We start from the raw sequence: 144,179 nt of genomic DNA, 5'->3' as shown, positions 1-144,179 counted from the left end.
TTAGAGAGATACAGAACACTGCACCCAAATACAGTAAGATATACATTGTTCTTAAGCACACATGAATAATTCTCCAGGATAGACCATATGCTAGGACACAGAGAAAGTCTCAATGAATTCAGAAGATTGAAATCATAAAAATAATTTATCTTACCACAGTTGAATGAAGCTAGAAATCTGCAAGTGTTAGAGAACTGATTAGGCTCAAAGTTATGAAAGGTAAGCAACTCACTCTTAGACAAACAGTGGCCCAAAGAAGAAATCTCAAAAGAAATCAGTAACTACCTTGAAACTAATGAAAATTATGACACAACATATCAAAACTTATGGGATACAGCAAAAACTGTACTGAGAGGGAAATTTATAGCCATAAATTCATATATCAGAAAATAAGAAAGAGCTAAAATCTAAATCCTAACTGCACACTTGATGGAATTAGTAAAAAAACAAAAAACTAACCCCAAAGAAAGAAGAAAGAAAGAAATAATAATCAGAGCAAAGTAAATGAGCTAGAATATAAGGAAGCACTAGAAAAGTAAAAAAAAAAAAAAAAAAAAAAGAGCTAGTGCTTTGAGAGGACCAATAAACTTGACAAACCCTTAGCTAGACTAAGAAAGAAAAAGAAAGAAGATGCAAATACACAAAAGAAGAAATGAGAAAGGGAATATCACCATTGATCCAAAGAAATAAAGAGTATCATAAGAGAATACTTAGGAAAAGTATATGCCAACAAGAAGGACAATTTAGAGGAAATGGACAAATTTATATTAGTGGGTGGAGATCCATGCAATGAGCAGGAGTGTTTTATACCCTCATTCCAATGAGGTCTGATATTCTTAAACAGAGGGAGGGTGTCTCTCAAGAGCATGGGTGGCTCCCAATGGGGAAGGACAGATTAGTGTGTCAAGCCCTCAGCATTGTTGAGAAGTATCTATGAATCTTCCCCTTCAAGCAGGGAAGATTGTCACTGGGGTCCCTGAGGTGACAGGAAGAGAGGAATAGAATAGATGAAACTTGGGGTAACTGGGATCAATGCAAGTGTTTGTGTGATCATGCAATGATGGATACAGACCATGTTAAGTTTCACTGAAAATTTATAAATGTGTACAGTCTAATACGTAGGCCATAATGTACACAATAATGGAATCACGGTTAGTAGCTATGTTTCAATATCTGTACATCATTTGGAGAAAATGTAAAATCACATGTAAAAAAGATGGAGGAATAAAATATGAATTAGAGTGAACATACTGATATCCTATAATAGAACTATTGTAACTAGAATGGAAGAAACTGTAGCATTGATCTGAAGAATGTGGCCACAGTAGTTGATGAGGGTAGGGAGAGAGAAGAAGAGATGAGATGTGGGGGCATTTTCAGGACTTGAAGGTGTCCTGATGGATATTGCAGGGACAGATGCAGGACATTATATATCCTGCCATAACCCACTGAATGGACGTGGGAAGAGTGTAAATTACAATGTAAACTATTATCCATGCAGCACAGCAGTGCTCCAAAATGTATTCACCAAAAACAATGAATATGCCACAATGATGAAAGAAGTTATTGATGTGGGGGGAGTGGGGTGGGGTGGGTGTGGGGTGTATGAGAACCTCTTATTTTTTTAATGTAACATTTTTTACAATCTATTTGTCTTCAAAAATATACAATTTTTTAAAAAAGAAGAAAAAAGTAATGAATAAAAAAACAAAAAAACAAAAAGGTCATTTTGGGGGAAGGGGGAAAAGAGTTTTATATTGGGTATATGAGAGTCCCCTCTATTCTATTTGTGATTTTACTGTGATCTAAAATGTTTTTGAAGACATAATTTTAAAAAGAATGTATATACTGAGGAAGAAATAGAAGTGTTTGCCTTGCCATTGTACATACAGGGCAACACATATTACAGTGATGAAAGGCAAAATGTCAAAAAAATTATTATGATTTTTTCATTATTTTAATACCCCCTTTTAAACTTTATTTTAGTTTTTCTAAATTATTATGTATTTTATTTCTAATCTTTATTTATCATTTCTATTTTCTTTTCCTATTAATTGAATTTGGTAATATATTTGGCTTCATTGTTGAAAAAGTTTTGGATCTCAGAGGAATTTAATACAGCAGGGGAGGAGCATTGGACTGGGTTTGTCATTGAAAGGGGATGCATGGGGGGAGGGAATTCTCCAGGACATGCTAATAATGTATATAGATATCTTTAGATGTTCATTGGGTATTTACACAGTGGGTAGAGTTTCACACGACCACTGAGTTCCCGTCCTGGGGAGTTCTGTCACATTCCCCATTGGAACAGCAACAATCACCCAAGTACAAGGGCAAAGACAAGTGAAGAAGAATGGTCCAATAATGGACACTTGATATTGAAGACTATGCTTAGGAACCTGAAAGCCAGAAATTTCAACTCTTAGGCCTAGAGCCTAAGAGCTACCTCCTGAGAGCTTCGATGTGCTCAAATGTGGCTACTCTCTAAGCCAAACTCAGCATTTAAATGCAATGCCTTCTTCCCAGCATGGGACAAGGCTCCTGGGGAAGAGACTCCCTCGTGCTGAGGGATTAATACCAAACACCAGCTAGTGGTGCAACTAGAAAAAAACCTTGAATAAAAGGGGAAAATGGTAAAGAAAAATGAGTTTATATGGCTGAGAGACTTCAAAATGAGTCAGGAGGTCATCAGAGGGGTTGCACTTATGCATGTCTCAGTAGGATCTCAGAGAGACAGCCAAAATAGATACAACCCCAGGTAGTGGTGTGTATTAGTCAGCCAAAGAGGTGCTGATGCAAATTACCTGAAATTGGTTGGGGTTTTTTAAATTGTGTTTTTTGAAGATACATAGATAACAAAAAATGTTACATTAAAAATATGAGGATCCCATATAACCCACAGCCACCCCACTCCACTCCTCCCACATCAACAACCTCTTTCATCATTGTGGCACTTTCATTGCATTTGGTGAATAGTTTTTGGAGCACTGCTGCATCACATGGATACTAGTTTATATTGTAGTTTACACTCTCCACCAATCCACTCAGGGGGTTATGGCAGGATATCCCACATCTGTCCCTGCAATATCATTTAGGACAACTCCAAGTCCCAAAAATGCCCCCACATCACATCTCTTCTTTCCTCTCCCTGCCCTCAGCAACTACTGTGGCCACTTTCTCCACATTAATCCTACAATTTCTTCCATTGTGAGAGTCATAATAGTAGAATACCAGTAAATCTACTCTAATCCATATTTTATTCCTCTATCCTGTGGACCCTGAGATGGTATGTCCTTTCCACCTCTATATCAAGAGGGGACTTAGATCTCACATGGTTGATGGATGTGATTCTCCTGCTTGTAGTGTAGTGGTTGGTCATCTTCACTCCCCTATTAGCTGACCTAGTTAGTTTTATAAAGTAGGAGCTTAAAAATACAGACTATAGAACATAAGTTACTTCCCTCACCAAAGTCTATTTTCATGTTTTGGAGCAAGATGGCTGCCAATGTCTATGAGGGTTCAGGTTTCCTGGGTTCCTCCCTTCCTCAGGCTTTTTCTTCCTGGGTTCAGGATTTCTCTCTCCCTGGGGCTTGCTTTTGATTCCTTTGTGAGGTTAATTCCTGGGGCTCCAGCTTAAGATTTCAGCCTAAGTTTACAAACATAATCCAATATTTCTTTTTGGAATTCACCAATAATATCAAACTGCTACACCTCAATCTCTGAATTCCAAAGAGACATTACAATATTCAAAAAAACACTAAATCAGTTACAATTCAAGTACTAAATCATATCACAATCAATTTAAAGAAACACAGTTTGTCTTGGGGCAAGGCCCCATCTGCTATAGATCTCTGAAACTTAAAAACAATTCATGTGCTTCTAATACACAAATGGACAAAGGATAAACATTTTCATTACAGTAAGGAGAAATTGGGAGGGAAACATGAATCAGTTTCTCTACAGTTCAGTAGACCTGCAAGGAATATTCTGTTCGATTTCAAAGTCTCAGAGTCATTCTTAAAAATATGGTTTTTTCTCCTTGGGAGCTTGTGAGAAAACACCATTTCCACATGCTTGTCCAATGGCCATTTTCTTGGTCCCACCCTCATCAAGCATCTGGGTGTCCACTAAGCTCCAGACCTTGCCCTCAAAGAGTGTTGGGGTGATTGCCACACCTTACCAAATCATTGGGTTAGAATTTTAACCCCCTTAGTACAATGATGTGACGACAACATTCCCCCTAACAGGTGACATATAGACTCAACCTTCTAAGAGCAATGAGTTGGCCATCTGGTCTTCCCTAGCCTTTGACATACAGGCACAACCCTCTCAGAGCAAGGAGTTGACCACCTGAACTTCCCTACCCTTTAGGGAAAAGGTCCACCTCTCTCAGAGCTTGGGGTGCTGACCTTAACTGCCCTAGTCCTTGGGGAATATACTCCATTCTGTCTGTACCCTGGGGCACCAAAAATCTCCCAGAACATCAGGCAGGAACATCCACCCTCTTGAACCACTGGGACAAACTCACCCTCTCTGTACACATGGGTGTGGTTCCTCTCTTGGTCTGAGGTGATGTCTTAATTCAAGATCTCAGATTCCACGGTTTTCTTCTTAAAGCTGTTTCTCCTTCAGTCTCTCCTTTCCATGTCCCTTTTAGTCCCAGCTGACAACGATTTTGTTCATACAGTTCTCTCAAAAACCTTGTGGGTTTAGCAAGCAAGAATCAGGGGTCCAAGTCATCAGATAGTGAGAGACTTTCCACAGGTCTTTCTGACATAACTGCATCTTCAATCCTGATTTACAAGTTCCAAGTTTATGTAAGTCCTCCACTGGGGCACTTTGATCTGGGAGCTTGATTTTCACAGGCTTGGAATTTCCAGAATCAGTTTCTGTTTTTTTTTGTGCCCAACAGTTCATTCCTTAGTATGTCTGTCTCATCTAGCATTTTACTTTAAGCTACAAGCAGAAGCCAAGCTGCATTCTCTGGTTTACTTTGGAAATTTCTTCACCTAAGTGACCAGTCTCACCATTTTCAAATTTTGCCTTCCATAAAACACCAGGAGTTAATCTTGCTAAGTTCTCTGCAACTTTAAAACACGGATCACCTTCCTCCAGTTTCCAATAACAGTTTCATCATTTACCTCTAAGGCATCATAAAAAGTCTCTTTAGCATCCATATTGCTATCAACAGTCTCTTCAAAGCAATCTAGGCCTTTTCTGTCAAGCATCTCACAATTCCTCCAAATAATACCCCTTATCCATTTAAAAAAAAAAAACAAAAAACAACTGTTCCAGCATTTTGGTAATTGCAAAAGCACTTCCCCACTCCTTGGTACCAAATTCTGTATTAGTCAGCCAAAGGGGTGCTGATGCAAAATACCAGAAATTGGTTGGTTTTTAAAAGGTATTTGTTTGGGATAGGAGGTTACAGATACCAGATCGTAAGGCATAAGTTACTTCCCTCACCCAAGTCTTTTCATGTGTCGGAGCATGATGGCTTCTGACATCTATGAGGGTTCATGCTTCCTGGGTTCCTCCCTTCTTCAGGCTTCTTGTTCCTGGGCTCAGCATTTCTCCCATCCTGGGGCTTGCTTTTGTTTCCTCTGTGAGCTTACTTCCTGGGGCTCCAGCTGAAGGCTTCAGCATCAAACTCCAACATCAAAAATCCAATAACAAAAACACTTAACTCTGTCCTTTGCCATGTCTTTATCTGTGGTGGGTGGGGACTCAATGCCCTACTGACCCAAGAGGTTTACATAATTACTTAATCAAGTAAACCTATGAATCCAATATAATCTAATATGCCCAGAGGAAAAGATCAGTTTACCAACATAATCCAATATTTCTTTCTGGAATTCATCAATAATATCAAACTGCTACATGAGTCTCCTGAAGGCTACAGAGACACCCATGTCCTGCAGTCATGACAGATGACTTTGAAGTTCAGTGTCTTGCCTTTGGGCCTTACATTGGAATTTGTTTTCCTCAGTGTGTTGGCTTCAGACTCAGATGTGTCTTCTTTACATATGGCTCTTTTGTCACTTTTACTGAACCAGAAAACTTGAATCTCTGAACTATCCATATACCAGTTGGGTCCTGAGCCTCAACAGAGTTGCAACACCTACTCTCAAGTCATTGGACTTACCCATATCAGTTAACAAGGAGGTAAGGATGGTGAACCACAACACAAATGAACGTGAGAATCCACAGCTGCAAGTGGAAGGGTTCTATCCACCAGCCATGTGGTATCTAAGTCCCCTTCTCAGTTTAGAGGTGAAGTGGGCATTGCCATCCCAGGATCCTCAGGATGGAGGAATGGAAGGTGTGACTGGAGTTAAATTATTGGTGTTCTGCTACAGAACTGTTGTGACTCTAGCAATGCAAGGAATCATGTCATTGGTATGGAGACAGTGGCCACAGGTGTTGCTGAGGGCAGGGAGAGGGAAAGGGACATGTGATGTGGGGCATTTTTTGGATTTGGGGTTGTCCTGAGTGGTGTTTTGGGAACAGACACAGGACATTGTATGTCCTGCCTTGGCCCACAGTGTGGACTGGGACAGAGTGTAAACCACAGTGTGTACTGTAATCTACATTGTGTTTCAGTGCTCCCAGGATGTTTTCTTTGCAATGAATGTACCACACTGATGTCAGGCTGTTGGTGTGGAGGAATAGGGTTGTGGCAGTGGGGTATGTGGAAACCTCTTATGCTTTCTGATGTGGCATTTTTTGTGATTTATCTTTCTTTAAAAAAGAAAATAAAAAGAAGGAAAATACTTTATCAGAAAAGTGAAAAGACATCATACACAATGGGAGAAATTATTTGGAAACTACATATCTGATAAGGTTTTAATATCCAGATTATATTTAAAAATCCTGCATCTCAACAATACAAAGACAAATAACCCTGTTAAAACATGGGCAAAAGATTTGAATAGACATTTCTCCAAAGAAGAAATATAAATGGCCTAAAAGCATATGAAAAGATACTCAATGTCATTAGCTATTAGGGAAATGCAAATCAAAACCACAATGAGATACAATTTCACATCCATTAGAATGGCTATTTTTAAAAAATACAAGAAATTATAAGTGTTGAAGAGGATATGGAGAAATAGGAATTCTCATTCTTTCTTGGTGGGAATATAAATTGGTATAGCTGCTATGGAATACAGTTTGGTGTTTCCTCAGGAAGCTAGGTATAGAATTACCATATGACTTGATATTCCCACTTCTACATATATAGCCAAAAGTTTTGAAAGCAGGGGCTCAAACAGACATTTGCACACCAATGTTCATGGTGGCATTATTCACAATTGCCAAAGAGGTGGAAGCAACTGAACAGTCCATCCCCTGATGAATGGATAAATAAAATGTGTTATATACAAAACATGGAACATTATTCAGCTGTCAAAAGGAATGGCATTCTCATTCATGTGAACACATGGATGAAACTTGAGGACATCTTGGTGAGTAAAATAAGCCAGACACAAAGTTAGAAATATTGTATGTTACTGATATGAAAATACTTAGAATAAGAAAACTCATAGAGTCATAATCTAGAATGCATGTTACTAGGGGCCTGTGTGGGCATAGGAAATATGGAATTCATACTTAACTTGTACAGAGTTTCAATTTGGGTTGATGTAAAATGTTGGTAATTGATGATGGTGATTGTAGCACAACATTGTGAATGCAATTAACTCCACTGAATAATATATTGAAATGTGGTGAAAAGGTGAATTGTTAGGGTATATATATATATATATATATACGGCAGAGGATTTAGTGGGACTTTTAATTCTGGAGCCCCAGGAAGAAAATGCACAGAGAAGCAGATATGTGAGGAAAGAGAGAAGGCTCCATTAGACATGGCAGATTCCTTAGAAAGAAAGAAGAGCCATTTACCTGAGAGTTTACAGCTGGCATTTTGGAGAGAGCAGAACAGCTAAGTCCAGAGAAGAATCAGCCACTGGAAAGAGACAAGACTTATCCCAGCCTACAGCTGATATTGGAAGAAGCTAGGACCCTGTAGCCTTAAGAGGAACAGGAAGACTGAACCCTTTCAGATGATGATAGTCATCTTATTCCAACACTGGCAACAGACTTTAGTGAGAGAAGAAACTTATGATCTATGGCCTGATAACTGTAAGCATCTACCCCAAATAAATACCCTTTATAAAAGCCAACAGATTCTGATATTTTGCATCACAGCCCCTCAGGCTAATACAGAGGTACTCCATGTTCCTGGGACTAGAATTCTGTGGTTTCAGAATTTTCATGTCTAGTTCAGTGGTGGATCCACCCAGCAGGAGAAGCAGTCATGGATTTTATGGATGCCACCAAGGGTAAGTTCATTGTTCTTATCATACAAGTAGGGATCATCCTCAGACTGTCACTCACTGGACTCTTCATCCTCATTGGATGTGTAAAGCATCTTGATGCATCCTTTTGGCTAGGTCATTCCATAGATGTCTATCATGGGATAGCTCTTGCCCTTGATATCAACATGAGTAACATAGGCTGTGCCTTTCTACAATGTCAGCTGTTTCCATAAGCCCCTTTGCCATATCTGGGAATTTTTTTTCTCCAATCATGTTCTGTCCATGTTCCTGACATGATATTGTTTATGACTCCCACCATGAGGTAGTAAAAAGTTGCATTGGGTGCTAGGGTGCTTTGTTCCAAGTGTCCCAGAGTTAAGCAGATCACTCATAGTTCAGCACATTGGGTAATTTTTCCCCAGTGCCATAGATGGCTTATTGTCATTCTGAGGCTTAACCATCATTGAAACAACACTGGGTGGGCATCCTTGAATTGGGGGCCTCTGTATTACAATGCAGGGAGGGGAGGGCCTTCATCTCATATTACAGCAGGGTCATTGTTGAAGGACAATTCTGCCACTACTTCATGCAAGCATGTCATTCTTAGGAGACCCAGGTAAGCACAGTCTTTTTGTTACTAATTCCATTTGATGATACTCTGTCATTGGGCATATCCTGGATATGTGTTCTGTTTACCCAGGACCCAGTATCTGAAAAAACTTTCTAGACTCAGGAGTATCTGAGAACTCTGGGTAATCCTTAACCTTTCCATTTCCACCAAGGCCCAATAGCATATCAGAAGTTGCCTTTTGAAGGACTAGTTCTGGGTTTTGTCTGGGAACTTTCTTACCGAAAAATACATATCTCTTCTTTCCATATGACCCAATATAGAGGTGTCAGGGGGATGTGAAGATGTAGATTATGTTGGCACCAATCTGCATATATAACTTAGTAAACCACTGGGCTTCCTTTTTGGTGGTGGATGACCTTAAAGACAGTAATTTCTCCTGTACTGCCTCAGGGATCCCGTGCTGGCTTGACCTGATATAATACCAAAGAAATTGACCTTTTGAGGTCAGCTTTGCATGCTGTTGAAATTTATGGCCCAATCAAATTGTTGAATTGCACTTAGCAATGCATTCATTCCCTGGGCAGCTTTTTCCTTGCACTAGCATACCAACATGAAATCATCAATATGATGGAACACTTGGAGTTCTTTGGGTAGGGTTAGATTGCTCAAATCCTGCCCCACCCATTGATGGCAGAGAGTGACTGAGTTTAAATATGCATGGGAAATTCAGTGAAGTTCGGCTGTATGTCTTGTCATTGGAAAGAAAATTGATTCTCGTTCTCCTTTCACAGTGGGAAGGCAAAAAAGGCATTCACCAGGTCAAAACTGCATATCAAAAATCAAAGGAAGCCATGATGGTTTCCAAGTGTGTTGCAATTTATGAGATTGCAGGTGTCATTCAAATGCCAATAGTCTACAATTAGTTACTATGATCCAGTTGCCTTTTCTACTGACCACTGCAGAAAGATACCTGCAGAAAGAGTTTTTTATGAGTTCCTTTTCTCCACCAGGAAGGCCGTATTACCACTGTTAGACAATGCAAATATGCAGGAGCACTGAACATGCTGAGACCAACTCTCCCCAACCATGATAGCGCAAATTTGTTGGGATCGGGAAACATACTTATTGCCATGCTTGGGATGCTCAGTGGTGCATGATATCAGTTGCTACGATGTACTCCGTGGTAGGGAGCATGATCACAGAGATGGCCAATGGCCAAAGGACCAACAAACAGGTTAGCAATAACCTCCCATTACCATACCTTTGTGTAATCCTCAAGGCATCCCCTGTGCACCTACTGGAATGATATTGACTTGGGTGCCTGTACCTAACAATGCCATGAAGTTTTGTTCAATGCCCCCAAATAGTATATGGACTGGGGCATATGGCTTAGGGTCCTGGAGGTTTGTCAGCATTCTTGGCCACAATCCTCAGTTATTTTCAATTTGGTCATATTTTGGTTAAACAACTCTTCCCAGGGGCCAGTCTCTTCACTCACAGTTGAAGGTGAAGGCAGGAGCTCTCCAGCTCACTCTTCCTCTTCTACTGCCCATATTCAGCAATTGAAGGGAGGGGATCTGAAAGAGGAAGATTGTCCCGACTGAGCCTCTGGTCCTCCTTCTAGTTTATATTTTCCCCAAAATGCTCATCTGGAGACCTTGACTATGTATGCTGAGTAGTGGAAGCTCCAATCTCATTGACCTCAGTGTGTAAACATCCATCCATTTTACTGCCACCCTTTCTCCATAGGATAGAAACAGCATGCCCGAGTCCCCTATCTAGAGGTCATTACCTACATCCAGTCTGGTAGGGCAGGGGTGAACATTCAGTTTAGTCCACAAGGACATCAGTTCTGTTTTGCCCAAAATACTCCCATACAAAAGGAATGCAAGAATGATGAAAAGAATGGCCAGAAAATCAACCCACTCCATAGGATACTTGCCCATGCACTCTTTTTACAGGAATAAATTCTGTGGAGCAAATTGCTCTATGGTGCAATATGGGAACACAAGCTTAGATGCAACAACTTTTAGTAAATGAATACTTCATTTCTTGCACAGAAAAAAGTATCCAAAAGAGTAGGAAAAAGACTCCATCGTCACCTGTCTCCCAGGGAAACCAACTGCTTGAGCTCCAAATGCTTGTCATTGGAGAGGAGACATCTGCACTGTTTGGATGTTCAATATTTATACACCAGAGCAAGTGGGGATCTGCCAATGAGAATTCTCACCCTGATAAGCACCTGGGGCTACATGTTTCTAGTTTCTGGGTTTAAGGGATGCCTAAACCTTTCCATTAGTCCTAACACATGCACCAGGCTGAGGAATGGAAACATACTGAGGCATGTGCAAGAATAGAAGTGGGAGTAGAGAAAGCCTGGTAGATGGTCTCTGGATGCATCTCTGACTTCCTCAGCATATTATATTTTCTTTTTTTTTTTTAATTATTTATTTATTATTATTTTTTTTAAAATTACATTAAAAAAAATATGAGGTCCCATTCAACCCCACCGCCCCCGCCCCCCACTCCCCCCACAGCAACACTCTCTCCCATCATCATGACACATCCATTGCACCCGGTAAGTTCATCTCTGAGCATCACTGCACCCCATAGTCAATGGTCCACATCATAGCCCAGACTCTCTCCACGTTCCATCCAGTGGGCCCTGGAGGGATCTACAATGTCCCGTAATTGTCCGTGAAGCACTATCCAGGACAACTCCACGTCCCGAAAACGCCTCCACATCTCATCTCTTCCTCCCGTTCCCCACACCCAGCAGCCACCATGGCTACCGTTCCCACACCCATTCCACATTTTCTCTGTGGACATTGGATTGGTTGTGTCCATTGCACACCTATGTCAAGTGAGGGCTTAGATTCCACATGGGTACTGGATGCACTCCTCCCGCTTCCAGTTGTAGACACTCTAGGCTCCATGTTGTGGTGGTTGACCTTCTTCAACTCCATGTTAGCTGAGTGGAGTAAGTCCAATAAATCAAAGTGTAGGAGCTGAAGTCTGTTGAGGCTCTGGGCCTGGGTGTCATATTATCAGTCCAGAGATTCAAATCCCCTACATATATCTTAAACCCAGCACCAACTACAATTCCAATAAAGTAGCATGCAAGTCTTGTGAAAAGAGATCCCCTCTAAGTCCAATTCCATCACGCAGAAACACCAGCTCCAAAGAAGGGCCATCTGTCATGGCAGTGAACCCCTTCTGCCATGACCATAGAGTGCGCCTCCTGTAGGCACGAGTTATTGTATATTGGGCCACTTTGTGGTGTCCTGAAATAGTGTTGTTGCCCACCGTAACATTAAATTAAGGTGGGCTCAAAAGAAACAATCCTCAGAATCAAATCACCCCATTTTGTAACAGTAGTTATATGGAACTTCTTCCTGGCATGGCCTGGTGACATTTATGCTTTCAATAAAAAGGAATCCTTTCTTCCCCAAGGTTGAGGATCTCTGTATGGGGAGTCCTTTGGCTTCAAAAGTTGTCTAGCATGGCCAGTGGACTCTATCCTTCTTGTCTATAGGGTGATTTCCCTGAGATACTAGATAATATATCCAGTAGGCCAGTGTGGTCCACCGTATTGACAGTTTGGCTGGAATGAGGAGTAGTGATGATTATTGCTTATAGAACTGACAGATTTGCTTAGTATGGTGGTTCCAGCAAAAGCTTGTATAACTGGGATAAACAACAAATTGCCCAGGAAATAGATAGAAAGACATATCCCAGGGTCCCATCCCACACAGGACAGCAGGCACAAAGATACCAGCAGCAGAGTCAAATCCTCCAACATTGGCTAATTCCTGGCCAGAGTCCACACTCCTGGGCCTCTTTCCCTGGGGTTGGAAGGCACAAGCTTGCTGCAGGTTGACCTTGGGCTGGGATCTATTCTCTGGGATGAGGGCAGAGAGAGCTCAGTAACCTGCTCTAATGAAGCTTAGAGTCAAGCGGGTGGAGACCACTGGGAAACAGAGCAGAGAGTCAAGCTAGCAATCTGGGAGGTTTGCAGAAGGAGGGGTCCCTTGCTGGGGAGAGCTCTGAAGTGTCCCCCAAGAAATAGCTCATTAAGAAAAGGAATACCCAAGAGATGGGAAGTGACTGGTGCATCCCTGAGATCTTGTAAACAGCACCAAATGTGTTCTAGTCACCCTCAGAAGAATTATCAGGAGCTTTGAGACCACCCATGGCCAAATTCACTGTGCAAAGAAGCCTAGTGGGGTGGTGCCTGGTGGGGGTTCAGGAGTTTGTGGGCAAGTACTTTCAGGTGGTGTGCTGGGGTAGCACTAAGATTAATACAACCACACACCCAGGTTGATAGCTTTAAGCCACAAGGGTCTTTCTGATAAAGGCAGCCCTCAGACAGCAAAGGCTCTGGAGATGGTAGTGAAGACTCTTCCCACTGCAATGGGCTGTGGAGGCTGCTGGCATTCAGGAAATCACAGGAAATTCTGGTGCCCTACATCTCCTTGCAAACCCCTTGAGATCTGTCTCTCAATGGCCATCTCAGTTCCCAGCTCCAAGAGCATCTCCTCTCAGTTGATGAAGGCTTCAGGTGACTCACCACCAAGCCTATGCCTGCCAGCCCCCATTGCAACCCCTGGCTGTGGTTCCCTGCCATAGCAGACCAGATCAGAGCCATGATTTTATTTCTACTAAGTTGAGCAGATGCCCCATTGCACAGTGAGTGTGTGTTGCTTGAATGTGCATGGGTGGACCAGGTGGGACCTTGGTGCTAGAGGTTCTCCCTCCCCCAATCTTCCAGGTAGATGTCAGCTTTCCGCCTTGAGTGGTACCGGTTGAGCTCTGAGGGCTGAGGATGAAGTCTGGCCCAGAACACATGTACTCATTTTAGAGAAGCCAGTAGCAGGAATGCCATGGTCACATGGGTGGTGTAGTAGTTTGATATAGTTATGAATTCCAAAAATAGATCCTGGATTATGTTTGTAAAGTGGTCTGTACCTGAGAATGATTAATTATGTTAGGGCTTTGATTGTCCATGTCTGTAGTGTGTTGAGTCCCTGAACCTTGGTGGGTGGGTACTCACAGATAAAAGATATGGCAAAGGACAGAGTTGGAGATTTTTATGTTTCTTTGGAGTTTGTTGCTGGAGTGTTGAGCTGGAACCCTGGAAGTAAGCACAAGAGGAAAGAGAAGCAAGCCCTGGGAAGAGAGGATCTGAGTTGGGAGAAGAACACAGGAATAGAGGTGGCTCCTTAGACATGGCAAAAACCTTGGGGAGAGAGACAGAGCTGTTTGCCTGATGGGCTACAGCTGACCTTGTGGAGAGAGGCAAAGCCTAGAGAGCCTCACAGTCTACAGCTGACCTTGTGGAGAAAACAAAGGACCTGAAACCCTAGAGAAGCAAGGCCTTGGAAGAAAGGAACCCAGGAGGTCTGAACCCTAGCAGATGTGGACAATCATCTTGCCCCAATATGTGGAAATAGACTTTGGTGAGGGAAGTAATTTATGCTTCATGTCCTGGTATCTGTAAACTCCTACCCCAAATCAATACCCCTTATACAAGCCAGCAGGTTTCTGGTAATTTGCATCATAATGGGAAGACACCTTGTGGGACAGGTGTACCCTACTGGAAGATAGACATGGAGACACCTTAGTCAGAGCTCCCTAGAGGAGGGATGTTCCTGAGTGGTGGGTGGAAAACAAGGCCTTGGGTGTCCTTCTCACCTTAGCCTAATGCACTCATTCAAGACTACTGGGTGGCTGGGGACCTGGCCAAGTGGAATTCCCAAGAACATTCTGCTGTTAATCCCCGCCCGGTTGGGGCAGGCTGCCTGTCCGCGAGGTAAGTGACGATGGAGCACTGGTATCACACAGCCGGGTTAAACACACAGTAACCACTCCAGAGATGCAGGCTCGTGGCGCAGGTCTAGTTTACTGGGGAAGTGGTACAGTTTATATAGGCAGGGGTGGGGGCTTGAGGTGATGTGTTGATTATAGATAGGCTAAGGGGATTGGGTTAATATGAAGCAGCTACTTGATTGGATGAGGTAGTTTTGAAGTTGGCGCATGGGCTTCTCTGGCGGGAAGGTGGTGAGGAAGAAAGGCAGTGCCATTTGTGATAGCCATTATATATGCTTAGCAGCCATTTTGGCTAGATGTTATTTGCTAGCGAGCTCACCAACACATTCTAGGAAGGGCCTGCCAGGTTGGGCAGATGCCCAGTGGGCAGATCATCAGAGTGTACTGGCAGTTCTGGTTGGACTTGCCAGGGGCATATATGGATTTGCCTGTGGGCTGGGAATGAAGGGTGTGTGTGGCTGATAGGTGGGGTTGCATGGCTTTCTAGAGAATGAGCCAGGCTGGGCAAAGGACCCTATGGTACACCCCATGAGAATACCCAAATTGATGGGATGTCAGAATCCACAGGGAGGCAGGCCTCTTTTGAAACTGCCTAGGCAAGTGCCTAGTACTCTGGGAAGTCCTTGGTCCCTCTCTGCCATATCACTAGCTGAGCACTATCTATGCTATCTCAATGTCTGACCTGTCTTCTGGCTGCTGCCCTTGTTCTCAGGGTTTGGGCAAAAGCCAAGAGTAAGGCACACCATGGTGGCCAGAGGATTCAGGTGACCAGTGGCAGTGAGCAGGGTCCATTGGCCCACAGCTGGGCTCCAGGGACCCAAAGACCCTGCAGCTGGACAAGTTTCAGTAGCAATGCACAGCACAGTCTCTTGAGGCTCCAGGCTGTGGCAACCAGCATTTATGGCTACAGCACAATGTATGTATCCAATATATCCAATATATTGAGGTCTGATCTCTAAAGCTAATCCAAGTGGGTTTAGGTTAGTACTTGAATAGGAGACTCTTTGGGAATATTAGGTGTTGTAGGTTTTTGCCAGCAGCATTTCCCTCATACATGCAAACTCTTTCTCTTTCTCCCTCCACCCCCCCTTTTTTTTTTGGCAATGCCCACCCAGAACATGGCTCCCTCCATTCAATGCCTCCTGTCCATTTGCAACAGTCCTGCACTGGCACCATCATCTCCACCATGCCCCATTCCCATTGGGGAACAGGTAGGCAGCTCCATCCCAACCACTCATTGGATCTCCCAAACCAGCACCAGCCCAGGCCTGGCAGAGGCAGTGGAAACCCAACTGCAGAAGCAAAGAACTGTCACTTTCTTGACCTCTTCTTGGCCCTTAGGCCCCTAACACCCTGTGGCATCTGCATGCAAATGGTCTCCAACAGGAGCCACCCTTTTCCTTCACTGCCATCCATGGCACAACAGGGATGAGATAAGGGAACTATTCCTACCCTTTGCATCTGGGCCCCATTCTACACACTGCCATTGTCCTCCAGTCCCCAGAATACAAGACCCATCTTTCATGCCTCAGGCCCCCTTGGACGTGTTCATGGCCACTGATTTCTAGCAACCATGCATGGAATTTCCAACAACTCCAGGAGGCCCCTATGTAGGTGAAGGAGAAACAACAGTTTAGGAAAGAGACAAGCACACAGATATACCAGGGGTCCAACAGTCCTCCTGCATGTGCTGGAAGGATTTGTAAGGGAAGATGCCACAAGAGACCACCATTGGTAGTAGCAGCACATCCTAGGGGAATCAATCTTGCTCATTCCCAGCTCTAGGTCATTGCCTTCCTCTCTGGACCTAGCCCAAGCATGAGCTCCTGTCTCACTAGTCCCTCTCCATCCTGAGCTCTCTTCCTTATCCACCAGTCACCCATAGATCAGAGAGCTCTGGTCCAGGACCTGTGGTCTCAACAACATCTGGCTGTGGATCTGCCCTCTGCCAGGAATCCATTCTCAGGGATGAAAGGGGAGTTGGTTGAGTGACTTGCTCTCCTGGAACTTAGAGATGAGTGGATGAAGACCAATAGGAAACAGGGTAGGCAGTTGCTCTAGGGTAGAGGAGGTTTGTGGAGGTTGGGCTCCCTTGCAGGGGAGAATGGAGTGGTCCTATGTCCAAGTAATAGCTGATTGGGACAAAGAGCACCTGAATGCCTGGAATCACCTCAACATACACTTTTTTAAAAATAAAGGGTATTTGGGGTAGGAGCTTACAGTTACCAGGCCATAAAGCATAAGTTACTTCCTCACCAAAGTCTATTTCCACATTCCTCAACATACACTTTACTGAAATCTTGGAAATGGCACAGAACATGTTCCATTTTCCCTTGGGCAGAACTTCAGGATCTCTGCACCCACCTAAGTTAGAATCCACTGTTGCACCAAGCCCTTTCTGGAATGGCAACAGGTGGAAGGTTGGTATGTGTTTGACATGAGCTTGCTGGATGTGTGGTTGTTGTACAGCATCAGCCGTAACCCTACCACAAATCTCAAGGCCAGAGCTCTTTGCCACAAAGCTTCTTGAAAGTGAGCTCATGGCCAGCAAAGGCACAGGAGGTGTGAGTGTAGGGCCAGGGTCTATGGCAGAGAGCTTACAGGACTCACGGAGGCCAAAGATGGCTGCTGAGCACATGACCATGGATTAAGAAAGTAGATGAATATGGTTAAGCAGAAATTATCATTTTTTGTAGTTTGGCAGGACAGGGTGTCTCAGCTTTCTTCTTTATCCAACCTATGGTTTGTATTGGTTACATCCTTCCTTCAATTTCTATGACAGTTTTCTAAAGAGCTTGTAGATCGTAGCATTACAATTTTGTAAATGTGTTAATTCTTATTTACTTTTGTATTCTTGTGCACTAATCACGAGCAAGGTTATAAGTTTTCATAGAGATAATGTATAAAAAAGAAAAGTTCTTATTGCACTTTGACATCTCTATTGCTCCTTTTAACATATTTTGATTGTAATATTTTTCCAGTTTTTCCAAATGTTTAATTATTCAGTAGCTCAGAGTGCCTTAAGTCCTTACCATATTTATCATACAAAGAGAAATATCAGAATAAGACACAGGTAGTTTATGTACACTGGCAGCCACTAGTTAGGCAGTTTGGGTTGCCAGCTCTACATCCCTAGGAATATTTGTCATCTGTCAGAGGAATACTCTTGCATTTTCAAAAAAGAGTGGGTATCCATCAAATATTAGAGGTGTAGAACTAAGGTTTGTTTCTTTCCACCTACCCCATTACAAATATGAGTCTAATTCAAAAACAGACCACCCATCTCACAAACTATCAGTAAATACAGTAGTATCTACCTCTGGCAAGAAAATGTGTGGGCATTTGTTTAAGTACCAGGCTAATGCACCAGGGCACAGGTTACTGTCTAATAAGCTTATATTCCATAAATTCCACACACTTATGTTCCATAAATTCCACAGCATTTCCCTGAGAGACAGACTTTTGAAATACAAAATATGAAATTCATTTTCCTATACTCAATCTCCTCTATTTGATTGCAACTTATATTTATGATAAAGTCACTCTTTGTTTTTCTGTATGAATCCCCAGCCATTTAAATGAAAGTTCCTAGACATTATCTTACACTCAGCTTTCTTTTCTTGTCATCTCTAGTTTCTTTTCACTTCAGGAATGGCTCCAATGATATTCAATCTTCTCCAAACCATGCCTTCTGTTGATCTGTGAATCTATTTTAAACTCCATGGCACAAGTCACCAAAAGTAGCTGACAAGTCAGAATGGGCTGAGATAGCTTCTCTCCAACCTCTCAACTTTTCACCTTATACTACTCTTCAGTCTTTCATCCCTTATTTCTTGTGCCAAGTCATCTACCCTCCCCCAAAGTACCATGCATTTTTAACTAAAAAGCCTACATCAAGAATTTCACACTATGGTCATATAAAAAGATTCATGCATTCTCTCTCCAAAATATGAATCTGATATGTAAAATTTAATCAAAGAACCATTTGAGATCTCAGAGAATAGATCAAAGTCATACAATAATCTTAGTACCATTTATGCTTTTAAGAAACTCAGTCTGTTGCATCTGATCTGAGTTTGCTACCATTCCCTTCCCCACCCCAGGTTGGCCATTGTAGAGGTGCTGCCCAGGCAGGATTTTCAATGAGAACAGGAGCACCTCCCACACATTCAAAAAGGGCTCATTGTGTGCAGATGAATCTCAGTGGTTGAGTGCCTCCCTCCCATGTATGAGGTCCCAGGTTCAATCCCTGGTACTTCCTAAAAAGGGAGTGTTATTAAATATGGAGTAGTGGGCACATCCATTCCTAACAGCATAATCAGTTGAAGTGATAATCCCAGAGACAGGAAACTGGAGAGGGCTTAGGGATGTGTTATAGGGAAGTACTGGTTCAGAAGAGGTTCATGCAGGAGCAGTAGAGGGCAGATAGGGCCCCCATCATCCATAAGCTCCTAGCTGATCCTTAGGCTCTACACATATACACAGGGGCTCTGAAAAGGCACAAAAGAAAGGAATAATCAGAGCATACATGAAAAAGTCAGGGAAGTTTCCATAATCTTGTACCCACATAGACCCATGAGCAGAGGATTGAACGCTTAGTGGCCCAGTTGTTGAACACAACCTCTGTCTATTTATTAGCTAACAGTTAATCTTCAAAGAAATGAGTGCAATGCAGAGGAAGTCAGCATGAATTATATAATACATGCTTTATAAAATATGTTATATATTTGTTTGTTTATGTATATGTATGCCCACATATGTATCAAGGAGAGACATATATTGTTGTATTGTATAGGGGAGAGAGAATTAATAGATTTAGTCCAAGCAAGACAAAAATAAAAATATGAAGGAAAAAATTAACAGCAGCTACAATAAGTACCATCATAAGTGAAAATAAGAATCCAGACATGCTAAAATATTAAGTCACTCAGAATGATCAGTTTTCAGAAAAGGAAAGTGATTCATATTTAATGGGTAGTGCAGTGAACAGGAAAGGTCCATAAGTATCTCCAGAAGTCTGATAAATGAAGACACCAAGCAGCTATTATAAATATGTTCCAATAACTAAAGTAGATCATAGTTAAAGAATGAAAAAATAGGACTACAATGAACCAACAAAAGGAAACTCTCAAGAGGAAGATAAAATTTATTTAAAAATGGAAATTTTAGTGTTGGTGAAACAAAAGTTCATGAAAAAATCAGTAGAAGAATGCAACAGATGACTCAAGATGGCAAAACAATGAATCCTGAACTAGATGTATTCACCAAATGCAATGAATGTCTCATGATGATTGAGGAGGTTGTTGTTACGGGGAGAGGAGCAGGGTGAGGGGAGTGGGGGGTATATGGGGACCTTATATTTTTGAATGCAACATTAAAAAATAAAGACATATATATATATATGTCTCCAGAACCCAACTAGAAATTATGTAAGAAAAATTAATAGACCCTCAGTCACCTGTGAGATATTAACTATACCAACTTTCATGTAAAAGGACTCCTAGAAGGAGAGGAGAGAAAAAGGAAGAAAATATTTGAAGAAATAATGACCAAAAATTAACTAGATTTAATTAGAAACAATACTCATATTGAGGAAGTTCAAAAAATCCTGCTAGGATGTATACAAAGAGATCCTTCACTTGTATTTGATCTCACAATCTATGAAAACCAAATACAAGGAACAATCTATGGACACGATGTGTAGAAGAGAGATGGGAACTGTAAGTCCAAGGGCCTTCGGCTCAGCTTATATCAAACCAACAATGGCTCATTTGAAAAGAAGGAACTAAAAAGACTGTAAGATATTTGACTTGTGGCTGTAGCAAGAAAAACATAGCAAGGAAAAAATTATTTCTCAATTGGTCCTGCAACAATTTATGATGAATGTACACTGCAGATACAGGTCCACTTTAAAAGAGAACTGGGATTCAAGTGGAAGAAACCTGGAGAAACTCATGGAAGATCTAACCAATGATTGCATGAAGTCACCTGATTTTGCCCATGTCCACATGCAGGACAGGAAGCCCACTTCTCTGAGAATATGACTTTAAGAGAAGTCATTCATCTGATGGAACAAATGCCAGCAGGGGCCCCAGGAGGAGAGAGCATGAGGACACCCTTCCAAGGTCCCCAAGATATTCCCCTTCAAACAAGACAAGCAGATGGATATCAGCATTTATGTAATAGTCCAGTCAAGTAAATGACACTATATCTAATTGAGGCAGTCAAGTACATTTTCTGGTTATTATTCAGGAAGATGATTGAACTAATCCTGAAGAGGAGAGTGGTTCTTGGGAGAACCTGCATAACTCCAGAAGAGAAGAGCTAGGTTCTCCATATCCCAGGAAGGATCCCTAGGATGATTCTCTTATCAAGATGTCCCTATAGGTGTGTAACCACAGTTTCTCCCCAGGACAGATCAAGCTACCCTAAGCCTGTCCCTACCAATCAAAACAATGATGGAACACTCAGATGTGGGATAAACCAAGAAAGAGTCCACAGTTCCCAAACTTATATGTGTCAGAACTGTCCCAGGATCATTAGGTATCCCTCTCAGTGAGACCCCCACCAAGATGACACAGGAATGTGATGCCATTTGTTTGTGCCAATATCACAAACGTTTTTTCCAGACATCAGAACTCTGTGTGTAACCAAAGATAGTAAAGAATCCCTGCAAGTACAGCATGTGTGAAAAATCCTTCAACCAACAAACCAACTTCTGAGCTTATCAGAGAATCAGAGAAGCTACCACCAGTCATCTACATACACACTGCCATGTGAGAATCTACCAGAAAATTAATATCAAAACTGATTCTGCCACACCAGAAGCTTCCTTTGCTATAGTCCCCACATAAGATATATATTTGAAATTATTCTGAATACATAATTCCTGCAAAATATTAATTATTTTAGTAGGGAGATCATTTAAAAGTTGATTACTTGGGTAGAATAATTCTGTCTTCCTCCTTCCTTTATTATGTGACACCCTTACTCAAAGTATAATTAAGATAGAAAAATAAACTGAACAAAATCAAATACAAACAGAAAATCTTGAAAACAAGAAGAGAAAGGTGGCTCACTACACAAAGTGGTGTATTAATAAAATTAATGGATGGTGGCCACAAATCAGTGGAATTTCAGGGTCAAAGCACTGTAAAGGAAAACAGTGTCAAGCATGAATTCTATAACCAGCAAAGGAAAATGAAATAAAGACAATACAAGAGAGAAAAATACCAAATCATTAAATGGTTAGCAAATAATAAGAATTATTAATTAACAATTTCAGAAAATAACAGTCTCAAATCAAGATTTCAATATGGCTATGGGTTCCCTGGAGTAAGTCATTCTGGTGATAGCAGCAATTCATCACATGGTGATGTCTTAGGTGTTTGCCTATGACTTTCTTCTGCTGATGTTTGCCAAATTAACTCTGCATATAAAGGATCCAGGATTAAGGTCCTATTTACAAATATGTTCACACCCAAAGTAACAGAGATTAAGAATAAGAACTTGGCAGTTACGGTGACAAATAATTCCATCTACCATATATGCCTTACATGAAAATTGAAAGCAAGTAACTCAGACTGAAAAGAACTTACTTCACTTGGGGAGCAATGAAAATCACAAGAAGTGATAAATATGTGGGATAAAATAAAAGCCTTTATAGGTACATGTTTTCTCATTTCTTGTTTTAATATAATTTCTTAATTTAATTTAATTTGTATAAATCAGTAATTATAAAATTACTTGGAGCATTTATAATACATAAAAATATATATCATAACAGCCAAAAGAGTAGGGAAAGAAATTGAGGTACATTGGAGCAATGCTTCTATATTTCTGTAGTTAAGTTAGCATTGATCTGAAGTAGTGCCATAAAATAACATGCATCCAAATCTTTCTATTAGAATCACAAAAGAATAACTAAAGGAAACATTAAAAGTAAACAAATCAATTTAAATGGTACAATAAATAATAACTTACAAAAATGAAAACAGCCAAGAGGAAGAGAAGGACAAACAAGACAGAAGACCTAGAAAATAACTACTAAAATGGGATATATAAATTCAGAAATGGCAACAACTCTATTGAATGTGATTGCCTAAACAGCCCAGCCAAAGTTAGAGATCATCAGACAGGATGAAATTTCAAGATCTAACAAAGTACTGTCTACAACAGCCCACTTTAGATTCAAAGACACAAAGATAATGAAAATAAAATGATGAGAAAAGACATACCATTCAAACAGAAACCATCAGAAAGCTGGAATAGTTATATTACAATCAGACAAAATAGGCTCTACAAGAAATGTTACTAGAGATAAAGATGGATATTTGATAATAACAAAAGAATCAATGCATGAAGAAAGTATCAATATAAATATATGCATACTTAACATCTAAGCCTCAAAATACCTAAAATAAAACTGATGCACATTTCAGAGAGATGTAAAGAATGTGAGAGACAAGTTTACTGTTTCATGATCTTCCCCAGTTCAGTACCTCTCACTTTATACTTCTACATTCATATAATTCAGGCTGATTTTTTTTTAAGATTTATTTATTTCTACCCCTCATTGTTTTGCACTCACTGTCTGCTCTCTGTGTTCTTCTGTGCCTACTTGTCTTCTCTTTAGGTGGCAGTGGGAACTGATCCTGGGTCCTTCAAGAGTGGGAGAGAGGTGCTAAATCTCTTGCACCACCTCAGCTCCCTGGTCTTATTCTCTCTCCTCTGTGTCTCTTTTCATTGTGTGAATTGCTGTACCAGCTTTCTGCATGGGCCAGCATTCCATGTAGGGCCACATTTTTGTGTGGGCCCCCACTACACATGGGCCAGCTCTGCATGCAGGCCAGCTTGCCTTCACCAGGAGGCACTGGGAATAGAACCTTGGTAGATGGGAGCCCAATCACTTGAGCCACATACATTTCCCACACCCTGATTTTTTTAAGCACAAGTTTACTAATTTGGCTCAGGTAGATCATGTTCTCCCTCTGAATGCCCAACCTTTACTAGTTTTAATATATACATTTGATGTATAATGAATGTTTTGGAATGAAAAAACAAGAGCAAATGAATGAATGGATGGTACCCCACACAATGGGGGAGAAGCAAGGCAGCATAGCCTATTCTAGGCACAGTTATACTGCAGGTTTTTACAAATGTCTTCAGTAGAATTTTCTAAACTGAATTCCTGGAGAAGTTAATGGGTTTTCAATGAAAAACAGTCAATACTCAAAATTTACATTCTCTTCATTTCTTGGATACTCTCAACACCCATTACTGTGTTTAAACCAATTTCTCCACTTTCACAAATTCCAATTATTTGATCAGAATTTGATTAATAACTTCAGAATTCTCCTCAGAATACTGTTTAAAATAAGCTGACCTCTAGTGTAATATAGTTCTGATGAGATTGTAGGGGGAAAGCCTGGAGAGATGAACTGTGGCCAGGCCATGAGATTTTTGGTCTGAAATGCTGAGGTATTTGGATTTTACTGTGTAGACATAAAAAGATGAAAAAATTTTTAATAAGGATGTTATATTTTCTAATAACAACAATAAAGATGATGAATTGTAGAGAGGTTAGTCAAGAAGCAGAGGAAATAGTAGGAAACTTGTGATAAAGAGCCAGTCTATAAGTAATGAAGATGTGATCTAAGTCTATGGCAGGAAGAACAGGGAGGAGAACAGAAACTAAGAAAACATATTTAGAGAGTAGAGTTGATGCATCAGTGCTAACTGCATCAATGAATGAGGGAGTAGGACATGTCAAGAAAACATTCCATCTTCTGGCTTAGACCATTTGTGGTAAAATTCACTGACAGGGAAGAGCAGGCAGAACTTTGGGGGAAGAGCTTTAATTTGAGGTATCAGTGAGTCCAACTGGAAATTCAGATGTGTGGCTGGAGACAGTTCTCACTAGATGAGAAGGGCTGTGTTCACTTGCATAGGGATTCAGTTGAATCCATAGTTGGAAGTGGAGACTCAGAGAAAGAATTAGAGTAAGGGGTATATGGGCAGGAGATTGAACTTTGGGGGCATCAACATGAGAGGGATAAATAGGGGAAGATTAGATGGAGAAGAAAGAAACCTAGAGGTAGGAAGGAATTCAAAAAAGATGATATGGGTAAGCCTAGGTGGTAGTAGGGGAGAACATAATCAAATATATAAACAATGATGAGAAACGAGAGAGAAAATATCAAGAAGATAATGAAAGGAATGTGTCTATTGCATTTGGATCTTGAATGTAAGTGGTAATGTTAGAAGAACAGTTTCATTGGAGTAGTTGGCTGAAGTGTGACAAGATCACAGCTGGTTGAATTGGAAATGAATAAATTGTGCCAGGTGATGGCCTAGACTCATCTAAGAAGCTTACATCTGAGAGGAGAGTGAGGGAGCACTATTTAAACTGGTAGGGTTATCTCAGTTTTGGATGAGACATAAAGAGAGGGGAGAGCATGCTTATGTGCCAGGTGAAAGCCAGAAGAGGGAGAAAAGATATCTGAGGGACAAAGTAACCCCACAAGAAGAAGAAAGAAAGAAATAACAAAGATAGAGCAGAACTAAATGAAATAGAAAATAAGAAAGCACTTGAAAAGATAAACAAAACCAAGAGCTGGTTCTTTGAGAAGATCAATAAAATTGACAAATCCTTAGCGAGACTAACAAAGAAAAAAAGAGAGAAGATGCAAATACAGAAAATAAGAAATGAGAAAGGAGATATCACCACTGACCCCACAAAAATAAAGACTATCATAAGAGGATATTTGAAAAATTATATTCCAACAAAAATGACAATTCAGAAGAAGTGGACAAATTCCTAGAAACACATAAGCAGCCTATATTGACAAAAGAAGAAATTGATGATCTCAACAAACCAATCACAAGTAAAGAGATAGAATCAGTCATTAAAAACTTCCCAACTAAGAAGAGCCGAGGGCCAGACGGTTTCATGCAAACATTCTGGAAAGAACTAACACCACTCCTGCTGAAACTCTTCCAAAAAACTGAAACAGAAGGAACATTACCTAACTCATTCTATGATGCCAAATCACCCTAATACCAAAGTCAAACAAAGACGCCACAGGAAAGGAAAACTACAGGTCAATCTCTCTAATGAAACTAGATGCAAAAATACTCAACAAAATAGTTGCTAATCACATTCAACAGCAAATCAAATGAATTATATACCATGACCTATTGGGTTTCATACCTGGTATGCAAGGATGGTTCAATATAAGAAAATCAATCAATGTAATACAGCATATAGAGAGATCAAAAGAAAAAAAATCACATGATCATATCGATAGATGAAGAAAAAGCATTTGACAAAATATGGCACCCTTTCCTGGTAAAAACACTGCAAAAGATAGGAAAAAAAGGAAACTTTCTGAACATGATAAAGGGTATATATGAAAAAAACACAGATAACATCATTTATGATGGTGAAATCCTAAAATCTTTCCTTGTAAGATGAGGAACAAGACAAGGATGCCCCTTAACTCCCCTCCTATTTAACATAGTGATAGATGTACTTCCTCAAGCATTGAGTTAAGAAACACATATAAAAGGCCTCCAAATTGGAAAGGGAGAATTGAAAATTTCACTATTTGCAGATGACATGATCCTATACATAGAAAGCCCTGAGAAATCTATAACCAAGCTTATGGAACTTATAAATGAGTTCAGTAAAGTTGCAGGTTATAAGATCAATGCACAAAAACCATGTTATATTTGCTGTAGCTGATGTACAGCAAATATACATCATTTACACCAATGATGAGCAATCTGTGGAGGAAATCAAGAAAAAATGACACAATAGCAAATAAACAGGTAATCCTTCCTTATTATATTTTCTGAAGTGTTTTCTCAACATTGTTTCAACCAGACATTGTGTGAGAGCTCATTTTGTCATACTGTGTTATATAACTGGGTGGAGACTCATACAATGTGTGGGAAGGTATACCCCCATCCTGGGGATGCCTGATGTTCTCAAATATAGGGAATTGTGTCTCTCAAGAGAAATACTGGTCCTAACTGGGGAGGACAGTTTAATGTATCAAGCCCTCAGCATTGATGCAAGTATCTGTAAATCTGGTCTTTCAAGCAGTGAAACTTGGTTGTCACTGTGGGCCCTGATGGGAGGGGGAGAGAGGAATAAAATAGATGGAAACAGGGTAATTGGGGGTCAATGGAAGTGTTCCATGAGATCATGCAATGATGGATTATAGGACATGTTAAATTTCACCAAAAATGTATAAAAGTCTATAAGCTAAAATGTAAAACATAATGCAAACCATAGTATAACTAAATATTTAGAAAATTGTAGTTTGAAAAATAAGCCACAATGTAATGCAAAATGAAACTTTGTTTGGTAGCTATGTTTCAATATCTGTATATCAGCTACATCCAATATAATATGAACATGTAAAAAGATCATTGGTGAGGAAGGGGGAAAACATTTGTTGTTGGATATATGGGAGACCCCTATATTGCATATGTGACTTTACTGTGATACAAAACTGTTTCAAAGACAAAATTAAAAATGTTTTTTTAAAAAAAGGATGTAGACCCTGAGGAAGGAATGAAAGAAATTGCCTTGCCACTGTACATAAATGGCAAGAGCTATTACAGTGATGAAAGTCAAAACATAAAAAACAAAGTTTTGTGACATTTTTCATTCTTTAATACCCCAATTCACTTTTACTTTATTTTAGTTTTTCTAAATTAGTATTTATTCTATTTCTAATCTTTAAACCTATCATTATTATTTCATTTTCCTACTAATTGAATTTGGCAATATATTAGGCTTCATTTTTGAAGTTGTGGATATTTGGATTACAGAGGGGTTCAACTATGGCAGGGGAGGAACACTGGTGTGGGGTGTTATTGATGGGGGACACGTGTTTGGGAGGGATTTCTCCAGAGCATGTATATAGGGTATATAAAAATGCTTGGATATTCATTGGGTATTTTCATAGTAGTTACCATTAGAAATGTCCATGGAAGAATTGCTGAGTTCCTAGCCAGGGGAGCTCTATCACAGTCCCTAAAGGACCAGCAACAATCCCCCAAGTGCAACGGCAAAGACCAAAAAAAAAGGAAGGTCCGACAAATGAGCCCTTGATACTGATGACTATGCTTGTAAGTCTGTGCACCTGACATAAGAACAAGGCCTAGAATTGTAGGGTGCCTAAGAGTTACCTCCTGAGAGCCTCCATGTTGTTCAAATGTGGCCAGTCTTGAAGCCAAACTCAGCATGTAAATGCATTGCCTGCCCCCCAGCGTGGGACATGACTCCCTGGGGAAGAGCCTCCCTGGTGCTGAGGGATTACTACCAAGTACCAGCTGATGATGTAACTAGAAAATGACCTTGAAAAAAGGGGTCAACTCTGACCAGCAGAATATCTCAAACTACATATAATATCAGGAGTTAAAAATGCTTTTTGACCCAAATCAAGGGGGAAATGGAAAGGAGAAATGAGTTTATATGGCTATGAGTCTCCAAAAAGAGCCAGGAGGTTATCAGAGGGGTTGACCTTATGCACACCTCAGCAGATCCCAGAGACAGATAAAGTAGATACAACCCCAGGTATTGGTTCTTCTGAGGGCTACAGAGACCCACAGGTTCTATGGTCATGGCAAATGGAGTTCAGTGCCATGTCAGTTGGCCCTACTTTGGAGTTTGTGTTTCTGTGTGATGGAGCTGGATTCAGATGTGATCTTTGTTCACAAACCTCTCCTGTTACATTTACTAGAACTAGATGGTGCTGGGGTTTAATATATACCCAGGGGGCCTGAATCTCTGGACTGACCATGTGATAGCCAGGCCCTGAGCCTCAACAGACTTCAGCTCCTACCCTCTGGTTTATTGGACTTACCCCACTCAGCTAATACGGAGTTGAAGAAGGTCAACCACCACACCATGGAGCCAAGAGTGCCTACAACTGAGAGCAGGAGGATTGCATCCAGCATCCACGTGGAATCTAGGCCCCCTCTTGTTACAGGTGTGGAGTGAACATGACCACTGCAGGGTCCACAGGATGGAGGAATAGAGTATGGATTAGAGTGTATTTACTGATAATCTATTCATGAACTATTGTGATTAGTAATGGAAGAAAATGTGGCATTGGTGTGGAGAAAGTGGCCATGGTGACTGCTGGGGGTAGGGAATGGGAGGAAGAGATGAGATGTGGAGGCATTTTCAGGAGTTGGAATTGTCCTGGGTGATTCTGTAGGGACAGTTACCAGACATTGTATGTCCTCCCATGGCCCACTGGGTGGAATGTGGTAGAGTGTGGACTATGATGTGGACCAGTGACCATGAAGTGCAGTGGTGCTCAGAGATGTTTTCACCAAATGCAAGGAATGTCTCATGATGATGGAGGAGATTGTTGATATGGGGGGAGAAGTGGGGTGAGGGGGGTGGGGGATATATGGGGAACTCATATTTTTTTAATGTAATATTAAAAAAATAAGAGATAAAAATAGAAAAAAGATATCTGAGGGGATTGAGCAATGTTGTTGGTATAAGATGAGAAGCAATATATTCAAGGCCAACTGAATAAGACCTAGTAATATATTCTTATTCTAGTACCTATAGCATTTATACCATCAATTGGTATATTAATCTAAGACACAATATTTAGGATAGATTCAGTAAGTTAGGCAGAAACATCTTCATACTCATTTGTGTTTTCCTTACCACAGTAGGTTAGAACAAATAGGGGTTAATTTGTCCAGAAACATGCCTTGCTCATCCTGCTGTACCTGCTCTGCTCCCACCCCTCTCCATATAGATTCTGTAAATAAAATCCAAACTTATGGTGTCTTACCATGTGATCTGCCTTTTTCTCAACTCTCCAATTGCATCCCTAACCAATTTTCCTGATTCTCTTTTCTGTACTTTGAACTGGGAATTGCTTTCCTTATTTTAGGCATTTGCCCTTCTTGTGACTGCTGCTGGGAAAGCTCATTCCTTAGCACTTTGCGTGGCTGCATTCTTCAAATTCTTCATAGCTAAACCTGAAGGTCACTTCATCTCCTCACATGAAAGGGGATCTCTGTAATCACCCATACTTTATTAGTCTTTTATTAGATCTATTCCTTCTTTCCTTAGTGTGGTTATTTTTTTAACTTTATATTTAGAGAAGTTTAGATTCATATCCAGAAAAATTACAATAAAAATACAGGGAATTCCCATACAACATCTCTGCACCCACACACAGTTATCCCTATTACTGACTTGTTAGATTAGTGTTGACAATTTGTTACAATTGATGAACCAATTGCCACTAATCAAAGTCTATAGATTATAATAATCTTTTTAATTCTGTCAGATCATTTCATGGAGCAATGGCTATCTTTTCTGGCATTTAGTTAGGCCTCATGTTAATAAAGAACCATCAAGGTGACTGTGATTTATCATAATGCCAGTTTTTCAGTATATGTAAGTGTACAACATTCCAGATTATGAAATGAGTAAGAGAAAATATGTCAAGATTTACTGTCCTCTTCATTCTGAGTGTATGAAAGAGTACAGTTATTCCTCTCCTAGTGGGGCATGTAGAGCAGACATCTACCAACTCTGGCCTGAGCAGTTGGTGTATTTGGAACACTGGCCATGATTGAATCTTTTCTCCTGTTCTTTGGGTGATTTGTGCTGAGTAATAACCTATTCCCTTTCTTAAAGCTTTTTTGTGACTAAGCCTTTGTTCCCAAGATGCACTACAGAGTAACGTGTTCCACTGATTTGGGGGCTGCAAGTAGAGTACCTTGCAAATTATGGAATGGAATTGTTTATTTTTGGCAATTATTTTCATCATTATTTAATACCATTTGTATGGTGGTGTCTTGAGCAAAACAGGACTGATGGGCTTGTGGGCTAAACTGAGGGTTTGTCTCTTGTCTACTATGATTGGTAGAGGTAATGATCTACAGTTGCAGTACCATGTTGACTACATCTGCTGGAAGAAAGGTATCAATCAATGGAACTTTGAGAATCCCCCATGAATTCCAAGGAGTCGAATAGCTGGTTTAATCCTGAGATCAATGAGGTTGAATCTTCCAATGCCTGGCATTTAGTTCCTGGGTCATGGCTTCTTATATCTCTTCTCATTCTGGAACCAGGGTTACAAACAGGCCTCCAAGAATATGTAGTGAGTGTGAGGTCAGTCATTACTCAGGAGACTATTGGAATTGAAAATCATGACCTGGAGAGGAAAACAAATTATGAGACATTTGGGAAGATAACAGGGTAGATAGCTCCAGTACCCAATCCTTTTACCACAACTATAAAACAGACAGGGACAATCTGAAACACCTATTCTAAATGTCCAGAGGCCAGAAGATTGCTGTATAACATCCATGAAAGAGCAGGAGGAAAAGGACAACAAACTATGGTAAAGAACTGTAATTGCTATCTCTGAGTGGCAGCTGTTGTTGCCCATCATACAATCTCATAGCAGGCCACTCCCATGGGGTGCAGTCCCTGGTAGATGATACTGACAGAAAGGGATGTAAAAATCCTATTCCTCTAGAAGAGGGGAGGCACAGCTGATCACTGATCATAGCTTTTGATTATCAAATTCAGATCATTGGATACTGACTCTGGGGGAAGATATTGTTTCAACCTGCCCTGGAAACAGGGGATGGCAGCCAATGTTCAATATTTCCTGAACAAGGGCAGAGGCCATGGTGATTTAAAGCAATAATTACCCTGGGCTGTGGGAGGAGTAAGCTGAAGTGTTGCATTTGCTTGGAAGGCTAGGAAAACAGCTTTAGGGAGCCATCCAAGAAGCTTTTGTAGTCCTTAATGTCCTCTCCCACAGGACACATTGGAAAAAGTCTGCACCCCTTTCCTTGTTTCCTGGCTCTTTTACAGCTGGGAAGAAACTTAGGAATTCATCCATGGTGTGACCTTCCTAACAGAATTTGCACTTTACACAAAAGCAGCATGAGACAAAGGAATATAGAAAACTATAGAAGTGGAGAGTCTGGGACAAAGGCCTGCCTGCCTCAAATACTCAGGACAGAGCAGCTTATATCCTAGGAAGAGCAGACAACCAAACTCCTTCAAACACTGGAACTCCAAAACAACTAACAAAGCCACAGGAAAAGAGAGAGACCAGAAAGACAAGGAAAAAGCTGCATATTACATTTGCCTTTGGCAAACAAACCTTCCTATTAGGATGGCAGAAGTCCAAGAAAATGTTTGTGTTCTAACCTTTGTAACTCAGCTGGTCACAAAATGAGAATAAAATACATCCCAGGCATAAATCCAAGAGCTAACATTTAAAATATTAACACAGGGTGCAACAAAACAACAGAACACAGAGAGAACCAGGAAATGATGGTTCATCCAAAGGACGAGGATAAAAATACAGAAAATACCAATGACAAAGATGAGACTATGGACATACTCAATAAAGCCTTCTGAAAAGAGGTCTTAAAAGTACTTAAGAGTGTGAATGAATGCACAGGTAAAGAACTAAATGATATCAGAAAAATAATAAACAAAATGAGAGTCTAAGTATAGAGGTAAATTTAAAAGTAACAAAACAATAGGAGTGGAGTTGAAGACCACAATAACTGGTATGAAAAATGGTCAGGAGGGTTTTAAGAGCAGATTGTACCAGGCAGCAAACTTCAATAAAGACATCTGAAATGAATCAGGCTGAGGAGCAGAAAAAGAAAAGAAATACAAATGTTGTAGAAAAGTCAGGCATATGCGATTTCAAAGGCCAGGACACAAGAACTCTGAGGAGGAAGATTGATTTATTTTGACCAGCTGGACTGGGCAGACTCCTGACCTAATAAAAACCGAGACCCAAATAGAATTTTTCGGTCCCTTTTATACAGAAGAGGAGACAAATGGTGCTTGTATGCAAAAAGACCTTTTGTTAGTTTCTTCAAGTGTTTTATCTGAGTATCAAATAGGTTATTTCCTCCAGGTAAGTTTGATTTAGCTCATATTCCCCACATTCCAAGCCAGCTTGAATTTAGCATATCCTCCACATTTCATCTGGATGCAACCTTGAATACACATTCAGTCTTACATCCTTTCTGAACATTCAAAGACTGTAGGACCTGTATTACTTATTTGGATTTCTAGAGACTAGGTACACTTGGAAACAATTTTGAATTAATGCACAGGCTATATTCCTAAAAGTGAAAATAGCCTAAAACATCAATTGCATACCAGTATATGTATTACGGGAATGTCAGTTGGATAATAAGGATATAAAGGGCCAGAAGGGATATTCAAGAAATAACAACAGAGAACTTCACAAACTTATAGGTAGGTGTGAATATGCAAATCCCAGAACTCATAGATCACCAAATGGGATAACCATGAAAAATACTTATCTCACCATGTATTGATTACATCACCAAATGCACAAGATAATGAGAGTTCTGAAAGCTGCAAGAGAAAAGCAAAATTTTACATACAAGGGAGTCCCAATTAGATTGAGGATGGACTGATTTCTCATCAGGTCTTAATGTAGTCTAGAGTGCATATGGTTGAAATTCTTAAAGTGCTGAAGGAAAACACCTGGCAGCCCAAAATTGATATACAGTGAGTTGCTCTTTCAAAAATGAAGGAAAATTAACAATTCTCAGTTAAACAAAATGGGGGCTTCATCATCACTAGACCTGCCTCACAAGCAATGCTAATTGGAGTTTTTCAGACTGAAACAAAAGTACAATAGAAAGTGTTTCAAAACAGCCTAAAGAAACAATGACCTTCATAAAGGTTATAACTTGGGTAATTGTAAATGCCAGCATTATTGTATGGTATTGCTTCATATGTAACTCCACTTCTTGCTTCCTGCAAGTGCTAAAATGCAAATGCATAAAAGGTAATGATAAATAAAGGCTTTTGTACATAAAATGTACAAACATGTAAGTGATAAAAGTAAAAAAATGGTGGGGGTTCAAAAGTTTATAGTATACATGTATGCTATTGAAGTTAAGTAGGTATAAAACTGAAGATAATTATTACATATTTAGTATGATACATTTTAACCTCATGGGTTAAAAACAAATGAAAACCATTCAGATAGAATTTGGAAGGCACACAAAATGGCACAACAAAAGAAAGCAAATTAATATTAAACAGAAATGACTATTCCTAGCAGGGAGCCATGTAAAATGGCAGCTTCCCACAAAATGGAGAGAGATACATGAGACCAAAAAGTCAGAAAAGTCAAGCTTGGTAAAAAAAGAGTTTTAATAGGGGGCTTATGTGTGGACTCACAGTCAATGGTCCAGAGGGGAGATTCTCTCTCTTTGAGAGTTTCAGACTGGACATGGTCTAAATACTAATCTGTGGGAATGGGCAGACAGCATGACACTTCTGAAGCTCAAGCCACATGTGCCACAAAGCAAGAGAGGTCTTTTTTTTTAAACCCATGTCTAGGTGAAGACAGAGAGGGCATGTGAAGGGGTAGCATGATTAGAATTGCAATGCTCAAGAGATAAACAAGAACCAAATAGTCACCATGTTTTCTAGAGGGCAGAAGTTACACTTTCACAGGAACTATGTAAAATGAGCATTTGCAATGTTTGTCAGTAGGGCTAAAGTTACATCTTTATAGTAATTACTAAGGGATCTATTGATACAAAGGTCATCAAGCACAGATCAGATTATTCTTAGAGTTTCTGGGAAAGAATTCTAACCATACATGTTACTTATCAGTTATGAGCTCACAGTTATTTCTTAAGGCTTGCTGTATAAGTACTAAGAAATGAAATGCCACTGTGACTAGAAGGGGAAATAAATGAAAGAGTTGTCAGAAAAATTCAAAGCCATATATGCTACAGTGAGAGAAAAAACAGCATAAGACTTAGAAAGGTAAAGTAGAAAAATGACAAAAGAAATTTTTATATTATCAGTTTTGCCTTTAAATGTAAATGGAATCAACTCTTCAGTCAAATGGAAGAAATTGGTAAAATGTATTAAAAAGCATTAAAAAAAAACTATATGCTGTCTGCAAGAGACATATATTACATTCGAGATACAAATATGTTGAAGGTAAAAGGATGGAAAAAATATATCATGCAAGTTGTATCCCAAAGAGAACTGAGGATGGTACATTTGTTAGAATTGATTTATAAATATTGAAACATTGCCTACCTTTGGGATACAGGCCATGTTAAATTTCACCAAAATTTATAAAATGTATGGCCCAAAATGTAAACAATAATGCAAATCATTAACCATGGCTAGTAAAAATTCTTCAATATTTGTACATAATTTGTAACAAATGTACCATCCACATGTAAAATGTTATTAATAGGGGAAAGGGAAAAAGAGGGAGGAAGATGAGTATATGGGAATACCTTCTATTCTGTGACTTTTCTGTAACCTAAAGCTTCTTTGAAGACAAAATGAAAAAAATTAAGACACTGGGGAAATAAACAGAAAAAATGTCACTATACAGGCAAGATAATCGACCTTTAAGTAATGAAAGATGTAATGACAAATATGTTTTAAATTTTATATTTTTAATTAATTTTTACTATCCCACATTTTTTAAAAGTTTGTATTGTATTTTATTTTTAAAACTCTCATTATTTCTTTTTTATTAATTGTATTTGGTTATTTTCTTATTTATTTATTTATTTATTTTTAATTGTATGTTTTGAAGATACAGAGATCATAAAAAATGTTGCATTAAAAAATATAAGAGGTTCCCTATACTCCACAACCTCCCACATGAACAACCTCTTTCATCATTTTGGCACATTTGTTGCCTTTGGTGAATACATTTTGGAGCACAACTACACCACATGGACAATAGTTTACATTGTAGTTTATACTCTCCCCCACTACACTCAGTGGGTTATGGCAGGATTTATGTCTAGCATCTGTCCTTGCAATATCATTTAGGACACCTCCAAATCCTAAAAATGCCCCACATCGCATCTCCTCTTCCTTCTACCTGCCCTTAGCAACTACAGTGGCTGCTTTCTCCATATCAGTGCTACAATTTCTTCCATTACTAGACACAATAGTTCTATAGTAGAATACCAGTAAGTTCACTCTAATCCACATTTTATTCCTCCATCCTGTGGACCCAGGGATGGTGATGCCCACTCCACCTCTATATTGAGAGGGGACTTAGATCCCACATGATTGATGGATGGAATTCTCCTGCTTGCAGTTGTAGGCACTCATTCCCTGGTGTTGTGATTTATCATTGTCACCTACCTGTTAGCTGACCTCGTTAAGTCATGCTTACAAACACCTCAGCAGGATCCCAGAGATAGCCAAAGGATATACAACACCAGGTACTGGTGCTCCTGAGGGCTATGGAGATACACAGGTTCTATGGTCATGGCAGATGGCTGTGGAGTTCAGTGCCTTGTCAGTGGCCCCTACTTAGGAATTTGTGTTCCTAAGTGTGATGGAGTTGTACTCAGATGTGACCTTTCTACACATGCCTCTTCTGTCACTTTAACTGAACCTGTGGTTGGCTCTGGGGTTGGTGTATACCCAGGGGAATTGAATCTCTGGACTGGACATGTGCCAGCTGGGTCCAGAGACTCAGCAGAGTTGCAACTCCTACTTTCCAGTTCATTGGTCTTACCCAGGTCAGCTATCAGGGAGGTTAATATGGTCAACCCCCACACCAGGGAACCAAGAGCGCCTACAACTGTAAGCAGGAGAATCACATCCATCAACTATGTGGGATCTAAGCCCCCTCTCAATAACTCATTCTATGAAGCCATCTGTTTTGCTAAGGAAGAGGCAGAAATTCTAAATGCTACCAAAGGCAGATTTATTCAATCAAATGAGTTTCAGGTTATATCAAATGATTATAAGAATTAAGCAATCACAGAAAAGAAGAATAATCAATTAAATGATGTAGGAAAGAATGAAGGTACATACAACCACTCACCAAATTGGGAAAACACAACATCTGATCTCTCTTGAAGCTGGGAAGTATTTTTGCAGCTGATCAGAGTCCCAATTGGGAAACTGGTCCCAGGCAAAGTGTCCTCTCCTGGGTGATACTTCAACTGGCAACTTAGGGGCTATCCCTGTTTAGGGGTTCCAAACCTCGGAACCCCAATGAGTCTTGCAACTTGGGAGGAATGACCTCATCAAAAGTAACCAAATCCAACTGGTGGGGAGTGGCTAGTCCTCCACAGGAGAGACACAGTGTCTTGAGGGGTCTTTTGTCTATTCAGTCCATGGTACACTAACATCAGCTTTATCTTGATGTTAACTTTATAGAGGATACAATTAGGACACGCAAATACCACATCTATTAACTTGGTCCTTTTAAACATTTGTTTTTTGGGTAATGAATGATGGGGTTGCCTGCATAGCAGCATAATATTCCAAAGGACAAAAGACAAGTTAATCATTCACAATTTTAGACTGAAACAGCAGAGACTATTAATTAGAAAGCTTATGAATTCACAATTCTTTTTTATTTTTTTTATTTTTTTTAAGATTTATTTTTTATTTATTCCCCCACCCCCCTTGTCTGCTCTCTGTGTCCATTCACTGCATGTTCTTCTTTGTCCACTTCTGTTGTTGTCAGCGGCACAGGAATCTGTGTTTCTTTTTGTTGCGTCATCTTGTGTGTCAGCTCTCCATGTGTGTGGCACCATTCCTGGGCAGGCTGCACTTTCTTTCATACTGGGTGGCTCACCTTATGGGGTACACTCCTTGTGTGTGGGACTCCCCTATGCAGGGGACACCCCTGGAATTCACAATTCTTAATAAAAATTTTCTTATAGTACAAAACCAGCACTACTTTCATAGTTAATCCAGATAAAGATACCACAAGAAAGAAAAAATTCAGACCAATCTCTCATTAATTAAAAAGTAAAAATCTCAAGAAAATACTAGCAGACTGAATTTAGCAGCATCTTAAAAGAATTTTACATGATGATGTAATGGTAATCATCCCTGATATGCAAATTTGGTTTAACATTAGAAAATCAATTAATGTAAACCACCACACTATCATAATGAAAGAAAATACCCACATGATCATCTCAATAAAGACAGAAAAGGCATTTAATGAACTACAGCACCATTTGTAGATAAAAAGCACTTAGAACACTAGGAACAGAAAGAAACTTCATCCACAATGCAGGGCATATGTGAAAACCCCACAGTTAACATCCTACTTAATGGTGAAAGACTGAAAACCTTCCATCTATGATCAGGAAAATACAAGGATGAGCAGTGATTCCTCTGTTATTCAATATTGTACTAAAGTTCTTGTCAGAGCAATTAGGCAAGAAAAAGAAATAAAGGCATCCAGACTTGAAAGGAAAAGGTAAGACATTCCCTATTTGCATCTAATAACATCCTATATACAAAAAATCCTACAAAATCTACAATGAAAATCCTAAAACTAATAAATGAATTCAGCAGATTGGCAGGGTACAAAATTAACAGCCAAATGTTAGTAGTGCTTCTAAACACAATAAACAATTAGAAGAAGTGACAAAAAAAATCAAATAAAATGATCAAATATAAAAGAATAAATATAACCAAGTATAAAAGGGCTTCTAAACAGAATTTAAAAAATCATTGCCAAAGGGCATTTTAAAAAATCTAAATAAATGGAATGTTATTCATGCTCACAGATTGTATATCATTCTGATATCAATACTACCCAAAGCAATTTGTAGAATTGTCAGAATCGTCGACCCGAAGTGTATTGGGAAAGAAAGACAAAGAAAAAGATGGGATCAGGGGGTCTGAGAGCATAGACTCATCAGACAAGTTTATTGGTCTCAGGGGCTTTCCTTTATACCCCAAGTGATCATGAGAGCAAGCAGTTATCCTAGTTAGCTATACCCATTACCTCAGTTCCTATAATAATTAATAGATATATCTTGGTATAATGGAACTACATGATTATAACTCAATAGTACATAATTTCATTGTTCTATTATATTGTCAAGAAACATGCTTATAAATCTTGTTGCCCAAGTTGCTCCATTCCACCTGAAAGTACACGGTCTCCTGCTAAACTTGTGACCTGCACAAGTTGGAAACAGCATATCTCAGTGGTCAAAGAAGTAACTTACTTTAAGGAAACAATATGCCTTTGTTTCCCACATAAAATCAATGTATTACCAATTAAAATTCAAACAAGTTTCTTTGCAGAAATGGATAAAGAAAATAATAAAATTTATTAGGATGGATATTGGGAACTGGTAGGTGAAGCCATCATGAAAAAGAAGACATGAATTGGAGGACTCACACTTGCCAACCTTAAAAGTTATAAAAACTGTACAGTAATCAAAAGACCATGGTATTGTCACAATGACAGACATATAGAAAAAATGGCATAAAATTAAGAACTCAGTATGCAACCCTCACATTTCTGGCCTGTCAATTACTGACAAGGTGGAAAAGATCTCTCAATCTGGTAAGTATTGTTTCTTCAACAAAAGGTTATGGAAAGCTATATTACCATGAGTGAAAAAAAGGCAGAGACTTCTTGGAAAAATGGTGAAGTAGGTAGGCAGAGTCTGACTCCCTCCCACACAAAAAAAGTGGATGGAAGGCAGAGACCTATCTAAAGGAGTTGCTTTGGATATATATAGAATAGGAAGGTGCTCTGAGTCATCTAGGAGGGTACTGGAAAGAAAAAGAAACCAAAGGAAAATCATGAGTTGCTCACACCTGTGGCTGGAAATGGCACATATAACTCACCCTCAGAGCAAGGAGCATTGGAGGAACCCATGACTTGCTGCCACCAACTGACTGGGATGGGGTACTCCCAGAGAGGGGAGGGGTCTGATAGAGGGTGGACAGTGGTTTCTTTCTTTCTTTTTAAATTTTTAATTGTTTTTTGAAGATAAATAGATCACAAAAACTGTTACATCAAAAATTATAAGAGGTTCCATGTTCCTTTTTGGTGAGTTTGGTGAACTGAGCCCTTTCCATCTCAGAAGGGACCCTGACCAAATGCAGAGGGGGAAGGGTATGTGCCCAGGCAGGCTGCCATGCCCAATCACCAGGGGAAAGTGAGGAACTAGAATATAGAGGGGGTAAGACAAGTGCATAAATAGCAGGACTCACAAATTGTAGTCTAAAATGACTGGGGAAAAGTGTGGAGAGAGCTTTCTGAAGACTAATCAACCTAAGGAGACAATTTAGCTGAGTGGAGGAATTCCCAACTTGCTATCCAATGCCCTTGGTTTGATTCCCTGGTATCTTAAGTGAAGTGGAGAAGTGATCCACTGGGTTATCAGGCATCCAGGTGATATGATAGGAAACATGTAGACATTCTATTTATTTTAACTTTTTTTTATTTTTTAAATGTTCTTTTTTATTTCATTCCTTATTTTACTCATTAAAATCCTGTATATTACCTGCAAAGGGCAGGCTGAAGGGTAACCAATGAACACTGGCAGCCTGAGAAGTTCCTTAGTGACCTAAGAGAGAATGCTGTTTTTCCTTGATTGGTCTCTTTTTGTTGCTGCTGTTTTTTCTTGTGGTTGTGTTTCCTCTTTCTTTGTTCCTTTTTTTTTTCTTTAACTGATTTTTTCTACATATCTTATTTCTTTTCCTTCCTTCATTTTCCATCTTCTGTTTTCAGTTGTTTTTTCTTTCATCCCATCAATTTTTTGTTTTTAATTTTTTTGTTTTTACTTCTTTCTTTCTTTCATCCAACTGTTTTCTTTCTTTTTTGTTTTTTCTTTTTCTCTCTTCTCATCATTGTGGCCTTTTAAATCATTGTATATATTTTTCTCTATTTTATTTCTCATTTCATTTTTTCTATTCCACCTTTTTATTCTTATTCTCTGTACTTATCTTTTACACATGTTAATTATTTATTTTCTTAGGTCTTATATGGTTCCTCTTCTATCTTTTTTATTATTATAACTATTATTCTTTTTCTCTACTTATCTCCTTTTCTCTTATCTTAATTCATTTTTTCCCCCAATGGAACATAGACAAGAGCAAGGAAAAATAATAAGAGGAACTAAGAGTCAAATGGAAATCTTACCACACACACAAAAACAACAAAATAAAACCCTAGAGTAGAAAGAGAAGCTAACCAACTGAATAAATCCATCAAGGCAGATGCCTGGACATCAATAAATTTACAAGTCATACTAAGAATCAGGAAGACATGGCCCAGTCTAATGAACAAAATAAAAAACAGGAGGAGATGCATAACATGGAACAATTACTCAGAGATGTCCAAACAAACATTATAAGTCAAAATTAATGAAATTAATGGAGAGATTAATGATATTAAGAAGACACTTGAGGAACATACCAGAGAAAACATAAAGCTGTTACTTGAAAATGAGGGTGAGTTCAAAATTTTCACAGAAAAACAGAAAATAGTGTTTATCAATAAGAAACCCGTACATCAATAAATACTAAAGAGAGTTTTGCAGCTTGAAAGGAAAAACCAGGAGAGATAGAGTTGGAGGACAGTGTAAGAAAAAAAGAGAAAAAGAGAAATAAAAGCAATAGATGACATACAGAATCTTAAAGATATTATGGCTAAATGAAGGAATTCCTCTACAGTAATAACATTGAATGTTAATGGATTAAACTCTCCAACCAAGACACAGAGATTGGCAGAATGGATACAGAAATAGGAGCCATCTATATGCCATCTACAAGAAACTCACCTTAGACCCAGAGGTGAAAGAGGGCTGAAAGCAAATGGTTGGAAAAGAATTTTACATGCAAACAATAACCAAAAATGGGTGGGAGTAGTTATACTAATATTGGACAATATAGACTTTAAAAGTCTATTGTATGAGACAGAGGACACCATATGGGAATAATCTATGAAGAAGAAAGGAGAATTATAAACATTTATGCACCTAACCAACACTCCTACAAATACATGAAGCTAACATTGGAAAAACTACGTGAAGAAAGAGATGCCTTTACGGTTATAGAGGGGGACATTAAAACACCATTGTCAGCATTAGACAGAACATCTCAACCTTGAATAATACATTAAAGTGTAAGGGTAAGGCCACATTGGGAAAATAGGACTAGAACTACATTAGGAAATAGGAATTGCAAGTGCCTTCAGATAAAATTTTAAAAAGCTTCCTACCCGATAAGAAGGGAAGAAGCAACTACAAAGGTATTAATAAATAACATGGGGCTGCTCCCAAGAAAGGGCTTTTAAAAAACTAGATACGCTATCTTCAGCTAACCGCGGGGTTCCACTTCTGTGCCTGCTTGCTTGCTCGCTTACTAGTAGACCCCCCTCCTCTTCCCTTAAACTCGGGGCTGCTCTCTCCTCTGCGCAGGTAGAGGCAGTCGCTGCATGGCTAATAAAAGATCTCTAATTGGCTTCCAATCCTGAGTTTGAGTGTGATCAATATCGTCGGGCTACAACAAAAGGATCTGGACCTAAAAGACATACAGAATGTTACACCCAAGTACATCTAGATATACATTCTTCTCAAGTGCACATGGATCGTTCTCCAGGATAGATAATATGCTAGGTCCTAGAAAAGCTCTCAATGAATTAAGAAAGAAGGATTTTACACAAAGTACTTTCTCTGACAACCATGGAATGAAGCTGGAAATTGGTAAAGTACAGAAAAGCAGATTAGGAACAAAGATATGGAAGTTAAACAACAAAGTCTTAGACAATCTGTGAGACAAGGAGTAAACTGCAAAAGAAATCAGAAACTACACTGAAACTAAATAAAACAACAACACAATGTATCAAAACCTATAGGATACAGCAAAACCTATACTTAGAGGGAAGTTCATAGCCATAAATGACTATATTAAAAAAGAAGAGGTAAAATCAAAGACCTAACTTGACACCTGGAGGAATTAGAAAAAGTACAACAAACTAACTCCAAAGGACATATAAAGAAGGAAATAACAAAGATTAGAGAAGAGGAAAATGAAATTGAAAATAAGAAAGCACTAGAAAAAATAAACAAAACCAAAAGCTGGTTCTTTGTGAAGATTAATAAAATTGATAAACCCTTAGTTAAACTAACAAAGAGAGAAGGTGCAAATACATAAAATAAGAAATAAGGAAGGAGATATCACCACAGATGTTACAGAAATAAAGAGTATCATAAGAGGATATTTGAAAAATTGTATGCCAAAAAGATGGGTAATTTTGAGGGAATGGATAAATTCCTAGAAACCCACAAGCACCCTACATTGATAAGAAATTCATGAACTCAACAGAACAACCATAAGTCATGAGATTGAGTAAGTCATAAAAAAAAAACCTCCCAAATTAGAAGAGCCAAGAACCAGATGCTTCACATGTGAATTTTACCTAAAATTCCAGGAAGAATTAACAACAATCTTGCTTAAATTCTTCCAAAATATAAGTGGAGGGAACATTGCCTAACTCATTCTATGATGCCAACATCACTCCAATTACAAAGTCAAACAAAGATTCCACAAAAAAGGAAAACTACAGACTAATCTCTTTAATTAGTCCAGATACTAAATTCCTAAACAAAACACTTGGTAAATGTATTCAATAACGCAACAAACAAATTATACACCGTGATCAAGTTTCATGCTTCCTATGCAAGGAAGTTTCAACGTGAGAAAATTAAATGTAATACACCTTATAGCTTCCGAGCGTGAAGCTGCAGAGCAGGCAGGGCCGGGGGCGCAGGGATGGGAACGCAGGGACTTAGGGCCCGGGGCGCAGGGCGGGGCGGGCAGGACCCGGGGCGCGCCTGGCAGAGGAGGTGGTGCAGATCCGCCAGGAGGGCCGCTGCTACCCGCTAAGCAAGACCAAGCTCCTGGAACAGAGCGACTACTTCCGCGCGCCCTACCGCTCGGGCACGCGCAAGGCGAGCGGCACCGATCCCTGCAGGCCCGCGGTGCAGCAGCTTCACCGGCTGCGGTTCGTGCTGGACCTTCGTCAACGAAGGCAGGCTGCCCTGGCCGCGTGGCGACGAGGCGGTCGAGGGCGGCCTGCTGGCGGGGCTAGAGGAGGCCACCTCCTTCCTGCAGGTCACATCGCTGCTGCGGCCGCTGCTGTCGCACTTGCGCTACTCCAGCTGCCTGGAGCTGTATTGCCTGGGCCAGGTGTACTGGCTGCCCGACCTGCAGGACGCCTGCCTGCGCTTCATCGCTTCGTCGCTGTGCACTTCCACCAGGTGCTCGGCCAGCCCCACTTCCACCTCCTGGAGCCGGCGCCCCACGCCCGGAAGGACGGCGGCCTCAAGCAGCGGCTGCGGGAGACCCGCATGACCAGGACCGCTGTCCTCGTGGCCCTGGGCGACTTCCTGGGGGGGGGGGGAGGGGTTGGCCCCGCACCCCTACCAAGGAAGCCCTAGTCCATGCTCAGGTAGGAGGAGATGAGGGAGCGTTGGTTCCCGCTGGCCAGCAGCCTCCCCCCGACCTGGTGAACTTGCGGGGCTGCGGGGCGGCCATCCTGGACAACTACCTCTTCATCGTGGGCGGCTACAGGATGAGCAGCCAGGAGATCGCGGTCGCGCACCCCTACAACCCCAGCACCAACGACGGGCTGCAGGTGGCCTCGCTGAACCAGAAGAGGTCTAACTTTAAAATCATGAATTCAAAGCTCTACGCCATCGGTGGGCAGGCCGTTTCCAACGTCTAGTGTTACAATCCCGAGCAGGATGCATGGAATTTTGTGGCACCATTACCCAATCCCCTGGCCGAGTTCTCTGCGTGTGAGTGTAAGGGGAAGATTTATGTCATTGGAGGCTACACCACTCGAGATCGCAAGATGAACATCTTGCAGTACTGCCCCTCAGCCAACGTCTGGACGCTCTTGGAAACGTGTGACGTCCACATTCGCCAGCAGCAGATGGTGTCCGTCGAGGAGACCATCTACGTCGAGGGGGGCTGTCTCCACGAGCTGGGGCCCACCCGGAGGGGCAGCCAGAGTGGCGACATGCTCACCGTGCAGTCCTACAACATGGCCACTCGCCAGTGGCTCTACCTCAAGAAGATCTCGTCTAAATCGAGCTTCAACTCGATGTGCGCGCTTCACAACAACGGCATGCACGTCAGGAGCCGCGACTTCACCCTGTTCACCAGCCTGGAGCACCAGATTTTCCTCAAGTACAACGTCTTCGCCAACAACTGGGAGGCCTTCTGGCGTTTCCCCGCCTTTGGGCATAATCTGCTGGTTACCTCCCTCTACCTGCCCAATAAAGTGGAAGCATGACTGACAAGCAACCTGTTCAGAACGAGAAGAAAACGTAGCATCACGTTTCTTGGAGATCTGATTTCTAAAAGGGAAACATGGGTTAAATTGGTTCACGTACATGGCGGTTGTAAACGAGCTTACTTGAGCCAATTCTTGGACATTTGCGGGGGAAAGAGACCAACTTTATTATTTTTTAAATTATCATTTTTTAAGTTATGGGAGCAAATCCACGACATTTTCATCCAAGCATGATGCTGTTGGGGGCCAGTGACTGGAACTAATTACCACAAAGTAGATTCGTTTTGTCTGTTTAGGAAAGGGCACTGTAGGTAATTGGCAAGAATGGTGAGATTATCGTTCAAGTCTGTTTTATTTAGGTTATTTGAAATATCATTGCCACGGTGAGAGTTTTTTGTTTTTCTTGTTATCAGTTTGCTTGGCAAGCATTTCTATTAACATTTTCATTCCCTCCTTCCCACACCCGGCCACACCCACACATACTCCTGGCATGTTTGTTTTAAAGAGTGCTCTGAGCTCAGATATTTTCTCTGCACACTACTTTTCAGGAAGCTTACAAAGATGGGATAACACGGTGAATCCTCACAGACTTCCGTTCTCCCCAAAATTTGCATGAAAGCACTCTGACCTCTTTTTCAAGTCTTTTTTTTTTTTTTTTTTTTTTGCAATTAACAATACTGGGTAAATGGGAGGATATAATCCCTCATTTCATTTATGTGACAGGTTGTTGCCTCTCAGATATATTACGTTGCTATTCATTTTGTATTATTTAAAAGAGAGGATATACTGTTCAGAAGGATGGATATATATATATATATATATATATATATTTAATTTGAGCTGTAGTCTTCAGTTTAAACCGTAAAGAAAACACCAAATGAGAAAAAATTTTACCATGAAGAGATATTTTTATTGAATGCATTTGATTTTGCTCTTTAAGACCAAAAAATAAACAAAAAAATTTACCATATTTTAAAAAAATACACCTTATGAGCAGATCAAAAGAAAATAATCATATGACAATCTCTATAGGTACAGAAAAAGCATATGACAAAATATAGCATCCTTTCCTGTTAAAAGCACTTCAAAAGATAGGAATAGAAGGAAACCTCAATCTGATATGAAAAACACATAGCTAACATCATATTCAATGGTGAAATCCTAAAAGCTTTCCCTCTAAGATTTGGAATGAGACAAGAAGGCCTACTGTCACCTCTATTGTTTAACATTGATTTAGAAGATCTTGCTTAAGGATCTAGTCAAGAAAAATACATAAAAGGCATCCAAATTGAAAAGGAAGAAGTAAAAACTTCATAATTTGCAAACAGAAGATAAATGGAAGAAAATGTCACTACATACAAGACAATATGTCTTACAGTGATGAAAGTCATAATGTCAAACATTTAAAAAATTTATTTTCTTATTAAAATTCTTAATTTTGCATTTTTTGCCATTTTTAACACCATATTTCATTTTCTTTTTTTCTTTCTTTTTTTTGATATATTGGCTTTGTTTTTGAAGAAGTTTTGGATAACAGAAATGTTACAACTGTGGCAGGAAAGGGTCATTGGTGCAGGGTGTCAGTGATGTGGGATGCATGGGAGGAAGTTCACCTGGGACGTACTTATTAGGCATATGAATGAGTTCCAATGTTCATGGGGCATATCACGGTGGGTGGAGTTCCACACAATAACTAAAAGAATGTCCAATTCCCATCCTGGGGTGTTCTGCGACATTCTCTAATGGGACAGCAAGAATTGCCCAAGTACAAGGATATTAACTGGTGAAGGAGGATGGACCATTCAAGGGCCCTTGATTTTCTTAAATTGTCTTTTTAAAAAGAAAAATACATAGATCACAAAAAATGTTACATTAAAAAATATAAGAGGTTCGCATATACCCCATAACTGACCACCCCCACTCCTCCCACACCAACAACCTCTTTCATCAGTGTGGCACTTTCATTGCATTTGGTGAATATATTTTGAAGCACTGCTGCACTGCATGGTTTATAGTGTACATTGTAGTTTACACTCTCTCCCAGTACATTCAGTGGGTTATGGAACAATATATAATGCCCAGCATCTGTCCCTGCAATATTTTTTAGGACAACTCCAAGTCCAAAAATGCCCCCACATCACCTCTTCTTCCCTTACCCAATCCTCAGCAACTCCCATGGCCATTGTCTCCACATCAATGACACAATTTCTTCCTTTCCTAGAGTCACAATAGTTCTATAGTAGAATACCAGTAAATTCACTCTAATCCATATTTTATTCCTCCATCCTGTGTACTCTGGGATTGTGATGTCCACTTTACCTCTAAATCAAGAGGAGGCTTAGATCCCACATGGTTGATGGATGCAATTATACTGCTTTTATGGGAGGCACTCTCAGTTCCCTGGTGTGGCATTCTTGGTACCCTGGTGTGGTGGCTGACCACCTTCATCTCCCTGTTAGCTTATCTGGGTAAGTCCAATTAACTGGAGTGTAGGAGTTGGAACTCTGCTGAGGCACACAGCCCAGTTGGCACATGGCCATTCCAGAGATTCAAGCCTCCTAAGTATACACCAAACCCAGCACCAACCACAGGTTCAGTAAAAGTGACAAAAGAGGCATGTGTAGAAAGGTCACATCTGAGTACAACTCCATCACACTCAGGAACACAAATTCCAAAGTAGGGCACATTGACAAGGCACTGAACTCCAGAGTCATCTGCCATGACTGTAGAACCTGTGTGTCTCTGGAGCTGTCAGGAGCACCAGTATCTGCGGTTGTATCTCTTTGCCTATCTCTGGGATCCTGCTGAGATGTGAATAAGCATGACCCTGCTGATGACCTCTTGACTCACTTTGAAGTCTCTTATCTATATAAACTCATTTGTCTTTACCATTTCCCTTTTTTATTCAAGGTCTTTTTCTAGTTGCATCACCAGATCATGATTCATAATAATGCCTTGGCACCAGGGAGGATCATCCCAGGGAGTTATGGCCCATGCTTGGGGGAATGTAGTTGACTGTACTTAGGAACCCTTACTTTTGAAATTGAAAGTTAGCCTAGTATTCTAGTTGCCTAAGAGTTATCTCTGAGAGCCTCCTTGTTCCTCAAATGTGGCCACTCTCTAAACCAAACAGCATATAAATGCATTTCCTTCCCCCCAGCATGGGAAATGACTCCTGGAGATTAGTCTCCCTGGTACCAATTTATTACTATTATTAAGCACCAATTAGCAATGCAACTGTACAAAGACCTTGAAAAAAAGTAGGAAATGGTAAAAAAGTGAGTTTAGATGGCTAGCAGACTTCAAAGTGTGTTAGGAAGATGTATTTGTGAGCCAAAGAGGTACTGATGCAAAATACCAGATATCAGTTGGTTTTTATAAAGGGTTATTATTTGTGGTAGAAACTTGCAGTTACCAGGATATAAAGCATAAGTTACTTCCCTTACCACAGTACTTTGTCATGTTTTGGAGCAAGGTGGCTCCCAATGTCTGCCAGAGTTCATGCTTCCTGGGTTTCTCTCTTTCTGGTTTCAGGTCTTTCTGTGCTAAGCTCCTCTGTTTCCTCCACAAGGTCATCTGTAGACTATGAGGCTCTTTAGACTTTGCCTCTCTCTACAAGGCCAACTATTAGGTGGTTTGTTTCTCTTCTTGGGGTCTTCTCTCTTTCCTCATGACCAAGCTCCTCTGTGTGCTTACAACCTGGGGTTCTTGCTCAAGACCCCAGCATCAAAACTCCAACTCTTTCCTTTGCCATGTCTTTCATCTGTGAGTCCCCACCCACAAAGTAGCAGGGTCTCAATACCCTACTGATGTGGCCTAATCAAAACTGTAATCATAATTATCTTTATTATCTTTTAAAAAATATGTAAATCAAACAAAATGTTACATTAAATATAGAAGTTCCCATATACTCCATTCTCCATAACCCCTACTCCTCCCACATCAAAAACTTCTTTCATTAGTGTGATACATTCATTGCATTTGATGAATATATTTTGAAGCATTGCTACACAGCATGGATTACAATTTATGTAGCAGTTTACACTCTTTCCCAGTCCATTCAGTGGGTTATGGCAAGATATATAATGTACTGAATCTGTCCCTGCAATATCATTCAGGACAACTCCAGGTCCCCAGAATGCCCCAATACCACACCTCTTTCTCCCTCTCCCTTCCTTCAGCAACTCAGCAACTCCTGTGGCCACTGTCTCCATATCAATGGTATACTTCGGCCATGAAAGTTGCTAAACATAATTTAATTATGTCCAGGTACAGAACAGTTTACAAACATAATCCAATATCTATATTTAGAGTTCATGAACTATATCAAACTACTACAGATATCATCCCAGAGGTTATATCCATGCAGGTCTCAGCAAGATCCCATTGACTGCCACAATAGATATTGTCTCAAATATTGGGGCTACAGAGGGCTCTGGAGTTACCCATACACTACAGGCAGGACAGACAGCCCAGAAGTTTGGTGCCCTGCCAGTGGGCCCTACTTTGGAATTTGTGCTCCTCAGTGTGACAGAGTTGGACTCAGTTGTGGTTTCCCTACACATGGCTCTTCTGCCCCTTCTATTTGAACCTATAGTTAGTACAAGAGCTGATAGGTTTATGTCCAAGAGACTTAAATCTTTGGAATGGCAATGTGTCTCCTGGGCCCTGAATCTCAACAGAGTTGCAACACTTACCCAGGTGTTCATTGGACTCCCCAGGACAACTAACAAGGTAATAATGGGCAAAAATGATCCAAAGGAACAGAGAGAGTCTACAACTGCAAGTATGTTAGTCCCATCCATCTGCCTAATGTGACCTAAGCTCCCTCTCATGGGATGGTGTGGGCATCAATAATTCAGGGTCCTCAGTATTGGGGAATGAACAATGGACTAGAGTAGATTTACTATTATTCCATGTAGCAGTTTGATATGGTTATGAATTCCAAAAACAGATATTGGATTATGTTTGTAGTCTGGTCTGGAGCTGGGCATGATTGAATTATGATTAGGACTTGACTGGGCTGGGTCATTAAGACATTGAGTCATAATAGTCTACAGCTGTGAAGTAGGAGTAGCTGATAGTCTACAGCTGGTCTTGTGGAGAATATGGGAGCTGAGCCTAGAGGAGCCCAGGAAGCCTGAACCCTCATAGCCATTGGCAGTCATCTTGCTCCAATACATGAATATAGACTTTGGTGAAGGAAGTAACTTATGCTTTATGGCCTGGTATCTATAAGCTCCTATACCTTTATAAAAACCAACCAATTTTTGGTATTTTGCATCAGCACTCTTTTGGCTAATACAGAATTTGGTACTGAGGAGTGGGGAAGTGCTTATGCAATTACTGAAATGCTGAAATGGTTTTATAAATGGATAAGGGGTATTTTTTGGAGGAATTTTGTAATGCTTGATGGGAAAGGCCTAGATTGCTTGGAAGAGAGTGTTGATAGCAATATGCATGCTAAAGAGACTTTTTATGATGCATCAGAAGTAAATGATGAAACTATTTTGGAAATGGGAAGAAAGGTGATCTGTGTTTTAAAGTAGCAGGGAACTTAGCAAGATTAACTCATAGTGTCTTATGGAAGGCAGAATTTGAAAATGGTGAGCTTGGGCATTTAGCTGAAAAATTTCCAAAGTAAACCCAGAGAATTCAGTTTGGCTTCTGCTTGCAGCTTATAGCAAAATGATAGATGAGAGAGATATGCTGAGGATTGAACCGTTAGGCACAAAGAAAACAGAAACTGATTCTGCAAATTCCAAGTCTCTGGAAATCAAGCTCCCAGATGAAAGTGCCCCATTGGAGGGCTTAACTAAACTTGGAACTTGTAAATCAGGATTGAAGATGTAGTTATGTCAGAAAGACTTGTGGAAAGTCTTATTGTTTGATGGCTTGGACTCCTGCTTCCTGCATGCTAAACCAACAGTCTTTTTGAGAGAGATGTATGAACAAGACATCTGTCAGCCTAGAATAAAAGGAACATGGAAAGGAGAGATAGAAAGGGAAAAAATTCAAGAGGAAAACCATGGAAGTTGAGATCTGGAATTAAGATATCACCTTGGGCCAAGAGAGGAACCCCACCCATGTGTACAGAGAGGGTGAGTTTGCACCAGCCACTGAACAAGGTGGATGTTCCCAACCAATGTTCTGGGAGAGTCTTGCCACCCCAGGGTACAGAGAGGGTGAATATTCCCCAAGGATTATGATGTTTAAGGTTAGCACCCCACAGGTCTGAGAGGGGTGGGTCTGTCTCCCATGGATTAGGGAAGGCCAGGTGGCCAGCTTGTTGCTCTGAGAGGGTTGAGCCTACATGCCAAATGTTAGAGAAGGCCAGGTGGTCAACTCATTGCTGAGTGGGTTGAGTCTGTATGCCAAAGGTTAGGGGGAATGTGGTCTTAACATCACTCACTGTACTAGGGGGGTTGACTCTAAACCAAAGGTTGGGTAAGGTGTGGCAATCATCCCAACACACTTGGAGGGTGAGGTCTGGAGCTTGGTGGACCCATAGATGCTTGACGAGGGTGGAACCAAGAAAATGTCTGTTGGGCAAGCCTGTGGAAAGAGTGGGTTCCCATAAGGCACAAAGGAGAAGAAACCATCATCTTAAGAATGACTCTTAGACTGAAATCAAATGGAGGATGCCCTGCAGGTTTACTGAAATGTAGAGCTCCCATGACCCATGTTTCCCTCCCAATTTCTCCTTATTGTAATGAAAATATTTATCCTTTGTCTATTTGTGTATTGGAAAAGAGAAATTGTTTTCTAAGTTTCAGAGGTCAATAGCAGACAGGACTTAGCCCCAAGACAAACTGTATTTCTTTAAAATGATTCTGATATGATTTAGTACCCACATTGTTACTAATTTAAGGTGGCTTTTTAAAAATATTGTAATGTCTTTTTGGAATTCAGAGGGTGGAGTGTAGCAGTTTGATATGGTTATGAATTCCAAAATCAATATTGGATTATGTTTGTAATCTGCTCTGTGCCTGGGTGTGATTGAGTTATGAGTAGGGTTTTGGTTGGGCCACATCATTAGGGCATTGAGTCCCTGCCCTTTGGTGGGTGGGGACTCAGAGATAAAAGGCATTGCAAAGGATAGTGTTGAGGGTTCTTAATTTTGTAGTTTTGATTTTGGAATTTGATGCTGAAGTCTTAAGCTGGAGCCCCAGGGCAGAGACAGAGCTGTTCACCTGACAGTGTACAGCTGACCTTGTGGAGAAAACAGAGGAGTTGAGCCCTGAGGAACCCAGGAAGCCTGAATCATCACAAATGTCAACAGCCATCTTGCTCCAACATGTGAAATTAGACTTTGGTGAATCTTTATGGCCTAGTATCTGAAAGATCCTACCCCAAATAAATACCCTTTATAAAAAGCAACCAATTTCCTGTATTTTCCATCAGCACCCCTTTGGCTGAATAATACATTCTATTACAGAATTTATGTTATTCTAGCAGTGAAAGAACATTTATCATTGATGTGAAAGCAGTGGCCTTTGGAGGTTCTGAGGGGAGGGAGAAGGAAAAATAGGTGTAATATGGGGGCATTTTTGGGATATTGGAATTGTCCTGAATGGCATTGCAATGACAGGTACAGGCCATTACATATCTTACTATAACCTACAAAATTGTGCATGGGAGTTTAAACTATAATGTAAACTATAATCTACAAGTAGTAGCAATGCTCCAATTTGTGTCCAATTTTAACAAATGTACCACAGTAATGAATGATGTTGTTAATGTGGGAATGTGTGGGAGTGAGTCAGTGGGGCATTTTGTAATCCCCTATATTTTTCATGTAATACTTTTTGTGACCTAAATATGTTTAAAAAACTATAACCATAGGTTGACCATTCTATGACACCATATACAAAAATAAGTACAAAATTGTATGATTCCATTTATTTAATTTGCAAATATAAATCAATTTATACAGATGAAATTAGATTAGTAATATAGGGTTGTGACAAGATAGAGGGATAATGAGGGGACTGCTAAGGGGTGTGGAGTAATGAAATTGTTTTAAAACTATTTGGTGATGAAGGCACAACATTTTGATTATACTAAGGATATAGTATATCATTGATTATACAATTAGGATATATTATAGTATGTGTCTGTATCTCAGTTAAACTCCTTCAAAATAAATAAATCTACTGGAATAGTCAGAAAGAGCAGCTACGTACATCAGGAGAATCAGAGAGAGACTAAGAGGTGATGAGTTTTTGTTTTTGTGTTTATTATTGAAAAAATGAAAATGTTCTAATAATGAGAGAAGTGATTAATAGACAAGTATGTGATTATGCCAAATACCATTGATAATACACTTTAGATAGACTGTATTATTTACTAATATGTATCAATAAACTTGATTTGTTTTTTAAAAACTTTCCTCTAAATATTCTATATTTGCATGTTCTGGAAATTAATGTTTTCATAATTAATGTCAAGGAAAGGATTTCCAAATGTCATCCATCATTATGGCATTGCCTATGGGCATGGAAGATTTTGGAATCTATTAGATATTTTATTAACAAGATCATTATGGCAGTGCAACTTTCCTGGATACATCCTACTGAGAAATTAGTGATGGACAGCAGGAAAGATCTGGACCTCTCCTGGAACAGTGCACTACTGTGTGCATGATTATCACACCCAATGATAACAATTTTAATCATAGAGATGAAGTATTGTTTCATCTAACATTAGGAAAAAAGTGACCATATATATTCCTCACCTTCAGCTATTTAATCACTGACCCAGGAAAGACCACCAGAGAACAACATTCATTTATGAGGGAAAGACTTCTAAATCATAGACTTCACACATTCTACTATCTCTAAACTTATAAAATTTCCAGTTGATACCCACAAAGTCAGCCAACAGATACCCAAACATTTGCCAAACCCCTCAAACAATATCCATCACAGAAAAAAAAAATTACAATGCATGCAACATCCCAATCTCTGAATAAATGACTTCCCATGATTTTTCATTGCATTCTCCACAAAAATTTTCTGGAAATCCCTAAAGGGGTTTTATCCTCCTAATGATATGCATTAAAAGGCTTTTTGGTGGTGGTGATAAAGTTTTTCCCATTTTTATTATCTTTTTAAAAGATACATAGATCACACAAAATGTTACATTAAAAAAATATGAGGTTCCCATATAACCCCACTCACCACAACCCCGACTTCTTCCACTTCAACAACCTCAGTCATCAGTGTGACACATAAATAGCTTTTGAGAATACATTTTGGAGCACTGCTACTAAGCATGGATTATAGTTTATATTGTAGTTTACACCTTTTCCCAGTCCATTCAGTGGGTTATGGCAGCATATATAATGTTCTACATCTGTCCCTGCAATATCACTCATGGCAACTCTGTGTCCCCAAAATGTCCCCATATTACATCTCATCTTCCCTCTCCCTGCCCTCAGCAACTACAGGGCACACTGTTTCCACATAAATGATTCAATTTCTTCCACTGTTAGAGTCACAATAATTCTATAGTAGAATACTGGTAAATCCACTCTAATCCATATTTAATTCCTCCATCCTTTGGACCCTGGGATGGCGATGTCCACTCAACCTCTAAATCAAGAGGGGGCTTTGATCCCACATGGTTGATAGATGTGATAATCCTGCTTGCAGTTGTAGACTCTGGGTTCTCTGGTGTGGTGTTGGACCATCTTCACCTCCCTGTTAGCTGTCCAGGGGAAGTCCAATGAACTGGAGAGTAGGAGTTGCAACTCTGCTGGGGTGCAGGGACTAGCTGGCACATGGCCAGTTCAGAGATTCAAGTCTCATGAGCATACACCATCTGTAGTGCCAACCACAGGTTCAGTAAAAGTGACAGAAGAGGCATGTGTAGAAAGGTCACATCTGAGTCCAACTCCATCATACTTAGGCACAAAAATTCCAAAGTAAGGGCCACTAATAAGACACTAAACTCCAGAGAATTCTGCCAAGACCGTAGAACCTGTGTGGCTCTATAGTTCTCAGGAACACCAGTAACTTGGGCACAGTACTTTGTTGCTGGGATTCTGCTGAGATGTGCATAATCGTGACCCCTCTGATTACCTGCCAACTCTTTTTGAAGTCTCTTAGTTATATAAACTCATTAGTATTTAACATTTCCCCATTTTATTCAAGGTCTTTTTCTAGTTGCATCGCCAGCTGTTGATTGGTAGTAATCACTCAGCACCACAGGGGCTCATCCCCTGGAATCATGTGCCATGCTTTGGAGAAGGTAATGCATTTACATGCTGAGTTTGGCTAAGAGATTGGTCACATTTTTGCAACATGGAGGCTCTTAGGAGGTAACTCTAAGGACCTTGCACTTCTAGGCCTAGTTGAAATTTCAGACACACAGGCTTATAAGCATAGTCATCAGTATTAAGGGCTCATCACTGGACCATCCTTCACTGGACTTTGCTCTTGTACTTGGAGGGCTGTTGCTGTTCCATTAGGGAATGGGAGAGCTCCTCTGGCTAGGAAATCAGCACTCCCTCAGGTGTCATTTGTAACTCTACTATGAAAATAAGCATCAAATATCTGAACACTTTTATACCCTATATACATGCCCAGGAGAACTCCCACCCAACAATGTGTCCCCCATCAATAACTCCCCATGTCACTGTTTCTCCCCTGCCATAGCTGAACCCCTCTGTGATCCAACACTTCTTCAAAAATGAAGCCTAATATATTGCCAAATTCCATTAGTAGGAAAATGAAAAGGAAATAACAGGTATAAAGATTAGAAATAGAATACATACTGATTTAGAAAAGCTAAAATAAATAAATAAATTGGGGTATTAAAAAATGAAAAATATCATAAGACTTTGTATTCTTAAAGATGTTTTTATTTTTTATTTATTACTCTCCCTTCCCCCATCCCCAGGTATCTGCTCTCTGTTCATTCACTGTGTGTTCTTCTGTGTCTGCTTGTATTCTTGTCAGCAGCACTGGCAATCTGTCTCTTTTTGTTGCATCATCTTGCTGCATCAGCTCTCTTTGTGCGGTGCCACTCCTGGGCATGTTGCACTTTTTTTGCACTGGGCAGCCTCTCCTTATGGGGCACACTCTGTGCATGGGGCTCCCCTTCATGGGGGACACCTCTGCATGGCATGGCACTCCTTGTGTGCATCAGCACTGCACATGGGCCAGCTCATCACACAGGTCAGGAAGCCCTGGGTTTGAACCAAAGACCTCCCATGTGGTAGGTGGGTGCTCTATCCATTGAACCAAATCTGCTTCCCATAAAACTTTTTTAACATTTTGCTTTTCATCACTATAATAGGTGATGCCTTGTATGTACAGTGGCAAGGGTATTTTTTTCATTCCTTCATCTGTGTCTACATCCTTTTTAAAAAATTTTTGTCTTCAAACATTTAATATCACAGTAAAGTCACATATACAATATAGGGGACTCCTATATATACAATATCAAACCCTTTTTGCCATTCCCCAGTAATGATCTTTTTATATGTTCATGTAATATTTGCTGCACCTGAAATACAAGTATTGAAACGTAGCTACAAAACATGGTTCCATTTTGGTTTACATTATGATTAATATTTTAGACTGTACAATTTTCTAAAATTTTAGTTACATTACGGTTTACATTTTAGACTATACAAATTTATAAATTTTTGGTGAAATTTAACATGTCCTATATCCATCATTGCATGATCTTGTGGAACACTTCTATTGCCTCCCTGTTACTCCTGCTACCATCTATTCTATTCCTCACTCCCCTTCCCCTTAGAGCCCACAGTGACAACCAAGCTTCACTGCTTGAAGGACCAGATTCACAGATACTTGCAACAATGCTAAGGGCTTGCCATACTAGGCAATCCTACCCCACCAATTCTCTCAAGAGACACCCTTGCCTATGTTTGAGAACATCAGGGCTCCCAAGGATGGGAGTACATCTTCCCACTCATTATACGGTTCTCCACCTAATGCTATAACATACTATGACAAGATAAGGACTCACACACTCCCTAGAAGCCTGACCCTGTGCCAGATATCCCCAATTAAGCACCTTAAACAAGTAAACCTCCTTTACTATATTTTCCAAAGAGTTTTCTCACCATTATAGCTTCAACCATATACCCAAAAATCTCCCATGTTCATCTGCTCCTCCAACCTTCCCCCAATTCCTTTGGCCATCTGACCCATCCTTTCAACCCTAGCCTCCCTCAAACATTCAAAGCCCCACCCAATACTTCCCTATGCCCCTGTCTTATCCCATTCCTGTACAACAATTTTTCTCTACTTTATCATAAGTTTTACCCATTTAGGCATCAATTCACAATCTTCCTCTCCCCTCAGTTTCCTGTAAGCCTATCATCCTGTCTCTAGCTCTCCAAGACAGCATGATTTGCTTATTTCATATCAGAGATGTTATGTAGTATTTGTCCTTCAGTGCCTGGCTTCCTTCACTTAACATAGGGTCCTCAAGATTTATCCATGTTATCCCATGTGTTGTAATATATTCCTTCTTACAGATGAGTAGTATTCCATTGTATGTATATACCCCATTTTCTTTATCCATTCATCTGTTGATGGACATTGGGTTGATTCCAACTTTTGGCAATAATGAATAATGCCGCTATGAACTTTTGTGAGCATATTTTGGCTTTTGTCCTTCTTTTCAATTCTTCTGGGTATATACCCAGCATTGGAATTGCTGGGTCAGATGGTAAATCTTTAGCTAGTTTTTTATGGAACTGCCAAACTTCTCCAGAATGCCTAGAACCTTTTACATCCTACCAGCAGTGGGTGAGTGTTTCCATTACTCCACATCCTCTCCAACACTTGTAGTCTTCTGTTTTTTAATAGTCACAAGTCTAATGGGAGTAAGATGTTATCTCATTGTAGTTTTGATTTGCATTTCCCTAATAGTGATTTTCAGCATCTTTTCATGTGCTTTTTAGTCATTTGTATTTCTTCTTTGTAGAAGTATGTTCAAATCTCTTGCTGATTTTTAAATGGGTTGTTTGTCTTTTTATTTTTGAGATGTAGGATTTCTTTATATATGTAAGATATTAGTCTCCTATCAGATATGTGGTGTGATAGCTAGGCTATTGTGCCAACTCAGCCAGGTAACTGTGCCCAGTTGTTTGGTCAAGCAAGAACTGGGCTAACTGTAATACAAGGGCATTTATGGACTTTAGTCACCATTTTTACTGCAGTGGTATATCAGATTGCTGGTTATAAGTACATCAATCAGGGAGATTGCTGCCAGTAATGAGTGACACTTAACCCATTCAGTTTAATCCCTTAAAAGGGGGAAGTGATTCTAGCATTAAGAATTTCCCAGCTCATTGTCGGATAGCCAACATCTCCAAGAACTCATCAAGAATCTTCATTGAAATTTCATTGGAGATTCTAGTTGCAGCCTGCATGGAGAACATGGACTTGTGCATCCCCACAGCTGCAAGAGAGACTCTGATAAATCTTACTATTGATAAATATCCCTTGTTGATTCTGTTTCCCTAGAGAACCCTAATACATATGGTTACCAAATATTTTCTCCCATTGGGTAGGCTGTCTTTTCACTTTCTTGACAAACTCTTCTGAGGTGCAAAAGGCTTTAATTTTGAGGAGGTCCCATTTACCTTTTTTCATTTGATGCTCATGCTTTTGGTGTGAAGCTCATGAAACCATTTCCTATTACAAGATCCTGTAAAAGCTTCCCTATACTGTTTTCCAAGGTCTTTATGATCTTGGTTCTTATATTTAGGTCTTTGATCCGACTTGAGTTGATTTTTGTATAAGGTGTGAGATGGTAATCATCTTTCATTCTTTTGCATATGGATATTTATTTGTCTGAACACCATTTGTTGAAAAGGCCATTCTCTCCCAGTTGAGTGGGATTGGTGGCCTTGTCAATATCAGATGACTGTATTTCTGAGGATCAATATCAGAATTCTCAATTCAGTTCCATTGGTCCAGTATGTCTATCCCTGTGCCAATACCATGCTGTTTTGACCACTGTAGCTTTGTAGTATATTTTAAAGTCAGGTAGTGTGATTTCTCCAGTTTCAGTTTTCTTTTTCAAAACGCCTTTCATGATTCAGGATCTCTTTCCTTTCCAAATAAATTCCACAATTAGTTTTTCTAGTTCATTAATAATTGCTGTGTTGATTTTTAGTGGGATTGCATTAAGTCTGTAGATCAATTTATGTAGGATAGACATCCTAATGATATTTAGGTTCCCTATCCATGAACAGGGAATATTCTCCCATTTATTTAAGTCTTCTTTGACATCCTTTAAGAGTGTTATATAGTTTTCTATGTATAAGTCTTTCACATCTTTAGTTGAATTTATTCCTAGGAATTTGATTTTTTAATTTACTATTGTAAATGGTGTTTATTTCTAGATTTCCTCCCCAGACTGCTCAATGTTGTGTCCAGAAATGCTATTGATTTTTGTGTATTTATCTTATAACCTGTGAATTAACTGAACTCATTTATAAGTTCTAGAAGCTTTGTTGTAGATTATTCAGGGCTTTCTATTTAGAGGATCATGTCATCTGCAAATAATGAAATTCTGACTTCTTCCTTCCAAACTTGGATGCCTCTTCTTTCTTGTTCTTACCTCAGTGCTTGAGCAAGTTCTTCTAACATAATGTTAAATAGGAGGGGTGATAGTGGGCATCCTTGTCTTGTTCCTGATCTTAGAGGGAAGATTTTAGGATTTCACCATACTAAATGATGTTAGCTGTGGGTTTTTCCTATATCCCCTTTATCATGTTCAGAAAGTTTCCTTCTAGTCCAATTTTTGCAGTGTTTTTATCAAGAAAGAGTGCTGTATTTTGTCAAATGCTTTTTCTGTATCTATAGATATGATCATAGATTTTTTTCCTTTGATCAGTTTATTTGGCTTATTGATTGATTTTCTTATTTCGAACCATCCCTGCATACCAGGGATGAAACCCACTTAGTCATAGTGTGTAATTCATTTAATATGCTGTTGAATGTGATTAGGAAGTATTTTGTTCAAGATTTTTGCATCTAGGGTCACTGGAGAGATTGGTCTGTAATTTTCCTTTCTTGGGGTACCTTTGTTGGGCTTTGGTATTAGAACATTGTTGGAACTATAGAATTAGGCAATGTTCCTTCTATTTTTTTTTTTAAGATTTCTTTTTTTTATTTATCCCCCCTTTCTCCTCCCCATGGTCTGCTCTGTGTCCATTCACTGTGTGTTCTTCTGTGTCTGCTTGCATTCTTGTCAGGAGCACCAGGAATCTGTCTCTTTTTGTTACATCATCTTGCTGTCTTGCTGCATCAGATCTCCGTGTGTGCAGGTGTGCTCCTGGGCAGGCTGCACTTTTTCATGCTGGGCAGCTCTCCTTGTGGAGTGCCCTCAGTGTGTGCATCAGCACTGCATGTAGGCCAGCTCACCACGTGAGTCAGGAGGCCCTGGGTTTGAACCCTGGTTCTCCTATATGGAAGGTGGATGCTCCATCAGTTGAGACAAATCCGCTTCCCTGTTTTCATTTATAACCAAGATTAGTATTAGTTCTTTCCAGAATGTTTGGTAGAGTACACCTGTAAAGCTGTCTGGCCCAGGGCTCTTCTTAGTTGGGAGGTTTAGTTTCTATCTCAACTTGTGATTGGTTTGTTGAGATTATTAATATCTTCCTTTGTCAATGTAGGCTGGTTATGTATTTCTAGGAATTTGTCCATTTCCTCTAAATTGTCCTTATTGGCATAAAGTTTTTCAAAGTATCCTCTTATGACAGTCACTATTCCAGTTGGGTCAGTGGTGTTATACACTTTCTCATTTGGTATATTTGCATCTTCTCTCTTTTTTGTTAGTCTAGCTAAGGGTTTGTCAATTTTATTGATCTTTTCAAAGAACAAGCTTTTTTGTTTATTTTTCTAGTGTTTTCTTATCTTCTATTTCATTTAGTTCTTCTCTGATCTTTGTTCTTTCTTTCTTCCTTTGGGGTTAGTTTTTTTTTTTTTTTTAACTAATTCCTCCAAGTGTGCAGTTAGGTCTTAAATTTTAGATTGATATATGAATTTATGGTTATGAATTTCCTATTCAGTACAGCTTTCACTGCATCCTATAAGTTTTGATATGTTGTGTTGTCATTTTCATTAGTTTCAAGGTAGTTACTGATTTCTTTTGAGATTTCCTCCTTGACCCACAGTTTCACTAAGAGTGTGTTGCTTAATATCCATATCTTGGTGCATAATATGGGTCTCTGTCCCTTGCAGATTTCCAACTTCATTCCACCATGGCCAGATAAATTGTTTTGTATAATTTCAATCTTTCTAAATTCACTGAGACTTTCTCTGTGGTCTATCATGTTGTCTATTTTGGAGACTGATCCATGTATGCTCGAGAAGAATGTAATCCTGATGTATTTGGGTGTATTCTGTATATATTAGCCCCAGCTCCTCTAATATATTGTTCAAAGTCTTTTTTTTACTGATTCTCTGTTGAGATATTCTGTCCAATGGTGATAGTGGTGTATTAAAGTCCCCCACTGTAACTATAAAGGCATCTACTCCTTATTACCTCATGTATTTGGAGACACCCTGGTTAAGAGCATAAATGTTTATGATTGTTCTTTCTTCTTGAAAGATGACCCCTTTTACTAATATGTAGTGTTCATCTTTGTCTCACAATAGTTTTGCATTTAATGTGTATTTTGTTCTCTATTAATATAGCTACTCCTGACTTTTGGTTATTGTTTGCTTATAAGATTGCTTTCTAGCCATTCACTTTCAACTTCCTTGAATCCCTGGGTCTAAGATGTGTTTCTTGTAGACAGCATATTGATGGGGCATATTTCCTTATACAATCTTCCAATCTGTGTCTATTGACAGGTGAGTTTAGTCTACTGACATTCAGTGTTCTTATTCTCACAGAATTAAATTAGCCATATATTCTTTAGATTTGTGTATGTCATATATATTTTTTTCTGTCTTTTTAGTTGTTCTTACACTCTTCTCCCACTCTCTCTCTCCTGGTTTTTCCTTTCCTCCTGCAGAACTCCCTTTAGTATTCTTGAAGGGCAGGTATCTTGTTGACATACTCTCTTAGTTTCTGTTTATCTGTGAATATTTTGAACTCTCCATCATTTTTGAATGCCAGCTTTGCTGGATGGAGTATTCTTAGGCTGAAAAATTTTAATACCTGGATGATGTTATATGACTGCCTTCTTGCCTCCATGGTTTCAGATGAGAAATCCACACTTATTCTTATTGAGCTTCCTTTGTAGGTGATGATTCTCTTTTCCCTTGCTTCCTTCAATATTTTCTCTTCATCTTGAGCACTGGATAACTTCACAAGTATATGTCTTGGGGTAGGCCTATGGATATATGCTGTTTGGGATGTGTTGTGCTTCCTGGACATGTACATCCATCTCTCACAATAGGTTTAGGAAGTTTTCAGCCATTATTTCCTCCAACATCCCTTCTGTCCCCTTTCCCATCTCTTCTCCTTCTGGGATGCCTATGTGTGTGTTTGTCCATTTTGTGTTGTCATTCAGATCCAAAATTCCTGTGTTTTTTTCTATCTTTATATTGATCAGTTCTACATCTGTTTGATTTCAGATGTACTGTTTTCCACATCATTCTTTCCTCAGCATCTTCAGATCTGCTATTTGCTGAGTATATTTTTGATTTCTGGGATTATGCTCGTCACCATATCTGTTATCATTTTGCATATGTTTAGAATTTCTTCTGTATGATCTCCAAGTGTTTTCTTAATATTCTTAATCTCATCAATTGCTTCATTAAATTGGTCCATGATATATGTTTTAAGAGATTTATTTAGTTTTCTGATGTTCTACTCCTCTCCCTGATTTTTAATTTGTTCATTGGATTTGGCCATGTTTTCCTCGCTTATTGGTATGGGTGGTAATTTTTTGCTGTCACATCATCATTTCATCCTGATGGTGTGTTCAGTTGATTAGCTTCTCTATCTAGTCTTGAGGTTTATTTAGGTGCTGTTTTTTTTGTGTGTGTGTGTGTGTTAAGTCTTCTCTTTGACACTTTGTTCTTTTTATTCCTTGTTATCTAAGTTTCCTTGAAGGAAAATATTAGGGCCAGGTAAAGTAAAAAGGGAAAGAAAAAAAACTACAATAGTATTATTGATAGCAAATATTAGCAGAAGCATGTGAGACCTAGGAGTATTAAACTCTTGTAAGCTGTGTAAAGTTATAACAATAAAAAAAATGGCATTCCATGAAATGAGATGGTAAACCAAATATGGAGAAGAATATAGTATGAACTCAAAGGCCTGTGGGTTAAGCAAATGTGATAACCACTATACTGCAGAAACACCATGTCAGGGAGAGGGAAGAAGAGGTACAATGTGGAGGCATTTTTGGGACAGGAGTTGTTCTAAATGATGTTGCAGGGACAGATGCTAGACATTATATATTGTGCCATAACCCACTGAATGTACTTGGGAAGAGTGTAAACTACAATGTAAGCTACAGTCCATGTGGTGCAGCAGTGCTTCAAAATGTATTCACCAAATGCAATGAATGTGCTACAATGATGAAAGACATTGTTGGTGTGGGAGGAGTGGGGTGGGGTGGGGTGTGGGGTATATGGGAACCTCTTACATTTTTTAGTGTAATATTTTTTGTAATTTATGTATCTTTTTTAAAAAAGGCAATTAAATTTAAAAAAATGAAAAACAAAAGGTCAGTGTATTGAGAGAGGAAAAGAGAAAAGGAAGGAAATAATATAAATAGTGAATAAAAAAACAGAATAGAGGTGTTAGAAATAAAAAGTCAGAAAAATTTGGGGCTAAACAAAGGTGAAATGTAAGAGAAACAATAGAAAATGGATGATAGAAAGGTGTCAAGGAAAGTGGATAGCTTTTGTAGCCAAAATCACTATACAGAGAAAAGAGGAAATTGAGAATGAGGAAGCAGAGCAAACAAGAAACACTGCCTGCAGCACCTTATAGATAAAAGAAAAAAAAGCAAAGGAAGAAGAGAAAAAAAAAAAAAGGTCGTGGGGGATAAAGAGGAAGGAAAGACAACAAGCCAACAATAAAGACCAGACAAGGCCTCAAGCTAGTAGTCCTCTTTGCAATTGAACAAAATGCTTAGGAGTCTAGCCTTCCCCCTTTCTCACTTTTCTCTCTCCCAGGGCAGCAAGAAGGCCATGTGAGAGCTCCCCTTGGAGATTCAAATGGGACCCTGGTGAACCAATTCACCACAGAAAATGACTCAGTCTCTTTGACAGAGACCACATTTTGCCAGAACCCTAAATATGCTATTGGAAGGCTATCAAGCATGTCCTACTGTCCCCCACCCTTATGTGTACTGCACAGGACTAGTTTATCACCTGACTCCACCCTCTCCCAGACAAATTTTCCCTATCCCAAGGCATTTTGGGTAAATTGGGCTTTCTTAGATTCACCTCTCTTCCCTTCCTAGCCTCTCCCCAAGTCTACTAGCATGCTCTTCCAACCTCAAAAAAGGTGGGGTCAGATGATTGAACCTGCAGTCCTTGGGCCCCTCTGCAACCTTACCAGAATCCTCACACTCTTGGGAGTTTGAGACAAGCAGGCTAGGGGAATGCCAGGGTTCAGGGAGTGCTGGGTCATGAAATGTACCACATGTGGTCATGGAATGCCCACATGGGGAATGTGATCTTGGGGGACATGGTTTTCAGGAACATGGATTATAGGGAATGTGGGGTTCAGGAAACAAAAGGTTCAGGGAACACAGTTTTGGGGATCATGTGTTTGGGGATCAAGGGGTTCAGGAACACTACTGTAAAACCAGCAGTGTTCAAGGGATGCTGTGGTTAGCCACCATAGGGGAAGAGTTTAGGTTTCACACAGCTTCCAGCTTGAGCAAGAAACCTGCTGTTTTATCTTGAGCAAGCACTCCTTTTGTTGCACTCTCTCCAGATTGATGTCCAGAAACCTCCTGCTTTGTGGGTTTCCAAAACAGCTTACTTGGGCAGGATTCTGTCTGGTTATTTTTAAAGTGAGTTTCCTTTAGCACATTAAGGCCTAGCTTGACTGAATGATATTGCACAGTGATTTGAGACCTAGTTTTCACTCTTTTGGAATTCACTGATTTAGGGAAATTATGAATTAAGGCCATCCTACGTTGAGTACAGATGTAGAATTCCTCACATGTGATTTTTCTGATCAGTTTATAAGAGTAGTAGAAGAGCCCTCTCCAATTACATTATATTTACATTATGTGCTTTCTCACATAGTATACTATTTACCTATTAAGGTCTTTGCTGCATAAATAACACACATATGGATTCTCACCAGTATGAATGTTATTGGATTATCTGAGGAAGTATGGATGACTACAAGAACTTCTGAACACATTAAAAAGTGTTTCTTCAGACTTTGAGTTCCCTTGTATGTTTAAAGGTTAAATTTATGGCTGAAGTCTCTTAAAAATGTGAAAGGTTTGTAGTGTGAATGTTACATTTAAAATAATATTGACTGATGACTTTCTCAAATTGTTGACATTCATAGGGATGCTCTCCATTTGAACATTTGAGTAATCTGCTATTGTTTTATTCTAGAAAAATTAAGGTTTTCCCATATGTATATTATTATTGTTTCCATCCAGCATGAATTTTGTAATGTTGCCTGAGGACAGAAACACAGGTGAAAGTTTTCCTACATAGAGAACATTCTTGTGTCTTTTCTACAGTGTGAGTTCTCTCATGGTGTTTAAGATTAGAAAATTGAAGTCTTCCCAGAGTGAGTTCTCTCATGTTATTGAAGGTTGAATGATGACTGAAAGCTTTCCTGCACTGATGAAACTCATAGTGTTTCTCTTTAGTGTGAGTTCTCTCATGTCATCGAAGATTAGAATAACTACTGAATGCTTTCCCCCACATTGATAACATTCATAGAGTTTATCTCCAGGCTGAGTTCTTTCTTGTTTTTTTTTTTTTTTGTTTGTTTGTTTGTTTTTTTAATGGAAGGATGAAATAAGCCTTTCCCCAAAATATTATATTCATGGTATTTCTCTCCAGTGTGAGTTCTATCATGTCATTGAAGATGGGTATATTAACTGAAGCTTCCCTGCCTATATGACATTCATAGGGCTTCTCTCCTGTGTGATTTCTCTCATGTTGTTTTAGGGAAGAGGTTTAAATGAAGGCTTTCCCACAATAATGATATTGCTATGGTTTTACTCCAGTGTGAGTTCTCTCATGTTGAAGATGGGACTGTCAACTGAAAGCTTCCCTGCATAAATGACATTCTTAGGGTTTCTCTACAGTGTGAGTTCTCTCATGTTGTCTTAGGTGAGAGGATTGCATGAAGGCTTTCCTACAAAGAGGACATTCATATGGTCTTTCTCTGGTGTGCGTTCTCTGATGTTTTTTGAGGGAGGAGGAACAAATGAAGGCTTTCCCACAAAGATGACATTTATAGGGTTTCTCTCCAGTGTGAGTTCTCTTGTGTAATTTAAGATGAGCATATTGACTGAAAGCTTTCCCACATAGATGACATTCATGGGGTTTCTCTCCATTGTGAGTTCTCTCATGATATTTAAGGGAAGAATGATGACTAAAGTGTTTCCCACATAGATGGCATTCATGGGGTTTCTCTCCAGTGTGAGTTTTCTCATGATATTTAAGATGAAAATATTCATTGAAAGCTTTCCCACATAGATGACATTCATGGGGTTTCTCTCCAATGTGAGTTCTCTCATGTTTTTTTAGATGAGTATATTGACTGAAGACTTTCCCACAAAGATGACATTCATACGGTTTCTCTCCAGTGTGAGTTCGCTGATGTCTTTTTAGGGAAGAGGAGAGACTGAAGACCTTCCCACAAAGATGACATTCATATGGTCTCTCTCCAGTGTGAGTTCTCTGAGGTCTTTTTAGGGAAGAGGAGTTACTCAAGGCTTTACCACAAAAATGACATTCATAGGGTTTCTCTCCAGTGTGACTTCTCTCATGATATTTAAGGGAAGAATAATGACTAAAGGGTTTCACACACAGATGGAATTCATAGGGTTTCTTTCCAGAGTGAGTTCTCTCATGTCGTTGAAGAGGGGAATGTTGACTGAAAACTTTCCCAAATAGATGACATTCATGGGATTTCTCTTCAATGTGAATTCCACTGTATTGTCTGAGGTCAGAGCATTGCATACAACTTTTAGCCCTTTGGGAACATTCATATGATTTACTTCTAGGGAGAACATGCTTATGTTGATTAAAAGATGAATGATCACTGTGGATTTTTGGAGGTAGTTTCTTGAAATAGGAATTCTTTCTTCTGTGAATTAATGCATGTTGTTTCACTATTGATGTGTGAAAGGAATCTTCTTGTAAATAATTATATTTAAAGAAATTCTTTTGGGTGTGAGATCTCTGCTGTGGGGAATGAGATTGGAGACTGTAAGACATTTGTCCATGAAATGAATTTCTTCATTTCCCTGCATGTGAAACCAAGACTAATCTACTAATAATAGCCTCCAAGGAAAATATGTCATATTTGTTTCATATGTACATTTTACTATTCCCTACACACAGATATTCTCTACTATAGCAATCTAATTACAGAGGTATCTAATTTTGAGCTTCACAATGCTTCAAAAATTATGTATGTGAAAATTATTTATGCAATTTGCTTTTTATAAGAACTCAGGTAAGAGTTCATGTTTAGGTTAATTTTTACCTTAATTCAAACTATCACAGATTTTTGATGGATTAGTACTTAATCCTAACATTAATTGCAATTTCATGATTTTACTGAATTCCTAATTCATTCCATCCCTAGGTATTTATTTGGAATACTAGGTTCCACAAAATAAAGCTTACCAATCCCATGATTTTCGAAGTGTTTTTCCTAAAGGTAGGTTGATAGTCTATCATTTCTATCATATCATATGTTTCCAAGGCACTTTTCTTCCCTGTGGTAATTGAAAAAAAAAAACAAAAGAAATTGTTAGAAAAGCATTAGGGGGACAAAAATTTTGGAAAATTGCAAGTATCTTTTTCAGTATGTTTCCCACATTCACAATTAGCTTGGAAAGAATATCTAATTAATGATTACTTTAGGGATAAGTAAACATTATAGGACATTACAATCAGAAAAGATTTTTAGGCATGGAATATGAGAAAAAAGAAGTTGGGATATCAGGGAGGTAAAAAAGGGGGAAAATATTCCAATAAGAGGACCAGGACAAAGATCATGTGAAGTTTTAATTGCAATAACAACTGAATATCCTTTTCACAATGCCAATGAAACTTGATAAAACTTGAGAAGTATATGGAATAAACACATGTGACTAAAATTTCCCCAATATCCTCAGCTATATTTGAGAAATCACAGCTCTTGAAAGGAAACCTAAAGAAATCACATACACACTATATCATGAGACCCCTCTTCTGATGCACAGATCCTTATAGCTCACCTGAACTGCAGTATTCAGGAAATCCTATTCCTTCTATCAACACTTCTCCTTGTTCCAGTTGGGAAAGCACATCTCTTTTGCAGACTTGATATCCTGTTTGTATGAAAAAAGTTACCTGCATTTTGAATTGTGATGGTAATGGAACATGATTATGATGTACACGGCAGGTTACCAAAGAATAAGGTAAACACTGAAGGTCAGCAATGCAACAAAACCTAAAACTCAGATCATTGATAATATTTCAATAAAAATTGTAACTCTTGATCTTTTGCCTATTTCAGTAAGGACTGCTGATTATAGATACCCATGCACTAGAACAAAGAGAAACTACAGTGTCATCTATATTCTAAACAGGGAGAAACCTGTTTTCAAAGTGATTGAATATTATGTTAAAAATTAATCCAATTAACAATAAATTCCAAAAGAATGATCTAAATTCCATATGGAAAATGATATACGAAAAAATTTTAATACTATATTCTGAAGTATCAGCATTGCCCTTGAAGCAGAATACTTACTTCACCATAGTCAATTACTGACCCATTTAAAATGTATTCATTGAGTTCTCAGAGCAGCACTGGGTGTTAGAAATTGAGATTCAGGAACATTAAGTTGTATTCAAAAAGATTAAATTCTATTGGGGTGACCTAGATATACATAAAATTGTCATCCCAGACTCCTCAGAATAGAGGAATAAAATATGGATTAGAATGGACTTACTGGTATTCCAGTATAGAATTATTGTGATTCTAGCAATGGAAGAAATTATATCATTGATTTGGAGATAGTGGCCATGAGAGTTGCTGAAGCAGGGAGAGGGAAAAAGAGGTGTGATATTGGGGCATTTTTAGGACTTGGAGTTGTCCTGAAAGATATTGCAGGGACAGATGCAGGACATTATATATCCTGCTATAACCCACTGAATGGACTGGGAGAGAGTGTAAACTACAATATAAACTATAATCCATGCTTTGTAGCAATGCTCCAAAATGTAGTCATCTAATGCAATGAATGTACCACACTAATGAAAGAAGTTGATATGGGAAGAGTGGGGGTTGTGGGGAGTGGGGTATATGGAACCTCATTTTTCTCTAATGTAACATTTTGTGTGATTTATGTACCTTTTAAAAAGATAAAAAATAAATAAATAGGAACTTAGAAAATAAAAAAATAAGGAAACATCCATTTAGGGAGTCTTATTTTTTTATTACCGAATATAAAAGTATTAAAATAAAATATAAAATATAAGAGAAAATAAAGATTATACAATATGGTTAAGCTTATATTTGAATAAATAAATGGAAGATGATTTATGATAAATATATAAGTAAATATATAGGTTAGATAGATGGTAGATAGATAAAAGACAGAAAAGGTGGTATATAAATTTTGAGAGTCTCACCTACTGAGACCAGGTTATTGATATTCTCCAGCATCACTTCTCTGAAGAGCTTTTGCTGGAATTTGTCTAACAGGTCCCACTCTTCCTGGGTGAAGTCTACAGCCACATCCTTGAAGGTCACATACTCCTAAAACACCAGGGAAATTTGTGTTCACAAAGCACTATCCTAACCAATGTCCTGAGTGTGATGTACAAAATATTAGCACTAAAGAAGAACTGTATATATAAAATTCAAAATATGTATGGGTTACAGTAACATCATTACCAATTCTTAATTGTCATCTGCTTTTCAGATGTACTCTAAGACACATACACACTCTGAGTACATAACTCCCCCTTGTAAAAGAAAATCACATGACATGAGATGTTATATACACCTGAAAATTTCCCAATAAACTTGCAGTTATGCCTTCTTTCTGATTATAAAGCTTTCATTCAAACATTTAAAAGTAAACCAATTTTTCCAAACAATTTTAAGAAAATTTATACACTTAAGAAAAACAATATACATGATATTTCATTTTAAAGAGTATGGTTAGAGTATTCTCCTATGCAGATGAACTCACTTTCCTCTCTTTCATAAAATCATTTAAGAATATGCTTTGCATTTTGACAAATGCAAGTAAATGTGTGAATTACTTGCTATCTAAATTCAATTCAAAGGCCTAGTATTAATTGAAATGGCAGGGAAACTTGTAGAAATATCCAGAATTCTGCTAAAATGAATAGGTATAAAAACAGCAGGTCCTGCTTTGCTCAGTGCTATATAACTTAGATATTCATTGTAAAGTATAAATACAGAGGGATCAGGGTTATGAGCCAGGCTCTCCTGAGAGAGCTGTACTGATGCATTGCTTGAGGCTGATCATTCCTGTGGAAGGAGACTTCACAATCTCAACTTTTTCTGGGGTCTACAAATACATTTTCATTGTCTCACTTTTATTTTCATCTCCTCTGTGTGTGAAAGATTTAAAGAATCCTGCTCATTGCTTCTGGTCTCTCCAAGTCTTCAAAAATTTTCACTGAAATAAATTTTATTCTACCCGTATTAAAGCTCCTGAAACCACAGCCACAATGAAGGAAAAAATGTCCTAAACCTTGCATCCATTTTAAAAATTTGAAAAAATTTTATTTAGAAAATTGAAGTTGGGAAATTTGAACAACAGTGGTAAGGTGAATTTTACTTTTCTTTTAAAAAATATTTCAAAATGTACAAATATATTCCATCAAAATTTTAAGAAAATTAATTTGGGGAGGGTAAACTATTCCTCATTTCCTTTAATTTTCTAACCTCATGCTTCTGGCAAATATGCCTACCCCTACACCACAGTACCTCTAATGTTGGATTGACTACACAGATGAAAAATAGCCTCTCAACTGGCTATAAACTTCCCTTCTTGTTCATCTCTGTTACCTGTATTCATAAAGTGCCAGGGCCAATCTCAGGTACCAACATGATCCATGAATTCACTACTTATCCAATAAGGCCATGGGATGTGTGAGAAAAAGAAAATACAGAGAATACAATTTTTGTTGAAACTGGAACCAACTCTTGCAATTACCTTGGAAAGATTACTCAATGCTCAGTCCCTAACTTATCATAACTATTAGGGTCTTGTATAAATTTAAGCTCAGATCCTTGAATATATCTGAATACACTTGGAATATCCACACCAGTAGGAGGAACCTTTTCACAACAGAGGTGGGATTTCAGTTAAAGAAGAATTTCCTACTCACCTGTGATTGCATAATTGCATTGTCAATACCTTAGCTGGCCATCTATCTTCCTCTGGATATTCTCAGAATGAGATGAGCAGAAAGTGGGATAAGCTGCGAATGGAGAAAGAATCTTAAGATTCAAATGTTGACCACAACTTTCAGGCCCACTTGTCATGAATGCCTAATGCTTCACACAGAAGTTTCACCAGCCCAATCAATAAAAGGAACATGAGGTGTGCTCAAGAGAAATAAAGGGAGGACCCTCCTTTCTGAGAGACAAGATGCTGGAAGTCTTGTCTTCTCTGGCTAGTGAGTAATATATTAATATTCTCATTGTACAGATAAGTACATGAAAATCCATGAATTAGGTCTATTAATTAGCCCATCATGTTCAGAGACTTTAAATTCATCCCTGATTCCAAAACATAGGAAACCCTGACCAAAATCACATCTGGAATTGGGTCCTCACCACAAGAGGAAGCAGACTCGAATTTCTCAGTTATTACTGGCTTTTGCAATAGCATTTGCTCTCTTACCTGCATTTCTGTCTTCTGGTCTCTCACACCCTTCCTACTCTATCATGAACCTGACCTGATATTTTGTCATAAAACCTTAGTTCTTCCATATGTAATGTTTAACCACGCAACCCCCTTAATGCTGAGTTCTATAGCTCATCCCATGTATTTGGAAATCAACTAAGAAACACAGGAATATATATTATAAAAGTAAAAGTAAAAAAAGAATACATATTATGGGATTGATCAGATCTAGGATTAACTTAGCCATTTACATCTCAAGTCCAGGAAGAAAATGTTTGTACTCAACATGTTTGTAGAATTACGTATTTTTAATAATTGAATCTTCTCAGTAACCCAGTTGATAAAGGTTAATGTACTCATTAAGAAATGTCCCAAATAGTGGTTCAAAAAGCTGAAGCAATATGACAAAATTATGTGGCCAAAGACACAGCTAGATTTTAATTTTTCTTCCTATATTCCAATTTCAATTTTCTTAAGGGTAACATGCCACACTTAAAAAATCAGATACTCTCCCTATTGTCAAAACTACCTCTTCATATTGTTGCAATTAAACCCATGAAAAGGTTCTCCTTTCACAAGGAAATCTCCATTGCATTGAACCCACTTCCCAAACATTTGCTTTCGCCCCATGTAATATTCACTGCTAGATGTATTCCAACATATATTTCACCATATGCTTCCTGGGAACTGTATTTACCCAATGTGTCAATAAATATCTTAACATTTTCCACATTTGTCCTCATAGGAGGTGATTCAAATTTCCTGTCATACTTATTAATGTATGTGACAGCACATTACTAAGATCTTGCTTTATGACTAAATACAGAATCACAACTTCTAGTGCTTTCAAATATACCTGGGAAAAGGGCTATGTCTTGATAATTGAGTTATTCTTCCATCTTCCATAATCCATCCTCCCTTCAAATCCCTTCAAATCTGATAGTTTGAATACATTTCACATTACTTTTATCAGATGAGATTAACATCATAATAACCAGGTGAATGATGCAATTTTTAAAAAATCACCTCAACTTAATACCATAATGTCTAGTTACCCATGCACTCATCCTCATTAGTTACTCCTTCTCTCTCATTGAAAAGGTTTATCATCTGATTAAGTTGAATGTCTCCAACTGAATTGTTTTTCTGTATTTTCTTGAAATCTCTATCACAATCAATTCATCATTTATCCTTATTGTGTCTCTTCTATTATGAACCTAAATGCCCCCTGTGCCTGATCTATTCCTTATGTCTACATGAGCACCTTTACCCTTTTCTCACACAACCATAACTGATGACTTAATAATCCAAGGCCCCTCTTGATATAGATATGAAGTGGACACAACCATTCCAATGCCCACAGGTTGGAAGAATGGAGTATGGATTAGAGTGGACTTACTGATATTCTATTCATGAACTATTGTGATTAGTAATCAAAGAAAATGTGGCATTGGTGTGGAGAAAGTAGCCATGGTGGCTGCTGGGGGTAGGGAGTTGGAGAAAGAGATGAGATGTGGGGGCGTTTTCGGGACTTGGAGTTGTCCTGGGTGGTGCTGCAGGGACAGTTACCAGACATTGTATGTCCTCCCATGGCCCACTGGGTGGAATGTGGGAGAGTGTGGGCTATGATGTGGACCATTGACCATGAGGTGCAGCAGTGCTCAGAAATGTATTCACCAAATGTAATGAATGTCTCATGATGATGGAGGAGATTGTTGTTATGGGGGGAGGAGTGGGATGAAAGGGGTGGGGGGTATATGGGGACTTCATATTTTTTTAATGTAATATTAAAAAAATAAAGACAAAAAAAAAAGAAAGAAAAAAATAATCTCACAGATTTCTTCCTAAGTAAACCATGCTACCATCTCCAAAAGCTCCCCATGAATAAATCAAGTGCATGTGCTTCAGTCTAAAACATGGTTAAAGACAAATTGGACCTTGTGGGAACTTTCTTTTTCTTAGACTTCTCGGACATCTCAGTCAATTGAGTGTATTCAAGTTATTCTAGTCACTCCTTCCTCTTGTGTTCTGTATGGCATTGTTGTAACCGTATTAGAACATCTCAAGGATGAATTGTAGCCCCCCTTCTCTCCCATTTCTGAACACTATCATGACAATCTCAGACAACTATTCAATTGCTTCAAATTATTCCACTGTTGGCTCTAAAACAACAGGATACAACCATGATCCCAGAAATCCAAAATAAATTTTCTTCTTCTTAAGTTTACTCTCTAATTAATGTAGATGTCAATCAAGATGGATGAAATTAGGTTTTCCATTTTAGCAAAATATTTCACTTCAAATTAAGTAATTTTAAGTTAGGACTCCTCCAGGCATTCAAGAACTGAATAACAATTCATCACTCAGAAAAACACAGATACATTCATGTTAGCTATTATTTCAGCACTGAACACTATAGCCATCCTTCATTTCCATGGAAATCCCCTTAAACATTTTCCCACATCATACTCATGTTCCTTCAGTCTCTGTTTTGTCATTTCCTTGGATATCTTTTCATTGAGCCCTAACCTAAGGTATTGTTTGCCCTTCCAATAGCCTATATTACAATTCTACTATTGCTTCAGGTCACTCACATAAATTTTCACTGTACATTTGTTTGTTCATATTTAGGTCTCTCTCCCTTATTGAACTGCATAAACCCTTCCTTGAATGGTTTTAGTTTAAATAAGTTTCCCTTTGAAAATGATCAAATAATTTTAAATCCAGGAATATTGTATATCCACAATAAGTTAACCTGACCTCACATGCCCTGGGCCTGCAGTCAAATTAAATAATACTTTTTGATTAAAATCATTTACAAAATAACTTAGGACTCTCCCACCTGGTGAAAATTCTCTTATTCATGAGAAAACAAATGGATTGAAAATGCAAGGAACACAAATTTTAGTGAGTCTACTTTCACAACATGTGTAGTTCAGAGCTTCTTTGTCTCAAGAAAAAGCACCATATTGATGGCAAACTAATCTTTTTATGTAGTTGATATCATCAGTCCTAATCTTCAAAAGACACAACTTGATTAACTTGGATGTTAGTAAAGATAAATATACTCAAGCTAAACCTTGTGTCATTCACTTCTTTCTAAAACTTTCAAAACCAATCCTCTGACTTTTTCAAAGACCACCCCATATTTTTATGGATTTTGGTTGTCCTGGTTAAGTGCTCTAAAGCACCTAATACCAAGAAGATTCTTACTAAACTATACATCTGAATTACTAAAATCTAAAATTACTTTCTTATCCATATGACTCCATATGACTTGAAATATTTGTGCTGGAAAAATATGCGAGGAAATTTAAAAAAATTTTTTAGATTTTATTTGTCTTTTTCTAAAGATACATAGATCACAAAAAATGTTACATTAAAAATATAAGAGGTTCCAATATACCTGACACCCCACCTCCTCTCCTCCCCTATCAATAACCTCTTTTGTCACTGTGGAACATTAATTGCATTTAGTGAATACATTTTGGAGCACTGCTACACTGCATGGATTATAATTTACATTGTAGTTTACACTCCTCCCCAGTCAATTCAGTGGGTTATGGGAGAACATATAATGTCCTGCATCTGCACCTGCAATATCATTCAGGACAGCTCCAAGTCCCAAAAATGCCCCCATGTCACACTGCTTCTTCCTTCTCTCTGCCCTCAGCAAATCCCATGGCCACTGTGTCTACACAATGATACAGTTTCTTCCATTGCTGGAGTCATAATAGTTCCACAGTAGAATACCAGTAAGTCCACTTTAATCTATATTTTATTCCTCCATACTGTGGACCCTGGGATGGCAATGTCCACTCCACCACCAAATTGAGATGGGGTTTAGATCCCACATGGCTGTTGGATGTGATTACCCTTCCTGCAGTTGTAGACATTCTTGGTTCCTTGGTGTAGTTGTTGACCATCCTCAATTCCTTGTTAGCTGACCTGGGTAAGTCCAATGAACCAGAAAGTAGATGTTGCAACTCTGCTAAAGCCTAGGGCCCAGCTGGCACATGAACAGCCCAGAGATTCATGTCTCCTGGGTATATACCAACCCCAGCACCAGCCACAGGTTCAGTAAAAGTGACAAAGGTGGTATGTGTAGAAAGGTCACATCTGAGCCCAACTCCATCACACTCAGGAGCACAAATGCCAAAGTAGGGCCCACTGGCAAGGCACTGAATTCCAGAGCCATCTGTCATAAGAACCTGTGTACCTCTATATCCATCAGAAGAACCAGTACCTTGGGTTGTATCTACTTTGGCTATCTTTGGGATCCTGCTGAGATGGGCATAAGCATGACACCTATGATGATCTCCAAATTCATTCTGAAGTCTCAGCAATATAAACTCATTTGCCTTTACCATTTCCCCTTTCTTTGAAGGTATTTTTCTAGTTGCATCACGATCTAGTGATTGGTAGTAATCCTTAGATGCCAGGGAGGATCATCCCCAGGAGTCATGTCCCATGCTGGGGGGAAGGGAATGCATTTACATGCTGTTTTTGGCTTAGAGAGTGGCCACATTCAAACAACATGGAGGCTCTCAGGAGGTAACTCTCAGGCACCCTACACCTCTAGGCCTAATTGAAATTTCAAGTACACAGGCTCCTAAACATAGTCATCAGTACCAAGGGCCCATCATTGGGCCATCCTTCTTCACTGGTCTTTGCCCTTGTAATTGGGGGATTGTTGCTGTTCCATTGGCATATGTGACAGAAGTCCCATGGCTAGGAACTCAGCACACCCTCAATTGTGTGCAACATTACCTACTATGACAATAACCAACAAATATCTGAAAACTTGTATATACCCTATATACATGCCCTAGAGAACTCCCTCCCAACCATGTGTCCCCCATCAATGACACCCCATACCAGTGCTTCTCTCCTGCCATAGTCAAACCCCTCTGTGATTCAAAAATTCTTCAAAAATGAAGTCTAATATATTGCCAAATTCCATTAGTAGGAAAATGAAACAGAAATGATATTTAAAATTTAGAAATAGATTACATACTAATTTAGAAAAACTAAAATAAAGTAAAAATAAATTGGGGTATTAAAAATGAAAAATACCATAAAACATTGTTTTTGACATTTTGCCTTTCTCCACTGTAATAGATGTTGCCCTTTATGTACAGTGGGAAGGCAACCTCTTCCACTCCTTCCTCAGTGTCTCTCTATATTTTTTTAATTTTTAATTTTGTCTTCAAAAAAGTTTTAGATCATTGGAAAGCCACATATACAATATAGAGGGCACCCATATATTTAACATCAAACTGTTTTCCCCCTTCCCCAGCAATGATCTTTTTACATGTGGATGTTATAATTGCTACAGTTGATGAACAGATATTGAAACATGGCTACTAACCATGGTTCCACTTTGGTTTACATTATGGTTTATATTTGAGACTGTACACTTTTCTAAATTTTTAGTTACATTATGGTTTTCATTATGGTTTACATTTTAGACTATACTCATAATTTTTTTTTTTTGAAACTTAACATGGCCTATATCCATCACTGCATGATCTTGTAGAACATTTCTATTGCCCACGTCTATCTATGCTATTCCCCTCTCCCCTACCCCTTGGTGCCCACAGTGACAACCAAGATTCACTGCTTGAAGAAGCAGATTCATAGACACTTGCAACAATGCTTAGGGCTTGACACACCAGACTGCCCCCCAATTGAGAACCACCAATGCTCACAAGAGCCCCCCTTCACTCTGTTTGAGAACCTCTGGCCTCCCCAGGATGGGGATACAAGACATCCCCATCCTTGTATTGGTCTCTACCCAATGATATAACACTATGACAAGATTAGTACCCACACACTCCCTAGAAGTCTGCCACAGGTGTACCTTGTGCTAGATACCCCCCATCAAAAACCTTAAACAACACTACCTTATTATATTTTCTAAAGAGTTTTCAGAACATTATAATTCTTATTGTTCTAGTGTGCACATTTTACTATCAAGCAAGGGAAAGACTATCCAGTATAGGTCTCATTATGTCACATCTACATTCAAACTTCCAAATATTAGGGGTTTCAAAAAAAATGATTAAGTTTCACTGTTGATTTCCGTATGAGTAATTTGGGTTTTAAAGAAATTTGAAATTAAAGCTATTATTAATATATGCTTGTATATGCTTTAATAATACATTCAGTTTATTTTGAGTTTTAAAAAAGCTTACTATTTTAGTAGTGTTAAATAATTACTGGCAGTATCAAATAACCTGCTCCCCAAAATATTTCTCCTTTTTCACCATTTAGATGCATGAATGCAATCAGATCTACATTCTATAATTTAAGGCACTAGGCCTATTGAATATAATTAGGCACTATGCATTGAATCTATCCAAATATCCAGCTTGTAACATATGGTTCTATAATCCAATCCCCCAGATGGCTGGTTTCCATAAGTATGGACTTTATGAAAAAGAAGGTAATGATACATTTCTCAAAAAAAAATTGTATATTTTAGCAGGTATTAACAGACCAATATGCTTCTTTTCTTTTCTTTTTTAATCTTCAAGATATATAAAAAAGTAAGCAATAGTAGTATCCTGGTAATCTTAATCAATACTCACTTACCATTCACTTTAGTGCACAAATTAAAACCTATTAGCAGTACCAGTAAACCATGACATTAAGGGAGCAAATACCCTAACACAAAACAAGAACATAAGAAAAAAATCTAAAGTATTTGCTGATAATATTTGTCAGTCATTTCAACTTAGTTCTTTTTATGATAAGTCAAATAATGAAAGAAATTAAGGGCAGTAACCTGATTCTCTCTCACAATCTTTATTTTTCATTTTAGTCTCCCTAGAATAAGCTTGAATCAAAGCCCTTTTGAAGAGATGTGGAAGTTAGAAGTCATCAGCAGACTATGATCACACTTTGCCTAGTACTAATTATCTCTCCAGTTAGTAGCAGCATATGCACTAATTACAAAATTACTCAGATATATCTTGAAAAATAGAAAAATAAATTATTTCTGTATAGAAATGAAGCAATACATTTTAGGCAAAGGCTTTTTTTCTTCTTTATTTTCTTTTAAATGTTACAGTAAAAAAATCTGAGGACCCCATACACCCCCCACCCCACCCACCCCACCCCTCCCACATCAACAACCTCTTCCATCATTGCAGTACATCCACTGCACCTGGCGAATACATTCTGGAGCACTGCTGCACCACATGGACAGTGGTCCAAATTGTAGTCCACACTCTCCCCCAGGCCACCCAGTGGGTCATGGTAGGACACACAATGTCCAGCATTCATCCCTGCAGCACCACCCAGGACAACTCCAAATCCTGAAAATGCCCCCACACCATATCTCTTCTTCCATCTCCCTACCATCAGCAGCCACCGTGGCCACCCTCTCCACATCACTACTACAATTTCTTCCCTTACTAATCATAATAGTTCCTCAGCAGAACACCAGTAGCCCACTCTAATCCATACTCTATTCCTCCATCCTGTGGACCCTGGGATGGTTATGTCCCCCCTCTACATCAAGAGGGGGCTTAGATTCCACAAGGAGACAATGGATACAATTCTCCTGCTTACATCTGTAGGCACTCTTGACTCCCTGGTGTGGTGGTTGACTTTCTTCACTTCCCTGTCAGCTGGCTAGGGTAAGTCCAACAAACCAGAATGTAGGAGCCACAAGTCTGCTGAGGCCCAGGGCCTGGCTGTCACATGGATAGTCCAGAGATTCAGGTTTCCTGAGTACACACCAACCCAAATGCCAACCACAGGTCCAGTGAAAGTAATAGAAGAGGCATGAGTCCAACTCATATCTGAGTCCAACTCCATCACACTCAGGAACACAAACTCCAAAGTAGGGCCAACTGACATGGCCCTGAACTCCAGAGCCATCTGCCATGACAATAGAACCTGTGGGTCTCTGCAGCCCTCAGGGGAATCAGCACCTGGGTTTCCATCTACCTAGCTGTCTCTGGTACCCTGCTGAGGTGTGCATAAAGCATCACCCCTCTGATGACCTCCCAACTCTTTTTTGGAGACTCACAGCCATATAAACTCACTTGTCCTTTCCAGGCATAGGTATTTATAAAAAAAACAACACACAATATTTTATCATTTTAAAAATTCACTCTATTGAAATTAAAATAATTGCATTTCATTACATTTTTATCATGCATTTTAGGTTTTCTTATATAACCCTATGTTTTCAGACTAGTTTCTGTAGCAAGGTTAAAATGTAATATATGTGAAACCTACCAATCACCATAGAGTACATATTAAGTGTCTGTAACAAAGCACATAGAACTATCTGGTTTGATATTAACCTTAACTGTTAGTTTCTCTTTGTTAAGAAAAAATGAAAATGTGTAATCCTTCACTCTATCTTTATCACACTGAGAATTAAGAGACCACAGGAGTATTGTGTATTTTGATGTTAATAAGAGAAAAACACTAAAGAAACTCTCCAGCCCATTCTCAGAGAGCTCAACTTAATGATTAACTTTCTCTGTGGCAAACGTGTATAAAAGCTGTAAAAAAAAAACAACAACCCTCAACAAGGAGGCCAATTTCAGACTGGTAAGATCTCTTGTCTTCCACTAACCAATGAAGTCAATTTTCCTTCCTAGCTTAGTTCAGTGTGTCTATTATGCTATGCCAAGCAGCAAGCCCACAGATCCTTCTGATCACTTCAATTGCAGGCAATATTTTTCAAGAAAGTGATACTTTTAAAAAATATGTGTATATGTTGGAGGACAACTCTGAGCTTGGCTTATCCAAAAGCATAGAGCCATTCTAGCAAATAAACTTACAGTCTGGCTCTATGTGCTTTAAAACCCACTTAAGAAGAGACAATTTAAAGGAAAAAATGCAAAGTTACTTGTTATATGATCTAGATTTATTTCGTTTTTGTAGATAGTAAATCTCTCATAGAAATATGCTTTTTTTTTTTTTTTTAAAGAATAACGCCAAAGTTTCTTTATTGAGCCATTGTATGACAGGAAATTTCATTCAATCTAGTTTGGATTATTAAAGAAGAGCAAGATTTTCAAAAGGTGATGAGTCCATCTAAATTACTGATGATAAAACATTGAGAAAATCAGTGCAGAATATATCTTAAGGACTGGAACTCAGGTATGATATTTGGACAGGAATGTGTAAGTTCTATAACCATAGATGATAAATAAGTCAAAGGAGTAGAAGATATTGCCTAGGTAGAAAGATAGAAATGAAGGACTGGGACTATGTTCTAATGAGTTTTGACATTTAATATTTCAAAAATAGCTTGGAAATATATAATGTAGATCCAGAAAAAATCCCAAGAGAGTGTTGTGGTCTAGGAGACCAGGACAGAAATGGATAATGGAGGAAATTGGAATTTGTTGAAGATTCTAGTAAGGTGAAGATGTTTTCAGTAATCTGAGATGGAGGTAAGCAGATTCTCAAAGGAGTGCATGTAAGTACAGAATGTGTAACTCATATCAGAGTGCGTTGAGGAACAAAAGGAGGTGAAGACAAATCCACTAAATACAACCCATTGAAAAATGTTTACCTCAATTGGCAAGAGAATTTAATAACTGGAGAAATGAAAATCACATGCCAATAAAATTTAAATATTTTAATGATAGTACTTTGATAGAATCAGTGTTTGAAAATTGGCAGTATTTATAAATGGTAATAGGGAAGGGCAAGGTCACATCTCATAATTTAGGGAGCTCCCAAGTAAACAAAAAATAAGAAGCCACCTTGAGGTCTATTCAACTCTGAGGCACGTTACAGAGACAAACCACATTTTGCTCTTCTCCCAAAGTTCTGTGCTTTTCAGCTTATTTATCTATGGGAAAATGCAACCTTTAATTGTATTCCCTTCCTTTAGGGAAAACATTTAATAAATCCAAGGTGTGATCCATTCCAGGAAGAAAACCTTGAATGCATAGACTGTAGATACAGCACTTAGGGTTTCATTCAAAGAGATGCATTCTATCCATCTTGATTTGATTTACAAGGTAATTAATTTAAAATCCTCTTATGATGATGGAAAATGAAGAGATAAGGCCACTGAGAAGGATGATTGAAAGAATATTTTATTAACTAATCCAATAAATACTTTAGTGTTCATTCTTTGTAACAGGAAACATTCAAAGTCCAGGAGATAAAAAAGGGAAACACATGTACTAGTTCTCTATGGACAAAGTTTGAATTCTCTGGAGGAAGACTGGGATTAAAAATGAAATGAAGCATTCTGGGAATATGGTATCTGAGCAGGCAGGCAGGGCTCAACTCTCTCAAAATAACAATGTAGAAAGAGTCAAAACTTTTTCAAGGGACCTGCTTTGGAGCTCAGCAGATCAGGGCAGTGCTACAAAACTCCAAGAGGTTGAGGGTCAGAGAGATGAACAACACAAAACAACAAATGTGAGTTACCAAACCACACAGTGGCTGGGTCTTCCCTTCTACACTCCAAATGTAGTAGGCTGGGGTAAAACCCCAGTCTCACTTCAGCCGAGAGGGGAATAGACATCTTCCTCCCTGTAAGCTGTTACAAGGGAAAAGGAAGGGAGAATCAGGAGGCTTCTCTTCAGTGAATTCACCAAGAAGAGCCTGCTTTGAATTTCAGCTCTGGCCAGATCAAAATAAAGGAAAATGGAGAGTGGAACTCTGTTGGAAACTGAGGCACAGTGGCCTCTCAAGGAAAGATGTGCTGTCTCCATTCTAGTGCTGTCTCCATGACTACACTTGCAACCTATGCAGTAATTAAGAGTTCCCAGCAAATGGGATGAAGTTGTTAAAGGCTGAAAGAAAAGATGAGCACATACCTTTTGTAGTGAATAGAACACTTAGCCTTTGTACCTTGAGAATTTTTTAAATTCCTTAGACTATGGGTAATGCTGCTTGATGTCACGTATGCTATGTGTTACTGCTTATTGGCATGTAGGCTACGTGTTTCTGCTTATTGTCATGTACACTGGAGTATATAGAGAGCCCCGGGTAAACAATAAAGTTGTCTGAGGAGTTTTTACTCGCAGACCCCCTGATCCCAGCTCTCTTGTTCTTTTTCTCTCGCTCTTTGTTTCCTTCTCCCTTTTCTCTTTCTTTCATTCCCAATACCCTTCGGGTCCAAATCTCCAACAAAATTCCTCATTGAAAAGGTAAACTGATGAGTGCCATCCACTAGCCAGTCTGAAAGTTACATGGACAAAACTGCTTTTGGGTCTCTCTGTACCTTAACTCTGGAAGAAAATCTGCAAAACACTGGTGACTCCCTGGCATGATTTTGATACCTTAAGTTGGGCAGTTTTAAAGACTTAAAATGAGTTGAGGAAAGTGGATTTGACTTAACTTATAAAGAGTCTGCCTATCACATGGGAGGTCTAGCGTTCAAACCTAGGGCCTCCTGACTCATGTGGTGAGCTGGCTCACAAGCAGTGCTGATGCATGCAAGGAGTGCCCTGCCAGACAGGGGTGTCCCCCGCATAGGGGAGCCCTATGTGCAAGGAGTGCACCCCATAAGGAGAACCACCACATGTGAAAAAAGCACAGTCTGCCCAGGTGTGGCACCACACACACGGAGAGCTGACACAGCAAGATGACACAACAAAAAGAGACACAGATTCCCAGTGCTGCTGACAAAAATCCAAGCGAATACATACAGAAGAACACACAGCGAATGGACACAGACAGCAGACAACAGGCAGTGAGGGGAAGGGGAGAAAAATAAAAATAAATCTTTTTAAAAATGAGTGGAAACATATATAAAAGATGTGTGAAAAAAAGACTAGAGAGAAATTGGCCATCAGAATAAATTCAACAACAAATTTAGGTGCCTAGACATCAGCTTCTCTCTGAGGTCAATGGTTCTATAGCATGTTGGCTGTGGGAAGAGCATATCAAGTGGAGCAGTGATTACCACAGTAATGTAAATAGACCTTAAACACAATTGGCTTTTGTTATAGACCAGCGATACTGACCAGACTCAGACTTTGAATAAAATTCAAATTGAGAGCTTTATTAGCCACGTGGCGACTGTTTCACCCTACGCAGAGGGGAGAGCAGTCCCGAGTCTCAGGGAAGGGTGGTTTTATAGCTTTAGGAAGGGGGACATTTACTAATAAGTGAGCAAGCAAGCAGACACAGAAGTGGAACACTGCAGTTAGCTGAAGATAACATATCTATGTTTTTTTTCTTTTTGAAAGGCTTCTTCTTGTAAGCAGTCCCATATTACTTATTGGCACTCTCCTTACAGGCTGTCCTGTTATTTATTGGCACTCTCTTTACAGACTGTCCTAAGTTATTTATTAGCACTCTCTTTACAGACCATCTTAAGTTATTTATCTATTTGAAGGCACTTGCAATTCCCACCTCCCAATGTAGTTCTATTCCTATTTTCCCAATGTGGCCTTACCCTTACACTTTATGGTCTGCTCCCAAGGAGAGATAATATTTATGGTATTGCAAATATGGAGCTTAGATTAATAACTGCAGCTCAAAGAAAAACTTGTGCATTAATGAGTATATCAATTAGTATTAAGTACTATACCTATATCTCTTGTATTCTAGATCATATGCAGAGGGAAAATGAACATATTAAAAGTCCTGGTATATTTAATTCATTTTCTAATTAATGAAAGGGCCTATAAAACAAAACAAAACAAAAATGGCTCTTTTAAGTACTGTCTTTATTTTGCTTACCATATGCATATCTTGTTATTGCCTATGCTATCTTTGTGACTTTATGACTAGGGCAATGCCTCTCTTCTTACCTCTCCCAGCTGTTCTATGCATAACCACTCCTGTAGGAACTGGGGTTGGCAGTTTATACCCAAACCAAGCAGGTCTACCCCAATCTCTCATTAGAATTAATTAACAGAATGAAAGAACACAAGGAAGAATGCTGTTTTCCATCAACTTTGGGAGGATGCAGTCTCTGAAGGCACATGGACTTTCTTTTGTGGAACAATAATGGCTGAACCCTTTTTGGATCTGCTCATCACCATCCTCTATCCTTCTTGTGGGACAATGTATCTTCAAAATTCGAACTAATTTTATTTTGTACAGAATCAATGCTTATTAGTCATTTCCTCTTGTTCCAAACAGGTTGCTAGACCTGTCTTCCCTCACTCTCAGTAGAATAGCCAGAGAGGTTTATGCCCTTTCAGACAGGGTCTATTGCCCTAAACAAGCAGGAAGTAACTGCAGAATAATGACCATCTCCCCCAGCACTTGATTAAGAATAAGCACATGAACTCTCTGAGTGGGGAGTTGAGGCAGTTTAGTACAGGGAAATGAGAATATGAGCCACAGGTAACATGGCCAACAGACAACATGCCCACAAGACACCACCAAGATCTTGACCTTAAACTTGAGGTCCTAGTTTCCCTTTTTGGGACCTCCCCTTGGCCCCAGATATTCCAAACATTCCTTACCATTATTCCCCACCTTTGGTGGTGTAGCCAATGACAGCTGATGTCTCTACCCTTGGAATTAGCAGGGGGAGTGGTAATTAATAGATTAATAAGGGTAATCACACAAACCAGATTGCTCTCTCTGCCTGAAGGAGCCCACACCAAATCTTGGTGCATATTTCCATCCTTCTCTCCCATTTCTTAGCAAGCTCTGTTCTTTCCCATCATTTTCCAATAAATTTTTTCTGATGGACAAAGAAAAGAGATGAAAGAGGGGAGTGGATGTAACTCAAGTGATTGAGCATTTGTTTCCCATATAGTAGGTCTTGGGTTTGATCCCTGGTACCTCCTCAAAACAAAACAAACAAATGGAAAAATGACTCTTATTGGGGAGTGGAAATAGTTGAGGGGTTGAGCATCTGCTTCCAATGAATGAGTTCCTGTTTAATCCCCGGAATCTCCTAAAAAAAAAAAAAAAAAAGACATAAAACTGAATTCTAACTGCAACCCTGGGAGATATATAAAAAGAACAGCAAACTATTCCCAAATCAAACCAATCCAAAGGAAAGAAATAGTAAAGAGCAGAAATAAATGAAATAGAAAACATAAAACTATAGAGAATCTCAACAAAACCAAAAGTTGGTTCTTTGAGAAGATCAAATCAACAAACCCAGATTCATAGATACTGCAAAAATGCTGAGGGAGGAGGGCAGGGAAAGATGGTGGCTGAGTGAGCTTACCTGATGGTCTCTCCTGCAAAGCAGCAGCTGGGCATCGTTGGAGGTTCTCCGGGACCAGGCTGTTTCAGGATTTTTGCAGGGCAGGAGGTATCTGGACATCGATTTGGTGGGAAGGTGCTGCAGGGAACACCTCACATTTGCTGGGTTTCCTCATCCTCCACTACATTTCTCTGTGAATTGATTTTGGCTACCTATACTATCCCCTTTCCCCTACATCTTGATATCCTCCATCATCTACTGTCTCTCCTATATTCCACCTCCCTTTCTTTGATCCACAAATCATCTAACTCTTAATTTATAATACCTTTGTTTTGTTTTCTGTTATCCACTCTTGAAACTATTACCTTTCTTTTCTCTTTCCCTCTCTCATGAAAATACTAGCTTTTTAATTCATACCATATTCCTCCCATATTCAGTCAACTACCTCATTATAGGTACTATACCTACTGCTATAACTCTACACAACTTACATGAATCTAATAGCCATCCTCCCAGATCTCATATTGTTGCTCTGTTAACATTTATCACCAATACTACTTTACACTTTTTCCTTGCTTACACAATTGCCTTTCCCTGGCCCTAATACTTTCCTTTAAAGTGAACTCAACCAGCAATAAGAAATTAGAATAAGAAGAACAAAGTGACAAAGAGAATAAACTGACTTATGCAAAAACAACAGCTAATTAATCCCAAAGACTAGACAAAGAAGCTAAGGAACTGATTAAACCCGTCAAGATAAAATGATGACCAGACAGCAACAAAAATCAACAAACCACACCAGTAATCAGGAAAACATGGCTGAATCCAATGAACAAACTAAAAATCAGGAAGGGGAGCAGAACTTCACACAAGTAATGAAAGATCTCAGAACATTTATCACCAACAAATTTAATGAAGGAAGAGGTTAACAACATGAAGACAACACTTGGAGGGGAAATTGCAGACATATGCAAAAAGATAACAGATATGATGGGAATGAAAACCACAGTTCAAGAAATCAAAAATACACTTGCAGCAAATATCAGCAGACTAGAAGAGGCAGAGCAGAGAATTAGTGATGTGGAAGACAGTATATCGGGAATCAAACAGATAACAGAATTGGTCAATAAAAAGATAGAAAAAATCTAGCTAGGATTTAGGGACCTGAATGATAATGCAAAATGCTCAAACATACGTATTATAGGTAAACCAGAAGGAGAAGAGAAGGGAAAGGGGTCAGAAGGAGTGTTGCAGGAAATACTGGCTGAAAACTTCCCAAATCTACTGAAAGAGACAGAAGTACATATCCAAGAAGCACAGCGCACCCCAAACATCATAAACCCCAACAGGCCCACCCCAAGACATATACTTGTCAAATTACCCAATGCTCAAGACAAAGAGAAAATTCTAAAAGCAGCAAGAGAAAAGAAAACCATCACATATAAGGGAAGCTCCATAAGATTAAGTGCAGATTTCTCATCTGAAACCATGGAGGCAAGACAGCAGTGGTATGATATAGTCAAGGTACTAAAGGAAAAAAATTTCCAACCAAGAATACTCTATCCAGCTAAGCTAGCATTCAAAAATGATGGAGAGTTCAAAATATTCACAGATAAACAGAAACTGAAAGAGTATACCAACAAGAAACCTCCCCTTCAAGAAATTCTAAAGGGAGTTCTGCAGGAAGAAAGGAAAAAACAGGACAGGCAGAGTTGGAGGAGAGTGTAAGAGCAACAAAAAAGACAAAAAGAGAAGGGGAAAGAAAAGCAAACAAAATATGACAAACACAAGTCCAATCAAAATATAGCTAACACAAATAATTCCTTGAAAGTAATAACACTGAATGTCAATGGATTAAACTCACCTATCAAAAGATTCAGACTGGGACATTGGATAAGGAAATATGACCCATTTATATGCTGTCTACAAGAGACACATCTTAAATCTGGAGACTCATGGAGGTTGAAAGTGAATGGTTGGAAAACAATCATACAAGCAAACAATAACCAAAAAAAGGCAGGAGTAGCTATATTAATATCAGACAAAATAGACTTTAAATGTGAAACAATTGTGAGAGACAAAGAAGGATACTACATTTTAGTGAAAGGGACAATCTGTCAAGAAGATCGAGCAATCATAAACATTTATGCCCCTAACAAGGGCGCCTCTAAATACGTGAGGGAAACGCTGGAAAAACTAAGTGAAAGAATAGATGCATCTACAATTATAGTGGGGGATTTTAATACGCCACTATCAACTCTGGACAGAACATCTCAAAAGAGAATCACTAAAGAAATGAAACATTTGAACAGTATATTAGAGGAGCTGTATCTAATAGACATATATAGATCATTACACCCAAACACAGCAGGATATACATTTTTCTCAAGTGCACATGGATCATTCTTCAAGATAGACCATAGGCTAGGCCACAAAGAAAGGCTTAATGAATTCAGAAAGATCGAAATCATACAAAATAATATCTCTGACCACAGTGGAGTCAAGCTGGAAATCTGTAAGGGTCAGAGGCCAAGATTTCACACCAAGATTTGGAAATTAAACAGCACACTCTTAGAAAAACAGTGGGTCAAAGAGGAAATTACAAAAGAAATCAACGACTACCTTGAAACAAATGATAATGATAACAAAACATACCAAAATTTATGGGATGCAGCAAAGGCAGTACTGGGAGGGAAATTTATAGCCATAAATTCATATATCAAAAAAGAAGAAAGAGCAAAAATTGAAGAACTAACTGCACATTTGGAGGAATTAGAAAAAAAAAAACAAAGTAATCCAACAGGAAGAAGAAGGAAGGAAATAACAAAGATAAGAGCAGAACTAAATGAAATAGAAAATAAGAAAGCACTTGAAAAGATAAACAAGACCAAGAGCTGGTTTTTTTGAGAAGATCAACAAAATTGACAAACCTTTAGCGAGACTAACAAAGAAAAAAAGAGAGAAGATGCAAATACACAAAATAAGAATGAGAAAGGAGATATCACCACGGACCCCAAAGAAATAAAAACTATCATAACAGGATACTTTGAAAAACTATATTCCAACAAAAATGACAAGTAAGAGGAAATGGACAAATTCCTAGAAACACATAATCAGCCCATATTGATGAAAGAAGAAATTGATGATCTCAACAAACCAATCACAAGTAAAGAGATAGAATCCGTCATTAAAAACCTCCCAACTAAGAAGAGCCCAGGGCCAAATGGCTTCACAGGTGAATTCTACAAAACATTCCAGAAAGAAATAACACCAATCCTGCTGAAACTCTTCCAAAAAATTGAAACAGAAGGAACATTGCCTAATTCCTTCTATGATGCCAATATTACCCTAGTACCAAAGCCAAACAAAGACACCACAGGAAAGTAAAATTACAGACCAATTTCTCTAATGAACCTAGATGCAAAAATCCTCAACAAAATACTTGCTAATCATATTCAACAACACATTAAATGAATTAAAGACCACGACCAAGTGGGATTCATTCCAGGTATGCAAGGATGGTTCAACATAAGAAAATCAATCAATGTAATATACCATATAAACAGATTGAAGGGAAAAAATCACATGATTATGTCTATAGATGCAGAAAAAGCATTTGACAAAATACAGCACACTTTCTTGATAAAAACACTCCAAAAGATTGGAATACAAGGAAATTTTTTGAACATGATAAAAAGTATATATGAAAAACCTACAGGCAACATTGTTTACAATGGAGAAATCCTAAAATCCTTCCCTCTAAAGTCAGGAACAAGACAAGGATGCCCACGCCTCCCCTTCTATTTAACATTGTCTTAGAAGTACTTGCTCGAGCACTCAGGCAAGAACAATATATAAAAGGCATTCAAATTGGAAAGGAAGAAGTCAAAATTTCATTATTTGCAGATGACATGATCCTATACATAGAAACCCTGAGAGATCTACAACAAAGCTTCTAGAACTCATAAATGTGTTCAGTAAAGTCGCAGGTTATAAGATCAATGTGCAAAAATCAGTAGCATTTCTGTACACCAATAATGAGCAAGACCAGGAGGAAATCAAGAAACAAATACCATTCACAATAGTAAATTAAAAAATCAAATATTTAGTAATAAATTTAACTACAGATGGAAAAAACTTATATACTGAGAACTATACAAGACTGTTCAAGGAAATCAAAGAAGACCGAAATAAATGGAAGAATATTCCCTGTTCATGGATAGGAAGACTAAATATTATTAAGATGTCTCTCCTACCAAAAGTGATCTACACATTCAATGCAATCCCAATAAAAATCAACATAGTCTTCTTTAAAGAACTAGAAAAACTAACTATGAAATTTATTTGGAATGGAAAGAGGCCCTGAATAGCCAAAGACATATTGAAAAAGAAAAATGAAATTGGAGGAATCACACTACCTGACTTCAAAACATACTACAACGCTACAGTAGTGAAAACAGCATGGTATTTGCATAAGGAGAGACACACAGACCAATGGAATCGAATTGAAAGTTCTGATACAGAACCTCATATATATAGCCATATAATATTCAATAAAGGCACCAACCCCTCTCAACTGGAAGAGAATGCCTATTCAACAAATGGTGCCTGGAGAACTGGATATCCATATGTAGAAGAATGAAAGAGGATTACATCTCACACCTTCTACAAAGGTCAACTCAAGATGGATCAAAGACCTAAATATAAGAGCCAAGACCATAAAGACCTTGGAAAGCAGTGTAGGGAAACATCTACAGGACCCTGTAATAGGAAATGGCTTCATGAATATCACACCAAAAGCACAAGCAGCAAAAGAACTTATAGACAAATGGGACTTCCTAAAAATTAAAGCCTTCTGCACCTCAAAGGAGTTTGTCAAGAAAGTAAAAAGGGAACTCACAATGGGAGAAAATATTTGGCAACCATATATCTAATAAGAGACTTATAACTTGCATATATAAAGAACTCACATATCTTGAAAACAAAAAGATAAACAGCTCATTTTAAAAAATTGGAAAAAGATTTAAACAGACACTTCTCCAAAGAAGAAATACAAATGGCTAAAAAGCACATGAAAAAATGCTCCAAATCTCTAGCTATCAGGGAAATGCAAATCAAAACAACAATGAGATACCATCTTACTCCCATAAGATTGGCAGCTATAAAAAAAACAGAAGAATACAAATGCTGGAGGGATGTGAAGAAATGGGAACACTCATCCACTGCTGGTGGGAATGCAGAAGGATCCAACCATTCTGCAGGACAGTTTGGCTGTTTCTCAAAAAACTAACCATAGATTTGCCATATGACCCAGCCATACCACTGCTTGGTATAAACCCAGCAGAATTGAAAACAAGGATACAAACCGATATATGTACACCAATGTTCATGGCAGCATTGTTCACTATCGCCAAAAGTTGGAATCAACCCAAATGCCCATCAACAGACAAGTGGCTCAATAAAATGTGGTATATACATACAATGGAATACTACTCGGCTTTAAGAACAAATACAGTACAAACGACACGTGATAACATGGATGAATCTTGAGAACCTTATGTTGAGTGAAGCAACCCAGGCATTGAAGGACAAATACTACATGACCTCAATGATATGAAATAAGCAAGCTGCCTCAGAGAGCTAGAGACTGGAAGATAGGCTTACAGGAAATTGGGGGGTGGAGGAAGGATGCGAGCCGACGTCTGCAGGGGTGGAACCTATGGTGAGCTGGCGGTAAGTATGAGCACAAAGAAGAGATAAATGGGGGCAAGGGGTTGCCTTTGGTTGGGGCTTTGCAGGTTTGAGGGGGGCTGGGGATGGGCGGATGGGTAACAGTGCCCAAAAATTGGGGGGACAGAGGAGCAACATACGAACATAGGAGAGTGTCAGGTGTTGGTTGAGAGTAAAATGCTGAGAAAACTGTATCAACATATAATTAAGAGGATTACCTGTTTAGGATGCTCAGGGGGGATGGTGTGACACGGGACGGACTCTTGGGGAATGTCTGAATGCTCATTTTGCCAGGGTGGGTTATACCATTGGATAGAGACCCAAGTAGTGAGAGTGGGGGTGGACCCATATCCTGGGGAGGACTAATGCCATCAAAAAAGAGGGAACTGTATCTCTTGAGAGAAAGGATGGCTCCCAGGGCATTAGGGCAGTTGAGCAAGTCAGGCCCGGAACACTGTTGCAAGTATCTCTGGACGTGGCTCCTCGGAAATGGAGATTGGCTGTCACTGTGGGCCCCAAGGGGAGGGGAAAATGGATGTTGAATGGATGGAACCAAGGTAAATGTGGGGGTAAGAGAGGAGTTTCGCGAGAGTACACAAGGATGGATATAAAACATGTAATATTACACCAAAAACATATAGGGGATGACAGACTAATAATGTAAACCATAATGTAAAACATAGGATAACTAAAAATTTAGAAAACTGTATATCCTAAAGTATGAACCACAATGTAAGCACAGATGTCACCTTGTTTGAAAGCTATTGTCTCAGAGTCTGTACATCAGTTTAAGTAAATATGATATGAATAAGTTATAAGAATATCGCTGTGGAAGGGAAAAGGTTTTATGGTGGATGTGTGGGAGTACTGTTTATTGTATATATGAATTACTGTGATCTGGGGCTCTTGTGAAGAGAAGCTCAATAATTAGGAAAAAAGAAAAGAAAAAGTTAGGATGTAGAATTTTTCCAAATCAATACATATTCTATATCTAACCTTTAAACCCATTGCTATATTCCATTTTACTAGTAAGGGATCCAGACATTATATTGGGCTTCACTTTTCAGGAAGTTTTAGATCACAGAGTGGTTCAACAATGGCAGCAGAGGAATACTGGTATAGGATGTTACTGACAGGTGATATATGGTTGACAGGAAGTTATACAGGGCATATGTCCAGGGTGCATGGTAATGTTTGGATATACTCATAGTGGAAACAATTAAAAACAACAGCTGGGGGGGGTACTGGGTTCCTGGCCAGGGGTGCTCTGTCGTGGTCCCTAGGGGAGCAGTGGCAGTCCCCCAGGTGCAACGGTAAGGACCAGGAAGGAATGAGGGTCCAACAGTGAGCCCCTGATACTAATGACTATGCTTGTGAGTCTATACGCCTGAAATAAGAACAAGGCCTAGAGCAGCACTGTGCTTAGGAGTTTTCTCCTGACAGCCTTCATGTTACTCAAATGTGGCCAGTCTCGAAGCCAAACTCAGCATGTAAATGCAATGCATTCCCCCCAGCGTGGGACATGACACCTGGGGATGAACCTCCCTGGCACCGAGGGATCACTACCAAGTACCAGCTGATGATGCAACTAGAAAATGACCTTGAATTAAAGGCTCAACGCGGACCAGCAGAATATCCCTGTCTACATATAATAACAGGAGTTTAAAATGCTGTTTGACCTAAATCAAGGGGGAAATGGAAAGGACAAATGAGTTTATATGGCTATGAGTCTCTGAAAAAGAGTCTGGAGGTTATCAGAGGGGTTGCCCTTATGCACACCTGAGCAGAGTCTCAGAGACAGATAAAGTAGATACAACCCCAGGTATTGGTACTTCTGAGGGCTACAGAGACCCAAAGGTTTTATGGTCATGGCAGATGGAGTTTACTGCCATGTCAATTGGCCCTTCTTTGGAGTTGGTGACCATGAGGTGCAGCAATGCCCAGAGATATACTTACTAAATGCAATGGATGTGTCATGATGATGGGAGAGAGTGTTGCTGTGGGGGGAGTGGTGGGGTGGGGGCGGTGGGGTTGAATGGGACCTCATATTTTTTGAATGTAATATTTTTTAAAAATTAAAAATTAAAAAAAAAAAAAAAACCCAATGCTGAGGGCTTGACCCACTAGAATATCCTCCCAATAGGGAGCCACCAATGGTCTCAAGAGACACCGTGCCCTCTGTTTGAGAAGAGCAGGCCTCCCAAGGATGGGGGTACAACAATTTCCCACTCATTGTATGGGTCTCTATCCAATGATATAAAACACTATGACAAGATGAGCACTCACACACTCCCTACAAGCCTGCCCCAGGCGAACCCTGTGCCAGGATTCCCCTGTAAATCACCTTAAACAAGGAACACTTCCTTATTATATTTTCTAAAGAGTCTCCTCAACATTATAGTTTCAACAACATATTGACATTCTCCCGTGTTACCTGCTCCCCCCAAAACCTCCCCACAATTCCATGGACCATCTCACTTACCCAGGTAGGCTAACAGGGAGGTGAACATGGTCAACCAATACTACAGAGAACTGAGAGTGTCTATAACTGCAAGCAGGAGAATTGCATCCATCAGCCGTGTGGGATCTAAGCCCCTTCTCATTTTAGAGGTGGAGTGGACATTACCATCCCAGGGTCCACAGGATGAAGGAATAAAATATAGATTAGACTGGATTTGCTAGTATTGTGACTTTAGCAATGGAAGAAATTGTATCAAAGATGTTGAGACTGTGGCCATGGTAGTTGCTGAGGGCAGGGAGAGGGAAGAAGAGGTATGATGTGGGGGCATTTTCAGGACTTGGAGTTGTCCTGAATTATACTGGAGAGTATAAACTACAATGTAAATATAACCCATGCATTGCTGCAGTGCTCTAAAATGTATTTACCAAATGCAATGAATGTACCACAATGATGAAAGAAGTTCTTGATGTGGGAGGAGTGGGGGCATGGGGTGTGGAGTATATGGGAACCTCCTATATTTTTTAATGTAACATTTTTTTTGTGATCTATGTATCTTTAAAAAACAATAAAAAATAGTAAATAAAAAAATCAAACCCTTAGATGACAAAAAAGAATATACAAATAAAATTAATTATGTCAAGGGGACATTAAAACTGGCACCTCAAGTAATAGAGATCATGAGAGGATACTATGAAAAACTGTAAAAAACTAGATAATGTAGATGAGGTGGACAAATTCCTAGAAAAACAATAATCAGCTTCAATGACTCTAGAGGAAATAGAAGACCTAACAGCCAATCACAAGTGAAAAGATTGAAGCAGTTATCAAAATATTGCCACAGGTCCTATGGCAGATGGCTCTGAAGTTCAGTGCCTTGCCAGGGGGTCCTACTTTGGAATTTGAGCTCCTGACTGTGATAGAGTTTGACTTAGATGGGACCTCTCTACACATGCCTCTTCTGTCACTTTTATTGAAACTGTGATTGGTGCTGGGGTTTGTGTATGCTTAAGAGACTTGAATCTCTGGGCTGTCCATGTGCCAGCTCTGCACCCTGAGCCTCAGCAAAGCTGCAACACCTACTCTCTGATTCATTGGACTTACCCAGTTCAGAAAACAGGGAGGTAAGAATTGCCAACCATAACACCAGGAAACCAAGAGAGTCCACAACTGTAGGCAGGAAAATCCCATCAATCAGCTATGTGTGATCTAAGCACCCTCTCAATTTAGAGGTGGAGTGGACATAATAATCCCAGGGTCCTTAGGACTGAGGAATAAAATATGGATTAGAGTGAATTAACTGGTATTCTATTATAGAATTATGACTATACCAATGGAGGAAAATATATCATTGATGTGGAGACAGTGGCTGTGGGAGTTGCTGAGGGTAGTTGGAAGAAGAGGTGTGATATGGAGGCATTCTGGGGACTTGGAGTTGTCCTGATTGATAATGTGGGGACAGATGCAGGGCATTATATATCCTGCCATAACCTACTGAATGTATTGGGGAGAGTGTAAACTACAATGTAAACTATAATCCATCCTGTGTAGCAGTGTTCCAAAATATATTCATCAAATGCAATAAGTGTGCCACATTGATGAAAGAGGTTGTTGATGTGGGAGGAGTGTGGGAATGTAGGGATTGGTTGTATACTGGAACCTTTTTTTTAATGTAACATTCTGTGTGATCTGTATATCTCTTTAAAAAAAGATAAACTTGCTACTTATTTTACAAAAAGGAGTTCATTAACACACACACATACATACACATGCAAAAACTGCCACATGAAAAGCCATGGACCAAATAGCTTCAGGGGTGAATTCTATCATTCTTTCAAAGACAGTCTAATACCAAACCTGCTCAAGCTCTTCCAAAACATTGAACAGGAAAGAATGCTATGAAACTCACACTATGAAGTTAATATCATCCTAACACCAAAACCAGAAAAATATATTATGGAAAAAGAAAATTACAGATCAATAATTCTAATGAATATAGATGCAAAAATCCTCAACAAAATACTTGCAAATTACTTCCAAAAGCACATTGCAAAGAATTATACAATATGACCAACTGGGTTTTATACCAGGTAAGCAAGGGTATTTCAACATAAGAAAATAAATTAATGAAATAAGCCACATTGATAAGTTAAAGAAGTAAAAATCACATGATCCAATCCAACTCCACAATCTACCCCAAGAGCAGCACTGCTAAATCCAATCACATTGCTGCACTGTCATGTCCATCTACTTCAGAAACTACACCCTTCCACCATCCATGAAAAGTCCAACCCAAGCTCCACCTTACTGTCCCTCATGGAGCAGTGCAACCAACTCCTAACACTGCACTACTCTCACACTGCTCCATTGGCCAAATACACACTTCCACTTTATCACAGATTTTCCCATATGAGCATTGAGTCAACAACCTCTACTTCCTGTTTCCTCTAATCCAATCTTCTAGATTCTAGTTCTGTGAGTCTGTTCAATTTGCTTAATCAGTGAGGTCAAGTAACGTTTGTCCTTCAGTGCCTGGCATGCTTCTCTCAACATAGGGACTTCACTATTCATCTAAGTTATCCCTTGTGTTAATATTGCATTCCTTTTCACAGTTGAGTAATATTCCATTGTATGTATATACCACAGTTTGCTTACCCATTAATGAGGTGATGCATATTTGGGCTGCTTCCAACTTTTGGCAATAATGAATAAAGCTGCTATGAACTTGGTGTGCATATATGTGTTCATATCCCTGCTTTCAATTCTTCTGGCTTTATACCCAGGAGTAGGTTTGCTGTATCATATGGCAGTTCTATACTTAGCTTCTTGAGGAACCATCAAACTGTCCTCCACAATAGCTGGACCATTCTACATTCCCACCATCACTGGATAAGTGTTCCCTTTCCTCCACATCCTCTCCAACACTGGTAGTCTCCTATTTTTTTAAATAGTCACAAGTCTAATGGGTGTGAGATGATATGTCATTGTAGTTATAGATTTGCATTTCCCTTATAGTTAATGATGTTGAACATCTTTTCATGTACTTTTTGGCATTTTGTATTTCTTCTTTGAAGAAGTATCTATTATAAATCTCCTTTTCATTTTTAAAACTTTTTTTGTCCTTTTATTTTTGAAATGTAGGATTTCTTTATATATGCTGGGTATTAGGCTACTATTGGGTAGATGGGTCCCAGATATTTTCCAGTTCAGTAAAAAATGCTGTGGTAATTTTTATTGGGATTGAATTAAATTTGTAAATCAGTTTGGTTAGGATATACAACTTAATGATATTTAGTCTTCTTATCAATGAACAGGTCATATTCTTCCACTTATTAAGTTCTTCTTTGATTTCCTTTAACAATGTCATGTAATTTTCAGTGTACAAGTCCTCTACATCTTTAGATAGTTTATTCCCAGGAATTTGATTTTTTTAGTTACTGTTGTAAATGAGATTTTTTTTCTTGATATCTTCCTCAGATTGCTCATTATTGGTGTACAGAAATATTACTCACTTTTGAATATTAATCTCATGCTGCTACTTTACTGAACTCATTTTTGAGCTCTAGAAACTTTGTTGTAGACTTCTCAGGGCTTTCTATGCATAGAATCATGTCATCTACAAATACTGAAATTTTTATTATTCCCTTCCAATTGGGATGACTTTTATGTATTTTTCTGGCCTAAGTGCTTAAGCAAGTACTTCTAACACAATGTTAGATAAGGGAGGTGTCAGTGGGCATCCTTGTATTGTCTGTCTTAGAGGGAAAGCTGAGTTAAGGAGCAGGTGATCTCTGTGGTGCTCCAGGCCTGTGGTTAAAACTACAATGTTGGTAATGTTCTATTGGCAAATATGGGGAGGATTACTGGTGTAGGGTGTTGAATGTGGGGGGTATATGGGACAGGGTGCACATAGGGAAGCAGTCTATGGAATATGTTAGTGTTCATCTTGTCATAGTGTGTAATATCAGTGGGTGGAGACCCACACAATAAATGAGAAAATATTAAATTTCAATCCTGAGGAATCCTGTTATATTCTCAATTCAATGGACAACAATCACTCCAGAACAGTAGTGCCAAATAAAAGAAAACAGACCAATAAGTCAAGTTGTCGATATTATTGCAAATAACTATGATTCTTGTTCTTTAAAATGTGAAACTTAGTTACCATAGATTCTGATAGGAAGGGAAGGGCAGAATAAAATAGATGGAATATAGGGCTTCTTTAGGGCATTAGAATTGTTCTGAATAATCTTCTAAGAATGGGTATGGGACATTTAAATTTCATCAAACCTTATCAAAATGTACAGACTAAAATGTAAATGTAGGGTAAATAGAAGGAATGCCCTTTACCTGAGCTATCTGCAGAAGGGCTGGGAGGGGGAGGGCCATATTGGCTGATGGCCCATTCCCCCTCAGTAGGATAGAGATTGACACCAAGAGCACAACCAGTCTGCTACAAAAGAATGTTAATTGCTCAAACCCCTTGATATATTGTTCTGGGAGCCCACATAGATAAGCACTCACTGTTAATCATTCCATAGGCTATATATTAGCACCCCTCTTTGTGCTGCTTTGTTTCCCTACTGTATGAGTGCAGTCACCACTGTTTGATGGCTAATGGGACATGAAGGTAAAATGGCATGGCTTCTGCTAGACTTATAGTTTCTATGTAGATTCTTTGGAATATCAAAAATATTTGGTTGGCCTTACCAGGCTTGACCCTCTTGTGTTACAATTGGCATAGTTGGCAGAATGTTCCAGAGAATCCCAGTAGGGATAAGGCAGTTGAAAGCATGCCAGCCATTCCAGATAGTTTAAGGGAGACCCTGCCTTGCCTGATAGTACTAACAAGCCATTAGCAGCCAAAACAAAGGCAAGGTGAGTGGAGGAAGAGTTAACAGTTGGAGCAGGATGTCTGACTGATGCATGTGGATCAGAGGGAGAATTTAACTAAGAAATCAAAATTAGCATGAGAACAGGTGCAGAGAAGAAAAAATGGCTGGTTTTCATAAAAGCAGAATGGAAATATGTGGGACAAAACTTGTAGAGTATGTTTTAGGAGGTAGTATCAAGTAAAGGAATGTGTTCTGAGAGCTGTGAGGGTGAAATTTATCTTAAGGTGAAGTCACTATAGTCTATGTGGTTATGAATAGTTATAAGGAGTCTGTAGAAGCATTGTTTAAACTGAAGTATTTAAATGGCTAATTTCAGGAAGTCATTATCAAACAGAAACTGAACTGATGCTAATAACAAAAGGTAACTTCATACCAGGAAAGCTTGTAAGAAGCCACCTCTATATGCATACCTATCAAAACCTCATACCCCATTTTTAAAAAGAAATGTAAGACTTGACACTTGAAATCATGTAAATAGAAAAACACTGAATAGATAAAAGTATACTGAAAAAGAAAAATGAAAATTAGAAAATATTCAATTCCATATTTCAAAGCATTATACAAATCTATGTTATTAAAATAGTGTGATACTGGCATAAAGGTAAAAATCTAAAACAATGGAATAGAATTGATCCTTCAGAAATAAATCCATATGAGGGAAGGCTATCTAGGCGAGCTACGGTAGGCCAAGGAAACCGATAGAACGGACGGGCTTCCTGCTCTTCGCAGGGGCATGGGCGAGTCCCGCCCTCCCTGTCTGGCGAACGGGCCGCCCGCTCTTCGCCGAGGTATGGGCGAGCCACGCCCTCCCAACCGTTCCTGCCTCACCGCCGAGCCTGACCTACTGCCTCCCCCTCTTCCCCCTCGCCGGGGCCATGCCATCCAACAACCACCGGCCAATCCCCGCCGGCCAACTTTCACATCGCCTAACTCCCACCAGCTTCAACTGACCAATGCCCCACACGCCGTCTCCTGCCTGCCCCATCCCCTCACCCCACAATATATATTGTCCAGCACTTCCTGAATAAAGCAGACTGCACACTGCCACCACTTGCCGTCTCCGCAGCATTCTTCGCGCCCACTGTGCGTCCGCCTAGCCCCCCCCACCTCGAGCAGCCTGGGCAAAGCCAAAGGAACCCCGACATAATCCATATATCTATGGTCAATTAATTTTCACCATAAGAGGCATTAGGGACTTGCACTCATGAAAGAATTGTCTTCACCATATGAATATATATATATAAAAGCATAAATTTTGATCCTGACAGTATTTACAAAAAATTAAGTCATTCTGAGGTTAATGTTACAGCAAAACCATAACACTCTTACAAGTAAAAATAGGGGTAATTCTTCATTACTTTGGATATGTGCCAACTGATGCTTAGATATGACATTAAAATAAGTAGAAAAAATAGACAAAATGTATTTCACAAAAAATGAAAAACTTTTTCATCAAAGGACCCTTTCCAGAAAGTGAAAAGGGAGAAAATAATTTCTAATCACATCTCTGAAAAGGGCCAAATATCCAGAATGTGTATTCTAAAAATCTCTTACCATTTAACATAAAGACTAATAATCTAATTTAAAATGGGCAAAGTATTTTAATAGACATTTTCCAAGGAATACATGAAATTGGCTAACAAGCACGTGAAATGATATTCAACATGCTTAGCCATTAGGGATATGCAAATCAACACCACAATGTGACATCACTTCATACCTGCTGGGTTGGTTATACTTTTATGAAAATGTAAAACAGCTTGTTTGTGAGGATATGGAGAAATTGAAATCCTTGTACGTAGCTGGTAGGTATGTTCAGTGGGGCAACCACAGTCAAAATTTTTATGCAATCCTTCAGTAAGATATACATAGAATAAGCTGATGATCTAGCAATTCTCTTTTTTGATATATGACCCCCAAAATTGAAGATATTCAAGTAACTGTATACAAATTTCATAGCATTATTTATAATAACAGATGGAAACAACACAAATATCTTATCATCTAATGCATAGCCAAAATATGTTATATCCATAGATTCAAAATTTGTTCCATTTTAAAATGAAATAAAGCAATGGTATAAGCTATACCATGGAAAAATCTTGAAAACATATTGTTTCCAAAACTTAGGCCAGATACAAAATGTCACATATTTTAAAAGATTTCACTTATATGCAATATCCATAATATGCATAAATAGAGACAGAAAGATGATTAATGGTTGACAGGGGCTGAGCAGAATGGGAAATGTGGAGTAACTCCTTTTGGGTCTATGAGGTTTCCTTTGGAGTTGATAAAAATGTTCTGAAATTAGATAAATTTGATGCATAACATAGTAAATGTACTAAATGCCACTGAATGTACTGTTAAAATTGTTAATTTTATGTTATGTGAATTTCACCTAATAAAAAAATATACAGGTAATGTGAAGTGGAGAAAATGCATGAGATTTCATTCAAAGAAATCAATTGTCTTTTAAAAGTTCTAAATTTTAATGAACATTTATTTTCTCATATTTATTTTTCATGCTTAAATAACATATTCATAGTAAAATAAAATAAAAATAGCAAGTTAAAAGGAAACACTTGAATTCCTCTCAAGTATTTGTATAATTCAATTGTGAAAAAATGGAAATAAAACTATGCCCTGCACAGTGTTATGTACTATTAAATTTACATAATTTCCCTTTATAAAATCAAGTATAAACTTGCCTTCCAATATTTTTTCAGATAATTACTAACAATTTTATCCTATTCTAGAGAGTACTATGCAGCTTCAACCCTACCACTCCCACACTCCATTCTTCATCCCAGTAACCTGTTAAATTTTTGTCATATCATTGGTTCTGTTGAAATGTTCATATTTATTCATCTTCTATTTATTTTAATTTTCAGATATATTTCAGAGAATTCCAGCCTTTTATCTATAGAGAACCAGTGTGTTAGAATCCCTAATGAATCTCAAAGACCTGGAATATTTCTTAGTACATATAATGCGACCAAAAGAAATTATAAATGAAGAAATGAATGACTCTTCATACTTTCTCTGCAAAATAGCCTTACATATCTAACACCAGATAAGAGTTATAATTTTGAACATATCTGGGAAATCCACTAAAGATGAATTGTATGTATCCCACAGAATGAATGAATAACTATATTTGTTATCTGTGTAATCTGGTCTGACATCATGGAATATAGTCATTATGTGGTTGGATTCTTTTAAAAGGGTATTCAACAACTGAGTTTATATTCACCATGAGAAGAAGAAATTGGAAAGGGCAGGAATTTGAGAATAGAGGAATGTGTTGCTTTCTTTTGGAACATGTCTCAGAACCTAATTGACCTCATCATTTCTTCCAGTTTTAGAGTTCTGGTGAGTTCTCAAAACAATATATGTGTGCAGGCCACATTCACTTACACTTTTAAAAGTGCTGGCTACATTCCAATTTTTTATACCAAAGAAATATATTCCATTTCATTGTATCCAATTTTGCCTTACCATTCTCATTTCCTATTTTTGAATATTTGTGTCCTTTATTCATTTTTGTTTAGAATCTATTTCTTTACTTTTAACTGTGTTGTCCAAGATTCTAGGTCTTTTCTGTTCAATACTGTAAGAAATAGGCATATGTGGCTATTAAATTTAACTTAATTAAATTTAAAGAACACTAAGAATTCAATGTTTTACTAACACTAATTGAAACTCAGTTGCCCAATAGCTATATGTGGCTAGTGGCTTCTGTAATACTGTGTGCAGATATAGAACACTATCTTCACTGCAGAAAGAATAATTAAGAATGATAATCTGAATCTTAGCTATTTCTTGTACTTTTTTCCATTCATATATGATTTATTTTTTGCTGCTCTATTAACTTCTGTCTACACATTAATTTCATTTACTCTAAATTACATATTACTCATTTATATATTAATTTTATTTACTTTAACTTCTAAGGTAGCTACTTATATCATTTAGTTATTTATTTTAATCTATATCAGTATTTATTTTAATCTATATCAGTATTTTACATAGAGGAAGACCAATAATTATTTCAGGAATATTGGTTTAGATTTGTGACTCTGGAAATTTTATGTAATGCATTCAACAATTATTGTTATTTTTCATAAGGCATATTATTTATATACATCTTATTTTGTAAGTGTTTTCCCCTTTAGTTTTCAGTTCTTCCATGTTTTTCATTATTTTATGGTTTTGTTTTCTTATCATTAGAGAATATTGGTTATCCCTTTCAAATTTTTGAGGTTTTCCTCCATTCTCTTGTATGGGACATTTGTACAGTAGGTCCATGAGCTCTTTAAAAGTAGATTTTTTTTTAGGGCATGGAACTTTTTTCTATTATTTTTTTTCTTCTTTATTTTCTTTTAAATGTTACATTAAAAAAATATGAGGTCCCATATACCCCCCACCCCACCCCTCCCACATCAACAACCTCTTCCATCATTGCGGCCCATCCACTGCACCTGGCAAATACATTCTGGAGCACTGCAGCACCACATGGACAGTGGTCCACATTGTAGTCCATACTCTCCCCCAGTTCACCCAGTGGGCCACGGCAGGACACACAATGTCCAGTATCTGTTGGGCATGGAACTTTAATATCTGCTTCATTCAGTAATTGTGGAAATATTCTAATTTCTTTTGAGAAAGTTATAAGGATTTTATTGTCAAAACAAGAAGAGATACAACCCTATGAGCACAGTTACCTGTGCTTATCCAAACTCAGTTAAGCTGCAGAATTACTTAAGCCATTATCAAACTTAACTATGTGCAGATGTAACATTTTTCCTCCAGAAAACTGACTTTTTATGAGATCCTTATACTTCATCTCTTAACCTTCACATAAATGATGCAATGCTCTTAACTCCGATACTCTGCTACTTTTATCCAGTGAGGGGATACCCCATGACTGTAAACTGATAACTTCAAAATTAACAACTCCATGCATACTCTTATGATCAAACTAGATGTCATTCTATTTGTTAATGCTCCTTGTGCTAAAAATTTAAATGGTACATTCCAAAAAGGTTATGTAGCTACCACATACTGATTGAATTAGATAGCCTTCTTCTTCTTCTTTTTTTTTTTTTTTTTTTGTGCCAAAGAGGATGAACTCTATGCTTTTACCCATTCTTGCTTTCTATCAGAAGGACATTCTAACATCTACATTGATAGCAGATATGCTTTTGTTATCATATATTATTTCAGCACGCTGTGGAAACTGATGGTTTTTCACTTCTTCTGGTATGCCAGCTGAAAATTGTGGACAGTTAAATTATCTCCTTTCTCTCATTTTACTCCTATCTATGGTTGTCATCATTAAGATAGAGACTCACACAGAAAGGACGGAGTCTGAAATTTTATAAAATGCACTTTCACATTTTCATGTGAAAGCAGTCACTAATAAAACAGTTGTAATTATAAATTTAAATTAAATCTGTCTAAATTGAAGAACTTTGCCTTCCTGGGCCCAAAATTTTACCTTTCACCCTTGTTTATTCATAGCATTCCCTTTGGGAAATAAACACTCCCATATGAAATTGTTACAAGCAGACTTGTCTCTGGGAATAAAATTGAGAACTGATCACTTTTTGTCACACCACATTATGATCCAATTTGCAAATCCTTAATGCATTATAAAAAAGATTACCTTCAACAAGTAAAAGACACCTTTCCTGTCCCAAATGACAGGCACGACACTAATCATAATCTGACACCAGGATAATTGGTCTACTGGAAATGACACAGACAAAAGGCAGCCCAAGGGGGAGGCAGCAGTTTAAGTGGGCACTCACTATCTCTCCCACAAAAAATGTCTGAATGGGGGCAAGATCCTGCCCCAGTGAGCTGTTTTGGAAAACCATAGAACAGGAGGCTTCAGGGCATTTATCTGGAGGAAGCTGGACAAAGATAAATTGCTCAAGGTAAAACCATGATTTCTCACCCCTGTGGCTAGAAATGGTGGATGATTAAGTTCCATCCTTAAGGCAAAAAGCCACTGCAAGCACCAACTCCCACCAACCAGCAGCAGTAGTAGGGAGTGTTCTTGAAGAGTGGGAGGATTCTGATGAAGAGTGGAAGGGGTTTTCTTTCTCTGAGTTTGGTTGTCTGGAACCCCTTTCAGCTTTGGGGAGCATACCAGCCAGCTAGAGGTGACACAAAGAAAGGGGAAGAGGCAAATCTACTGAGGCAGCCTGATTCAACTAACCACCCTGGGACAGAGAAACTTCACCTGAGAGAGGGCAGAGTCAGGCAATTGACTAGTTCTGTGCTGAAAACCATCAAAATTTCAACTCCCCTAAGGAAGGCAGGCAGTAGGATGTGCTTAATAAGCTCAAAGAACCTATTTAGGGTAGCCTGGGAGGAAGGGATGGTCTGGAAGAGGACTGAGAGCCATTTTTCTGTGTCAAGGTTGGTAATTAGAGTTTCCTTTGAATTTCAGAAGGGAACCCAGCCTGACCAGGAGAAGTGAGGGGATATCTGCTCATACAGGCTGTTGCATCCTGCCACCCTGGGAGAGAAAGCAGTAAGAAGAGAAATGGGGCAGGGACAGACAGGCTCCTAAATAACAGGTGTCTACCTAACTGCAAAGAGTAAAACCTTCCTGAGGAAAAGTGACTGGACAGATTTCTGAAGAGCTAACTGACCCAATGAGAAAGTTTAGCTCAATGGAAGAGTTTCACCTTGAATATATAAAGTCCCTAGTTTGATAACAGGCTCCTCTTAGAGTAGCAACCCACCAGAATATCAAATATCCAGCTGATAATCTAGGACAGGGAAAAGAAAGATATTATTTTATCATTAGCTTCTCTTGGGTCTCTTATTTTTCCTAAAAAAGGTTACATATTTAAAATTTAACTTAGTTTACTCACTTAAGCCTACTTCAAAACCTGTAGAGGGCAGGTAGCAGCATAACTGATTGGTGAACACTGGCTGCATGATAAGGTCCTCAGGGGCCTAAGAGGGAAGGCTGTTTAACCTTAGTTTTGGTCTGACTGCTTATGTGTTTTTTTAATTTTCTTTTTCTTCTCTCTTTCTTCTCCCCCCTTCCCTTTTTAAAAAAGTAGGTACTGCTGGCTTATTTTTTGTTTGCTGTGTTTCCTCTTCCTTGGTTTCTCCTTTTCAGTGTTACCAATTTTGTTTACCAGCACTATCTCTTTTTCTTTTCTCATTTTCTATCTTTTACTTTCTGTTCTTATATTCCAACACTCTTTGTTTAGTCCTCAATTTTTTAGATTTTTGTATCTGTCTCATCTATTCTGTTTTCTTTCTTTCATTGAATTTTTCTTTTTAGCTTTTCTCTTCTCATCATTCTGGCCTTTTAATAGATTTTATATATTTTTCTCTATCGACTTCCCATTTCATTGTTGGAACTCCATTTTTTACTCCTATTACTCTATACTGCTTACATGAGTTAAATATAAATTTTATTGGGTCTTCTAGTTTTTACTATTATACTATTATCCTTTTTCTTTTCTTATCTCTTTTGTTTTCTCTGGTCCTGATCTTTTTGTTGAAGGGAATGTAGATTTCAGCAATGAAACAGAATACTAGGAACAAAGTATCAGAGAAAACTTAACATACACACACACAAAACAAATAAAATCTGAGATAGGGAAAAAAGCTCATCAACTGAAAAAACCCAAGATAAAAAGATGATGAGACAGCAACAAAACATCACAAATCATACTAAGAAACATAGCCCAGTCCAATGAAGAAACTGAATACCAGGAAGAGATGCAGAACATCAAACAACTAATTGGCACTGTCCAAAAAAATATGATGGACCACCTTAATGAAGTGAAGGAAGAGATTAAGGATATTCAGAAGACACATGGAGAAAATACTGAAGAAGCTGAAATGTAAGTAAAATGATAACAGATATGAAGGTGATGAATGGCACAATCCAATAAATCAAAAGTACAATGGAAGCACATAATAGCAGATTTGAACAGGCAGTGGAAAGAATTAGTGATGTGGAAGAGAGTACATCTGAAATCAAAAGGTAAAACACATAGATAAAAAGAGGAAAAATCCAGCTGGGACTAAGAGATTTGAACAACACAAAATCCACAAACACAGGCATTACAGGCATCCCAAAGGGAAAAGAGAAGAGAAAGGGGAACAGAAGGAATGTTGGAAGAAATAAATGGTGGAAACCTCCCAACCCTATTAAATGAGATGGATGTACATGACCAGGAAGTGCAGCACATGCCAAAGCGTATGAATCCCAACATGCTTATTCCAAGACATATACTTGTAAAACTGTGGAATGGTCAAGGAAAGAAAATATTGAAAGCAGCAAGAGAAAAGAGGACCATTCATCAAAGGGAAGCCCAATAAGATTAAGGGCTGATTTCCCACCTGAAACAATGGAGGCAAGAAGGCAGTGGTAGGATATATTTAAGGTACTAAACAAAAACCTTCCAGCTAATAATTCTCTGTCAAGCAAAGCTGGCATTAAAAAGTGATGGAGAGATCAAACTATTCAAAGATAAACAGAAATTAAGAAAGTATGCCCTTCAAGAAATACTGAAAGGATCTCTGCACATTGAAAGGAAAAAACAAGAGAAAGAAAGTTGGAAGAGAGCGTAAGAACAATGAAAAGAAAAAAGAGAAATACAACCAATATATAACAAAAAACAAAAACCAAGAAAATATGGTGAATGTAAGTAATTCCTTGAGAGTAATAACAGTGAATGTTAGTAGATTACACTAACCAGTCAAGAGACACAAACTGGCAGAATGGATAAGGAAATATGACCCATCCTTATGTTGTCCACAAGAATGGATAAGGAAATATGACTCATCCTTATACTATCCACAAGAAATCCACCTTAGACCCAAGAATTCATGGAGGCTAAAAGTGAATGGCTGGACAAAAATCTTACAAGCAAACAATAATTTAAAAATGGTGGGAGTAGCCATACTAATATCATACAAAATAGACTTTAAATTCAAAACTATTGTAAGAGACAAAGATGGATGCAATAATAGTAAAAGGGGTAATCTTTCAAGAAGAACAACCATAAACATTTATGCTCCTAACCAGAGCACCTCAAAATAAATGAGGTAAACACTGGAAAAACTAAGTGGAAAAATAGATGCCTCTGTAATTATAGTAGGGTAATCTAATATACCATTATCAACATTAGACAAATATCTTGAGAGAGAATCAGTAAAGAAACAGACTTTGAATAATATATTACAGGACCTGGACCTAACAGACATATACAGAACACTACACCCAAATACATCACGATATACGTTCTTCTCAAGTACACATGGATCATTCTCCAAGACAGACCAAATGCTGGGCCACAGAAAAATTCTCAATGAATTCAGAAAGTTTGAAAATATACAAACATTTCTATGACAATAATGGAATGAAGCTGGAAATCAGTAAGGTCCAGAGAACCAGATTAGAAATAAAGATAGAAGTTAACACACTTTTTTGTCTTTATTTTTTTTAATGTTACATTCAAAAAATATGAGGTCCCCAAATACCCCACCCCCCCACCCCACTCCTCCCATAACAACAACCTCCTCCATCATCATGGGACATTCATTGCACTTGGTGAATACATCTCTAAGCATTGCTGTACCACATAGTCAGTGGTCCACATGATAACAACAAGCTTTTAAACAAACAGTGGGTCAAAGAGGAATTTCAAAAGAAATCAGTTACTACCTTGAAACAAATGAAAATTATAAGACAACATATCAAAAGCTGTAATGAGAAGAAAACTGATAGTCATAAATGCATATGTCAAAAAGGAAAAAAAAGCTAAAATGTAAGACCTAACTGTACATTTGGAGGAATTAGAAAAATACAAACTAACCCCTAATGAAGTAGAAAGAAGGAAATAAGGATTACAGCAAAACTAAATGCAATAGAAAATAAGAAACCACTAGAAAAAAAATTAAAAACCATAAATTTGTTCTTTAAGAAGGTCAATAAATTTGACAAACCTTTAGCTAGACTACTAAAGAAAAAAAGAGAGATGTAAATGACCTCAGAGAAATAGAGTATCATAAGAGGACACTTTGAAATTTTATATGCCGCAAGAAGGATAATTTAGAGGAAAAGAACAATTTCCTACAAACACACAAGCAGTCTACATTGATGAAAGAAGAAAGTGATGAACTCAACAGACCAATCAAAAGTAAAGATATAGAACCAGTCATCAAAAGCCTCCCAACCAAGAAGAGCGCAGGAAAAGACAGCTTCAGAGGTGAATTCTAACAAACATTCCAGAAAGATCTAACATGAATCCTGCTTTAACTCTTCCAAATAGAAATAGAAGGAACATTGCCTAACTCATTCAATGATGCCAGTATTACCCTAATACAAAAGCCAAAGATGCTACAAGAAAGAAAAATTACAGATCAGTCCCTTTAATGAATCTATATGCTAAAACTGACAAAATACTTGCTAATCATATTCAACAAAAAACGAAATGAATTATACACCATGACCAAATGAGTTTCATCTAGGGTATGCAAGGATGGATCAACATAATAAAAGCAAACACTGTAACACACCACATAACCAATCAAAAGAAAAAAAAATCACAAAATTATCTCTATAGATGCAGAAACAGCATTTGACAAAATACAGCAGCCTTTCCTGATTAAAAAAAAAAAAAACACACTACAAAAGATAGATATAAAAGGAAACTTTCTGAACTTGAAAAAACCCACAGCTAACATTATACACAATGGTGAAATCCTAAAAGCTTTCCCTTTAGTATCTGGAAGAAGACAAGGATGCCCACTATCATCACACCTATTTAACACTGTTTTAGAAGTACTTTCTTGAGCACTTAGGAAAGAAAAAGATATAAAAGGAATCCAAATTGGGAAGGAATAAGTCAAAATTTCACTATTTGCAGACACCATGATCCTATACACAGAAAGTCCTGAGAAATCTACAACAAATCTTCTAGAACTTATAAATGAGGTTCAGTAAAGTCCCAAGTTATAAGATCAATGCACAAAAGTCAGTACCACTTCTGTATACAATAATGAGCAATCTGAGGTAGATTCAAGAAAAAAAAATCTCATTTACAATAGTAACTAAAAGAATGAAATACATAGTAATAAATTTAACTGAAGACATAAATGATGTATACACAGAAAACTACACAAGACTGCTAAAGGAAATCAAAGAAAACTTAAATAAATGGAAGAATATTCCCTGTTCATGGATAGGAATGTGAAACATCATTAAGATGCCTATCCTACCTAAATTAATCTACAGATTTAATGTAGTCCCAATAAAAATGAAGGCAGAATTTTTTTCTGAATTGCAAAAACTAAATTTATTGTGAAATTTATTTGGACAGGCCAGAGGACTTGAATAGCAAAGACATATTTTAAAAGAAAAATGAATTCAGAGTTTAAAACATATTACAAAGCTACAGTGTTCAAAACTGCAAGCTATTGTCACAAGGATAGAAATACCGACCAACTGAACAGAATCTAGAATTTTTATAGAGATCCTCATATACACGGTCATCTGATATTTGTCAAGTCCACCAAGTTCACTCAATGGGGAGAGTATGGTCTCCTAAACAAATGGTGCTTGGAGAACTAGATATCCATATGGAAAAGAATGGGAGAGGAACACCATCTCTCCCCTTATACAAGAATAAACTCAACGTGAATATAAGATCTAAACATAGGTGCTGAGACATAAAGACTTGGAAGATAATGTAGGGAAGCATCTACAGGAACTTGTAATAGGAAATGGTTTCATGAAATTCACACCCAAAGCACAAGCAGTGAAAGAAAAAATAGATAAATGGGAACATCTAAAAATTAAAAATGTGTGCATCTCGAAGGGGGTTATCAAGAAAGTTAAAAGGCAGCATACCCAATGAAAGAAAATATTTGGAAAACATATATCTGATAGGAGCCTAATATCCAGCATATATAAAGAAATCGTACACCTCAAAAATAAAAATACCAACGACCCATTAAAAATATTGACAAGTCATTTGAAAAGACAGTCTCCAAAGAAGAAATATGAATGGGTAAAAAACACATTAGAAGATGTTCAAGATCACTAGCTACTAGGGAAATGTAAATTAAAAATACCATGACATACTATCTTATACCCATTAGACAGATGAATATTAAAATATCAGAGGACTGAAAGTGTTGGAGATGATGTGAAGGAATGGGAACCTTCATTCACTGCTGGTAGGAATGTAGAATGGTTTAGCCATTGTGGAAGAGAGTTTAGCAGTCCCTCAAAAAACTAACTATAGAACTATCATATGATCCAGCAATTCCACTGCTGGGTATATTCCCAGAAGAATTTAAGCAAGGACATGAACAGACATATACACACCATAGATCACAGTGGCATTACACACTATTGCCAAAAGTTGTAATCAACCCAAATGTTCATCAACAAATGAATGCATAAACAAACTGTGGTACATACATTCAATGGACTATTACTCACCTGTAAGAGGGAGTACAGTGTTAATACACAGGATAATATAGATGAATCTTGAGGACCTTGTGTTGAGTGAAGCAAAACAGTCATTGAAGGACAAATATTACATGACCGCTCTGATATGAATTAAGCAAACTGAGTGAACTCAGAGAACTAGAGTCCAGAAGATAGGTTTACAGGAAACAAAAAGGGAGAAGGCTCTGAGCCAATGCCCATATGGGTGAAATCTATGATAAGGTAGAAGTGAGTAGTTGTGCAGTGAAGGCATATGACAGGGGTGTAGGAATACTACTGGGTTGGGTGGTGCAAACTTGACAAGGTCCTAGGGTGGAAAGATGGGTTAGACAATTTATTGAACTGAGGTTGTGGCTGGGGGAGGGAGCAGGCGAACACAGGGGATTGGCTGGTATGTGGTTGAAACTACAATGTTGAGAGAACTCTTTTGGCAATATGACAAGGAAGGGCTACTGGTTTAGGGTATTGGATGGAGGGGCATTTGGGACAGGGTGCATGTGGGGCAGTCTTCTAGAGAATGTGTGTTATCATTTTTCCTTAGTGTTATCAATTGGAGGAGACCCACATAATAAGTGGGAAAGCATAGGACTCCCATTCTAAGGAGGCCTAGTATGTTCTCAGAGAGGAGGTTGTCTCTTGAGAGCACAGGTGATTCCTAATAGGGGAGGACAGACTAGTGTGTCAAGCCCTCAGTATTGTCTCAAGTATCTATGAATCTCATCCTTCAAGGAATGAAGCCTGGTGGTTGATGGTGGGCCCTGAGGGGAGAGGGAGGGAGGAACAGAATAGATGAAAGAGAGGGTAGATAGGGGACAGTGGAAGCATTCTGCATGATCTTACAATGAAGGACACAGGCCATGTTAAATTTCATCAAAACTTTATAAAATTTTATGGTCTAAATTATAAACCATAATGTAAACGACTGACCATGGTTAGTAGATATGCTTCAATATTTGTACATCAGTTGTAACAAATGTACCATTACCCATGTAAAAAGGTCATTAATAGGGAAGGGAAAATGGAAGAGAATGTTGGTTATATGGGAGTCCCCTATAGACTATATGTGATTTTACAATGATCTAAAACTTCTCTGAAGACATAATGAAAAAAAAAAAGTTAAGACAATAAGGAAGAAATTGCCACTGTACATACAGGACATTTATTAAGTGATGAAAGGCAAAGCATCAAAAAAATTTAAATATTTTTCATTTTCTTAATACCCCAATTTTTCTTTTTTTACTTTAATTTTACTTTTTCTAAATTATGTATTTTATGTCTTGTGTTTAAACCTATCATTACTAACTCATTTTCTTATCAATTGAATTTGCAATGTTCCTGGCTTCAATTTTTGAAGAAATTTTGGATTGCAGAATGGTTACAACTCTGGCAAGGGAGGATCAGTGTTGTGGGGTGTCAATGATGGGAGATACATGGGAGGAAGTTCACCTGGGCATTTCTGTAAGGTATATAAATGTGTTCAAATATTCATGGGGCATTGCCCCATTTCACACAACTGAAAGAATACTGAATTCACATCCTTGGGAGCCATGCCACATTCTCTAATGGAACAGCAACAACCCCCAGGTAAAGGAGAAATGACTAAAGTAGGATGTTCCATTGATGGGCTCTTGATATTGATGACTACACTTATAAGTCTTTTGCTCTTGAAATTGCAACCTTGCCTAGTGTTGTAGGGTGCTTAAGTTTTACCACCTGAGAACCACCATTTTGCTCAAATGTAGTTAGTCTCTAAGGCAAACTCAGTATATAAAAACTACATTCCCCCCAAAATGTGGCATGACTCCCAGGGATTAGCCTCCCTGGAACCAAGGGATTAGTACCAGGTACCAGCTTGTTATGCAACTGGAAAAAGACCTTGAATAAAAAGGGGATATAGTAATGACAAATGAGTTCCTATGGCTAGGAGACTTTAAAATGTATTGGGAGGTCATTAGAGATGCAATGCTTATGCACATTTCAGAAGGATATCATAGGCAAAGTAGACACTACCCCAAATACTGGGGTTCCTGAGGGCTGTGGAGACACTCGGGTCCTACAGTCATGGCAGATAGCTCTGGACTTTGGTGCCTTGTCAGTGGGCCCTACTTTAACATTTGTGTGCCTGAATGTGAGAGAGTTGGACTCAGATGTGACTTCTCTACACATGCCTCTTGTGTCCCATTTATTAAACCTACAGTTGGCACTGGAGTAGGTAAGTGTATGTCCAAGAGACTTGAATCTCTGGGCTGTCCATGTGCCAGCTGGGCCCTGAGCCACAGCAGAACTGCAATACTTAATCTCCACTTCATTGGACTCATCAATGACAACAAGGATGGACAACTTCTACACCAAGAAAGAGAGAGTTTACAAATTCAAGCAAGAGAATATCATCCATCAGCCATATGGGAATGAAATCTCCTCGCAATCAGAGGTGGAGTGGACATTACCATCCCAGAATCCTCAGGATTGGGGAATAAAATATGGACTGGAGTGGACTTACTGGTGTTCTACTATAGACATATTTTGATTCTAGAAATGGAAGAAATTATGTCATTGATGTGGAGATAGTGGCTATTTGAGTTGCCAAAGGCAGGGAGGTAAAAAGAGGTGTAATATGGGAGCTCTTTCAGGACTTGGAATTGTCCTGAATGGCACTGCAAGTGAGACACAGGTCATTATATATCCTGCAATAACCGACAGAATGGAGTGAGAGTGTAAACTATAATCATGCTGTGTGGCAATGCTCCAAAATGAGTTCCTCATTTGCAATGAATATACCATACAAATGAAAGAAGTTGTCAATGTGGGAAAAGTGGCACATGTGGGGAATGTGGCATAAGGGAATCCCTCATATATTTTTATGTAACATTTTATGTAATCTAAGTACCTTTTAAAATAAAATAAATATATATTTTAAAAACATACTCTTAAATAATCAGTGGGGCAAGGAGGAAATTGCATAAGAAATCAATATCTCGAAACAAAGAAAAATGACAACAAAAAATATTGAAACTTATGTGATGCTACAAAAGCAGTGCTGAGAGGGAAAGTCATAACCATAAATGCTTATAATGGAAAGAAGAAAGAGCTAAAATCAAACACCTACCAGCACACCTGAAGGATGTAGAAAAAGAACAACAAACTAACCACAAAGCAATCAGAAAGAAGGAAATATGATTAGAGCAGAGCTAAATGAAATAGAAAATAAGAATGCACTAGAAAACATAAAAAAAGTCAAAGCCAATGCCTTGGGAAGATTAATAAAATTGACAAATCCTTAGAATAACAAAGAAAAAAAGAGAGATGATACAAATACATAAAATAAGAAATGAGGAAGGGGATATCATCACTGACCCCATGGAAATAAAGAGTATCATAAGAGGATACTTTGAAAAATTGTATGCCAACAAGATGGATAATTTAGAGGAAATGGACAAATTCCTAGAAACATACAAGCAGACTCCACTGATGAAAGAAGAAAAAGAACCCAACAGACCAATCACAAGGAATGAGACAGAATTAGTCAACAAAAATCTCCCAACTACAAAGAGCCTAGGACAAGACAGCTTCACAGGTAAATTTTACCAAACATTATGGAAAGAACTTACACAATTCCTGCTTAAATTCTTCCAAAATGAAGATATTGAGGAACTTTGTCTAAGTCATTCTATGATGCCAACATCACCATAATACTAAAGCCAAAGATGTCTGAGAAAGGAAAAGTACAGACCAAAAGTACAGACCAAACTCTCTAATGAATGTAGATGCTGAAATCCTCAATAAAATACTTGGTAATCATATCTGACAACACCTTAAATGAATTACTCACCAAAAGCAAGTGGGTTTCAAGCCTGGTGAGCTAGGATGGTCAAACACAAGAAAATTTATGTAATACACCACATAATCTGATCAAAAGAAAAACATCACATTATCATCTCTATAGATGCAGAAAAAGCATTTGAAATAAAACAGCACCCTTTCCTGATAAAAACACTGCAAATTATAGGAATAGAAGGAAACACCTTTAACATGTTAAAGCATATATTTGAAAAACCAACAAGTGACACAGTTTTCAATTTTGAAATCCTAAAAGCGTTACCTTTAAGATCTGGAAAAAGACAGGGATGCTCAATTTCAACACTCTTACTTTACATTCTGTTAGAAATACTTGGTTGAGCACTTAGAAAAGAAAAAGATTAAAAAAAACACTCAAATTGTAAAGGAAGATGTAAAAATTTCACTATTTGCAGATGACATGATCCTAAATATAGAATCCCTAGAAATCTACAACAAAGCTCTTAGAACTTATGAGTTCAGTAAATTCACAGATTATAAGATCAAATGTGCAAAAATCACTAGCATTTCTATACATCAATAATGCGCTATCTGAGGAGGAAATCAAGAATAAAATCCCATCAATAATAGCAACTGAAAGAATCAATTACCTAGGAATAAATTTAATTAAAGATGTAAATGAGCTATATAGAGTAAAACACAATGGGAGAATATTCACTGTTCATGGATAGGAACACTAAAAAACATTAAAATGTCTATCCTATCCAAACTCATTTACAGATTTGATATAATCCCAATAAAAATTACCACAGGAGTTTTTACTGAATTAGAAAAGCTTACTATGAAGTTTATTTGGAATGGAAAGGGGCCCTAAAGAGGCAAAGATACATTGAAAAAGAAAAATAATATTGGAGGGATCACACCAATGGAATTAAAAACATACTACAAAGCTACAGTGGTCAAAACTGAATGGTATTGTCACAAGGATAGACATACTTACCAATGGAACCTGACTGAGAGTTCTGATACAGATCCTCACATATACAGTCAAATGATATTTGACAATGCCACCAAGCCCATTCAACTAGAGATAATGGCCTCTTCACCAAATGGTGCTTGGAAAACTGGACATCCATTTCCATAAGATAAAGAGAGGAACACCATCTCACACCTTATGCAAAAAATAACTCAGGATGGATCAAAGATCTAAATATAAGAGCCAAGACCATAAAGATCTTGGAAGATAATATAGGGAAGCATCTAAAGGATCTTGTATTAAGAAATGGTTTCATGAACTTTACAACCAAAGCAACAAAAGAAAAAATAGATAAATGGGACCTCTTCAAAATTAAAAAGTTTCGTACCTAGAAGGAGTCTGTCAAAAAAGTAAAAAGGCTGCCTACTCAATGGAAGAAAATATTTGGTAACCAAATATCTAATAGGATCATAATATCCAGCATATATAAAGAAACCCTACACCTCAAAAATAAAAAGACAACCCATTTAAAAAAAGAGCAAGTGATCTGAATAGACACTTCTCCAAAGAAGAAATCCAAATTGCTAAAAAGCACATGAAAACATGCTCAACATCACTAGCTATTAGGAAAATGCAAGTCAAGACTATAATAAGATATCAACTTACACCCATTAGACTGGTGGCTCTGAAAAAATCCAGAGGACTACAATTGTTTGAGAGGATGTGGGAACCTTTATTTTATCCACTGCTGTTGGGAATGTAGAATGGTGCAGCCATTATGGAGGACAGTTTAGCATTTCCTCAGGAAGCTAACTATAGAACAGCCATATGATCCAGCAATCCCACTGCTGGGCATATATCCAGAAGAACTGAAAGCAGGAACACAAACACATCTGCACACCAATGTTCAGAGAGGGATCATTGATTATTGCCAAAAGTGGAAACCACCCAAATGTCCATCAACAGACAAATGGATTAACAAATTGTGGTATACACATACATACAATGAAATATTACTTAGATGTAAGAAGGAATGTAGGGAAGCAGATGTGGCTCAAGTGGCAGGGCATCTGCCTACCGTATGGGAGGTCAGGGGTTTGATCCCTAGGGTCTCCTGGCAAAAAAAGAAGAGAAAGCATGCCTGCACAGTGAGACAGTGCCTGCGTGGCAAACTGAGTGTCTGCGCAGTCAGACAAATGCCCACATGGTGAGCCAAGTGCCCCTGCTTATGCCTGTGTGGCAAGCTGAGGGCCCATACAGTGAGCAAAGTGCCCACACAAGTGCCTTCATGGTAAGTCAAGTGTCCACATGTGAACTGAGTGCCTACATGGTGAGTTGAGTGTCCATGTGCTGAGGTGAGTGCTTGTGTGAATGCCCACATGCCAAGCCAGGGCCTGTGCAGTAAGCCAGTGTCCACTGGTGAGCCAAGTGTGCATGCAGCAAGCCAAGTGCCCACATGGTGAGCCAGTGCCCATGCAAATGAGTCACACAGCAAGATGATGACACAACAAAAGAGAGATGAAGGGGAGAGTCAAGGTGAAGCACAGAAGGGACCAGGATCTGAGGTGGTGCAATTGACAGGGACTCTCTTTCCACATCAGAGGTCCACAGGATCAAATCCCAGTGAATCCTAGAGGAGAAAGATTAGAAGACTGAAAAAGAAATAGATACAGAAGATCACAAAGTGAATAGTCACAGACAGCAAAAACAGCAGGGTAGGAAAGGAAAAAAAAGAAAAAAGAAGGAATGTAGCTTTAAAAGATGGGAAAAAATGGATAACTCTTGAAGAACTTATGTTGAGTGAAGCAAGCCTGGCACTAAAGGACAAACATTACATTATCTCACTGAAAAGAATTAAGCAAAGCGAGCACACTCACAGAGCTACAGTCTGGAAGAGAGGTTTACAGGAGACAGGGAGAAAATGTTTGTGAGTCAATGCTTTTCAAGGCAAAATATATAAGGTAGAAGGTATAGTTGTGCAGTAGTCCTGCATGACTAGTGGAGCAGTGATCATATTGGATTGGGCAGTGCTGGTTTGTGAGCAGGGAATGTGGGGTGGATTGGGCTCTCTATAGAACTGGGGGATGGTTGGGGAGGAAGCTGGTAAACTCTGGGGATTTGCAGTATGTGGTTGAAACTACAATGTTGGGAATGTATCTTTGGCAAATATGGCTGGGGAAGGTTATTGGTTTAGGGTGTTGGATGTGGGGGACATTTGGGTCAGGGTTCACTTGGGGCAGACCTCCTGGGAATGTGTGAATGTTCATCTTGTCATTGTGGTTCAGATCAGTGGGTGGAGACACACATAATGAGCAGGAAGGTGTGGGACTGCCATCCTGTGAAACTTGTGTTGTCAAATAGAGGGGTGAGAGTATCTAGAGAGCATAGGCCATACCTAACAGGAGAGGAGAGATCAGTATGTCAAGCCCTCAATTTTGTTGCAAGTAACTATGACTCTGTCTTTAAGGAGTGAGGCTTGGTGGTTGCCATAGGTACTGAGGGGAAGGGGATGAAGGAAAAGAACAGATGGAACAGGCGGCAGAGTTGGCCCAGTGGTTAGGGCATCTGTCTACCACATGGGAGGTCTGCGGTGCAAACCCCGGGCCTCCTTGACCTGTGTAGAGCTGGCCCACGCAGAGTGCTGATGCACGCAAGGAGTGCCCTGCCATGCACGGGTGTCCCGCGTAGGGGAGCCCATGCGCTAGGAGTGCGCCCCATAAGGAGAGCTGCCCAGCGTGAAAGAAAGAGCTGCCTGCCCAGGAATGGTGCCACACACACGGAGAGCTGACACAGCAAGATGACGCAACAAAAAGAAACACAGATTCCCGTGCCGCTGATAACAATAGAAGCAGACAAAGAAGACACAGCAAATAGACACAGAGAACAGACAACCGGGGTGGGGGAGGGGAAGGGGAGAGAAATAAATAAATTAATTAAAAAAAAAAAGAATAGATGGAACATGAGGAATTTTTAGGGTGATGGAATTATAATACATGATCTTGCAATGATGAATACAGGCCACTTTAAATTTCATCAAACTTTATAAAAGTGTATGGTCCAATATATAAACAAAATGTAAATCATTAAGGGTGTTTAGCAACTATGCTTCAATATTTGTGCATCAACTATAACAAACATACCATCCTCATGTAAAATGTTATTTATATGGGAAGGGGGAAAAGAGGGAGGATGATGGATATATGGGAATCCCCTATATTGTTTAAGTGACTTTTTTTGTAAACTAAAGCTTCTTTGAAGACAAAATGAAAAATATAACTTCTGGGTGAATAAAAGGAAGAAAATATCACTGTACATACAAGACAACAGATTTTACATTGTTGAAAGACATGTCAGAAAAGTTTTTTATTTTTTTCATTACTTTTTATATATACATTTTAAAATTTTACATATATATACATCTTCAAAAGTATTATTTCATTTTCTTATTGATTGTATTTATTTTCTTGGCTTGACATTTGAAGAAGTTTTGAATCACATAAGAGTTGCATCTATGACAGGAGAGGATCATTGGTGTGGAGAGTCAATGATGGTGGATACACAGGAGGAAATTAACCTGTTGCATATCTATAAGGCCTATAAATATATTCAAATATTCATGGCACACTGTCACACTGGGTTGAGTTTCACACAATTACCAAAAGAATATCAAATTCCAGTCCTTGGGAGCTCTGCCACATTTTTTAATGGAACAGCAAGAATCCCCCAAGTACAGGAGCAGAGACTAGTGAAGGAGGATGATGATTGATGGGACTGTATTGATGACTGTACTTATGAACCTTTAGTTTTGAAACTGAAACATAGCCTTGTATTACAGGGTGCCAAAGCATTACCTTCTGAGAAACTCCTTGTTACTTAAATGTGACCCTTCTCTAAGACAAACTCAGCATATAAATACATTACCTTCCTCCTGGAATGAGATATGACCTCCAGGGATGAGACTACCTGGCATGAAGAGATTAGTACCAAGCCCCAACTAAAAATGCAACTGAAAATTAGACTTTGACCAAAATGGAGTAAAGGTAAAGACAAATAAGTTTATATGGTTAAGAGACTTCAAAGTGAGTTGAGAGGTCATTCCTTAGGTTATGCTTATGCATGTCTCAGCAGGATCTCTTTGACTGCCAACGTATACTCCAAATAGCAGGGCTCCTGAGGGCTCTGGAAACATCCAGAAACTATAGGTAGGGCAGACAACTCAGGAGTTTTGTGCCTTGCCAGTGGGCCCTAATTTGGAATTTATGCTCCCCAATGTGACAGAGTTCAATTCAGTTGTGTTTTCTATACATATGGCTCTTCTGTCCTTCTATCTAAACATATAATTAGTACTAGAGTTGGTATGTGTATATGTCCAAGAAACTTAAATTTTTGGGCTGTCAATGTGTCAGCTAGACCCTGAATGTATTTAAAGTTGGAACATCTATTCTCCAGTTCCCTGGTCTCACTCTGGACAACTAACAAGGTGAAGATGGACAACTACCATAACCAAGAACTGAGAGAGTCTAGAGTTGCAAGCAAGAGAGGCCCAACCATTAGCACTATGGAATTACAGCCCCTTCTCAATTAGAGGTGGAGAGAACATCACAATCTCAGAATCCTCAAGATTGGGGAATGAACTATGGACTAAAATAGACTTACTAGTATTCTATTGTAGACTTAATGTGATTCTAGCAATGGAAGAAAATATGTCAATGATATGGAGGCAGTGGCCATTGGTGGTTCTGAGGGCAGGGAGAGGGAAAAACAGGAGTAATATGGCAGTATTATGGGGATTTTGGAATTGTCCTTAGTGACACTATAACAACAGATATAGGTCATTATAAATCTTGTCATAACCTACAGAACTGTGTGGGAGAGAGTGGAAACTACAATGTAAACTTTAATATACACTTAGTGGCAATGATCCAAAATGTGCTCATCAATCGCAATGAATGTACCTTACTAATGAAGGATGTTGTTAATGTGTGAGGTGAGGGGGACAGGGCATATGGGAATCCCCTTTATTTACTTATTTTTTAACCATATATTTTTGTCTTTATTTTTTTAATGTTACATTCAAAAAATATGAGGTTCCCATATACCCCCCACACCCCTCACCCCACTCCTCCCCCCATAACAACAACCTCCTCCATCATAATGAGACTTTCATTGCATTTGGTGAATACATCTCTGAAAACCACTGCATCTCATGGTCAGTGGTCCACACCATAGCCCACACTCTCCCACAGTCCACTCTGTGGGCCATGGGAAGACATACAATGTCCGGTAACTGTCCCTGCAGCACCATTCAGGACAACTCCAAGTCCCGAAAATGCCCCCACATCACATCTCTTCCTCCCACTCACTACCCCCAGCCACCACCATGGCCACTTTCTCCACACCAATGCCACATTTTCTTGAATTACTAATCACAATAGTTCATTAATAGAATGTGACATCTATATAAGTATCTTTTAAAAAATATAAAAATAAAATAAATACATTAGAGGCATAAAACAGAAGAATGAATAAATGATACTGAAGACAGAACGGTTGAAACAGAAAAGAGAAAGAAACAAAAAGAAAAGAATGGGAAAAGTGCAAGGGACTCAGGGACATGAATGACAACATGAACTGCAACAACATATGTGTAACGGGGGTTTCCAGAATTGGAAGAGAAGGGAAAAGGGGCAGAAAAACTATTTGAGGAAATAATAGCTGAAAATTTCCCAACTCTCACAAAAGAAATGAATTTACTTGTGCAAAAAGTGCATTTTCTCCCATCAGAATATATCCAAATAGGCCTATTCTATGAAATATACTATTCAGAATGTCAAACATCAAAGATAAAGATAAAATCCTGAAACATCAAGGGAGAAGTAAACCATCACATACACAGGACTCTCAGTAAGACTTCATGCAGATTTCTCATCATAAATGATGGAGGTGAGAACACAGTGGTATGATACAATTAGGAGACTGAAAGAGAAAAACTGCCAACTGAGAATTTTGTATCCAGCAAAATTCTCCTTCAAATGTGAAGGTATTAAATATTCACAAAGAAACTGAGAGTTCAAAAAAGAGAACACAACTTTGCAGGAAATAGTACAGGAAGCCTTAGAGTCTGAAAGAACAAGACTGGAAAGAAGGGCTTTGAGGAGTGTATAGAAAAAGGAATAGGAGAAAGGATAATCAAAAGAGTAAAAAGGCAGATGAAAACAAGATACAGCAAATGAAAACCATAGAAAAAAATGATGGAAGTAAATAATGGATTTACAATCAATGGTTTTTGGTATTATCATATAGTTGTGCATTCATCACTTCAATCATAATTAGAGCATTTTCATTCTTAAAATAACAGTAATAAATGTATATAATATATAATAAACAAATTGGGTGATTGCATGCTTTATTAATGTAACAATAAAAATGATTTCTTAAAAAATGTATGAGGGAAATATTTTATAAAATTTTTATTCCAAAAAATAATGCATTTACAATAATATCATTGAATGTGAATGGATTAATCTCCCCAATCAAAAGATATAAGATGACAGAATGGATAAAAATATGAGCCATCCATATTCTGCCTACAAGAGACTCATCTTTTACCCACAGATACAAACCATGTAAAAGTGAAAGGCTGGAAAAACATACTCAACACAAATAGTAACCAAAAAAAGAGCAGGGGTAGCTATACTAATATCAGACAAAACAGACTTTAAATGCAAGAGTTATAAGAGATAGAGGAGGCCATTATATATTAATAAAATGGACAATCCATCAGGAAGATAAAATAGTCAAAAATATCTATTGCACCTAATCAGGGTACCCCAAAATACATAAGACAAATTCTGCAAAACTGAAGGGAGAAATAGACATCTTTACAACAACCATTGGAGAGTTCAACACAACACACACATAACTAGATAGAACAACTAGAAAGAGGAAAGAAACAGAGAACTTGAACTAGATGACAAAAGGGTTAGACCTGAAAGATATATAAAGAACATTGCAGCAAAATTTAGGAGTTTATACATTCCTCTCAAGTGCATATGGATCTTTCTCCAGGATAAACCACATGTTAGGGCACAATGTAACTCTCAGTAAATATAAAAAGATTCAAATTTTATAAAGTAACTTCTCAGATCATAGTGGAATGAACCTGGAAATCAATATTTAGAAAGAGGTAAATTCACAAAAGTTTGGAGGCTAAACAACACATTCCTAAATAATCAGTAGGTCAAAGAAAAAATTGCAAGTGAAATCAGTAAACATATTGAGAAAAATGAAAACAAGTGAAAACTTAAGGGATACAGCAGAAGCAGTCTTGAGAGGGAAATTCATAGCACAAAAAACCCTATATTAAATGAGAAAAAAAGCTAAAATCAATGATCTAACAGGATAAGTGGAAAAACTAGAAAACAACAGCTAACCAATCCAAAAGTAAGCAGAAGGAAGTAAATAATAAAGTTTAGAGCAGAAATCAATGAAATTAGAAAAAAAGACAATGGAGAAAATCAACAAAGGCAAAAGCTGGTTCTTTGAGAATAGCAATAAGATTGATAAACCCCTATCTAGAATAACAAAGAAAAAAGAGAAACGGAAATAAATACAATCAGAAATGAAATGGGGATATTACAGCTGGCCCCACAAAAATAAAAAGGATCACAGGAAAATACTGGGGAGCAGGTAAGAATGGGAGACTGTCAGGTATATGGTTGAAACCATAATGTTGAGAAAAATCTTTAGAAAATACAATAAGGGTTACTTTTCTAAAGTGCTTGATGGAGGCATCTGGCACAGGGTGCACCTGGGGCAGGTTTCTAGGTAGTGCATGAGTGCTCATCTTGTCATAGTGTGTTATATCAGAGGGCGGAGACCCACACAATGAGCAGGAAGATGTTGTACCCACATCCTGGGGATACATGATGTTCTCAAACAGAGGGGAGGGTGAATCCTGAGAGCATGGCTGGCTCCCAATTGGGGAGGATAGACTAGTGTGTCAAGCCCTCAGCATTGCTGCAAGTATCTATGAATATTCTCCTTCAAGCAGTGAAGATTGAGTGCCACTGTGGGCCACAAGGGGAGGTTTGAGAGGAATAGAATAGATGGAAGAGGTGGTAACTGGGGGACAATGGAAGTGTTTTTCATGGCTGTGCAATGATGGAAACAGACTGTGATAAATTTCACCAAAAATTTATAAAAGTATATAGTCTAAAATGCAAATGATAATGTAAACCATAATTTGTATATTTGCATATCAGTTGTAGCAAATGTAACATTCACCATGTAAAAAGATCATGGCTGGGAAGGGGGAAATGGGAGAGGATGTTGAGTATAAGGGGGTCCCTATATTCTATATATGACTTTATTGTCACCTAATTTTTTTAAGATATAATTTTAAAAAAGATATGACACTGAGGAAGAAATGGAAAAAATTACCTTGCCACTGTACATTCAGGACAACACCTATTAAAGTGATGAAGGGCAAAATGTCAAAAGAAATTTTTTTACTATATTGTTCAGTTTTTTAATACTCCAATTTATTTTTTACTTTATTTCAGTTTTTATAAATTATTATGTATTTTATTTCTATCATTAAACCAATCATTACTATTTCATTTTCCTATAATATAATTTGGCAATGTATTAGGCTTCATTTTTGAAGAAGTTTTGAACACAGAGGTGTTCAACTATGGCAGGGAGGAGCATTGTTGTGGGGTGTCATTGATGGGGGATGTATGGGTGGGAGGTAGTTCTCCAGGGCATGCATACAGGGTATATAGGTATGTGTGTCTGTTCTTTGGTAATGACATAGAGGGTAGTTTCAAATGACAACTGGGGAGCTCTGTCCCATGCTCAATGAAACAGCAACAATACCCCAATTGCAACAGCAAAGACCAGTGAAGAAGGAAGGTCCAATGGTGGGCCCTTGATATTGATGACTATGCTAATGAGTCTGTGCACTTGAAATGTCAACTTGGCCTAGATCTACAGGGTGCCTAAGAGTTACCTCCTCAGAACCTCCACATTACTCAAATGTGGCCACTCTCTAAGCCAAACTCAGCATATAAATGCATTAATTTCCCCCCAGTGTGGGACATGATTCCTGGAAATCAGCCTCCTTGGTGCTGTGGGATTACTATCAAGGACCAGCTGGTGATGCAACTAGAAATAATTGAATAAAAGGAGGAAATAGTAAAAACAAATGAGTTTACATGGCTAAGAGACTTCAAAATGAGTTGAGAGGTCATCAGAGAGGATGCACTTATCTACTTCTCAGCAGAATCTCATAGACAGCCAAAGTAGATACAACCCCACTTACTGGTGGTCCTGAGGGCTACAGAGACACACAGGTCCTATGGTCATAGCAGATGCTCCGGAGTTCAGTGCCTTTTTGGGCCCTACTTAAGAATTTGTGCTCCAGAATGTGATGGAGTAGGACTCAGAAGTGACTTCTCTACACATGCCTCTTCTGTCACTTCTGCTAAATCTGTGGTTGGTGCTGAGGATTATGTTTGCCCTGGAGACATAATTCTCTGGATTGTCCATGTGCCAGCTGGGCCTTGAGCTTCAAGGGATTTGCAAAACCTGCTCTCCAGTTTGTTGGACTTACCCAGGTCAGCTAACAAGAACAAGGAGGTGACCACAGTCAACCACCACACCAGGGAACCGAGAGAGTCTACAATGCAAGCAGGAAAATCATATCCATCAGCCATGTGCAATCTAATCCCCCTCTCAATTTAGAGATGGAGTGGGTATCACCATCCTAGGATCCTCAGGATGGAGGAATAAAATATGGATTAGAGTGGACTTACTTATGTTCTACTATAGAATTATTGTGCAATGGAAGAAATTATTTCTTAAATTTGGAGACAGTGACCATGGGAGTTGCTGAAGGCAGGGAAAAGAAAGAGGCATGATAAGGCAGCATTTTGGGGATGTGGAGTTGTTCCAAATGATATTGCAGGGACAGATGCAGGACTTTATATATCCTGCCATATGCCACTGAATGGAATGGGAGAGAGTATAAACTACAATGTAAACTAAAATCCATGCTGCGTAGTAGTGCTCCAAAATGTTTTCATCAAATGAAATGAATGTACCATACTAATGAAAGAAGGTGTTGATGTGGGAGAAGCGGGGAGTGTGGGGAGTGGGGTATATAGGATCATTTTGTGTGATCTATGTGTCTTTTAAAAAATAAAAAAAAATTAAGTCATTGAAGTAAACATACTCATAAGCATACATATGAATTGCTTCAAAAAGTAATTTTTAAAAAATAGATTTTTTGAAAAAAACTGCATGCCAACAAACTAGACAACCTAGATGAAATGGACAAATTCCTAGAAACTGCACAAACAACCTACATTGACACTGCATGAAATGCAAGACCTTAAACAAATCACCTTTTAATATTGAATCCATCATCAAAAATCTCTCAACAAAGAAAGGTCAAGGCCGAAATGTCTTTTTCTTTTTTTTTTTTTTGCTTCTGAATTTTTTTTAAAACTCATTTTAGTTTCTGGTTTTTGATTTTTGAAACCCCATTGCCTTTTGGGTTGTTGTTAATTTTTTTAATTGTCTCTTTTTAAAGACCCATAGATCACAAAAAATGTTACATTAAAAAATATGAGGTTCCCATATACCCCACTCCTCCCACATTAACAACCTTTTCCATCACTGTAGCACATTCATTGCATTTGGTGAATACATTTTGGAGCACTGCGGCACTGTATGGATTATAGTTTACATTGTAGTTTACACTCTCCCCCAGTACATTCAGTGGGATATGGCAGGACATATAATGTCCAAACTCTGCCCCTGCAATATCATTTAGGACAACTCGAGGTCCCAAAAATGTCCCCACATCACATCTCTTCTTCCCTCTCCCTGTTGTCAGCAACTACCATAGTCACAATCTACACATCAGTGATAAAAATTTTCCTTTGCTAGAGTCACAGTAGTTCTACAGGAGAATACCAGTGAGTCCACTCTAATCCATATTCTATTCCTCCATTCTGTGAACCCTGGGATGGTGATGTCCATGCCACCTCTAAATTGAAAGTGGGCTTAAATCCCACGTGGTTGATGGATGTGATTTTCCTGCTTACAGTTGTAGGCACTCTTGGTTCCCTTCTTTGTTGGCTGACAATCTTCACCTCCTTGTTAGCTGACCTGGGTAAGTTGAACAAACCAGTGAGTAGAGCTACAACTCTGCTGAGGCTCAGTGCCCAGCTGGGACATGGCCAGTCCACAGATTCAAGTCTTCTGAGTATACACCAACCCCAGCACCAACCACAGGTTCAGTAAAAGTGACAGAAGAGGCAGGTATAAAAAGGTCACATCTAAGTCCAAGTCTATCACTCCCAGGAGCACAAATTCTAAAGTAAGGCCCATTGACAAGGCACTGAATTCCAGAGCCATCTGCCATGACTGTAGAACCTGTGTGTCTCTGTAGCCCTCAACAGCACCAGTAACTGGGGTTGTATCTACTTTGGCTGTCTCTGGGATCCTGCTGAAACGTGCATAAACACGAACCCTCTGATGACCTCCCAACTCTTTTTGAAGTGTCTTAGCCTTATAAACTCATTTGTCTTTGCCATTTCCTCCTCTTATTTAAGGCAGGACAGATGAATTCTACCAAGCATTTTGAAAAGAATTAATAATGATCCTATTTAAACTCATCTAAGAAATTAAAGAGGAGAGAAAATTACCCAACATATTTAATGAAGCCAACCTTACCTTAATTCCAATGCCAGATAAAGACACTACAAAAAAGGAAAATTACAGAATACTTTCTCTAATGAACATAGATGTTAAAAAATTCTCAACAAATACTTCCAAATCAAATCCAATGGCATAAAAAAAGATTTGTTCATCCAAACAAAGTGGGAATTATTCCTGGTATTCAAGGCTTATTCAACATAAGAAAACCAATTTACTTAATGCACCACATTAACAAATTGAAGGAAAAGAACATACGATCATTTCAATCGATGCAGAAAAGGCATTTGGCAAAATTTAGCATCATTTCTTGATAAAAACAATTCAAAGATAGGAATATAAGGAAAATTACTCAATATGGTAAATAGCATATAAGTAAAATACACAGCCATCATTGAAGTCAATGGGAATGTTTGAAATATTTCCCTCTAAGATTGGGCATAAGACAAAAGTGGCCACTGTCAATGTTGCTATTCAGTATGGTTCTAGAAGTTTTAGCTAAAGGAATTAAGGAAGAAAAATTTAAATGAATCTAAAGAGGAAGTAAAACTCTTTCTGTGGATGACAAGATCCTAATTTAGAAAATTCTGAAATGTCTAATGTAAAGCTACTTGAGCAAATAAATAAGTTCAACAAAATGGCAGGATACAAGATAAACATGCAAAAATTGGTAATATTTTTATACACTAGTATTAAGTGATCTGAGGAAGAAATAAGGGAAATATTCCATTTATAATAGCAACAAAAATACTCAAATACATAGGCATCAATTAAAACAAAGAAGCATAGGATCTATATGCAGAAAATTTTTTTTAAATTTCTAAAAGAAATTAATGAAGACCTAAACAAAGGGAAAGACATTCTGTGCTCATGGACTGAAGGACCTAATATTATGAAGATGTCAATCCTACCCAAAGAGATTGATAGATTCAATGCAATACCAATCAAAATTTCAATAGCTTACAGTAAAGAAATACTAAAGGTAATTACCAAATTTGGATGGAAGAGTGAACCCAAATAGCCAAAAGCATTCTAAAAAGAACAACATGGGAGGAATTTCACTACCTGACCTTGAAACATATTACAAATCTACAGTAGTCAAAACAGCATGGTATGAAGATAGACACATTATTCAGTGGAATAGAATTGAGAGTCCAGAAATAAACCCTCACCTCTATGGTGAACTGATTCTTTACAAACCTACAAAGTCCATGTTAACTGGATAAAACAGTCTTTTCAAAAAATGGATATCAATAACCAAAAGAATGACAGAGGACCCTTACCACACTCCTTAGACTACAGTCAACTCAAAATTGATCAAAAACCTAAATATAAAACCCAGGACCACAAAACTTCTAGAAGAAACTGTAGGGAACCATTTAAAGGCCTTTTGGTAAGTGTTGGTTTCTTAGACCTTACACTCAAAGCCAGTGATATAACAGAAAAAATATATATAAATCAGACCCCCTCAAAATTAAATGCTTTTACACCTCAAACAATTTTGACAAAAGGCTAAAAAGCCAGCCAACTCAATGGGGAAAATTTTTGACAATTACATGTCTGATAAGGGCTTAATATACATTATATATAAAGAGACGTTACAGCTCAACAATAAAACACATGACCTGAACAAAATATGGGCTAAAGATCTGAAGAGACATTTGTCCAAAGAAGAAATACAAAAAAAGAAAAAAATATTCAACATCACTAATGATTAGGGAAATGCAAATCAAAACTACAATGAGATGTCATTTCACACCTATCAGAATGGCCACTATTAAGAGAGAGAACTACAAGTGTTGGAAGAGATATGGATAAATGGGAAAATTTATTCACTGTTGGTAAGAATGTATAATGGTACAGAAACTGTGGAGACCTGTTTGGCTATTCATAAAGATTTTGAATATAGATTTGCCAAGTGAGCCTGAAATACTATTACTAGATATGTACCCAGAAGAATTGAGATCAGTGACACAGACGTCTGTACACTGATGTTCATAGCAACATTATTCATGATTGTCAAAATTGGAAACAAGCAAGATGTCAATCAACCAATGCAGAGATTAACAAACTTGGGTGTATTAATACCATACACTGTGGTGTATGATGGAATATTATGCACCTGTAAGAAAAATGAAGTCATACAGCATATGACAACATGGATGAACCTAGAGGACTTTATTTTGAATGAAGCAAGCCATACGTAGGAGGACATATACTGGATGCTTGCACCACTGTGAACTAAAAATATTGTGAAACATTCTATGATTCCATTTATATAAAATGAAAATATATATAAATTGATAAAGATGAAATTAGAGTTTTGATTATGTTGGACTGGAGAAGGAATGCTAAGGGATGTAGACTTTTTGCTTGAAGTAATGAAATTGCTATAAAAGTTTTTATCATGATGAATGCACAACATTGTTATTATGCTAAAAGCCACTGCTTATACACTTTGGATAGATCATATGGTATGTGAATATATCTCAATAAAAGAGCTTAATAAGTAAATAAGTCTGCATAGTCAGAAATAATTATTTATTTATTATTATTACTAAAGTAATGAAAATGCTCTAGTAATGATTGAAATGATAAATGCACATCTCTGAAATTATACCAAATACCATTAGTTATATACTTTGGTGAATTCTATGCTTTATTAATATGTACTAATAAAATTTATTTGTTTAAAAAAGAGTATATTGTGAACAAGTGTGTGCCAACAAACGAGTATGCATACGAAATGGAAAATTTCCTAGGAATGTACAAACTACAGTGAACCTTAAAGAAATAGGAGACCTAAACACACAAATCATAAAGAGGAAGAAACTATCATCAAAGAACTCCCCAAAATGAAAAGCCCTAGACCAGATGGTTCAATAGGCGAGTTCTACCAAATATTCAGAGAAGATTTAATATCAAATCTATTCAAGCTCTTTCAAAAAAAATTAAACAAGGAAAACTACTGAACTCATTTTATTAAGTCAATATCACCCTAAAACCAAAGGCAGATAATGATATTACAAAAAGAAAATTAAAAATCCATTTCCCTAAAGAATATGGATGCAAATATTCTCAACAAAATACCTGCTAACTGAATATAATAACACATTAAAAGAATTACTATTCATTATCAAGTGGATTTTATATCAGGCATACAAGAGTGGCCCAACACCAGAAAATCAATCAGTGTAATACACCACATTTATAATCAAAGAAGAAAAATCACATGATCTTCTCTATTTATGTAGAAAAGATATTTGACAAAGGAAAGCATCCTTTCTTGATAAAAATAAAACAAACGATAGAACTGAAAGAAACTTTCTCAACATGATAAAGGCCATATATGAAAAAACTAAACCTAATATTGTAATCATTGGTGAAGCGTGAAAACTTTCCAAGTGAGATGAGGAGCGGGACTAGGATGTTTTCAAACCACTGTTGTTCACTACAGTGCTAGATGTTTTAGCTAAAGCAAACTGCAAGAAAAAGAAAAAAAGTCACCCAAATTGGGAAGAAAGTAAAATGTTTGCTTTTTACAGATGATATGACCTTATACCTAGAAAGTCCTGAAAAATTGATAACAAAGGTGGTGGACCTAATAAACTATTTCAGTAGAATGGCAAAATACAAGATAAATATGCAAAAATCAGTGGTGTTTCTATGCACTAATGCATAATCTGAGCTAGAATTCATGAAAAAAATTCCATTTAGAACAGTATAGAAAAGAATAAAAAAAATTAGGAATAAGCTTAAGCAAGGATATAGAGCACCTGTATTCAGAAAACTACAATACGTTGTTAAAAGAAATAAAAAAGGCCAAAATAATTGGGAGAACATTCCATGCTCATGGTCTACAAGACTAATTATTAATAAGATATCAATTTCTACCCGAATTGATATACAGATTCAATGCAATCCTGATGAAACTTCCATCATTATTTTGTAAACAAACAGAAAACACAATTATCAAATTTATTTGGGAAGGTAAATAGCCTTCAACAGCTAGCAACATCTTAAAAATTCAAAGTGAAGATGGAGGAATTTCACTTTGGACTTTAAATCATATTACCCAGCTAGAGCAATAAAAAACCAGCATGGTACTGGCATGAACATAGACACACAGAAATGGGACCAAATGGATGGTTCAGAAACAATCACATCTATGGTCAAGTGATTTTGACAAGGCTGTTAAAGCCACCCAGTAGGGGCAGAATAATCTATTCAAGTAATTGTGCTGGGAGAACTGGATATCCATTGCCAAAAGAAAGAAAGAGTATCCTATCTCAAACTTTATACCAAAATTAACTCAAAATGGACCAAGACCTATATATAAGAGCTAGAACCATAAAGTTCCTTCAAGAAAATGTAGGAAAACATCCTCAACACCTGGTAGTACGAGGTGGATTCTTTAACTTTACACTGAAATAATGAGCAAAGAAAGAAAATGGAAGAAAGGGGACCTCCTCAAACCTAAAAACACTTTCATGATTCAAAGGACTTTCCCAAGAAAGTGAAAAGACAGCCCAGTCAATGGGAAAAAATATTTGGAAACCACATATCCAATAAGAGTTTGATTTCCATTCTATTTAAAGAGACCATGCAACTCAACAACAAAAGAGCAAGCCATCCAATTTTAAAAATAAGTGGAAGACTTAGACATTTCTCCAAAGAGGAAACACAAATGGCCAAAAGGACATGAAAAAATGTTCTTTATCACTAGCTATTAGGGAAAATCAAATCAAAATGACAATGAGATATCATCTCACACCACATAGAATAGCCATTATTACAAAACAGGTGAATGATGGAGTGATGTGGAGAAACAGGAACACTCATTGTTGGTGGGATTATAAAATGGTGCAGCCTCTATGAAAAACAGTTTGGCAGTTCCTTAGGAAGCTAAATATAGGTTTGCCATAAGATCCACCAATTCCCCTTCTAGGAATATGTTCAGAAGAACTGAAAACAGTGATGCAAATAGACATTAGCACAACAGTGTTCACAGTTGCCAAAACATGGTAGCAACCCAAATGTCCATCCACCATTTAATGGATAAACAAAATGTGGTGTATAGATAGGATGGAATTTTAGGCTGCTTTAAGAAAAAATGAAATTGGGACACATATGATAACATGGATGAACTTCAAGACATTATTTTAAGTGAAATAAGCCTGAGACAAAAGGACAAATCTTGCCTGGTCTCACTAATATGAATTAAATATGAGGAATAAATGCTTGTAGTTAAAACCTTGAATAAAGGTTTTAAGGAGATAAGAGGAGGGCTGAAAAGGTGTACTGATGTTTAATATATGTGGAAGTTTTAATTAACTTGACTGTAATTGTGTGGAAATGGGTTTGATGGTAATACATAGTGAGTAGAACTAATGTAGCTGGTCTATAAATGGCATTGAGGCTGAAAAAGGTAGGTCTCAGGATGTAAATTTGAATGGAAAGAGAACTCTAGAGTAATCTAGGGGCTGAATAACATAGTGAACCCAGAGGTGGCTGAGAACTGTGGTTAATGGTACAAATACAAAATGTCCTTCCATGAAATACAAAAATCACTATTCCAAGGTGGTAAGAATGTAGAGAAGCACAAGAAAAATACAATTAATGTAACCTATGGATTATTGTTAACAGCAATACTGTAATATTCTTTTATCAATGAAAAAAGGTACTATGTTCATAATAGGAGAAATGGAAAAATACACAAAATGAATAGTATAGACCACAGTCAGTAGTAATATTCTCATATTATCTCATAATTTGTAACAAATGTTCCATGACAATATAGTGTGTGGGTGGGTGGTTGTTGTATGGGAATTCCACACATGTTCATGATTGTTTTGAAATTTCACAACTATCTAATAAAAATATATTTTAGAACAAGAAGTAAAATTATCTCTTTTCTGAGATGATATGATCTTATAAGTTGAAAAATCCTATAGCAACCACACAAACACATGTCTATTTACACTTATTCACATACATGCCCTACCTATTAGAGCTAATATATAAATACAGCAAAGTTTCAGGGTAAAAGATAAACATGCATAAGTCAACTGTACTTTGGCAAACAAATTGTGAGGATCCAAAAAGAAAATTAAGAAAAAAACTTTCAGAGGCACCAAAATAATAAAATTACTGTGAATAATTTTAACCAAGATATGCAAGATTTGTATAATATCTATAAAATATTGCTGAAATAAAGGTGACCTAAATAAATGGTAAGATATGCCATTTAATTGAATGTCAGATTAAAATAGTTAAGGTGGCAATTCTATCCTCGAAACATTTAGAAATACAATGAATGCTTATCAAAATCTCATAGCTCACTTATAAAAATAAATATAATAATAAAAATCAAAGAATCAAACAAGAAAATTCTTCACCACTTAATGAAAATGCTCTAATAATAATGGACATTAATACACAACTCTGTGATTATACCTACTACCACTTGCTCTAAACTTCAAATGAATTTTATTCTTTATTAATATATATCAAAAAGTCAATTTCTTTTAAACAAAATAAATGTAAGAGCTTACCCTTGAAATTATGGAATTATAAAGACACCTTAATCGATAAAATTATACTGAAAAAGAACAAAACTAGAAGATATGCAATTCTATATTTCAAAACATATTACATATTTACATTTATTAAATAGTGTGATATTGGTACAAAGGTAAACATCTAAAAAAAAGAATAGAATTGATACTTCAGAAATAAACCTATATATGTATATATATATATATGGTACCAGGTTCTTGCACTCAGCAAAGTAGTGTCTTCACCACATGGTGGTGGAAAAAATGGATATGCACATGTCAAGCACGAATTTTGATCTTTACCTTAAATAATTGTCATTCAGAGATGTAAATGTAAGAGCAAAACTATACCACACTTACAAGTAAATATAGGAGTAATTCTTCATCACTTTTCATGTGGCAATTGATCCTTAGATATGACACTAAAATCACTAGAAATAAAAACAAATTGTTTTTCACAATAATTAAAAACATTTTAATCAAAGGAAACCCTACCAAAAAAGTAAAAAGATAACCTACATAAAGGAAAAAAGGCTTTCCAATCATATATCTGAGAAGGGCCTAATTTTTAAAAATGTATATATATGTTAAAATTCCTTACCCTTGAACATAAAGACAAATAATCTGATTAAAAATGGACATAGTAATTGAATAGATTTTTTTTCAAGGAATATATGCAATTGGAAAACAAACACATGAAATAATGCTCAGCATCTTTAATTATTAGGGATATGGAAATCAACACCAAAATATGACATTACTTCAAACCTGCTGAGATAGTTATACTTTTTTGAAAGTCTAAAATAACTGTTAATAAAGACATGGAGAAACTGGAATCCTTATACATAGCGGAAGGTATGTACAATGGTACAACCACTTGAAAAATATTTACGCAGTTCTTCAATAAGATATATACAGAATTTGCTGATGATCTATCAGTTATCTTCCTTGTTAGATATCCCCTAAAACTGAAGAAAGATATTCAAGTAATTGTGTACAAATGTTCATATTAGCATTATTTACAATAACAGGTAGAAACAACCTAAATTTCTATAACCTAATATATAAGCAAAATGTGTAATATCCATACAATGGAATATTGTTCAGTCATAAAATGGAATGAATTAATATAAGCTATACCATGGAAAAGACTTGAAAACATGCTATGTGTTTTTAAAAGATTACATTTACATGTAATATCCAGAAGAGGCAAATCATTAGAGACAGAAAGATGATTAATGGTTGACAGTGATTGAGGGGAGTGGAAAATATGGAATAAGTTCTTTCAAGAGTATGAGGTTTCCTTTGGAGTTCATAAAATTTTCTGAAATAGATAAATATTATTTTGACTAAGAGTTACCTCATGAGGGCCTCCTTGTTGCTCAAATGTGGTTTCTAACTCAAATTCAGTATATAAACACACTATCTCCCCCTGGCATAGAACAGGACTCCTGAGGATGAGGTCCCCTGGCACTGAGGGATTATTACCAAACACCAACTAGCAATAAACCTAGAAAAAGACCTTGACCAAAGAGGGCAATGGTAAATACAAATGAGTTTTTATAGCTATGAGATTTCAGAATGAGCCAGGAGGTCATCAGAGATTACACTTATGTACATCTCAGCAGGATCTCACTGCCACAGTAAATAGTGCCTCAGATAGTGGGGCTTCTGAGACTCTAGACATATCCATTCACTATACACAGGGCAGACAGTTCAGTTTGGCACCCTGACGATGGGCCTTACTTTGGAATTTATGCTCTTCATTGTGACAGAGCTGGACTCATCTATGGTTTTCCTACACATGGCTCTTCTGCCTCTTCTATTGAAAACTATAGTTAGTATTATACTTGATAGGTGTATATCCAAGCCACTTAACTCTTTGGTCTGTCCACACGGAAATTGCATTCTGAAAGTCAGCAGAGTTGCAAAACCTACTCTCCAGTTCATTGGACTCACCCAGAACACCTAATAATTTGAAGATGAAAGATAAAACCTATCCCAAAGAACAGAGAGAGTCTGCAACTGAAGCAAGATACTTCCATCTGTCTGTCCCAAGGGATCTAAGTCCCCTTTCACTTAGAGGCAGAGTAGGCATCACCATCCCCAAATCCTCAAGATTGGGGAATGAACAATGTACTAAAATGGACTTACTATTACTCTACTATAAACTTATTATTTTAGCAGTGGAAGAACTTTTAGCACTGATGTGGAGGGAGTGGCCACTGGAGGTTCTGTTGGGAGGGAGAAGAAGGAATAGGTGTAATATGGGGGCATTTTGGGGATACTGGAATTGTCCTGAATGACTTTCCAATGATAGATACAGGCCATTAAATATTTTGTCATAACTTACAAAATTGTGCATGACTGAGTATAAGCTACACTATGAACTATAATCCACGGTTAGTGGCAATGCTTGAATATGTGTCCATAAATTATAACAAATGTACCACACTAATGTAAGATCTTGTTAACGTGGGATAGTGTGGTAGGGGGACAGTGTGGGATATATGGGAATCCCCTATATTTTTATGTAATATTGATATAATCTAAAGTCTCCTTTAAAAAAATGTGGCTTGAAGCTGTATCAATCTAACAAAATGGCAAGATCTCACCAAAGACTATCTGGAATTACCATGCCCATTTTGGGAAATGTCCAATTAGACAAAATTACTCATCAGTCAAAAAAAGGAGCTCCAAAACTAAACATCTAAATGGAATGCCTACTATATTTAATACTCAGAATATACTAAGAAATGCAAGAAAAATAAATTTCATTAAAGGACTCTACAAAAGAGATATGAGAAAATGTAAACTCAGAGGAATTTTGTTTTCTCTATTTGTTTTGTGTCTGACAAATGGCTAAATTAGTTTTAACTGAAGCTATAAGCTCTGTATTTGTGTGTCTGTATGTTTGATGTCTGACATTTTCCTACCTCTGAATGCTAGTACCAAAGTATTTCATGAAATTCCCTGAAAGAGCTCGTTTGCTTAAAGATAAATAAGCACTTATATATAAATCAATACTCCTGTTCAATCCCAGAAATTAAGGAAAATAACATTCTAATATTTCCAGTGAAAATAGAGAATGTATAGAAATGCAAATTTCTTTTAAAAATTAAACTTGTTTTAGACAGTAGCATTGTAAAACTTGTTACTTATTAGCTGAAACAAGGAGGAATTTTTGCCATTGCCAACATCACCTGTTGTACCTGGGTTCTCACTTCTGGGGAAGTTAAGACACAATTGCATGAAATTATTGAACAGACAACATGGTTTAAACAGGTAAGGCCCTCCCCAAGGCCCTGATTTGATCATGGTGATTTCAGTTGGGTGAAATCATGGTCCTAGGCTTAGGGGGTAACTATGATGTAAGCAGTTGGGCCTTTTATCACTCTAGTACTCATTAGCGTCTCCCTAGTGTACTGTTTTCTCTCAAGGGTTTTGAATGTATATCCTCAGCCACTTGTGATCCAGTAAATGATTTCTTTTTGTCTGGGATAACTGAGAATGATGATCATGGAAAAACGGGCATCACGAACATCTATAAGCCAACATGAAAATAATCTGCAAACACTACACCAAGATCTTAGGCACTAACTGAAAATGACTAAGTACTTTACATTTTGCTCACAACTCTCAATGGCTGAGAGTCAGACCAATCTGGGGGCCCTAGCTTGAGTCCTTCGTGCTAAGCCCTACATCAGCAAACTGAAGATTAACGTAGTTTCTACCTCTTGTAAATGCTCCTTTCCCACAAGCTGAAACATAACAACCTGCCATAACTTGCCAGATTGTTTCCTCTCCTCGTTCTCCAGGAATCTTGATCTGTTCTGGTCGTTTTTGTACAGATATTTGTCCCCAGCTCCTATGACTTGTTTAAATTCTCTTTCTCACTCGGTGCCCAATTTTTGTTACACTTTTCATTTCTGGGACTCTCCAATCCAGTAGCCGTTCAGTTCAACCCTCCCCCTCCATTTTTCTTGGTGAGGCTTTTCTCCCAAAAAGTTCTTCCCTTCTAGGTTATCCTACCTCTGAGAGTCAGACGGAGTCATTCCAGAAAGTCGGAACCCACAGAACCCCCAGAAGAGTCCATTCTGCATTTATATATAATTCCACCAACACTAACTATCTGGACAGAGGGACTGCACCACTAGGCCATAGCCATTCTGCTGCGATTTTACTCCCCTTCCTCCTAAAACGGGGGCCTTTCTGTTTTCAGCATTCCTCAGCAGCTTGTTTTCAGCACTAGGTCTCTATGAGCTTGTCTCTGTACCTGGGTATGAATGGGGTTCTGTCGCACTGCTGTGAGGGCCTCTAAAATCTGTTCCCGGGTGAGAGGGATCCAGGCCGCTGGCTGTCTCTGGAGAACTCCCAAGCTGTGCACGGACCCGCTGAGAGGGAAGGGAAGAGGACCGGTAGGTCCTGGAGGGGAGCTTCCTACCTGATGTTTCTCTTTCTTCAATTCAGCATTTGTGGAATCCTCCGGTCTTGTTCATTCTCCAGAGACTTTGGGGAAGTTTTTTCAGGAAATCACTTCTGTCGCTGTGTTGATGACGTCACCAGTCCACCAAGGAATTTTTTTAAAGAGGTACCACAGATTGAACCCAGGACCTGTGTTAGGGAAACAGGCGCTCACCCACTAAGCTACATCTGCGCCCCAGTGAGAGTCGATTTTTTCATGTTTGTTTTGTTTATAGTAGATACCAGGGATTGAACCCAGGACCTCCTACTTGGGAAGCAGGGAAACACTTCTCTCATTGATTTTTCTAACTTTATCTCAAGTTCAAAAATCAAAATAGTAGACGAAAGTAAGCTTAACAATTTAGGGAAGCATTAATCTAAAAAATTCTCTCTAGTCACCTTTATCTTATTTAATCCTAAAAACAAACTCAATTGTTTCTCCATTGTTAAGAAAAATACATAAAGGTCTCCCCCTTCTCCCTCTGGCTCTGGCCAGGAGGGCGAGACCCGCGTGGCGAGGAGGCGGGACCCGTCGGGGCTGCCGCAAGCCCCGCTCCCTCCCGCTCCCCCGGTTCCCGCCGCCGCCGCCGCTTCCTGGGCCGAGTCCTCCCGCAGCCCCGGCGGCGCCAGGTGCCTTCACGGAGGCCCGTGCTCAGTCCGCCGCCTTAGCTGTCCGGGGCTTCTCGTCCCGCCGTGGGGATGGCGCCGCGCTCCGGCCAGGAGGAGGCTCAGAAGCTGCTCGAGCAGCCCCAGCTCCTTCCGTCCACGCTGCGGAGGGAGGAGGACGAGCGCCCTGCAGAGCGCGAGGCCAGGGGTCGCTGAGGTCGCGCCCTCGGCTGGGCCCTGCAACAGCGACCCTCCCGCCCCTCGGGGCTGTCCCGCCCGCCCCGGCTCGGCTGGAGGGAGGGCGGGCGCTGGGCCCCCAGACCCACTCTCCCCTCCGGAGGCGGCGGGAGGCCAGGTCCGCAGGCGCCGTCCCTGGTTCCAGCCTCCCCTGCTCCCGGCTCAGGGCAGAGCCGGCGCCCGCGGCTCGGTGCTGGGGCTTGCTCTAAGCTCGGGCTCTCCTGGGCCGCGGTCCAAGCCCGGGTGGACGGAACACGGCCCGGCAGTGCTTAGGGTTCAAGGGTGGCTCTCTTCCCATCTGATCACGTAGCTCCGCCGTGGGGCCGCCCTTAGATCTGGTGCCCTGCCTGGCCCTGCCCTGGGACCCTGCCCCTCCTCCCGGTGCTTGGCTGCCTGGTTTTCCAGGTGGAGCCCTAACGCCTGCCCACTTGTCAGTGCCCTGAAAGAGGATGGTGGTCTTTTTCATTGATTGGAGTGTTATTGAATAAATCTATTGGTGAGGTGTCAATGTTAGTAGTAGTAGTAGTAGTAGTAGCAGTAGTAGTAGTAGTAGTATTCTTTTTACGTGTGAACATTAACCAGAATGAAAAGGAATTCCAATACATGAGCCTCTTGGACAGTGGGTTATGTTCTGAAGATTTTAATAATTAGGTATTTTCTGACCAGCTAGATGGAAGAATATGTGGACACTGGGTTGTGTGCTTTATAATTGTTGATGTCTCATTTGTAGGTCCAGAGATGGAAAAGTCTTAAATTTAGTTTGTTCTGCCACAGCCTTTGAAATAAGATATTTTTAGCCCATAAAAAAAGAAAGATACATAAATGATTAGAGATAGGTTAAATGTCATGACTAACATCGCCTCTTAATGAAGAAATTGAAGAAAAAATGTTTAATCTTATTCATAGCTGAAAAACTGAACATATTTTTTTTTAACCTTTAACAGCGATATAGTAACTTCTTTACCATTTCTACAAAACTATTACAATATTACTGGTAACTTGGAGTCACGGACCCGAAGGGTATCAGGAATGAAAGACAAAGAGAGGTTGGGATCAGGGGATCTGAGAGCATTGAAGCCTCAAGCTCATCAGACGAATTTATTGGTCTCAGGGGCTTCCTTATAAACCCCAACCGATCATGAGAAGCAGCAACTATTCTAGATAACTATTACCATTATTTCATTCTTAATAAAACAGTGGGTTAGATGGTAACCAAAGCTCACAATGTTCTATTATGTTACTGAAACAAATATAGTCATATATCTTGTTGCCCAGGTCGTTCCATACTAGCAAGTCTTGCTTCCACCAGAATGTTAAATCTCCCTGAGAGATTTATGATCTGCACATATATCTCTAGGGACAGCATGACCCAGTGGTCAAGGAAGTAACTTGCTATGGTTGTAGAATTTGAGAGAGGTTCAATTATTTTCGTATAGAGAGGAAAGGCCAAATGGTCCCTTTGTTTCAGTTCTCAAAAGGCTTGAATTAGCATATCTGTCTTCCACATCTTAGGTAAGTTTTAGCATGGACTCCAGACATTCTAGATAAGCTTTTAGCATATTTGGTTTGCATTTCCCCTAAATACTTAAAGTTTATAGACCTTGCATTCTTAAACTGTTTCCTGGGACTGGAGTTGTTGCCATTGTCACTAAGGGCAGGACTGCAGCCTTTTACTGTTCTACACCCACAAGTCAAACAGCTTAGGTTATCTCTTAAGAGACAAAGACCCTCCCACCCATAGCCCACATCATTTCCCCTCCTTTGCCAAAGTTTAACTTGCTAAGCTTTGGCATAATTATTGTTGGAGCTATGAGGTGGATGGCTGTTTGTTGTTTTGATTGATTATTTATCAATCTTTAGTGTAGCATCCAGGACTGTTTTTAAAAGTTTAGAAGTTTTCATTCTGGACAGCAGAATCCTGGGGCGGGGGCCTCCTACAGTCATCCTGCGGCCCCCCGGCGCTCACGTGGATTTCCAGTCAGGTTCCAGATCCATCTATTAATTTTATTTTACCCTTGAAGAGTTTACACCTTTAATTTAAAAGGGGTGCTGAAGGGAGATGATCTCTTTTCTGTAACTGCTTCCTGCTGGCCATGGGCTGTAGTCATTGCCTAATAAGGTGTAAAACTCTTAATTTATTTTAACTGGAGGAAGATGGATCTGGCATTCTGTACGAAGTTGGATGAAGTTTTCATATGGTTAATAAGATGTTAATAAGATATTCCAAAAAAAATTCGGAATACCCATTTTTAAAAGAGGACATTGGATTACAGAGGTAGACAAGGTTAGGTGCCTATAAAGATGGCACTCCTTAAAAGCTGGTGGGAACAGCATATATATTCTTTTTTTAAGTTATTCATCTTTAGAGAGAAATTGCAACAGACACTTAGCTTTGTCTGAAGACACATTCCAAGCTGTTCAATGATTGGCACTCATTCGCTCTGTTAGATGCTCCTGGTCAACTGGCACTCCTTGGGCAACTGGCTTCATTCAGGATTAGAACACTAAGTTGGAAATTCTCTTAGTTTTCCCCTGTGGGAGTGTCAGAACTACAGAATAAAGGTTTTTTTACACCTTGGTTTTAATTGTACAATTTCTAGCAATTTTGACTTGTTCAATAGGTGACTCAACATCAGCAAGCAAGCCTCACCTTTGCTACACAACAGAGTACAGAAGAATATAGTAAGTTGACTGAGACTGGCTGAGACTGCCACCTTATTCTATAGACGTGTTTATTAACTGTTTAGAAAATGATTTTACCAGGAATTTAACATGTCTAATATACTTCTGCACTTGATCCAAAATAGAAAAGATAACGTTATAATTATTAGGCATATATTTAGTACAGGATAAAAGTACAGCACTTAATATTAACTAATGTATTACTTAGTGCATAAGGATTCAGAGTTGCAGTTATTAGTTTTGAGTTTCAGGTTTGTAATACTTTACATGTTATCTCTCCATGAGAGCAGGCCATAATGCCAATTGTGTTTAAGTTTCACTTACAGTATCCTGGTATCATGGCTCCACTTAGCATGTTCTTCAACGCAGTGAGCAAGTTGCAGCATCCTTGATCTTAGAGAGATTTTCCAGTATTCTACTAGCCTGGTGCATAGTGCTCCCTGGCACCATGGAACAGTGCCAGTCTGGAGGTGATATTCATTGTACACTTGGCTGTACCGAGTCATTATTGGCTGCTGCAGGAGCTTGAAACTGCAACGTAGTTTCCATCGACTTCAGGAGCAAAACCAGAGGCTGATATAGCAAATATTTTTAATTGAGGGGTCAGTGACCAGCCTAGCCAATAACTCACATGGAGAGACAAAATGCAATGTATACAAGGCCTGGTTTGAATACACAAGAGTTTGATAATGTTAACATTTATTCCTTGTTTTTATATATATTTTAAACAATTTAATGCAACACATATATCAAGTGACTGTTTACTTACACAATTTTACTGTGAAGAAAACAGTAGGTACTTTACTTTAGTAATAGAGGAAAAAAATTATTTTTCATTTTTAAAATGAAAACAGAATATTTCCAATAGAATCAAGATAACTTTTTTTTACCATTTACTTAAATATGTACCTTGTGATGGCCTTCAGACAGGTTTTATTATCACGAAGTTATTTTTTTCAACCAATACCAATCTAAGTTTTAGTTAACAATGACTTTTAGAACTAGAACTATTTAAATGTTTTTAGTTTGGAAGATGTTTTACAAACTCTTTATAATTGACTATAACCACATTGACTAATAAACTTATTAAATTACAATTACCAACCAAAGATATATACTCTATTTACTTAAGAGAGCATATCTACAATTTTTCTTCTAGCCTGATTTTACCAATGTGAACTTATAATTTTATTACTGTAAAGATTTCATACATATAATGTTAATTTAATTTATGAATTAACTATGGGAGATTACACTCAAGTTAAATAAAATTGAAACCATTATAGTTTATGCAAGGAATGTTCTCTTTTTCCCTTACAGGAAGCTAAAAACTTCTTTTCTTTGTTTAAGTTATGAAAATTAATAATTTAAAAGTATACTGACTACCAGGTTTTAAAACACATTACACAATTACTTAATTTGTTTAATCATAACCCAGGAAAGATCTCTCCATAGTTTTTATGGACTTTCCTTTACTTACTGAAATTTGTT

General features: G+C 38.3%; 1 protein-coding gene and 1 pseudogene across 7 annotated transcripts; one reads left to right on the top strand and one right to left on the bottom strand.

Moving 5' to 3' along the window:
* Positions 1-27,393: 27,393 nt before the first annotated feature.
* LOC101446990 (zinc finger protein 596-like) lies at positions 27,394-140,248 on the bottom strand. Of its 7 annotated transcripts, none has more exons than XM_071213557.1 (8): positions 140,096-140,244; positions 139,144-139,313; positions 135,060-135,130; positions 71,420-71,512; positions 69,683-69,809; positions 68,281-68,373; positions 67,685-67,776; positions 30,060-30,932 (listed from the first exon to the last, which is right to left on the bottom strand). In XM_071213557.1, the coding sequence occupies exons 4-8, from the start codon at positions 71,429-71,431 to the stop codon at positions 30,891-30,893; spliced, it is 366 nt and encodes a 121-aa protein (XP_071069658.1). In that variant the 5' UTR covers positions 71,432-71,512; positions 135,060-135,130; positions 139,144-139,313; positions 140,096-140,244; the 3' UTR covers positions 30,060-30,890. The 7 variants fall into 7 exon arrangements, 5 of the variants coding, with proteins under 5 accessions (XP_071069659.1, XP_071069658.1, XP_058148416.1 ...); XM_058292433.2 differs by lacking the exon at positions 30,060-30,932 and adding an exon at positions 52,336-54,701 and having other exon boundaries at positions 140,096-140,245; XM_071213556.1 differs by lacking the exon at positions 30,060-30,932 and adding an exon at positions 55,722-67,237 and having other exon boundaries at positions 140,096-140,248.
* LOC131277398 (kelch-like protein 42 pseudogene) lies at positions 33,240-44,876 on the top strand (annotated as a pseudogene).
* Positions 140,249-144,179: the final 3,931 nt, after the last annotated feature.

This window comes from Dasypus novemcinctus (genome assembly GCF_030445035.2).
Source record: "Dasypus novemcinctus isolate mDasNov1 chromosome 12 unlocalized genomic scaffold, mDasNov1.1.hap2 SUPER_12_unloc_1, whole genome shotgun sequence".
Taxonomy (NCBI): domain Eukaryota; kingdom Metazoa; phylum Chordata; class Mammalia; order Cingulata; family Dasypodidae; genus Dasypus; species Dasypus novemcinctus.
This window is presented reverse-complemented; position numbering and strand designations above follow the sequence as displayed.

What these genes read in the sequence shown, in the direction of transcription:
- LOC101446990 (XM_071213556.1), bottom strand. An exon ending in CAATAACCTGGTCTCAGTAG is followed by an intron (nt 68,374 to 69,682) that starts GTGAGACTCTCA and finishes TCATACAAACAG; the next exon opens with GATATCAAGTCTGCAAAAGA. An exon ending in CTTCGAAAATCATGGGATTG is followed by an intron (nt 67,238 to 67,684) that starts GTAAGCTTTATT and finishes CATTCCCCACAG; the next exon opens with CAGAGATCTCACACCCAAAA.